At 57.6% G+C, this 139,289-nt stretch overlaps 2 protein-coding genes and 1 non-coding gene across 8 annotated transcripts; 2 read left to right on the top strand and 1 right to left on the bottom strand.

Moving 5' to 3' along the window:
• Positions 1-26,614: 26,614 nt before the first annotated feature.
• SLC29A4 (solute carrier family 29 member 4) lies at positions 26,615-39,222 on the top strand. 2 transcript variants are annotated; one of them, XM_060033203.1, is made up of 11 exons: positions 26,615-26,780; positions 28,033-28,040; positions 30,370-30,493; positions 30,772-30,885; positions 31,400-31,491; positions 33,511-33,580; positions 34,829-35,067; positions 35,704-35,842; positions 35,961-36,148; positions 36,838-37,078; positions 38,112-39,222. In XM_060033203.1, the coding sequence occupies exons 1-11, from the start codon at positions 26,615-26,617 to the stop codon at positions 38,252-38,254; spliced, it is 1,524 nt and encodes a 507-aa protein (XP_059889186.1). In that variant the 3' UTR covers positions 38,255-39,222. The 2 variants fall into 2 exon arrangements, with proteins under 2 accessions (XP_059889186.1, XP_059889185.1); XM_060033202.1 differs by having other exon boundaries at positions 31,363-31,491; positions 33,506-33,580.
• On the top strand, positions 27,194-27,266 carry TRNAE-UUC (transfer RNA glutamic acid (anticodon UUC)). The gene has a single exon. It is a non-coding gene; the product is annotated as a tRNA-Glu (tRNA).
• A 10,211-nt stretch (positions 39,223-49,433) lies between the features above and the next one.
• Positions 49,434-133,513, bottom strand: TNRC18 (trinucleotide repeat containing 18). Of its 5 annotated transcripts, XM_060032509.1 has the most exons (30): positions 132,449-133,513; positions 130,109-130,541; positions 110,912-111,067; positions 108,512-108,637; positions 106,339-108,063; positions 99,503-99,605; positions 99,022-99,227; positions 98,573-98,719; positions 97,929-98,119; positions 96,189-96,618; positions 94,009-95,001; positions 88,140-88,315; positions 87,471-87,607; positions 87,168-87,296; positions 85,437-85,608; positions 83,660-84,020; positions 79,499-79,774; positions 74,702-74,956; positions 67,626-68,041; positions 63,442-63,594; positions 63,000-63,141; positions 61,323-61,440; positions 60,829-60,904; positions 60,638-60,746; positions 57,850-57,966; positions 56,985-57,149; positions 55,253-56,571; positions 51,590-51,826; positions 51,387-51,461; positions 49,434-51,045 (listed from the first exon to the last, which is right to left on the bottom strand). In XM_060032509.1, the coding sequence occupies exons 2-30, from the start codon at positions 130,293-130,295 to the stop codon at positions 50,839-50,841; spliced, it is 8,904 nt and encodes a 2,967-aa protein (XP_059888492.1). In that variant the 5' UTR covers positions 130,296-130,541; positions 132,449-133,513; the 3' UTR covers positions 49,434-50,838. The 5 variants fall into 5 exon arrangements, with proteins under 5 accessions (XP_059888492.1, XP_059888488.1, XP_059888489.1 ...); XM_060032505.1 differs by lacking the exon at positions 87,168-87,296 and having other exon boundaries at positions 132,449-133,511; XM_060032506.1 differs by lacking the exon at positions 87,168-87,296 and having other exon boundaries at positions 96,189-96,615; positions 132,449-133,511.
• Between the last annotated feature and the right edge of the window lie 5,776 nt (positions 133,514-139,289).

Below are 139,289 nucleotides of genomic sequence, written 5' to 3'. Positions count from 1 at the left end.
CCTCGCCAGGATGAAGTTCAGGCCGGCCTCTGGTGCCGTGGGAGGATGGAGGGGGAGGGAGGAGGACAGTGAGTGGCCCAGCGGGGCGTCAGTGATGATCGGACAACAAGATGCAGTCCATCCGCAGCCAGGGGTATCATTCAGCCATCAAAAGGCGGGCCGTGCTGACAGCGTGGATGAACCTTGAAAACGCTACAAAGTGAAAGAAGCCAGACACAGAGGCCACGTGCTGTGTGATCCCATTTATAGGAAAAGTCCAGAAGGGGCGGATCCACAGAGACAGAAGGTACACCCGTGGTTTCCTAGGAGCAGGGAGATGGGCTTGACAGCTAAAGGGAGGGGGTTCTTTTTGCGATGATAAAAATGCTCTAAAATCAACTGGTGAGGGTTGCCGATATCTGTGAATATGCCAAAAAAACCCACCAAATTGCATGGTGTGTGAATTCCATCTCAATAAAGCTCTTCTTAAAAAGAGAGAAAAAGGTACTTCCCTGGTGGCACCGTGGTTAAGTACCCGCCTGCCAATGCAGGGCAGACGGGTTCGATCCCTGGTCCAGGAAGATCCCACGTGTCGCAGAGCAACTAAGCCTGTGCGCCACAACTACTGAGCCTTCACTCTAGAGCCCGCGAGCCACAACTACTGAGCCTGCGTGCTGCAACTACTGCAGCCCGTGCGCCTAGAGCCCGTGCTCTGCAACAAGAGAAGCCACCACAATGAGAAGCCCGCGCACCGCAATGATGAGTAGCCCCCGCTCACCGCAACTGGAGAAAGCCCGCGGCGGCAATGAAGACCCAACACAGCCAAAAATAATAAATAAATTAAATAAATAAATTTTTAAAAAAGAATGAAGAACGGCAGGGATGCATTTCCCTGCTTGGTTCCGCTTGGAGAGGGCTGTCCTAGAGCCAGGCAGAGCAGGGCCGCTGATCTGTGCTCTGAATCTGCCAAAGACAGCGCGGGCGGAACCTTGTCGGGCCAGGAGGGCTGGCTGCTTGAGCACGCCGGGGCCTGGGGGCTTCCCTGCCGTGGCTGCTGTCTGGGTCCAGGCCAGCGACAGCACCCAGAGCTCCCAGAAGTTCCCATTCAGTCAGGCCAGAGGCGGGATCGGAAAACATGTCCTCTCCATCATTCCCTGAAGCACCACCTAACAGCCCACCGGCCACAGCACGTGGCCTGTGGCAGAAAGCATGGCAGTCACAGGGAACCCAGACCTTCGTCTGCATTGCAAAGAAAAACCAAACGTGTCCCGAGCCTCCCTGCCCCTCTGTCCAGGCTGGGTCCCTGCCAATAAAGACGGGCCCAGATGGGCCCTAGGCAGCCCCCAACCCTGGGCAACCGGGCCTGTGCCCTGAGGGACCGTGCCCAGTGGGGGCCCTGGGCTGTTTGGAGAATGAGGGGGACTTTGCACGAAGTACCAAGGAGGCAGCCATCTCCTTTCTTAGGAGCCCAGGACTCGTGTCTATTCCGATGCGGCGAACCCGGGTTCAAATCCCAGCTGGACCGCTTGCCAGCTGGGTTGGCATCACAGGGTGGCCTTAACCAAGCACCACAGACGTTTATTCTCTAGCAGTTCTGGAGGCCGGCCGTCCAAAGTCAGGGTGTCGACAGGGCCACGCTCCCTCAAAGGCTCTAGGGGAGGAGCCTGTCTCTTCCAGCTTCTGCCGGCCCCGCGTCCCTTGGCTGTGGCCACGCCCCTCCAGCCTCCGCCTCCCTCCTCACATGGCTCCTCTGTGTGTGTCTGTGTCCTCTCCTCTTCTGCTGAGCACACTGGCCACTGGGTAGAAGGCCGGCCCTAAATCCATCACGATCCTTCTCAAGAGCCTTAATTAATTACATCTGCAATGACCCTCTTTCCAAATAAACTCAGGCTCCAGATGGACATGGGTTTGGGCGGGACGCTATTCAAACCCCTCCCATAGGTTGCTGCGCAGGTTATTAACCCCATGGCGTTGGTTTCCCCACAGGTGAGCGTAGTAGTCCTTCACACCTACAGCTCATCCATTAGGCGAAATAATTTACTGAAAGCACCTGGTCCAGCCCTCGGCCCTCAGCTTTCGGTAAGCGTTACTTTCCTTTCCCACAAAGCTTCCTGACCCAAGACAGTGTGCCGGGGGAGGCTGTTGGTTGCATTTCTCCTTCCCTCTGTGGGATCCCCCCGCCCAGACTGGCCTCAGAAGGTGAGTATGAACCAGAGCCGCCCGGAGGGCTCGTCAGAACCCACCCCAGAGTTTTTGGGTTTTTTTGGTTTTTGTTTTGGCCTCGCCACACGGCACGTGGGATCTTAGTCCCCAACCGGGGGTCGAATCCCCGTCCCCTGCAGTGGAAGCGCAGAGTCTTAACCACTGGACCGCCGGGGAAGTCCCCACCCGAGAGATTCTGATTCAGTGGCTGGCATGGGGCCAAGCCTGTGCATTAGCTGAGTTCCCAGGAGATGCTGATGCTGTGGGCCTCGGCCCACAGTAAGGACCACTGTCCTCAGGGCCAGAGAGCGAGCCTTAAACTCAAAACAATGGGGTAGCAGGACCAGCTTTTGGACACAGTCAGTGGTCGGGCCGGCTTGGCGCCCGTGAGGCGCTCACTGCCTGCCTGACTCTTCAGGACGGGCACTTTCATCCTCGTGCCTGATGCTCCACAACGCGGGGTGGGGTGGGGGCCCAGCGGCCAGGAAGTCCTCCAGGGGGTAGTGAAGGACAGGCTCGTCCTGGCGAGCCTTCCTCTCCGCCCTCCTGGGCACCGCAGAGGCCTCTGGGGCCGCCTCCCCGCCTCCATGCTGCCCCTGGTCTACGAGGAACTGCGTCCGGTTGCTAGAAACGGAGACCCAACGCCACGCTCTTGTGTCTGGTTCTTTCACTCAGCGTTACATCTGTGAGGCCCATCCTGGTGCGCGGCAGGAATTTGTGTGTTCTCCTTGCTGTGTATTTCTCCATCGTGTGACAGCAGCGGCATTCGTCCTGTGGACGGACAGGTGGGTGTCTTCACTTCGGGCTATTACACACTGTGTGCCTGCATCTTTGGGGGCATTCCTGTGGGGTTAATGCCGAGGAGTGGGGGGTCTGGGGCACGAGGGATGCCAATGTCCAGCTTTAGAAGACAGCGCCAAAGTGTTTTCCAAAATGGTTGTTGCTAGAGCTCTCCTGCTGCGTGACGAATCACCCCAAACTTGGCTTTTAAACGATTTCTTGTTCCTCGGCAATCTGGCTGGGCCCTGCTTCTCTCCACTCTCCGGAACATCCCGGAAGCATCTTCACTCACTTGGCTGGAATAGCCCTGAGATGCCACCCCTCCCCCTCCACGTGGCTGCCTGGGCTTCCTCACAGCATGGCGGCCCCCAGGCACCAGACTTCTTACCCCGTGGCTGACTTCCCAAGAGTAGAAGTGGAAGCTGTCAGGCTTCTTTAAAGATAATAATAATAGGGATTTCCCTGGCAGTCCAGTGGTTAGGACTCCACGCTTCCACCGTAGGGGGCACGGGTTCGACCCGTGGTGGGGGAACGAAGATCCCATGTGCCACGTGACGTGCCAAAAATATAAATTAATAATAACATAATAAGTGGCAGTGTCACTTGGACTTCATTCTCTTGGCCAAAACCAGCCAGGAGATCAGGGCAAGTTTAAGGAAAGGAAATCCACTCCCTTGACCAGCAGTGACCTGCAGGAAGGACGGGGTGATGGTCACCGCCTTTGGGGGAAACCCCAGGATTGCACCGGTTCTCACTTGCAGCATGTGAGACTTCCGATTGATTCACATCTTCCCCAACCCCGTACTATGCTGAACATCTGTGATACATTCATATTTTTAAAACACAAGAAGAGGAGCCTTTCACGCGGCAGCCCTGCGTCCAGGAGGCTTCACCAACTCCATCGCAGGAGAGCTGAATCGAGGCTCTGGGGGCGGCGGAGAGGCTGCCTCGCCCCCAAGCCCCGCCTCCCCCGACCATGGCCCCCGATGGTTGAGGACCCAGAGCTTTGCGGGATGTGCTGTCTCTGTCCTTTGCAGTCTCGTGGGAGCCGCCTTGCCGGGGGGGGGGGGGGGGGGGGGGGGGGGGGGATTGAGATCTGCATAAGCTGGGGGAGGGCTGGGCCGCCAACGAGCTCTGAGCAAATGTTCGCAAGAGCAACACAAATGCTCTGAAGCGCTTAAAATAAAACCTGGTAAAGGAACAGGCCAGTTAAGAGATGCGACTACCCAGCCGGCATCATCTAGAATGCGTGTTCAGCCCTCAAATCCTTTCAAGGGTTTGCCTTACTTTGATTTTAGACTGGTCATTGAATGGATAACACTATTCACTTGTCCAGAGAGAGGCCCTGAGAGCCTCAGCTCGTGTCCTGGGGGTGTACGGACAGACGGCGGGGATGTAGGCTCCGTCGGTCCTGCTCCGTGAATGGAAGGCTGCAGGAGGCTGTGTGGTCTGGTGGAGGGTTTTAGCAACAGGAATAAACTGGTGGATACAGACACCCCTGCTCTCGGCTGTACACGCAAATGCATAACTGAGCTCCAAAGAAAAAAGGAGAAATTCTCAGGTTGAGAGATTCAAAGGCAAAGCAGTGAGACTGGGTTTCCGGGACAGGGGCCTGGGGTACAGACCCCAGGGGCAGACCCCCACTCGGGGCTGGACCTTGAATCCGTTTGAGGTTGGAGACAGGAAAAGAGGCTGCTTTTCCAAACACGAATCACTAGGCGCTGCCCAGGGAAAAGGGGCAAGACAGCCCCAGCCACAAGCCCTGAAGAAGACTCAGGACGCTTGCATCGCCCAGGGGGCCTGGAGTGGGTGCCAGGGCCCGGGGCAGGGGTGGTGGGGAGTGACTGCATAAGGGGGACAGAGTTTCTGTCTGGAGTGATAAAAAGGTTCTGGAAATAGATTGCGGTGCTGGTTACACAGCGTGTGAATATGCTTAATGCCACGGATCAGTGCACTTAAAAATGGCTCAGATGGGAGATCTTGTTATGTGTATTTTACTATAAAATATAAAAACAAAGCCAAAAAATATTGGAAAGGAGGAGACAGAATTATCATTATCCTCAAACAATGTGCCTGTCTACCTGGAGAACCACGGGAATGTGTCAGGACCAATAAGGATGCTCAACTAGGTGTGTGGTTATGAAATTAATACAAGTCAATGGTTTTCTACAGACCAGGGGATACTTAGTTAGAAAATAGAACGGTGACAGAAACCCACTACAATAGGCTGTCACTCACAGTAGCGGCAAAGCTATAAAACACTGAGTAATTCATTTAATGTGATGAGAAATGAGTAGGATTTCTAGGAAAAGGGCTACAATGTCTGCAGCTGCCCAAGAAATACTTGTTGAATGAGTGAACAATTATATATTTCTCCAGAGAGATATTAAAAAAAACAAGAATAAAATAAAACCAAGAATAAAAGAAAAAAAATGTATCCCATTTAAAAAAATAAAGGAATGATGAGCAAAGACATGGAAAATCTGTTGGTGGATATAAAGACGTACTAATGATTACAGAAAAGTAAAAACAGTAATAATGACTTGTTGGGGGGGGGGGGATGGTTTACAATGATGTGCACCTGGGGACTACCCCAGGTGGTGCAGTGGTTAAGAATCCGCCTGACAACGCAGGGGGCATGTGTTCGAGCCCTGGTCCGAGAAGATCCCACATGCCACGGAGCAACTAAGCCCGTGTGCCACAACTACTGAGGCTGCGCTCTAGAGCCCATGAGCCACAACTACTGAGCCCACGTGCCACAACTACTGAAGCCCGTGCCTAGAGCCCATGCTCCGCAACAAGAGAAGCCACCGCAACGAGAAGCCCGCGCACCGCAAGGAAGAGTAGCCCCTGCTCGCCGCAACTAGAGAAAGCCGGCACGCAGCAACGAAGACCCGCCACAGCCAAAAATAAATTAATTAATTTTTTAAAATGATGAGCACCTGGGACTTCCCTGGTTGTCCAGTGGTTAGGACTCCGCGCTTTCACTGCTGTGGCCTGGGTTCAATCCCTGGTCAGGGAGCTAAGATCCTGCAAGCCTCGCGGTGCGGAAAAAAAAATTGATGTGCACGCAATAATAAAACACTGGACATCAATAATGCAAGATGGTGATCTGACCAACTTGTGACTCGAGGGGAAGGGTCTATAGGTTTTCACTGCCCTATTCTTGTGCCACGCGGCTGGCAGGAACTTGGTTCCCCAACCAGGGATTGAACCTGGGAGTTCAGAGTCCTAACCACTGGGCCACCAGGGAATTCCCTCTTTCAACATTTTGTAAGAGTGACTTGGGGCTAGTTTTAGGCTGCCCTAGAGGCAGAACCAGAGAGAAGAATGTCCCTGGGGGCTAGAGGGTGTCAGCGCCACAGAGCTCAGCCTGGGGGGGCCTCTGAGCTCTCCCACCCCAGGGACAAGGAACCTGGGAGATTTATCCACCAGCTGCCACCCATCTCGGGCTGGGGCCCCTCCCAGGACAGGCGGCTCCTGGGACAGCATGTTCTCCTGTGTGTCTGGGCCAGGAGCGCCCTCAGGTGGGAGGTGCAGGCATTTGCAGGTAGATAGGTAAGTTAAGATGTAGGGGGCTTGTACCCCCAGCTGTAGGGATTGCCGGTGGAGAGATGGGGGAGACAGAAGGGGCGAGGGGGATAGAGACAAGGAGAGAGACAGAAGCGCCACCCTAGCGAGCGAAACACACCCTCCGAGTCCCAGCGTTGACCCTGGCTCTGGTCACTGAGCCCTGCTGTCCTGCCATCCCTGGTCACCCGTCCACCAGACCAAAGTTCTGCTTCCCGGGTCTGTGGGCAGAAGAGGTCGCCTGGCGGCCTGACCCCCAGACACGCAGTCCCCTCCGCTCCTGCTGATGTCCTAGGCCCTCTGCCCGGTGTCTGCCTCCAGGGCTGGCGGGGCCAAGGTGTCTGGAGGGCGTGACAGACGCCTGCAGCAGGCTGGTTATCCCTCATCACGGCCAGTCGGACTGAGCTATTCCCTCCCCGCCGCAGAGGCGAGGTCAGCGGGCCAGACACGACCCCTGTGCCCCTTGTGCCCCCGTGCCCCCCGTGCCCCTGTGCCCCCCATGCCCTCCGTGCCCTTGTGCCCCGTGCCCCCTGTGCCCCCGTGTCCCCTGTGCCCCGTGCCCCCTGTGCCCCCCGTGCCCCCGTGCCCCCTGTGCCCCTGTGCCCCCGTGCCCCCATGCCCCTTGTGCCCCCTGTGCCCCCTGTGCCCCTGTGCCCCCTGTGCCCCCGTGCCCCCCGTGCCCCCCGTGCTCCCCGTGCCCCCCGTGCCCCCTGTGCCCCCATGCCCCCGCGGCAGGCTGTTCTGTCTGCACAGCACATGCCCATCTTCTCCCCGAGCCAGAGCTGACGAGCCCTCTCCTGAGGTCAGGGACCCATGAAGAGTCTGTAAGAGCCACTCACCGGGAAGCCTCGCCTCCAGCAGCGCTCAGGGTTCACAATCTCAGGAGGCGTGAAGTGTTTGCAGAAGGATGCGCCTCTCAGCCACTCTGCGGGGCAGAGCCGAGAGGTGGGAGGGCGTTTCCGGCTCCTGCCTCGCGGGGGCCCCCGGGAGAGGCTGTGGGGGATGCCCACCTGCCGAGGGGCCAGGCGCCCGGCCGTGCCGCCCCCGAGGCCCTCAGCCTGGGCCGCGGCAGCTGGGGCCCCCTCACAGGCCTGGGACGCCCTTTCGGGAAGGTGAGAAATCTCTCTTACCTCTAACATCTCAGAAGAAATCATTCCCACCAGCTCCAAAGCAGCCTGCTGGCAGCGGCTCAGGTCGCTGTGTCTTTGACCCCATTCGGTCCCACCCGAGAACCCTGATCTCCTGCTACCTGCCAAGCGGAGTGTCAGGTTCTGGGGATGGGAGCAGGCCCGGCCTCTGTGCTCTGGAGCTGGTAGTTCCATGGGAAGACACACACAAAAGAGACAACCCCAGCCCAGTTTGCGACGTGAATGTCCCCCAGGTCCTGCTTTGAGGCCAGCAGGCGGGAGTCAGGGATTAACACCCACGAGGAAGAGCAGACGACGGGGCTTTGATGGTCCAGAAAGGGGAGGCTGGGCAGGCAGAGGGCCAGCTGTGCAAAGGTCCTGAGGCACAGATCACTGGTGTGTAGGGTGCTCTGGGCAGCGTGGGGGACAGCACGGGAGGGGACAAGGCTGCGGGGGCTGGCAGGACCCCAAATTTCACCCCTGGATGTACTCACGAGCAGCAGAGATCCACCGCCCAAGCCACGAAGGGGCTGGCGGGCACACGCCCAGTGTGGCCCTGGTAGCAGTTGGACTGAGGTTGGCACTGGCCCAGGGCCGTGGGCTCCAGCAGCACGCGGACCTCACAGAGAGCTCTCTCTTCCTCGCAAGGCTGAGCTCCGTTTCTGCTGAGCACCCACCAGGCACCAGGCTCCACGTGGGGCATTCCCAAGCGACCGTTGGTCCTTACGTCAGCACCAGATGGGTTTTTCCCATTTTACAGGAAATCTGAGGCTCAGAGAGGTTGAGATATGTGATCAAAGACACACAGCAGAGCCAAGGTTTGAATCCAGGGCTGCCTTGACACCGGCATGGAGAGACTGGTCAGCAGAGAGAGGGAGGAAGGCAGCGTGTGTGTGTGTGTCTGTGTGTCTGTGTCTGTGTGTCTGTGTGTCTGTGTGTGTGTCTGTGTCTGTCTGTGTGTGTCTCTGTGTGTGTCTCTGTATTTGTGTGTGTGTGTCTGTGTGTCTGTGTCTGTGTGTGTGTGTCTGTCTGTGTGTGTGTGTCTGTGTGTGTGTGTCTCTGTGTGTGTGTGTCTGTGTGTGTGTGTCTGTGTGTGTGTGTGTGTGTGTGATGGTCCATCAGTGTCACTGGGGTACAGGAGCGGCTCCTACCAGCTCAGGAGCTGATTATGCGCCCTCTTCCCAGCTCCACATCCAGCAACGTCACTAGGGTAGCTGGACACCAGCCATGGTGGGACCATTTACACCATAGGATTTGGCAATGGCTACAAATCAGACAGCTGTTGTTGGCTGTGCACCTGCCTGCTGTTGACAGTGTGTGTTCGTGCGTGGGTGTCTTTGTAGGTTTGTGTCTGTGCGTGGCTCATGCATGTCAGTGTGTCTGAGTGTGTGTGTCTGTGTGTTATCTGTGTGTGTATCAGAGTGTACGTGCATTTCTCTGTGTGTTGGGGGTGTTTACATGTGTGTGTGAGTGTCACCGTGTCTGTGTGTGTCACTGTGTGTCATTGTGTGCGTGTCACCGTGTGTCTCGCCTCGCAAGCTGAAGATTGCAGTCTCAAGTGAAATCCAGTCTGAGCGAGTAGGTGACACTCTCCAATTTGCTTGCAAACGTCCCTGAAGAGGCAAAGGACACACAGCTGGGCCGCAGCCAGGAGCTGGGGAGGGGGAAGGGCGCGGGAGCCAGACAGAGGCCAGGCTTGCGGCAGAAACGAGAAATGATGTCACACAGCAGAGTCCCAGGCAGCCCCCTTGGTCAGAGCCTGGGCAGAGTGGCCCCCATCCCCAGGGGCACCGTGGGCCCCGAGACCCTTCCGTGCCCGACCCCAGCTCTTGAGAACCCAACCGCTGGAGAGGATTCATAGAGATAAAAATACAAACTTGTTTGCTTACAAAAAGTCACTGGAGGCTGAAGAGTGTTCATGTCCTCGTCACGGAACTGACAACACCGATAAGAATCAAAGGGACCAGACGCAAGGGCTCTGTTTCCCACTAACTCTGAGAAGCTTTTCTCCCCTAAACTTCCTCCCTCCGCAGCAGATTCTAGATGCTACAGTGCTGAACGCCGGCACCCTCCGCTGTCCTGAAAGAGCACCCCTTCTAGAGAAGAGCCTCTAGCACCCCCAGCCTTGTGTCTGACCCTCTGACTGCCCTACTCCCAGCCGCCGGTGGCCCTGCGACCAGCACTGGACCAACCAGCGTTCCTGGCCCGACAGAGAAGGGTCAGGCATCTTGGGAGGTGGCAGTGGTAGTGGCGGACCAGGCGCTGTGGGTGGCCAGAGACAGAGACCCTCGCCCCCACTGCCAGCATGCTTGTCCCTGAGTCCAGCTGCTTCTGAGGCCCAGCCCCACCCTGGCTACGTGAGCTGGGCTTGTGTTCCCCGCAACTCCCCAAGTCCCGATCCCCCAGCAGGGCGAGCGCTTTGCAGAGAAGAGGGCCCCAGGCAGCCCTGGCGGAGGCGTCTGGGAACGGGGAGCCGTGGGTGGAAAGCACACGGGCACACGAGCAGCTTTTGGCCGGTAAGATGTCGCTGGTTGGTGGTTCGGAGAATCAGGATTCCACCTGCCTTCTTGGCCCGATAACACGCCCATCTCACGGGAAGTGATGACCAGGCCCGGGGTGGAGGTGGGACCTGCCCGATGTTACACGGCTGGGGTGCTGGGAGACAGAGTCCCAGAGAAGCTTCTGGGCTGCTGCAGCTTCTCCTCCTCTTACGGGTCAAAGTGGAGAAACCCAAAGCTCCCTGGGCTCCCCGTGGCTCAAAGGGCAGCCATGCCATCAATTATTAAATATCCCTTAAAAGCCCGAGAAAACTGAGATGGGCTGGGATGGGATAGGCTGGAAGCCATCAGCCCCCTCCCAGCCTTTGGCTAAAAAGGGAGAATTGGGTCCGGGTGGGAGTGGGGTGTCAACCCACAATCTCAGGAGCCTAGAGCTCCCAAGTCTGAGGCTCCCCGGGAGAAGGACAAATGCCTGCTGAGAGCGAGACTTTGCAAACCACGGGAGGGTCTTCAGGTAGGCTGCGTCCCTGGGACACCTTGGGGACGGGGGCACTGTGACATGTGACTCCGTGTCAGCAACACAGAGGGATGGACGAGGCATATTGTTCGAATCCTCCACCCTCCTGGGCTCCACAGACAAACGCTCAAGAACCCAGAGACGAACGTTTGGCCAAGGGCATGGCTTTCTTTTCCCCACAGATTTATTTATGAAGCCCCGTAAAACCTGGCTTACACGTGTGTCATAAGGCGATGCAGTTTCTGCGTTTCCCCTGGATGTTCTATTGTGTATATTATTTCATTTCATTACCATCTTCCTTTTTCTTTTTTTAGTTTTTAAATTTTTTTAATTTATATTTTTTTAATTTAATTTTTTGGGCTGTGCCGCGTGGCATGTGGGATCTTAGTTCCCCGACCGGGGATCGAACCCGCCCCCCTCTGCAGTGGGAGCGCAGAGTCTTAACCACTGGACCTCCAGGGAAGTCCTCCATCTTTCTTTTTAATAACCTTCCTTCTCCCTCTTTCCTTTCTTACCAAGCCATCCACCCCGCAGTGGGAGTCCAAGGGCATCTGCAAATTCTTTGCCATTCGCCCATCAAGAGGGGGCGTCCCTGGGACTTCCCTGGCGGTCCAGTGGTTAGGATTCCGTGCTTCCACTGCAGGGGGCACGGGTTCGATCCCGGTTGGGGAACTAAGATCCTACATGCTGTGCGGCCAAAAATAAAAAATAAAAAAGAGCAGAACGAGGCGGAAGTGATGACAACGGAGGCTGTGTCAGAAAAGGCCACGCAGGGTCTCTTGAGAAACCCGGCCTGTGAGCCCTGAGCTATCACGTATGAGTTTCCTGTGGCGGCTAGAGCAAAGAAAGTTCCACCAGCTGGGCGACTTACGAAAACGTCATACGGGCTGAACTGTGTCCCCCCAAATTCATAGGTTGAAGTCCAAACCCCCAGCACTTCCGAATGTGACTGTATCGGGAGATGGGGCCTTTAAAGGGGTAATTAAGGAAAAATGAGGTCATGGAGGTGGGAGAGGGATCCTTCCAGCAGGACGAGACTAGGACACAGATACAGAGGGAGGACCGTGGGAGGACACAGGGAGAAGACGGCCATCCGCAAGCCAAGGAGAGAGGCCTCAGGAGACACCGACCCTGCAAACACCTTGATCTTGGACTTCCAACCTCCAGACCTGGGAGATCACAAATTTCTGTTGTTTAGGCCGCCCTGACAGTAGTACTTTGTTACGGCAGCCCGAGCAAACTAGTACACAACAGATGTTTATTGTCTGTTCCAAGGAAGACTCTGGGAGGCCAGCCTCAAGCCGTACGCCCGTCCCCAACCAGCCACCGTGTCCCAGTGGTGCCGTCCCATGACTGGCCTCCTGCTTTGAGACCGACAGCCCTACCTCCCCCTTGGGGCGCTGGGCTGGGGAGGATTTCCCAGCCAGCACTCACTATGGCAACCCCAGCTCACCTGCAACGTTTCAGGGACCACAGACCACCATCAACTCCTTCCCTTTACGGGTGAATGAATGGAGCCACAGATCAAGGTCACCCAGAGAGTTGAGAACAAAGTCATCTGGGCTTCCTCTGAGAAAGCCTGGAGCCTATTAAATCCTTAAACGCATTATCAGAGGACATACGTGCATTGTTTCCTTAATCCTCCGAGAGGATTAGGAGAATTCAGCCAAGATAAGCTCCTTCCAGGGAGCCAGCTACCTTCCCCCAGCACTGCGCTTCTCCGGAACTGGGACCGGCCTCTGGAGGATAGAGTGGGCCCCGCAGCAAACACCCCTGGGCCTCGGACGTCTCCACCTAATGATGCTACAGCCCGTGATTACATCAGTGGTGTTCTGACAGCCCAGGAAGGCTTCCCAGGGGGCAGGGATTCTGGGCTGGGAAAACCGCACAAACAAAGGTGTGGAGTCTGGAACTTGGAATCAGATCTGCTCCTAAATTGGCAGGGCCTGGGGCAAGGGTCACATGGGGAAAAGCCCACACGCTGTAGGTCTAGATGTTTAAGAGTTAGAAATAGAGCCAATATTAAGCAAATGTGTCCTGTCTTCAACTGTCTAAGAACCTGGAAGGCCAGGGATGAGCTGAACTCCCCGTCAGGATGCGTGAGCACGGACGGACGTCGCATCCTGTGTGTACACGCACGCCCCCTGGTCACCCTCGGTCTCGGGCTGCACACGCCAGCCGTGTGGCCGGCCCTCAGGGGCTTGGGACTGCTGGGATGGCGAAGCCCAGGATGCTGAAGAGGACCGGAGTGGGGCTTCGGGAAGGGGCCCCTGACCAGGGCGTAAGAGTGATTCCACTTGGCAGTGTCCGTCTGGCAGAATCTGGGAGTGCACAGTGAGGCAGACAGCTGGCGGCAGCCACCCCTGCAGGACCTCAAGAGCCTGGTTCAGGAGCTTGGTTTTATCCTGAAGGCAGGTGGGAGCCATGGGAGGATTTGGAGCCATGAGAGGCACAGTCAGCTTCGTGCTGGGAGAGATGCCTCTGGACACCGTGGGCGGAGGAGGTTGGAGGGGGCAGAGCAGTGCCACGGAGACGGGATGGAGAGGTGACCCCAGGCTGGAGTCCAGGGCACAGGAGTCTGGGATGTGGTGTGCTGGTAAGCCCTTAACAACTGGCCCTCTGGTGGGAAAAGCCCTGATTTGTAGCCTCGGCTGACTTCCCTGGTGTAAATTCTCCCAAGCCTGGCTGATTTCAAGATGCCAGCATGATGTCATGGAACAGAGTTGGGAAGAGAAATGAGGTAGCCCACCGACACGTGGTGTTCCCACCATCTCGATACAGTGGACGTGACCTCGACAGCATAAATAATAGTAAAATAATTAGGACGCCATGAGTTCTGAGTATGTATTACCTTGGTAAGTTTATTTAATTTTTAACAATGGCTGAGTTTAACAACTGTCTAGCAAAATTTCCTAAGAATGTCATAATTGGCTCTCAGGGCTGGTAGGAACAGCTCCCGCACAGCAGTGGGAAGGCGGAGCGTGGCATCTAGAATGTTCCCTCATTAAGTGCACCATGGGATGGGGGGTTACGGGGGAACTGTGCCCACTGCCCCCAAGGGCCACGTCCAGCCTCGTTCTCAGCCTGAGGGCAGCCTGGCCCCAGATGCCAACCACACCCGCCGATCCTGACGCCATCCCTGGTGGAGACGTCCTGTGTCCGCCCTGCATCCCAGCCCACACGCCCTAAGCGTTCTGAGGAGCCCCAGCTCCTCTCCCCACCCACCCCACCGCAAGAGGAGGGGAACCCCAGCTGGGGTCTGCCCTGGTCGCTGGTCCCCCTACCCTGCAGCCCGGATGATCCGGAACTGCTCAGGCGGAGGGGGCGTCCACCACCACCAGACCACGCGGGTCACTGGTCAGCTGTCCCAGAACCCCCTGCAGCCGAAGCTTTTCCCTTCAACAAAGCGGCCCGGGGGAAACGACCTGGATGTCCAAGTCCACCCTCAGGTGGGACAGTCCGGACTCACCCGGAAGTCCTGCCCGCCTGGTGCCAGCCCCCCAGTGAACAGTTACTACTGACTGGCAAGGTGCCCCGGGCATTGATTGTTGACCCTGCCAGTCACAGGCCAACGGCCAGAGTACCAGGCCGGGATCGATGACTGTCACACGTGATTAATGTGATTTAGCTGTGATGACACAGCTACCGTCGTTACCCCATTTTACAGATGAGGCAACAGAGCCCAGCTCAGCGAGGCTAAGGCACGTCACAGGTCATACAGCTGGGAGGCAGAAGGCTCGGGTCAAACCCAGATCTGTCCGATGGCAAGGCTCAAACTCAACCTTTCTGCTCTCCCGACTGGGGACAAAAACAAGGCACAGTCTCTGGGGACCTTGACAAGGAGCGAAAGAGTCCTCAGATGAGGGTGGTAAACCTCTCTCTCCACCTCCATCTCTGAAATAGCCTAGTCAATCTCACCCCCTACATGGACCCCCCCCTGCTTAGAGAGGGGCCTCTGGACAGATGCTCTCCATTCACAAGGAGAGGTGTATCTCCCGGTTGACTTTTCTATGGCATAAATTTCTGGGTTGGCGAATTATCATCTTTATAATCAGAGGAAACAAAGCTATTTTCAGCTTGAGAACATATGAGTCCAATGGTAAATAAAACCCCAAAGACCGTTGCTGGGGAGGCCGGCGCTGTCCTCCTCGTGGCTGGCAGCCTCCCCCTGCCGGGGAGGGGCGCGTCTACACAGTAAGGGGTGGGCAGTGAGGACGAGGGAGGCGGGCAGGGAGCATTCTGGAGCTCCAAGGCTGGACAGGCCCCCTCAGCTTTACAGGGGCAGATCCCGAGGCCCAGAGAGGGTGAGGGCCCTGCCCCGGGGCACACAGCCTGCGGGGTCCGGTAGCGCCCTCTGCCGCTCTGCCGGGCACGGCGGCCCCAGTGACTGCTCGGGTGTTCTCTCAGCGCTTGGGAACAGATGGCTTCAGCTCCCACCCACGGAAGCCAAACATTTTCCCTGGTTACCCTGCTAATTTGCTCACAAGCGTCCTCTTGTAAATAGAGAGTACAAAGGCTCCTTCGCACCGCGTGTCTGACAGCAAATTCTGACTCCACCGGGAGAAGCCTCAGAGGGAGCACAGGAAAGTCCCAGGTAAGCCTCAGGTAAGGCCCAGGTGGGGCCCAGGTGGGGCCAGGAGCGTCGGCCGGTCTGGGTTCCAGTCCTGGTTCTGTCACTCCCAGGAGCCTGGCTGGGAAACCTTGGGCCGGCCTCTGGCATCTGTCTTCTCATCTCTGAAATGGGCACGCTGATTGCAAAGGAGCCGGACGTGAGCTATCGTTTGGGTGCTCTAGGAATCAGAGTATCGGTAAGAGCCTGGCCACCCTGCCGTAATGCCATCCTCTGAGATCAGCATGGTGGCCCCGGGTCCAGTGCCACTGTGCCCCCGACCCCGACGGTAGCTGGTTCACCCAGCCCCTCTCACTGACCGAGACCTCCTCCAGACCTGGCCTGGCCCCGAGGCCCAGAGAGGCCCAGACTTCTCGAGGCTTCTTAGGCGTGCGACTCTGGGCAGCAGGGCCACCCCTGGCATGCCAACATCAGGGGAACTCCCTGGAGGAGGGGACAGTGGTGCTGAGTCTTTACGGATGAGTAGGCGCTGGTGGGTGCCGGGGAGTGTGTGTTGATGGGCAGGCCCTCCAGGTGGAGGGAACTAAGTGGGTAAAAGCTTGGGAGGAATCGCCTCGTTGTTGAGGGAGGGGAAGCCAAGGAAACTGGGTGCGGCTGGTGCCTCAAGGGAGGGGCTGGGGGGTGGGCGGGAGCGCGTGGGAGCCTGGAGCCGTGAGGGAGATCTGCTCCCGGTGGGGCAGCAGCCCAGGGTCCCTGGGGCTCCCATCCCCCCACCGCATCCTCCAAGGCGGCAATGAAGAGCTCTTGCAGCTACGCGCTCCTGGAGCCAGGCCAGCAGCTGCCACCGTCCTGGCCAGCCTCCAGCAGCGGCTCCCGGGAGCCTGCATGCCCGTTGGCTGGCTGGCCTGGGGGTGGGCTTCTGGGGGGCAGCATGGCCCCCAGGACAGACAGGGTGGCTGAGGAGAGGCCGGCGTCGGCCTGGCCTTGCTGTGTGACTTGGCTCAGGCAAGCCACCTCTCTGAGCCTCGGGCCCTCCCGTCCCAGAGTCACTGTGAGGGTCTGAGCAGACAGTGCTGACCTTGGCCGGGCCTGGCTCCCAGCGGGTGTCCGTCAGCGCCAACCCCTCCCCCTACCGCGTCCCACTCAGCACCTCACCACCACCCCTGTCCTCTTGGAGAGAATCCTGGGGTTTTATTTATTCCATTTGCCTTTTTTGCCCAGACGGTTGGGTCTCATTTTCTCTCGAGTTTGATGCCACGGTGCTCAGAGGCAGGGGCACAAGCAGGGACGGGGCTGACGGCCTCCGGGCCTGTGATGCTGCCGGGGGCCTGCTCGCCTTGAGCTGGGGGGCGGGGGGGGCAGTCCAAGCAGTCCCAGGGGGCCTCTCTGTCCAGGTCAGAAGCCTGGTCCCTGCACCTGCCCTAAGGTGACCGACAATACCCGTGTCCCGGGGTCACTGTGAGCGCGAAATCCGGCTCACGTATGGCTATGACTGTGACCCGGGTCATGGTTACGAGACCCACTATCCCCGTCATCCCAGCGTCACCACTCCCCCGCTGGCTTCCTCGGCTCTAAGCGGGGGCTCCCAGGGTACCCCGGTCCCTATAAGAATTAGAGGAGTTGACGCAGATGAAGGCTGCTCCCTGCGCCGGGGGGGGGGAGACCCTCACCCTTCCACCACCTGCTGAGGCCTGGCCCTGCCCGGTGCCCCATCTCTGCCCAGCCAGGGCCCCTGGACCTGGCCAGCCGGCTGCCCCTCCCTCCCCGGTTGTGTCCTAGGCAGGGTCCTCACTCCTGTCTCTGTCTGGCTCTTGGCTGCGTGTACACGTTGATGGGAAGATTCTAATGGGCTTTAAGTTAATAAGTTGGGAATAAATTAGGTTGGAGCTCTGCAGGAAACAGATGGCAGAGCCAGGGTGGCCTGGGACAGCCTGGTCGGAGCAGGGCTGGAGGTGGGGTGAAGGTGGGTAGGACCGCTGGGCTCTCTTCCTTCTCTCCTACCCCCGACACTCTATCACAAACATTTTCAACATAAAGGAGAGTCGGAAGAATTATGCAGGGAACCCCCAGAGGCTCCCTGCCTACATTTTGCTCTGAGAGAGCCGTCCATCTCTCCGACACCCTATCCATCCACCAACCCACCTTCCTTTCTTAAATGCAGTTCAAAGTCAGTGGCAGACATCAGGACACTTCACCCCTAAACCTGCACGGTGTTAGCTAGAGGTCATTATTTGGTTTGGGTTGAGGGATTGTTTTAGACACAATTTACCAACAGTGAAAGGCACAAATCTGAAGTGAACATTTGCTGAGTTTTGACAGATGGACACATTGGATTAGCCAAATCGCTATCAAAATATAGAGCATTGCTCACTCCTTCCGCCCCACCCCTGCCCCCACCCCAAAGGCAATCACCATCTTGATCACCTTGGATTCATCTCGCCTATTCTAGAATTTCACGTGAATGGAACCATGTGACACGTGTTCTGTGTCTGTCTTTTCCACTCAGGATAAGGTACTTGACATTCATCCAGTTTGGGGGCGCCAGCAGCGTGTTCCTCTTCATTGCCAAGTAGTATTCCGTGGTAGGGATGGACCACAGCCTGTTTAACCATCTCTCCTTGAAGGGCCCTGGGCTGTTTCCAGGTTTCTCCTATTATGCATAAAATCCGTGCATGTCTCTCTGCGGACACTTAGTTTATTTTCAAGCTTATCTTCAGTCCCTCCCTCCCCCTCCAACAAGCCAAGCCCACTCTGTAGCTGGAGGGGACAGGAAAATACCTCAGCACACCCGCTGGTCTTTGGGTGGGCGGGTCGCCCTAGAGTCACCTTGGTGGGCCATGGTGGTCTGGGGTGGCGCCTAGTCCCTGAGAAGGGATGGACGGTGGGTGGGCAGGCTGGAAGCTGTTGCCACTGAGACAGTGGGAATTATTCTAAAAAGGCTACCTTGGGCCCAAAGTGCCTCCTCTGAGATTCGTGCACAAGGGCACCCACCTGGAGGGCTGCTTAGAGGGGCCACCAGGAGTCACAAACCCAAGAGCCCCCAGGAAAGGGGTCACCCTAAGACAGAGATCAACACGGTCTCAGGTCAAGCAAACTCTCAAGATATCACTGTCACGTGTTAAGGGCATGGTTAAGAAATATTTAAGGTAGTGTCTTGAAACACCCTCAGCTAGATGAAAAGGCTCCTAAGAATCTTAAAAGCATGCATCTTAGACTTTCTCTATTAGACGAGAGAGCCTCTAAAAATCATAAGGCCCTTGTTCCACAGCCCAGCACAGAGAGATGCGTGGGTGCGGCTTTCACCTAGTGGATTGTATTATAATCTGATACACAGGAAGCCCACAAAGTTTTTATTTATTTTATTATTATTATTTTTTTAACTCTTTATTTATTTGGTTGCGCCGGGTCTCAGTTGCGGCAGGGGGGCTCCTTCGTTGCGGCTCGCCGGCTCCTTGGTTGTGGCAGGCGAACTCTTTGTTGCGGCATGCGTGTAGGATCTAGTTCCTGACCAGGGATCCAACCCGGGCCCCCTGCATTGGGAGCGTGGAGTCAGCCGCTGTGCCACCAGGGAAGTCCCCACGAAGTTTTTAAAGCAATTATATCAGCTTGGAATGAGGAGCTGGGCCACATCCCTGCTGGTGGGACCTGAGGCATAAGAACTCACTAGGCCACCCACCCTTCCCGCCCATTCCTCAGAAGTGAGTGTGCAGGAGGAAACAGGGAGGGGCCAGCTGGGGTCAGAACACTCTGGGCTTTGGGTGTGACCCCTGCAGGCCCTGAGGAATCATGGGAGAGGGGTAGTGGGGGAAGGACACCTTTTAGAAAGCTCGCTCTGTCTGCCTGGGGAGCTGGGTCAGAGGGCACAGTGGGGGAGGACGAGAGACCAAGGGGGAGGCCCCGGTAGCCATCCTACTGAAAGATGACCTTTGGGGGAGTGTCTGAGGCCACTGAGAACAGCGCCCAGCACTTGCCAAGTGAGGGCCAAGCAGGGGCCTTAGTCCCTGGCGGTGGCAGCCCCCTGGTCACTCTGCCCATGGTGCGGACCCCACCCCAGCCTCTCCCTGCGCTAACCCAGCTGCCTTCGTGAGCCCAGGTGACAGAACAGGGGTAGCTGCAGGCCTGTCCCTCAATCCTGCCGTGGCCCGTCAGCTGCTTATTCCACGAGGCCTTCATTGGCTGCGTTTCTCATCCTGGCAGGAGGCTTTTCTCCAAGGGAAGGTTGCTAACAGGGACAGGGGAACAGGCATCGATTAGCAGAGTCATTGCTGCTGTCAGTGAAGCTTGGGAGTCATCGAAGTGACAGTGGGGCTGGCCCCAAGCCTGGCATCCACCCTGGCACCCCCCCAGAGAACCATTTCCTGGGCCTGCCACTCACCCCCAACAGACGAATCCACGGCTAGCGGCAAATACGCAGGATGCAGAGCCGCAAGACTCAGCTTTGACCTGCCAGCTGGGGACCCTTCTGGGCCTCAGTTTGCTCACACGTAAAATGGGTGATGACAGGAGCGGTCTCCCAGCACAGGGCAGCTGGGAGCAGTCAATGGAAGGATGTCTGTAAAGTGTTTCCCGAGGACTGAGCAAGTGTCAGCCCCCCTGTGAAGCACGTTATGTCTTTTACTCCTCACAGTGCCCCTTTTCCATGTGAAGCACAGAGAGGGGCGGTGAATGGCCCAGGGTCACATAGCAGGAAGGCTGAGCTCTTACCAGCTGCTGAGCTGCCGGAGGGCTGAGGGTCCCCGTGGGGAAATGAAGGCATGCTATCTCCCTTAGAGGGTGAAGCAAGGTCCTCGTGCACGAGACCCACAGCATGGTGCAGGGCAAGGGATCGACATTCAACACCAGGGCACAGGACAAGTCAATCAACCAGTGTATCTGTTATCACAGCCACGACTATGCTGCGTAACAAACACGGACCAAAGGTCAGTGGCATAGACAGTAAGCGTGTGGGGTTTTCACATCTCACGGCTGGACTGGCCCTGAGGAAGGGTCCTGACACAGCTGGCTGTGGGGGTGGCCTGCCGCTCTCAGTTCTGAGCCCACCTCAAATGCACCTGCCGCCACCGGGCCCCTCCAAGCCCCCAGGACACAGCCCTGAACTCCCCATCACAACACCAGCCCTTGCTATAAGGTCCTTTGGACACTGGGAGAAATCCATCACCCTCCCAGACCTTGACCCTAATCTAAACCCCAAAGTTTCTCAGCCGACTTAGCAAACTGATGGACTTTGTATAGAAAAGGCAGAAAAATAGAGAAGACAATGATGCCTGTCCTGTCCCCACATTCAATGATGACCACAGTTTAACATTTTGCTACATTTCCTTCTATGCATAATTGTGTATCAGGCTTGTCCACTTAATATTAAAAAAATCAAAATCTACAAAAGGCTACAGTAAATAATGTGTCCTTTCTCTGACCTCCGCCCCCCATCTCCTTTCTCTGAAGCAATCACTATTTGCTAATATTGTATTTAGGGTTTTATACCGGTATTCACAGGCCAGACCCGTCTGTTGTTTTCTTAGAGAAAACTTCATCAGGTTTAGGATGTTCTTTCTTTCTTCCTGTGCTCTGGAATGATTAAGTTGCATCGTGGCTCTTTGTTCTTTAAAAGTTGGGTAGAATTCCGTAATTCTGTGAAACTGCTCACACCTGGGGTTTGGGAGCAGAGGCGAAGTAGTTCTTTAACAAAATTCTCTCTTTCCTCCCCAGTATGTGTTCTACTTAGATTTTAGTTCTCGTCTGATGGCAGCTTGTCTGCTCATTTTTTATTTTCCCAGAAAATCCTTTTACCTGGTTTTTCCAATTTGGGGGCACAAAGTGCAAAGTATCTTTTGTATTTCTTCCCATTTCTTCCTGTTTCTGTGTCACTTGCTTCCACACTGCCAGTTTTCCACATTATTATCAATCCTTCATAACTGTACATCCTAGTGGTGCATGTTATTCCATTAGCTTTCTTCGTTTTTTTTTTCAAATATAACAATCATGTCATCTGTCTCCCACCATGATGAATATTCCTTATCGTCTCTTCTTGGGTAATCAGGCTATTTGCAATGTTTGGCTATTACAATATGATGGACATTTTTGTATATAAGGCCCTTTCTGTATTTAGAATTATTTCCTTAGGCTAGATTATCTGGATGAAAGGTTTTTTGTTTTTTTTTTAAGGCTAACTTACTTTCCAGAAGGGTTGTTCCAATTTGCACTCCCACCTGGAATCTAGGTTTAAAAACCTACTCTGACTAAAACACTCCAGGGGCTCCAACAAGACCCCCTCCCCCAGGCTGGCTCCGGCTCTCTGCCCGCTTCCCCGGAATGGCTTCTCCCTTCCTCTGTTCCAGATCCACCAGCCTTCTTTCTGTCCCCAAATAGAATGAGCTTTCTCTGGTCTCAGGACTTTGCCCTGGCTGTCCCTCTGCCTAGAAGCCCCTTCCCACAAACCTCCCCACCAGAGGCTAGTCTCTCAGGCCCAGCGTCACCTTCTCAGAGTGGCCTTCCCTGACCACTAGACATAATGCCCACCCATTCCCATAGACACATGCCATTGTCTGTCCCACCACCGTCTGCCATCTGATGCTTCCGCAAATGATTGTACCTGTTTATTGCCTACGAAACCCCATGGGGGCAGGGACCCTGATGTGTCCCCTGAATCCAGAACAATGTCTCACAGGCACCGAATAATTTTTATTTACACCCAGGGCGGCTCTGCATGGTTTCCTGCACTGGCCCTTTCAAAGCTCTGGGGCCGTGGGAAGCATCAGGCTCATTGACTTTGAGATTAATGACTGAACAACGGGCCACGTCCCCCTGGCCCACCCTCGCTCACCAGGGGTGGGTCTCCAGGCAGGAAGAGGGGCTAGTCTGGTGGAAAGTGAGGGGAGGGCATCCACGTAGGGGCTTGGCACGAGTCCTGGCAGGCACCTCTGTTGATCCCACAGGGAGGGCTCAGCCCTGGTTGGGGGCTTCCCATGGGCAGGCTCATCTACCTCCCACCTGGTTCTTGTTCTCCCCTTGAGGCTGGACCCCTTTCCGGGCAAGGAACACCCCCTCCCCTCATCGTGGACTCCTCCCAGGGCCTCAGCACGGGTCTCTTCTCTTAGGGCCAGGTTACAGATGCGCAATTGGAGGCTGGGAGAGAGGTGCGCGCCGGGACTGACAGCCCTGGGGAGGGTTATAATTCCACCTTCCTGGGAGAAAACTGAGGCTCAGTGATAGGAAGCGACCTCGTCAGGGTCTGATCCCAAGCGGCGAGCAGGGGGACCGCGGGCAGGGGTGGGGACCACGCGAAGGAGCGGCACAGGGGGCTGCGGCAGCCCCTAGACCTCTGTGGAATCCACACGTTTCTCCTGCCCGCGGAATCCTACTCATCCTTCAAAACTTGGATCAGCTCACCGGGTAACCTGTCCCACCCACTCCTCGAGCACCGCAGGCCTCCCCCGCGAGGCGACAAGGGTTGGTAGGGGTGGACGGGGTGCGGGGAGGGGGGCAGTAGGCCTGGGCACCCAGGCGGCGAGGTGGGCATGGGGGATGGCGACTAGATCAGCCACAGGTCACCCCAGGGTCGCCGGGACCACCACGTCCCCCGGGGCGTCTGGGGCCGCGACCTCAACCTCCGCCCCTCCCCCGCCTCTGCGGGCGCAGCGGGCGGGAGACGGAGGAGGAGGGCGGGGAAGGAGGAGGGGAGAAAGGGGCGGGGCTCCGCGGGGGTGGCGGGCCGGGGCGGAGCGCGGGAGTCCCCGCCGTGCTCGCCGCTGCCGCTGCCGCTGCGCCCCCCGGACGCGGTCGCCGACGCCGGGGCCGGCCGACCCGGGACCCGCGGAGGACGCCGGCCGCGCTCGGCCCGAGGAGCGGTGCGGGGAGCGGGGCGCAGCGTTGCGGGGCGCGGGCGCCCGGGGGTCCCGGCGCGGGGGCGTTGGGCGCGGGCGGGGCTGGGAGCTTGGAGGACCCCAGGACCCGACCGGGCCGAGGTAAGCGGTCACCGCGGCGGAGGCGGGCGGTGGGCGGGGGGCGGACCGGCTGAGGCGCGGGGACCTGTCGGAGCCTTTGTCTGAGGCGCGCGCGGCCCGGCTCCGCGCCGGCTCCGGCCGCCGAGTCCAGGGATGGGGGCACGTGACCCCGGGGACCCCGAGTCCCCCACCTTCCCACCCCTATCCCGGAATGAGCGGGCTCCCACCCCCACCCTATCCAGCATCTGGACCGGACCAGCCCCCCACCAGCCCATCTGCGAGCGCAGGACCCAGACCCGGGGAAGGGGGAGAGTGGCCGGCGGCTCCAGGCCCTGCTCAGGGCCAGGCGCCTCTGCGTCCCCGGGCACACCCTAAGCGTCCTTCCATCCCGAGTTCCCTCCTGGAACCTCCGCCGCGCCCCCTCACCCCTTCCCCCTGCCGGTCCCCTCCCAGCTCTTGGGATAGGGCTGGAAGAGGTGTGGCCTGCGCCCAGCGGTCGCCTCCGGGTGGTCCTGGGGTCTGCCCTTCGCCTGGGAGCACAGGCCTGGGAACCAACTTGGTTGCCGACGGGGCTGGTCTCGCAGAAAGAGCCTGTGGGTGGGGGAGCTGCAGCACCAAGGCCAGGGGCCAGGGCCTGGGGCTGGGCACCCTAGGAGCCAGCCAGCTCCTGTGGCCAGTGCATTCATGCATCCTCCCCGGGCTCCAGGAAGCGGGTGGCCCCAGGGTCTTGAAACCCACTTTCCTGTGGGCAGAGCCAACAGGGAGGAGTTGGGCCAGTCCAGAAAGCTTGGCTGGGGAAAGAACAGCAGAGCTCATAAGCTGGCCCAGGCACAGGGGGCCAGGACCAGCCAAGGGCGCCCAGCCAGCCAGGGCTTGGGGCTCGTGAGGAGCCCGAGGCTCGAGGAGAGCTAACAGGCTGGCTTCCCAGATGGAATTCAGGCTCCCTTGTGCCCTCCGGCTGGAGCGCAGCCCCTGAGAGGGGTCATCCTGGCCTTGGGGTTCAGACACCCAGCGTCTTCACAGTGCCCTGGGGCACAGTTAGAACCCTTGTCCACTCAGTTGCCTCTGAAATGGGGGGAGCCAAAGGTGGTCGGCCTGGCGGGGCTCCCAATAGAAGCTGGACCCCTGGACCTGGCTCTCTGTGCCTCAGTTTCTCTTTCTGCAAAGTGGGGGCATGAGCCGGGCCTTCAGGACTGCTGGGGTCAGGAGAAGATCCCTGACCTGTCTGTCCATAAATTTTCATTAAAGGGGGACCCGGGAGGAGGAGGGGCGGATGGGGGGAGAGCTGGGGCTCTGGGCTTCGGGCGTGGAGTTGGAGGGGGTGTTCTGGAGGGGCGGGTTGAGGCCTGCAGCCCAGGAGAGGTGGGGCAGCCTCGGGGCACCCCCTGCCCTGCCACCTTGGAAGGTGGTATCAGGGGTTATGGGGCCGCCGCAGCGGGAGCCAGAGCACCTCCCGGGAGGCGGACTGCAGGAGCACGTGGGGACAGTGGCTGAGGGGGGCCCTGTGGGTGGCAGCTGCCCGCCTCACCCGCTGAGCGGGAGGGAGCAGTTGGGCAGCCTCCTGGCTTGTCGCGGAACACGTCCGCCTTCCCGGGGGGCGTGGCCTCTGGGCGGGGCGGAGACCTCAGCGGGGAGGCCCGGCAGGTTTGGGGCGCCGCCGCGTCTCTGTGGGGAACACGGCCCAGGGGGTCGGGGGTGCACAACCTCCAGGGCTGGAGGGAGGAGTGTCCGTTGTTGTAGACCGCCGCTCTGCCGCTGGCCCCTTCCCCGGCCCCACCCAGGACGCTGGGTGGCTGGGGACCGAGGGTGTCCAAGCCTCCAGTGCAGGGTCCTGCCTAAGGCCACAGTCATTCAAACCCAGGCCAAGCTCTGTCCTGTGTCTTGTTCGGCCCCCCCAGCTCCAGATGTGGCAGGAGGCCTGGGGCTGGGGGCAACAGGAAGAGCACCGAGACCAGAGGGGTTCACGCCTGGCTTCCCAGGCCCCGGAAGGAGAAGCCTGCAACCCTCCTCTCTGCTGCTCCTGGGTGCGCATCAAGCCGGGTCACCCCCGGATGGCAAGAGCAGAATTTACCCAGTCCCCAGGGCCCACCTGGAATCAGGGATGGTTCCAGCCCCTCAGACCCCCACTAAAACTCTGTGGGGAGCAAGGAAGGGGGGGAGCCCAGGGGAGGCACTCCGTAACTGGTCGGCACACCCGTCTGGAGGCTGGGGAGCAGGTAAACTGAGGCAGGAAGGACGTTAGATGGGACAAGCAGAGGTGGAGGAGCTGGGCGTGGCCGGCGCCATCCTCAGAGAGACTCGGAGTAGCGCCGGGCACGTGGGATCCCTCGGGAAGCGGTCTGTCTCCCGGCTTCTTCCGTGGGTTCCCCCATACGTGCTCGGGGCGGCCCAGGAAGCGGAAGTGCTACGCTCAGTACCCAGTGCTTCCGTGTCCCATCTTTGTCTCGAATTCTCTACAGGGAATGTGTATCCTTTTGGCAATCAGATAAATTAATAAAAGTTGTCAGAGGGCTTCCCTGGTGGCGCAGTGGTTGAGAGTCCGCCTTGACGATGCAGGGGGCGCGGGTTCGTGCCCCGGCCCAGGAGGATCCCACATGCTGCGGAGCGGCTGGGCCCGTGAGCCATGGCCGCTGAGCCTGCGCGTCCGGAGCCTGTGTTCCGCAACGGGAGGGGCCACGGCAGTGAGAGGCCCGTGTACCAAAAAAAAAAAAAAAAAAAAAGTTGTCAGAAAAACAAACTGATCAATGTTTCAGGGAAAGAACTAGACCCCCCCAACACCCACAGGGTCACCTACACAATGGGGGTGTTACTCCCTCGAGGATCAATCGGCTCCTTCCTTTCCTCCAAAGATAAGGGCTACAGCTTTGAGCTGAGGCAAGAGAAACGGAGGAAGACCAAAGGGAGGACTTCCTGCTCCCCCACGTGGTCGGCCCCAGAACGGTGGGCCGTGGTGGCTCACGGTCCCACAGGCCTGGGTCCGGGTTCAGGCCCCAGCGCTTACTGCCTGTGAGATCGGGGTGGTGGGCCGGCGGGAAGTTCACGCTCTAACATCGGCTGTCAGATGAGTGAATGTCGGAACCCCCTCCCAGAGGGAGATGGTTCGTGGGACGCTCGAGCACGGTGCCGGCACACAAGTGTTCAGAATATTTCTCCCCCCGTCTCTTTCTCTCCGCTGTGCCCGCTGCCGCCGCCCTCACGCGGGCCTCCAGCCTTGCTCTCCGCTGCAGCCAGGGAGCATCGTAAGACGCAAGTCACGGGACGTCGCTCGTCCGTTCAGGTTTGTGTGCCCCTGCGTGCTGTTTCAAGGTGGGTGGGGTGGATAGAGACGGTGGTCCCCCGGGGGTGCAGGCTTGGCCGCGTGGCAGTGGGGCAGGGATCCCCTCCTGGCCTCCCCAGCCTGCGTCATCTGCTTTCCCCGCAGCAGGGCTGCCATGGGCTCGGTGGGCAGCCAGCACCTCCAGGAGCCCAGCGTGGCGAGCACGCCGCACAGGAGCGTGGTGATGAGCTTCGACAGCGGCCTGCTGGAGGAGGTGGCGGCCGGGGTAGCCCAGGCCCAGGGCAGTAGGGCCAGGGGCATCCCGATTTTCACGGACTCTGGTGAGTGAGGGTGCGGCCAGGGTGCGCGTCTGCCCCAAAGCAGGGACGGCTGTGGGAGCCTTTCCCGGGATGGGGAACCTTGTGGGGGGGTCACTGAGCCCGGGAGGCAGCGTCGGTCAGGATGGATGAGATCTGCCGTGGTAACAAACGAGCCCACCGGCCCAGTGCCTTCACTAATGCCGGGTGCCCGGGGAAGGCTCCATCTTAACGTGGGTTTCCACGACCGCTGAGGAGGTGGGAGGGCACAGGGTGAACCAGGCACTGACCTGTATGTAAACTTCTGTCTGCGACTGACGCATATGGCGTTGGCTGCATTCTTGGGTCAGAGCAAGCCATGCCTCACTTCAGTGGAGATGGGAAAGTGTCCGAAAAGAGGATTGATGTGAGGTTCAAACACCCCAGTTTTGAGGACTTCCCTGGTGGTCCAGTGGTTAGGACTCCGCACTTTCACTGCCGAGGGTCCAGGTTCAATCCCTGGTCAGGGAACTAAGATCCCACAAGCTGCACAGCACAGCCCAAAAAAAACCCCCAAGAAAGAAATATCCGGTTTTCCACGTATCTGTGTGTCCTAGGGCAAGTGCCTCAACCTTTCGCAGCCTCAGGTTCCCTACATGGAGGAAATAGTGCAGCTGCCTGTGAGATCAGACTTGCAGAGTGGGCAGTGTGCAGGTCTGGAGTTAGGCAGATTTGGGTTCAACTCCAGCTCCTGTCTCTGTCCACTCAGGGACCTTGGGTAAGTCACTGTTCTCTGGGCCTCAGTTTCTTCATCTGGAAAAGGGGAATGATCCTGGGGCCACCCTAACATGCTTGCAACTGGATCCACAAAATGTGGCTTAAGACGTTTCCCGGCGCTCAGGAGGCCCCCCTGCAAGTGATAGCTCATTTGGGGGCTGGCTACAGGTTATACTAGGACCACTTCAGGCTCCGGCATGGAGACTTACTCTCAGCTTCCGTCCCCTCTCTTTGCAGATGGGGAGTGGAGGTTCTGCGGGCTGAGACCCATGTTGGGTTGGGATAATCTCCCTGCACCCGTGTGTATGGACAGAGTCAGCTCGGGGCCCATCCCCAGGCTTCTCCTGGCCAGGTAGTGGATGCCACGTTGCCATGGCCATAGAATTGGATGGTGGCCATGGTGACCAGGGCAGTGGTGATTTTAGCTGTAATGACTATGGTGACAGTGGCTGCATCAGCCAGGGTTCTACCAGAGCCAGCAGGAGACAGAGCTAGAAAGAGAGTTAAAGATGCAATACAGATGTAGATGTATAGATATCCATATGCATTTATTACAGGACATTGGCTGGCTGAAGAGGAGGCTGGCCAAGCCAGTCTGAAGTCCATCAGGCAGGTGGTCAGGACAGAAGATGACAAGCAGGCTGGAATCCCAGGGGCACGAGCCGTTTGGGGTCCCTGAGTTCTGGGAAGGCCTCAGGGTCTTACCTGATTAGGTCAGGCCCACCCAGGGTAAACTCCCTTTTGATCAAACTTAAAGTAACTAAGGAGGGCCTTTGTGTGATTTTTCTGTGAAAGAAAAATCTTTTCACAGCAGCACCTCGGTCGGTGTTTGACTGAACAGCAGGACTGTGGTTCCGCCTCCAAGTTGACCTACAAACTGACCATTACAGTCCACCCCTTACCAGCTTGCCTCCTATACACAGCTCCCTACACCATACTTAGTCTCCAGAGAAAGACACTAACAGTCAACCCCCCACCTACCAGGACGTAACGGACCCCCATATGAACAAAAACACACTAACCCTTTCCCCAAAGGACGCAAAGTCCTTGTGCGTTGATGTTCGCACTTCTCCTTTGATCCCCCAAACTTCAATACTGAGATACAGGGTTAACTGTTACGAACACATCTTACGTTAGATGATACGGGGGTGAGAAAGTGAATAAAATAAAAGCATTTGATTAATACATACACACACATATTCATATCAAAAAAAGGAAGCAGTACTCATAACAGTATCAGTCCTCCTGTCTGTGACCAGTCCCATGATTGTAGCTGGTATTCTAACTACCTTCTCCCACCACCCATCCCATATTCCATTTGCCCACCGTATTCATAACTACCTTCTCCCACCGCCCATCCCATATTCCATTTGCCCACCGTATTCATAACTACCTTCTCCCACCGCCCATCCCATATTCCATTTGCCCACCACAAGTATCTTAACTGGTCATGGTTCTTTGCCCGGTGGGTGACCCAAGCTTCATTATTTTTTTTTTTCTTGGCCGCGCCATGTGGCTTATGGAATTTTAGTTCCCCGACCAGGGATCAAACCTGGGGCCCCAGCAGTGAGAGTGCCAACTCATAACCGCTGGACCAGCAGGGAATTCCCCCAGCCTTCATTCTTGAAAGCTCTGGATCACTAGCAGTCCTGCTGGACTTGGGTTGGTATCGTTTTCCATTGACTGTGTCCCAGGGATTGCACGTGCTGAGAGAGGCCGTGAGGAATCTCCTGTCTCGCGGACCTACTCTCTCACTCCCACACGGGAGCAACCTGACTTCCCAGTGATGACGGTCAGGATCTGTCCCCACAGCCAGAGCGGCCACCCTGCTCCCTGCAGGATCACTGTGTCTCGGGGGGGAACCGTTCCTCCCTTTGGAGCAAAGCCCTCTGGCCCAGCGGAGCCTCAAGTCCTGGGGGTGGGAAGCAAACATTTTGCTGGTGAAGCTCTAAGGGGCGTAGTGGGTGGTCCCACCCGCACTTCTGCCCGTGGTTCCTGGATGTGTGAACACTAACTAGGAGAATCAGCCCTGTATACTGGACGCTGGTTTAGAGCATCGGTGGCCTCCCAGAGGACACTGCCTCAGCCCCACCAGGTCTGGCCACCCAGCTGGTCCCAGAGCTGAGTCTCCAAAAGGCCGTTTCACTGTTCTCTCCAGCCAGCTGCTTCCGTGGCCATGATGGTGAGAGTCACGGTGGCAGCAGCCTCTTTGTAACGGCCAGTGGCTGTGGTGATGGCTGCACTGGCGTGGTATTGGTGGTTGTATGTCTGGCAGCCATGACTATGATGACTGGGGCAGCTGGGGCCGTGAAGGTGGAGAGCGGCCACGGTGACGGTGACCATGGTTACAGTGGCTGTAAGGTGATGATAACGGCTGTGATGTAGCAGCTGTGATGGGGATGGATGGTGGCCAGGGTGACGGCAGCCGTGATGCTGCTGGATACAGTGGCAGTGGCCACAGTGATGATGGACCGTGGGTATGGTGATGGTGGTCATGATGGTGGGTACGATGGTGACAGTGGCCATGGTGTTTGGTGACTTTTGATAATGGCCATGATGGTGGTGGCGTGGGCAGCTGTGGCCATAGTGATGGAGAGTAGCCACGGTCATGATGGCCTTGGTGGCTTGGATATGGCGAGAGTGGCCATGGTGATGGTAGCTAAGGTGGCAGTGCTTCTGGTGGCCGTGACAGATGCATGGTGGGAGGCCGTGTCTGTGGTTCGGGTGGCAGCCGGAGTGGCTGTGGCTATGGTGGTCGTGATGGGGGTGCCGTGGTGGACTGTGGCCCCGATGTGGTGGTCGCGGCCGCGAATGGGCTGGTCCGCGTCTCACCTGGCGTCTGGGTTTGCGGGCAGAGGAGCCGGTGCCTGACGACCGCTACCGCGCCGTCTACTTTGCAACGCTCCTGGCTGGCGTGGGCTTCCTGCTGCCGTACAATAGCTTCATCACCGACGTGGACTACCTGCACCACAAGTACCCAGGTGGGTCCCCCACAGTCGCGTCCTGCCATCGCATGCGGCCCTGCACACGTGGCTCAGGCCTGCCACCCTCCAGAAACCCCTTGGGCGGGACCCCACTTGGGGAGCCCGTTTTATTCAAACCCTAGCTCGGCTGTGAATTGCTGTGTGACCCCAAGGGCAGCCACTCACCCTCTCTGGGCTGTCAGCCCCTTTGGGGCAGAGGGAGGAAGCAGTGCCTGGCGGGGGCAGGTGCAGAGGGTGGGGCTCCCCTGAACCCCTGTTACCCTGCCCCCCACCAGGGACCTCGATTGTGTTTGACATGAGCCTCACCTACATCCTGGTGGCGCTGGTGGCGGTGCTCCTGAACAACGCGCTGGTGGAGAGGCTGAGCCTGCACACGAGGATCACCGCGGGTGCGCCGCCCGCTGCCCACCCGGCTCCCGGCCCTCACACCTGGCCGTCACATGCCCTCCATTCCCTGCGTGCGCCTCACTCTCCTCGTCTGTAAGATGGGCGCACCTCCTAGGAACGTCATGGGGTTCAACTATGAAAACAGTGTCAGGCCCATGTGCGTGTAACACGTGCTGGCATGATGCCTGCGCCTGGCGAGGCTGCAGTGCACCCCACGTGTGTCCCAGGGCCCTTGCTCTTCCCTGCTCTTCCTCTCCCATTTGTCTCCATGGTAACATTCAGCTTCAAAACACAGCTCGAGGCGCCTCCTCCAGGAAGCCTTCTGGGTGCCCCTCCTAGAACTCTAAGATGTCCCCGCCCTCCCAGTATTAAGGGGAAAGGCAGAGAGAGGGCACCTCAGACCTGGCTCCATGTTGGGGGATGAGGGGGCTCCCCCAGCCCACCATCGAGTGCCACCTCTCTGGCCTCTCCCCACACAGGCTACCTCTTAGCCTTGGGCCCCCTCCTGTTCATCAGCATCTGCGACGTGTGGCTGCAGCTCTTCTCTCGTGACCAGGCTTATGCCATCAACCTGGCTGCGGTGGGCACCGTGGCCTTCGGCTGCACAGGTAGGGCCAGGGGCCGGGGTGGGCTGAGCCCCTGGGTGCCCACTGCGGGCCGTCCCACCGGCCCTGTTCGTGTGCTGGGGGCATGTTAATACAGGGTGAGCCAGACTCAGTGCCGGCACGTTTCCACGTGCACATTGGCGAGTCTGCTTTCACACATGCACGCACGCTGCACACCCAAAGGGCTGCGTGCGCTGGTCACACACAGAGTCAGAGCACACACTCCACACACATGTCCACATGCCCACATGCCATGTGGACATGGAGGCAGTTCCCTGGTTTTCTCAGGTATAAACCAGGCTTCACAACCTCTCCTGCCCATGTCACCGTGTCACTGTGTTTCTCTTGGGCGGTAGCTTTCAAATTTTTTTTTTAACTTTTTATTTTGAAACTGTTTCAAACCTCTGGAAAGTTAAGAATAATATAATGAGTTCCCATGTACCTTTCACCTAGATTCACCGATTGTTGACATTTTGCCGCATGTGCTTTCTTTCCTTCGCTGGCTTTCTCTGTTCCCCCTCCCTGCCCCCAACTTCTTTTTTTTTTTTTAATAAGAATCTTTTTAAAAAATATGTATTTATTTATTTGGCTGCGCTGGGTCTTAGTTGCGGCACGCAGGATCTTCGCTGCCGAGTGTGGGAGCTTTAGTCGCGGCACGTGGGATCTAGTTCCCTGAACAGGGATCGAAGCCGGGCCCCCTGCACTGGGAGCGCGGGGTCTTAACCACTGGACCACCAGGGAAGTCCCCCTCCTCCACCTTCTAAAGTATATGTATTATATGAAATTTCCCCTAAATATATATAAATAGAAAATGTATGTTTTGTCCTTAAACCGTTTGGGAATTACTTGCAGACATCATCATGCTTCTTTGCCTAAATGGTAACAGTTCAGGGTGTTTAACAGCTAAACCTAAAACATCTCTTCTAGAACCACATTTACAATTGCCAAAATTGGGACATTTAACATTGATACAATACTATCATCAGATCTACAAGCCATAATCATTTCACTGTTTGTCGCGGTAATGTCCTGTACAGCGTTTGGCTTTTCTGACCCAGGACCCAGCCCAGGGTCACACGTTACATCACTGGTCACATCTTTAGTCTCCTTTAATCTGAAAGGTCCTCAGCCTTTCTCTGTCTTCTGTGGCAATGATGTTTGCAAAGGTCCAGGCCAATTGTTCTGTTGATCGTGACTTCCAGAAAGAGATACATTTCACATTATGACCCAGCACACATGTGTGCGTGTGTATGTGTGTGTGTGTGTTTATAAATGAAATCAAGGCTCTGTGAAATAATATTCTCAATCCAGGCTTTGTACTCAGGTCTGCTCTGTTCTATTTCATTAAAAAAAAAAAATGCTGATAACCCCACCAGGAAGGAGATGCTAGTTTGCCAGCCCTGCTCCAGGGTTTACTTCCAGGCGTGGAGTCACTAGACCGCAGGGCTTGAGCCAGTACATTTTCATTTGCCCCAGATACTGCTGCACTTCTGTCTTGTTGGTCAGGATGAGACGTTATGCTGTGGTAACAAACGAGCCCAGAGATCTCAGTGGCTTCTCAGAACCGGCCTTATTTCTGGCCCTTGCTGCACATCCAGTGTGTCGGTGGGGTTATTTCCACACTCACTCGGACTGCCGGTGGCTCCCCGTCTGTAACACATGGCCTCTTCTGTGGCCGCCCCTGGGGAAAGACAGACCAGAAGACCACGTGGGCTTTTCCTACCTGGTCCAGGAGTGACGCGTGTCATTTCTGCTTGGGTGTCAATGACCAGAGGAGGTTGGGGAGTCTGGCCAGCCCCGGGGCGGGGACGTCGAAGGCAGGACTGTGCTATGCAGGGGGTGGTGCTGTTTCCACCCCACCCCGCGAGGGGATTGGACAAGGTCCCTCTGCCCCCAGTGGTGTTAATGTCTTTTCCCAGCAACCCTTGCCAACAGTGTTCTCAAACTTCTGAATTCTGTTCCAAGCAAACAGGTGATAAGTGGTGTCTCATGGTTACTTCTCTCTCTCTCTCTCAAGTGCAGCAATCCAGCTTCTACGGGTACACGGGGATGCTGCCCAAGAGGTACACGCAGGGGGTGATGACGGGGGAGAGTGAGTATCTGCGGACCCCAGAGCTGCCTAGGCTCTGCGACCCTCTTCCTGGGACCGAGGCGGGGCTGGCGATCGCCTGGCTGGTGGGGGGCCGGACTCCCAGACAGGAGGAATGAGGTTGTGATAGGCGTGGTCTCTTTGGGTGCAGAGTCCTCTGTGATGTGAGGAGCACGTGCCACACTCTGAGCATGGGTCTCGAGTGTCTCGCAGCGTCTGTGCAAGGCGTGCGTTTCGTGTGTGCATGTGTGTGCAGGGCAGCTCATCTACACCCGTGACGTCAAGTGCCGGCCCCCAGCACCAAGCTCTCCTCAGAGCCCCACCCCCACTTGGCAACTCAGACTCCCTTTCCCAAGCCCAACACGTCATCCCACCGGCCCCTGCTCAGTGAAGGGCACCCCCTTGCTCAAACCTGAGACCTACCCGACACCCAGTGCTCTAAGTCCCTGCAAGTCATGTGGACCTGCCCTCCGGGGTGATCCCTGCGCCCCAGCCCCGGTCCGGGCAGCCGACTCCCCCTCTTGTCTTGCTGCCCTCCAGCACGGGGGCCGCCCCACCCTCAGCCCAGCCGCAAGCACTTCGGAGCACCTCGTCCAGATGTCCTCAGTCTTCCTTCCGGGCCTGGATGGGCCAGGCTCAGCCGTGCTGTGGGGCAGGACTCAGGTGGACTCTGGGCCCCATTTCTCCCCTTTGGGGTACTCTGTACCCTCTACATACGGTGAGGCCCACCAGGTGCCCCCAGGGCTCCAAGCCTCGCGTATGTGGAGTTTGGTTCCGGGAAGGTACCCCGCTTGCCGTGACCCCCACCACCTTCCCCTGTGACCTTAGGACCCCACCCACCTGGTTCCAAGCCCACCACTTCCTTTCAGCTCCGCAAACACAAACATGTAGAGCTCATGCCCGCCCTCTGCCAATGGACGCTCGCCCCCTCGTCTCTGCCTGTCCCCCCAAATCCTGCACAATCATTGGTGTTTTTCTGCGACCTGTTTGGGGCCTCTCCCCAACGAGCCCAGAAGGAAGGGCCTGCATGCGTTGTCCCCACTGTGTCCTCAGGGCGGACGGTGCCGGGCACACAGCAGACACGTGATCAGTGCGCCTGGGGTGGGGTGTGTGTGAGCCGGGAGCAGGGGCCAGAGAGGGGCGGGCTGCGCCGGCGCATCCTGCGGGCAGCCACGGCGTGTCCGCGTCCCAGGGCTGCGGGGCGGGGCCGAGTGGGCGGGGTCGCCCGCGTCACGGCCCCTCCCCCCGCAGGCACGGCGGGCGTGATGGTCTCCCTGAGCCGTATCCTCACGAAGCTGCTGCTACCCGACGAGCGGGCCGGCACGCTCATCTTCTTCCTGGTCTCCGCGGGCCTGGAGCTGCTCTGCTTCCTGCTGCACCTGCTGGTGCGGGGCAGCCGCTTCGTGCTCTACCACACGGCGCGGCCCCGCCCCAGCCACACGGCCGGCTACCGCGTGCACCACGACGTGGCCGCCGAGGACGTGCACTTTGTAAGTCGCGAGGTCGGCGGAGGGAGCCGGGAGGCCCGGCACGGCCGCCGCCCCGTCCCAGCCGAGCTCCTCCAGCCGCGCCCCGCTGTCGCTGTCGTCTCAGGCTCCAGCTCCTCCTGTGGCCCGAGGCTCCTACCCACGGGCCCTCCTTCGTCCTGTGGACGAAGGTTTCATCCCTTGGTGACACCACACACCTGAGGCCTGAGGCCCCCTGGCTGTGACAGCCCACACCTGAGGCCTTAACCTCCCCACACCCCCGGTGTGATGGCCCACACCTGTGGCCTCCCCCGCAGGCCCGCGCGGAGCCATCCTGGGGAGCTGGGGCGCCCCGGACACTGCGCGGAGCCAGAGGCCGGCTGAGACAAGGCCCACGTCAGAAACCGGAGACCCCTTAATGGTCACGGAGGGTCCGCGAGTGGCTCTGGGCTGAGACCTGAGCCGTGCGGAGGGGTGTGAGGACCCACACGAAAGGCGTGGGGGCGGGGCGTGGGGGGGGGGTGGGCAGAGGGAAGCGCACGCGCAGAGGCTCCGGGGCGTGGGAGGAGCTTGGCGTGTTTGCGGGGCAGCGAGGAAGCGGCCGGCAGGAGCCTGCGGGGGCCTCTCACCCAAACGCGTCCCACCCTGTACCCCCTCCAGGAGCACCAGGGCCCAGGCCTGGCCAACGGCGGGTCCCCGAAGGACAGCCCAGCCCACGAGGTGACCGGCGGCGGGGGAGCCTACACGCGCTTTGATGTGCCTCGGCCGAGAACCAGGCGCAGCTGGCCCTCCTTCCGAGGTGGGGCGGGCTGGGCCCCGGCGTCCCGTGTCTCGTCTGCGCGCGGAGGGCAAGGGGTGTTCCGGCGGGCTGGGGCCGCTTAGGTGTGCGGCCTCCTGACGCCGCCGGCCGCCCACAGCCCTGCTGCTGCACCGCTACATGGTGGCCCGCGTCATCTGGGCGGACATGCTCTCCATTGCCGTGACCTACTTCATCACGCTGTGCCTGTTTCCGGGTCTCGAGTCCGAGATCCACCACTGCATCCTGGGCGAGTGGCTGCCCATTCTCATCATGGCCGTGTTCAACCTCTCTGACTTCGTGGGCAAGGTGGGCGCCCCCGCCAACCCTCCCGGCCCTGGGGGAGGACGCCGTGGGTGGGGGCAGCAGACGCCAGGGTCACTGCGGGAGCCGCGGGGAGGGTCCCCGGGGAGGCGCAGGCCCCAAGCAGAGGCTGCACGTGGCTCCTGGTGGGGAGGGCGGGAGCAGAGCCACGGCGCTTGCCCCACACTCACTAGTTGAGCACAGGTGGGGGCACACGGAGGAGGGCACCCAGAAATGGCTGGCCTGTCGTTAGTCTTATGTAGAAGAACGCAAGGCTTAGAGAGGGAAAGCCATTTGCTTGGGATCACACAGCTGGGAGGTCTGAGAAACTCGAGTCTGTGCTTCCCGAGGGAGCAAAGTTTAGTTAGTGGGTTCAGTTGCTGCCGCTTCGTACGTGTTGATGCAGGTGGGCCTGATCCTCTGGGCCTCTGTATCCTCGTTTCTCAAATAATGTCAAGAGCCCCACCCGGCGAGGGTGCTGTGCAGGCTGAACAGGGGCACGTGTGTCGTGTTTGGCTGGGTGCCGGGCACACAGCGAGGACTGTGTGTCGCCATATGAGGGGTTTGGTGGACAAAGGTGGGAAAGGATGGGGACACAGCCTGAGCCGGGAGTGTCTAGGGATAGGGGTGTGTCTGGAGGCTGCCGGGAAGACGCAAGGGGAGTGGCATGGGCCCGCATGTCTGTCTCCCCACAGATCCTGGCGGCGCTGCCCATGGACTGGCAGGGCACCCACTTGCTGGCCTGCGCCTGCCTCCGTGTGGTCTTCATCCCCCTCTTCATCCTGTGCGTCTACCCCAGCAGCACGCCCGCCCTCCGCCACCCGGCCTGGCCCTGCATCCTCTCCCTGCTCATGGGCATCAGCAACGGCTACTTCGGCAGCGTGCCCATGATCCTGGCGGCGGGCAAAGTGAGCCCCAAGCAGCGGGAGCTAGCAGGTAAGGCCCTGCTCGCCTGCAGGACTGTCCACTGTCAGGCAGGTAGAAGTCAAGACCACAGAGCGAGAAGCTACCTTTGGGTCCCAGGGTCAAGTCAGCCTCGGAGCTCGTAGCTTGGGGACGTTCGCCAACCGCTTCCCCCCTCGTTCATCTCACAGCTGCTTGGTGAGCCCCTGCCGTGCACCAGGCACTTTTCTAGGTTCTGGGGACACAGTGGTGACAAAACAGTGATCCCTGTGTTTGTGGGGTTGACAGTCCAGAGGTGACAAAGAGAACAAAATGATGTAATGTGTTGGATGGTGATGAGCGTGGTTGAGGAATGTAAAACAGAGTAATGGGACGAGGGAGTCGTGGTAGGGGGTTCACAGTGGAAGCAGAGCAGTCTGGGAAGGCTTCACTGAGGAGGTGACTTGAGCAGAGACCTGGAGAAGGTAGTGAGGGGCCACGTGACAATGCAAGGGAAGAGTGTTCGGAGTGGCGGGGATAGCATGTGCAAAGGCCCTGGGGCAGGGGGCGGCAGTGGAGTAGTAAACAGGTGGGAGGGGCCTGGAAGAAAGTGCTGGATTCTGGATCCGTTTTGACTGCAGGGCCCACGGGGCCAGCTGATGGACTAGGAGATGGAGTATGAGAAAAGGACGGGGGGTGGGGCGAGGGGGGAGGTCAAGAAGGACTCCCAAGGGGGGCCTGCTGCTCAGGACAAGAAGGTTGGATTGCCGTCAAGTGAGATGGGGAGGGGGCCGTGTGGGAAGGGGCACTGGAGGGGGGTTCTGGACACAGTAGGTTCAGGAAGCCCAGTAGACATCCTAAGTGGTCCATGATGAGGAAGCAGTTGGAGGTAGGAGGCTGGAGAGAAAGAGAAGCAGGCGAGGCCTGGAGCGCCCAGCACTTTCAGTCAGGGTGGAACAGTCCTGGGGCGGCCACCTCCCAGGTGGGAGCTGGCCGTGGTCACTGCTTCACACCTGAGAAGCTAGGGCTTCGGCTCCAGCCCTCGCTGTGGCCCCTCCCGCCAGCTGAGGTCTGGTCCTGTCTGCAGGGAACACCATGACCGTGTCCTACATGACGGGGCTGACGCTGGGCTCGGCCGTGGCCTACTGTACCTACAGCCTCACGCGGGACGCCCACGGCACCTGCCCCGACCGCTCCGCCGCCAACGCCTCCTTCCCCGCCGGCCTCTGAGCCAGGCCTGGGCCCCCAGCCCTGCCCAGGGAGGGCTGCCGGGGCCCTTCCCCACCCCTGCCTGCAGTGCCTGCGGGGCCCCGGCCTCCTCCCCGTGCCCGCCACCCTCTCTGGGCCCACCTGCCCTCACTCCGGCCCCAAGGTTCTGCCAAGTTCTCGGAGGCCTGGACATGTGGCTGCCACAGGGTCCCGCCAGCACTGTGTTCTGTGTTCCGTCTCACGCCGCCCTTTGCCACCTGCGTGTGTCTGGTGGTCCCAGTGCCAGCCAGGACAGTGACAGACCACCAGCCGGTGTCCCCTTCTGGTGGCCCTCACCTGGCTCTGCTTTGAGGGCCCCATGGCCCCAGCCACACCGTCCTCAGCACCTCCTTCACTGGGGACCCCTTGCCCCCAGGTCTCCCCCGTCCCCGTTCTTAAACGCTGGGTCTCCCCAGCAAAATGCGTTTGCCGTGAAGGAGCTGTAAGCTCTGGGTCTGAATGGTTTCAGACCACGGTCTGCGCTGGCCTTTTTGCAACCCCAGCTTTGGTGCTGGCCTGGGTGCACCCACCCCATGCCAGCACCCCGCGTGCACCCTGGTACCCACCTGATGCCACAGGCCTGGGCGTCTGTGCCTGCCTGGGGACCCCCGATGACTTCTCCGGATCCTCCACCTGTGATACAGGAAGGGGACAGTTTGGGGGCCGCAAAGCAGGGCCCACACCCTGGCTAAAGTCACCCTGTGACCTAGGCCTTGAGCCCTGTCCAGGGAGGCCCAAGGAGGGACAGACATGCCGGAGTCCCTGGCAAGTAGGAAGGGGTGGGGTCCCCCCAGAGGTCCGGGCTGGCTCGGTGCCCTGAGCTGGGGGCATTCCCAGATCATCCTGCCAAAGACGGGCTTCTCTACGGGGAGGACAGGTACCCACGGCACCGCTGTGACCACCCTGCCCCTCTGCGTCTGGTGTCCACCCGTCTGTCCACTAACTGTACCGCACTGGCCATTAAAGATGAGGGCAGAGCAACTGCCCCACCGCCGCCTCCAAGTAGCGTCTGTGCCGCCATCGCAGCCCCTGCGGTGGGAGGAGGGGTCCTGGCGGGACACGGCCCACGACTGGGAACGCAGGCTTCCCTCCAGACACCTGGTAGGCCCAGGACAGATTTGTGTGGAGGGGCGGACAGGTGGGGTGGGGAGAGGAAGCATTTGGGGTTTAAAGGGCACCTTGGTGCCCCTTTGGCCCTCAGAACAGTCAGAGACGGTGGCTGCGTCGCGCCCACTCGAAGGGGGAGAAAAGGAGGGGAGACAGCTTGCCCCCTGCCCTGAGGGATCAGAGCCAGGACTGGACGCTGAGCGTTCGGGGGTCCCATCCCGGCTCTGTTGCTGATGTGTGTGGTTTGGACAAATTCCTCCACTATCCTATGTTTCAGTTTCCCCAAGACGGGTTGCCCCGCTCTTCGACGTGGGTTCCGTGGAGGAGGGTTGGGGAGGAGGAGGCCGGCTGCCTGAGGGTGGCCTGTGCTCCAGGCAGGCCCGCGACCTTGGGGACCCACCCACCTCCGGACAGGCACCGCCCCCTGCAGCCACATGGGTCAAGACCACACGGGGCGCCACCTCAGGGGCCACTTGGTGGCGCCAGCGTGTCGCTCTTTCCGAGACTGGGTATGTGGGGGTGGGGCACGCACTACCTCGTGACTCAGTTTCTCTGAAACGGGAGGACTGTCGGAGCCCTTCCCCAGCCACACACCGAGCTGACTGCCTTCGTCATGGCCGCACCGTTCCCTCCACACACCGCCCTCAAATAGCAAAGCCGGGTGGCCGTCCGTGTCCCATCCACGTGCGGTGTGCTGGGTTGCTGGGCAGGTGCCCGTGGGGGCCGGCCTGAGCTGCCCTGGGTAGGGGGCAGGTGGCAACGCCAGGACCTGGGCCCAGCCTCCCCAGTCCCGGCAGGGCTGCCGCCCCTCCATTGCACACTGGCTCAGGGCCACCCAGACCGGCAGCACTGCTGTCATTCCTTCCAGTGTGGGTGCAGCCGGGAGGGCTCTGCGCCACGTGTTTTTGTTCTGTGTTTTGTTACTGCCTCGCTCTTGACAGCAGCCCCAGTTGTAGCCTCCTCCACTCTCCTCCTTTTTTTCTGAAGTGTGACTGACGTACAGTATTATGTGAGTTACAGGTGTATAGTATAGTGACTCACAGTTTTTAAGGATTGAGCTTCATTTATAGTTATTATAAAATATTGGCTATATTCCCCATGTTGTACAAATATCCTTGTAGCTAATTTTACACCTAATAGCTTGTACCTCTTACTCCCCTACCCCTATCTTTCCCTTCCTCCTTTTCCTCTCCCCACTGGTCACCACTAGTTTGTTCTATCTGTGAGTCTGTTTTTTTTACGTTATAGTCACTAGTTTGTTGTATCTTTTAGATTCCACATATAGGTGATATCACAGTATTTGCCTTTCTCTGTCTGACTTATTTTACTTAGCGTAATGCCCTCCCAAGTCCATCCATGTTGTTGCGTATGGCAACATTTTGTTCTTTTTTATGGCTGAGTAGTATTCCATAGTATATATGTTCCACACCTTCTTTATCCATTCATCTGCTGTTGGACACTTAGATTGCTTCCACATCTTGGCAGTTGTAAATAATGCTGCAGTGAACGGGGGGTTGCATGTATCTTTTTGAATTCGTGTTTTGGGGGGTTTTTTGTATATATACCCAGGAGTGGAATTGCTGGGTCATATGGTAGCTCTATTTTTAGTTTTTTGAGAAACCTCCATCCTGTTTTCCACAGTGGCTGCACCAGTTTACATCCCAACAGTGTACGAGGGTTCCCTTTTCTCTACATCCTCGCCACTATTTATTATTTATGTTCTTTTTGATGATAGCCATTCTGACAGGTATGAGGTGATATCTCATTGTGGTTTTGATGTGCATTTCCCTGATGATTGGTGATGTTGAGCGTCTTTTCATGTGCCTGTTGGCTATCTGTATGTCTTCTTTGGAAAAACGTCTGTTCAGGTCTTCTGTCCATTTTTTAATCAGGTATTTTTTTTTATGTTGAGTTGTATGAACTATATATTGATATTCTAGATATTAACCCCTCATTGGTCATATCGTTAACAAATATTTTCTCCCATGCAGTAGGATGTCTTTTCGTTTTGTTGATGATTTCCTTTGCTGTGCAAAAAGCTTTTAAGTTTAATTAGGACCTATTTGTTTTTGCTTTTATTTTCTTTGCTTTAGGAAACAGATCCAAAAAAATACTGCTACGATTTATGTCAAAGAGTGTTCTGCCTATGTTTTCTTCTAGGATTTTTATGGTTTCTGGTCTTAACATTTAGGTCTTTAATCCATTTTGAGTTTATTTTTGTATATGGTGTTAGAAAGTGTTCCAATTTCATTCTTTATATGTAGTTGTCCCATTTTCCTAGCACCACTTGTTGAAGAGACTGTCTTCTCCACTGTATATTCTTGCCTACTTTGTTATAGATTAATTGGCCATAAGTGCACAAGTTTATTTGTGGGCTCTCTATTCTGTTCTATTGATCTATTTATATGTTTTTGTGTCAGTACCTTAGTGTTTTGATTATTGTAGCTTTGTAGTACAGTCTGAAGTCAGGGAGCATGATTCCTTCAGCTCTTTTCTTCTTTTTTGAGACTGTTTTGTCTATTTTGTGTTTCCATACAAATTTTTAAATTATTTGTTCTATTTCTGTGAAAAATGCCATTGGTATTTTGATTGGGATTGCACTGAATCTGTAGATTACCTTGGGTAGTATGGGCATTTTAACAATATCAATTCTTCCAGTCCAAGAAGACAGTGTATATTTCCATCTGTTTGTGTCATCTTCAATTTCTTTCATTAATGTCTTACAGTTTTCAGAATACAGGTTTTTTCCCCTTGGTGTTTTTTTATTTTTGATGTGATGGTAAATAGGATTGTTCCTTGATTTCTCTTTCTGATAGTTCATTGTTAGTGATTAGAGATGCAGCCAATTTTTGTATATTAATTTTGTATCCTCTAATTTTACCAAATTCACTGATGAGGTCTAGTAGTTTTCTGGTGGTATCTTTAGGATTTTCTATGTATAGTGTCATGTTATTTGCAAACGGTGATCGTTTTACTTCTTCCTTTCCAGTTTGGATTCCTTTTTCTTTTTCTTGCCTAATTGCTGTGCCTAGGACTTCCAATACTATGTTGAATAAAAGTGGCGAGAATGGGCATTCTTGTCCCTAATCTTGGGATGCTTGCAGTTTTTCACCATTGAGAATGATTTTAGCTGTGGGTTTGTCATAATGGCCTTTATTATGTTGAGGTATGTTCCTTCTATGCCCACTTCATGGGGAGTTTTTTTATCATAGTGGATGTGGAATTTTGTCAAAAGCTTTTTCTGTATTTATTGAGATGATCATTTGGTTTTTATTCTTCAGTTTGTAATTTGGTGTATCACATTGATTGATTTGCAGATATTGAAGAAGATCCTTACATTCCTGGGATGTCCCACTTGATCATGGTGTATCATCCTTTTAATGTACTGTTGGATTTGGTTTGCTAATATTTTTGAGGATTTTTGCATCTGTGTCATCAGTGATATTGGCCTTTAATTTTGTTTTTTGAGATATCTTTGTCTGGTTTTGGTATCAGGGTGATGCTTACCTCATAGAATGTACTTGGAAGTGTTCCTTCCTCTGCAATTTTTTGGAATAGTTGGAGGAAGATAGGTGTTAAGTTTTTTCTAAATGTTCGATTGTATTCACCAGTGAAGCCATCTGGTCCTGGACTTTTGTTTGTTGGGAGTTTCTAAATTACTGATTCAGTTTCATTACTGGTAATTGGTCTGTTCATATTTTCTGTTTCTTCCTGGTTCAGTCCTGGGGGATTGTATATTTCTAAGAATTTGTCCATTTCTTCTAGGTTGTCCATTTTATTGGCATATAGTTGCTTGTAGTAGTCTCTTAAGATCTTTTGTATTTCTGTGGTGTCAGTTGTACTTCTTTTTCATTTCCGATTTTATTGCTTTGGGCCTGCTCCCCCTCCCCTTTTTTTTTTCTTGGTAAGTCTGGCTAAAGGTTTATCAAATTTGTTTATCTTTTCTAAGAACCAACTTTTAGTTTCAGCTTTTAGTTCTTTTTTCTTTCTTTCTTTTTTGTCTCTATTTCATTTATTTCTGTTCTGATCTTTATGATGTCTTTCCTTCTACTAACTTAGGGTTTTGTTTGTTCTTTTTGTAGTTCCTTCAGGTGTAAGGTTAGATTGTTTGAGATTTTTGTTTCCTGAGGTAAGCTTGTATCACTATAAACTTCCCTCTTAGAACTGCCTTTGCTCTGTCCCATAGATTTTGGATCATCATTTTTTTCGTTTCCACTTCTCTCTAGGTATTTCTTTATTCCCTCTTTGATTTCTTCAGTGATCCATTGGTTGTTCAGTAACATATTGTTTAGCCTCCACGTTTGTGTTTTTTGCAGTTTTTTCTTTATAGTTGATTTCTAGTTTCATAGCATTGTGGTCGGAAAAGCTGCTTGATATAATTTTAATTTTCTCAAGTTTACTGAAGCTTGTTTCGTGGCCCAGCATGTGATCTATCCTGGAGAATGTTCTATGTGCACTTGAACTTGTATTCTGCTGCTTTCAGATGGAATGTTCTGTGTATATCAGTTGAAGCCATCTGGTCTAATGTGTCATTTAAGGCCATTGTTTCCTTACTGATTTTCTATCAATGGATGATCTGTTCACTGATGTAAGTGGGGGTGTTAAAGTCCCTTACTATTATTATGTTACTGTCAATTTCTTTCTTTATGTCTGTTAATGTTTTCCTTATGTATTTTAGGTACTCTTGTGTTGTTTGCATATATATTTACAATTGTTATATTTTCTTCTTGGATTGATCCCTTGATCCTTCTTTGTAGTGTCCTTCTTTGTCTCTTCTAACAACAGTCTTTATTTAAACTCTATTTTGGGGAATTCCCTGGCGGTCCAGTGGTTAGGACTCCACGCTTTCACTGCAGGAGGCCCGGGTTTGATCCCTGGTCAGGGAAGGAACTAAGATCCCACAAGCTGCATGGCGTGGCCAAAAAAAGAAAAAAATCCTGAAGTCTATTTTGTCTGAAAAGTATTGCTACTCTAGCTTAGTTTTGATTTCCATTTGCATGGAATATCTTTTTCCATCCCCTCACTTTCAGTCTGTTATGTGTCTCTAAATCTGAAGTGAGTCTCTCATAGGCAATATATATGCAGGTCTTTTTTTTTTTTTTTTTTATCAATTCAGCCACTCTGTGTCTTTTGATTGGAGCATTCAGTCTATTTATTTACATTTAAGGTAATTATTGATATGTATGTTTTTATTGCCATTTTGCTAATTGTTTGGGGGTTGTGTTTGTAGGTCTTCTTTTCCTTTCTTCTTTTGTTCCCTTGTGATTTGATGACTGTCTTTAGTGTATTGTATTCCTTTTTCTGTTTGTATGTGTATCTATTATAGGTTTTTATGTTTTTTTGTTTTAGTATTTTTACTGAAATATAGTTGATTTGCAGTGTTGTGTTAATTTCTGCTGTACAGCAAAGTGACTCGGTTTTACACATATATACATTATTTTTACTATTCTTTTCCATTATAGTTTGTCATAGGATATTGAATATAGTTGTCTGTGCTATACAGCAAGACCTTGTTTATCTATTCTATATATAGAAAAGCTTACGTCTGCTAACCCCAGCCTCCCACTCCATCCCTCCCCCAACTACCTCCCCCTTGGCAACCACCAGTCTGTTCTCTATGTATGTGATTCTGTTTCATAGATAGGTTCATTTGTGTCATATTTTAGATTTCATATATAAGTGATATCATTATGGTATTTGTCTTTGTCTGACTGCACTTAGTATGATAATCTCTAGTTGCATCCACGTTGCTGCAAATGGCATTATTTCATTCTTTTTCGTAGCTGAGTAGTAGTCCGTTGTATACGTGTACCACATCTTCTTTATCCATTTATCTGTTGATGAACATTTAGGTTGTTTCCATGTCTTGGCTGTTGTGAATAATGCTGCTACGAACATAGGGGTGCATATATCTTTTTGAATTATAGTTTTGTCTGGATATATGCCCAGGAGTGGAATTGCTGGATCATATGGTAATTCTATTTTTAGTTTTCTGAGAAACCTCCCTACTGTTTTCCACAATGGCTGCAGCAACTTACATTCCCACCACCAGTGTTAGGAGGATTCCCTTTTCTCCACATCCTCTCCAGCGTTTGTTACTTGTAGACTTTAATGATGGCCATTCTGACCAGTTTGAGGTGGTACCTCATTGTAGTTTTGATTTGCATTTCTCTAATAATTAGCAATATAGAGCACCTTTTCATGTGCCTATTGGTTATCTGAATGTCTTCTTTGGAGAAATGTCTATTTAGGTCTTCTGCCCATTTTTCGATTGGATTGTTTTTTTGTTGTTGAGTTGTATGAGCTGTGTGTGTATTTTGGAAATTAAGCCCTTGTTGGTTACATAGTTTGCAGATATTTACTCCTGTAGGTTGTCTTTTTTTTTTTTTTATGGTTTTCTTTGCTGTGCAAAAGCTTGTAAGTTTGATAAGGTCCCATTTGTTTATTTTTGGTTTTATTTCTATTGCTTTAGGAGACTGACTTAAGGAAACATGGGTACAATTTATGTCAGAGAATGTTTTGCCTATGATCTCCTCTAGGAGTTTTATGGTGTCATGTCTTATGTTTAAGTCTTTAAGCCATTTTGAGTTTATTTTTGTGTATGGTGAGTTTATTTTTGTGTATGGTGACAGTCTTTTCACCACTTGCTGAAGAGACTGTTTTTTTCCATTGTATATTCTTGCCTCCTTTGTCAAAGATTAATTGACCATAAATGTGTGGGTTTATTTCTGGGCTCTCTGCTCTGTTCCATTGATGCATATGTCTGTTTTTGTGCCAATACCACGCTGTTTTGATTACTGTAGGTCTGTAGTATTTTCTGAAGTCTGAGAGGGTTATGCCTCTGAGATTTTTGGTTTGTGGTTACCATGAGGTTTTCATGTAGCAGTCTATATATATACGTAATTGTTTTAAGTTGCTAACCTCTTAACTTCAAATGCATTTGAAATACCGTACATTTGTACCCTCCTCCCCTCACGATTACTGATTTTTTTATATAAAGTTATTTTTATTTATATTATCTATTTTGTTTTGGCTGCATTGGGTCTTCATTGCTGCGCACAGGCTTTCTCTAGTTGCAGTGAGCAGGGGCTACTCTTCGTTGCGGTGCGTGGGCTTCTCATTGCAGTGGCTTCTCGTTGCAGAGCATGGGCTCTAGGCATGCAGGCTCAGTAGTTGTGGCTCGCGGGCTGTAGTGCGCTGGCTCAGTAGTTGTGGCACATGGGCTTAGTTGTTCCGTGACATGTGGGATCTTCCTGGACCAGGGCTCGAACCCATGTCCCATGCATTGGCAGGCAGATTCTTAACCACTGCACCACTAGGAAAGTCCCTGATTACTGTTTTTGATATCATACTTTACATCTAATTATTTTGTGTATCCCTTAACTGCTTATTGTAGGTTTAGGTGGCCTTACTACTACTGTCTTTTAACCTTCCTACTAGCTTGGTGCGTGAATGATTTCCTACCTTTACTGTACGTTTGCCTTTACTGATGTGTTTTTTCCTTTCATAATTTTCATATTTTTAGTTGTGGCCTTTTCTTGTTCACTTAGAGGTTTCTTTAACATTTGTTATAAAGCTTGTTTGGTGGTGCTGAACTCTTTTAGCTTTTGCTTGTCTGTAAAGCTTTGTTTCTGCATCCAGTCTGAACAAGAGCCTCGCTAGGTAGAGTCTTGGCTGTAGGTTTTTCTTGTTCACTGTAAATATATCGTGCCACTCCCTTCTGGCCTGTAGGCGTTCGGCTGAAAAGTCAGCTGATAGCCTTATGGGAGTTCCGGAGTTCCCTTGTGTGTTGTTGTTTTTCCCTTGCTGCTTTTAATAATCCCTCTTTAATTTTTGCTGTTTTAATTACAATGTGTCTTGGTGTGTTCCTCCTTGGGTTAATCCTGTGTTGGACTCTCTGTGCTTTCTGGACTTGTATGACTGTTTCCTTTTCCAGGTTAGGGAAGTTTTTAGCTATTATGTATTCAGATATGTTCTCAACCCCTTTCTGTCTCTTCTCCTTCTGGGACCCCTGTAATGCGAATATTAACATGCCTGATGTTGTCCCAGAGGTCTCTTAAACTGTCCTCATTTCTTTTCATTGTTTTTTCTCTCAGCATCAGTGGTTTCCACTACTCTTGTCTTCCAGCTCGTTGACCTGTTTCTCGTATCATTTAGTCTACTGTTGATTCCTTCTAGTATATTTTTCATTTGTTATTCTTCATCTCTGGTCGTTCTTTATATTTTCTGTTAAAAGCTTCTCATTTCTTGCACTGTGCGTCCATTCTTCTCCTGAGTTTTTTGATCATCGTTACAGTCACTACCCTGAACTCCTTCTCGGGTAGATTGCCGATCTCCACCTCACCTAGCTCTTCTTCTGGGCTTTTGTCTTGTTCCTTCATCTGGAACATGAGCCTCTGTCGCCTCATTTTGCCTAAGCTGCAGTTTGTATTTTTATGTATCTGGTAGGTTGCTTACAGTTTCCCGACCTTGGGGAAGTGGCCTTTCGTAGGAGATGTCCCATGCATCCCAGCAGTGCACACCCCTCGTCACCCAAGCTGTGTGCTCTAGGGTTTCCCCTGTGAAGGCTGCGTGGGTCTTTCTGTTGCGGCGGGCTGCATGGGCAGGCCCGCGTGGCCCTCGCCCAGCTGGTTGCCAGGCTCTGCCTCATGTGGAGGCTGCTGGCTGCCGCTTGGCAGGGCCCGGTCACAAGGTGGCCAACTGCAGAGCCCCAGGGGGCCCCAGGGCTAGTGCTGGCTCACTGGTGGGTGAAGTCAGGGTCCAGGAGACTCCAGGGCAGTTGCTTGCCCACTGGGGGGGTCCTGGGGTCAGTGCCAGACTGCTGGCAGGCAGAGCTGGGTCCCCTAAGCCTGGTTGCAGGACCCAGAGGTCCCAGAGCTGGTGTAAGATCACTGGGCTGGGGGTGGTCAGGTTGTTCCTAACACAGTTGGGTGCGGGGTGTCCTGAAGCGTGCGCTGGCCTCCTAGTGGCCAGGGCCCCGGGCCCAACTTGTCCCAGGGCAAGGTCTGGCGTGCCGTGGGCAGGCTGAGGGATTGGAGTTCTCTTGTGTCTGGCGTGTGCCCCCTGGTGGGGGTGGCAGGGCCTGGGGCTGGTGCCCGCTCACTGGGGGCTGGAGCTGAGTCCTGGGCCGTCTGGTGGGCAGGGTTGTGTCCTCAGGCGGTCTCCAGGCAGCCTGTCTGCTGCTGGGTGGGGCTGTGTCCCAAGCCCTGTTCGGCCGAGGGGTCCCAGCACCGGTGCCTGCAGGCTGCTGGGTGGGGCCCAGTCTTGGCGCCAGAGGAGCTAGAGGGAGGATCCCACAGCGGTACCTGCCAGCCCCAGCATACACTCGCAGGAGGCCCAGGAACGGCTGCCGCCAGCGTCTGTGTCCCCAGGGCGAGCCGTAGCTGCTTCCCGCCTCTCCAGGAGACTTTGGAAGACCAGCAGGTAGGTCTGGCCCAAGGTCCCAGGAAATTACAGCTTTGGCCCCGGGTCCGGAGCATGGGAGACTTTGTGTGTGCCCTTTAAGAGGGAAGTCTTTCTTCCCCCCAGTCCTGTGGAACTCCTGAAATTAAGCCCCACTGGCCTTCAAAGCCAAATGCTCTGGGGGCGCATTTTCCCAGGGTAGGACCCCTGAGCGGGGCGGCCTGATGTGGGGCTCAGAACTCTCCCTCCTGTGGGAGAACCTCTGCCATGTTAGTTTTTCTCGTTTGTGGGTCACCCACCTGGGGATGTAGGCCCGACTGTACAGCAAGTCCACCCCTCTTAACTGTGTCACTGTGGTTCCTTCTTCGTGTCTTTGGTTGTAGATCTTTTTGGTAGGTTGGGTCTCTTTCACTGTGCTATTTATTGGTGTGCTCGTGAGAGGAGGTGAGCTCAGGGGCTTTCTACTCTGCCACCTTGGGTGATCTCCAGCTCGTCTGGCCGAGGGAACTTTCTGCACTGACGGACGCGGGCCAGCCACATACAGCAGCCCACTGACCTTGTCTGACTGTTGACCACCAAAGCCAGCGTCAGTGCAGCCAAGAAACTTTTCATTTCTTTCTTTTCATTCAAACTGGCTCGTGTTTAAACAGCCACATGTGGCTCCTCCCTCCAGGATCTGCATCCTGACACCAAGCCCACCCCAGCCCCCGAAATGAACCACTCCAGACAACGGTACTTTTCCAATTATAGCTTTTTTTCTTTTCTTTTTTTTATGAAAAAGATCACACAGAATTTGCCAACAAACAAAATTCCAAAAGAAACTTAAAAAAAAAAAGGAAAACAATAATTCCCCCAAAAAACAAAACCGAAGTCTGGCTTTTCCTTCCCTTAAGATTGTCTGGACGAGGCCTCCGGTCCCCCGGAAGGCGCGGGGGCTGTAAGTGCTTTCGTGGGCTGAGCAGGGCTGCAAGCTTGCCGGCTCCCTCTCCCCTCCCTCAGCCTCTGCTCTCCCTAAGTCCTTCTCCATCCTGGGGGCGAGTACAGTACACCTGGGCCGGGGGGGGGGGGGGGCGTGTGGGGTGAGGTTGGGACAGGGGGCCCGTGAAGCTGGGTGCTAGACACGCTCATCTAACAGGAAATAAAAAATAATATTCTGCACGTCAGAATGTGTTCGCTTTTTTTTTATAATTTCATAGCTATTTTTTTCACAGTTTTAAAAAGTTTATATTTATATATATTTATATATATTTATCTTTATATATATAATTAAAAAGTTGACTCCATTTGAAGGCGTATGATACAGGGGAGAGTCTCTTGGTACAATAAAACTGTACAGGTTAAGAACTGCCGCCTCCCTCCGGGTATGGCCGGGACGAGGATTTCAGCACCATGGGGGTTGTCTGTAGTGTGAGGGTCTGGACCAGTGGGGTGGGCCCTCCCGGGGCCTCGGGGCACGCAGCCCCCTCCCCCTGGTGCCTGGCCGGTGCTCCTGGGCACCCCCCCCCCACACACACACACCTGGCTCTGTTCCCCAAGTCCAGGCCGTCCTGAGAGGGTGGAGGCCGGGCCCCGGGCAGGCACCCCAGAACAGGCCCGGCCTGGTCGCTGAGGCTGGGGGGGCATGGGAGCGCCCCCATCCCACGGTGGGAGGCTCGGGGCGGGCTCCGTGCCGAGGGGGCCAGGCACTGGGAGGACCCCCCCCCAAGCAGCGGGAACCCCCCCCCCCCAAGCGAGCATCAGGTGGGTTGCTCGGAAACCCCCTCCCACCGAATCCCCAGTTGGCACCGGGACCTGGCCGAGCGCTTACAAGGTGCCGGGACCCGTGAGGGGCCGGCAGAGCCCTACCCTGATCGCGAGGAGCCCTCTCGGGGGGGCACCGAGGAGTCAGGAAGGGGGTCTGGACGTGTGCACATGTGCGCACACGCGTGCATGCATACGGGCACACACACGTACACTTACGCGCCAGGCTGTCCGTGGGCACACTTGCATGCACGCAACCAACGCACGAGGCCGCCGAGCCGTGGCAGTGATGGGGAGGGCCCCGCCGGGCCGGGCGCTCAGCAGAGCACAGGCACGCCGTCGGTAGAGAAGATCATGCCCGTGGTGGGCTCGTAGGTGCCCGCCAGGTAGTACAGGCCCTCGCTGTCCTGGTACTTCTTGGTCTTGAGCATCTGCTCGTACTGCTCCAGGCCCACCACCAGGCACTTGTGCGACACCGTCTGCACGTCGTTCTCGTCCACGTGGGAGGACTGGTACAGGGCGCGCTGCGGGCACACGGGCGGGCGTCAGGGGGAAGACCCCTCCCAGACCCGAAGGACCAGGGAGAGATCCCCAGAGAGAACTCGAGAAACACAGTGGGGCTGAGGACGAGGATGGACAGAGACCAAGGGAGACACCCAGAGACTAGGAGATCAAGAAACAGACACAGAGACCTGCAGAGTAAGAAACCAAGGGTGACAGACGCAGAGGCAGCGGCTGGGAGAGACCAGGAAACAGCAGCTCAGGGTCAGAGAGACTGGGCGGGGAGGCCGAGGGAGCCCGGCCCCTCCCGAGGCCGCGTGGGGAGGGTCATCGGAGGCCCCACCGGCGCCGCGCGCTCTCCTACCTCCATGAAGTCCTTCCTCTGGCTGGAGGCTCGCAGGGCTGCGGGGAGGCTGCGGCCGGGCTTCTGGTCCCAGTGCTGTGAGCGCAGACCGGGGGCTGCGGTGAGCCCGGGCCCCGCCTTGCCTGACCCCCGACCCGACCCCAGGGGAGGGACCGCCCCGGCCACGCCCCCCAGCACGGCCCGACGCCGAGGCCCCGGCCCACCTGGCCCTCGTGGAGGCGCTTGCCCGGGCTGGTCTCCTCGGGGTGGTAGAACCACTTGACGCGGACCACCATGTTGCTGCCCCACGACTCCCACATGCTCTGGATGCGGCCGATGTAGGGCAGGTTGGGGCGGCCAGCCGACAGGAAGACGGCGCAGTCTCCAATGCGGATCATCTCCTTGCCGCGCACGATGGCCTTGTAGAAGAGCTTGCGGGCCTTGCCCTTCATGCCGCGGCGCTGTGGGCGGGCGAGTCGGGTCAGGGCACGCGCCCCGCCCCCACCCCCGCCCTGACCCCGGGGTTCCACAGCAGCGGCGCCAGGGGAGAAGCCCCCTGCTTGCTCTGATCGGGGAGCCCTCGCTCATCCCCTTGGCCGACCGGGTTTCCAAGAGAGACTCCACGTGAACTAAGGACCCTGCAGCTGGGAGCGACTTCCAACTCCCCGTTGCTGAGCCGTGTCGGCCAGCGGTGCCGGCGGGGCCCCAGGGATGCCCCCACACGCGAGCGTTTGTGCGGCAGACGCCACAGCCACTGCTGGGGCCCAGCGGGATCCCTGCTTCTCCCACTGGGTCCTGACACCAGCCCTCGAGGCACAGCGGCCCCTGTTGGCCCCCAATTTCCAGACAGGGACCGGGAGGTCCCAGGAGGGGACACGGCTGCGTCTCCGGACAGAGCACATCGCTCCCTCCCACGCTGCCCCGCACGTCGGAGCTACAACGAAGCAGGTTCACTCAACACCTGCCGGGGTCACAGAGCCTCTTGCTCACGGCACAGCCTCAGTCTACACCACCCTGAGCAGCGCGGGGGCTCAGTACCAGTCAGCCCCGCAAGCGTCCGAGCAGAGGTGAGGGAGTGGGGCGTGGGCAGCGTCAACCCCCAGGCACGGCCGATTGCCCCGCCCCACCCCCCCACCCCCCGCCCATTTCCCCAGGAAAGCCACTAACAGATGAGAGCCCAGCCCGGCGGGATCCAGCACTGGGCCCACGTCTGCCAGACCCACAGTGTGGCTGGATTTTTTTTTTAATTCACTCAACAAACATTTCCTGAAGCCGCCTCAGTGCCCCCGCCTGGGCTGGCACTGGGACACACAGATGGGCAGGCTCCAAGGAAGGAAGAGACCAGCCACCAGAATCCAAAACCCAGCGCCAGGCAGCTCTGGGACCTGTCGCTGTCCCCAGGCAAACACGGAGAAGCCAGGCCTATGCAAAGCTCTGCTCTGCCCTCCAGTGGAGCCAGCGCGCCTTCTCCTCGACTAACCTGTAAAACTCGTTTCCCTTCTCGGACTGGCCACTAGGCGGCGCCAAAGCGTTTTTTGTCTTTCTTTTTTTGTCTAAACAAGAAAAACGCACAGGCTAATTCCCTACCTTATCCAGCTGTCCCTTTTCTACTTTTAATTCACCGGATCCCTGGTGAGACTTTTTTTTTGGCCGCATCGCAGCAAGTGGGATCTTAGTTCCCCAACCAGGGATCAAACCCGTGCCCCCTGCAGTGGAAGCATGGAGTCCTAACCACTGGACTGCCAGGGAATTCTGTGACAGACTTTTTAATGTCCAGGTTTCTTACGGGTTCTGTAAACTGCTCAAATTATTTTCAGCTCAAAGCATGGTACTAACTGATTCAAGGTGACAGGGACGGCTAAGATCTCTAAACCAACGCAGCTGACAGCAGGTATGTTTCTAGGCATCCACGGCCACTCTCCTCACAGATCCCCCTTGGGCCCCTGGGGCCAGCACAGGACTTGGTCTGGCCAATCCAAACATCCCACCCTTCTGCTGGCCATTGTGACTGGCTCAAGGGTGCACCCGGGACCTAAGCCAAAGACGCGCCAGCAACTTTAGCTTGAACCCTAAAAAAGACACCTCCTTCCTACTGTCACTTCTGAGCTGGCAGGTCAGCTGAAAGCTGCTGGGGCTGCCTGTTGCCAGCAGGAGAGGGGCTGCCGGAGAAGGAGACCAGTACAGAGGAAGGGAGGAGAAACTCAAGCCTGGAGCACGAGCCCGAGAGTGGGTCTGAAGACAGCCCTCAGGCCCCCGGATCCAGCTGTACCTGAAGCCGGACACCCTAGACTCTGGCCCTGGGCTCTGACCCTACAGCAGCAAACGCCCCGAGCAACGCTGACGCTGGCACGTGGGAGATGCTAAGATAAGGAACTGGCCAATCGCCGTGGGGGCAGGACAGTGAGGACACCCCTGTCCTCGGCTCAGAAGCCATCACTCCTTGATACGGCCCTGGATACAGTGCCTGCCGGGACCAGAGCTCCAGAGGGGCTGGCCTGGAATGTCTGAGTGCGGCTCGTCAGGGAAGATTCTACAAGAAGCTGCACATTCAAGTTTGCTGTCTCAAGTGGTGGCCCTGCTAAGAGAGGCCCTTTCAGCCTGGAGCCAGCAATCGGGGGGGTGGGGGACGCACGTAAAGTCCGACAACTCACACCTTGCAGGGTCGGAGCAGCAGATCATCTGCCCCAGATTCAAGGCGGTGCCGCAAAGGCAGGGAAACCAGAAGGAGAGCAGGAGCTGCGGGGGTCGGGGGGGACCCTCCCCGACTTCCCACTCTGCAGCCCTTGCCTGACCAAGGGGGGAGTTCCCCACCCTATTCTAAGGAGGCTTTGAGGGTGCAGCCTGTGGCAGGTGGAGTTGTCCACCCACCAACCCCCCGGGGATCCAACTGACCCTGGGTGGCACAGTGGGGAGCCCTAAAAGGCTGCTGCTAAGACAGAAACCCCCAAGCTAGTCTTGATTCAGAACATCCTACAACTTCTCCGGCCTTGCTAACGCAGCCAGGGAGCTGATACAGTGCAAACATGCCAGAAGCTTCTTAAGCGGTACACTGCCAGAGGCCCCGCAAGCTCATCGCTGCCAGCCCCCAGCCCCTAAAACCTGCCTGGCGGCACCGGCATTAAAAAGGTCCAGACCCAGCCAGGTGCCTCCTCCGGGCCTGGCTCTGGCGTGGCCTCGGAGGACCGTGGACCAGGGCGGCAGACGCTGTGGGGAAACCAGACGGGCTGCACCCGTAGACAAGGAGCCTGGCTCTTCCTGCCCAGGGGCATGGGATGGACTGGTGGCCTCCAGGCTGTCCCCCTTCTGCACACAGAAGCTTCTCGTGTGTGCGTGTATATGCAGGTGCACACGTGTACATGCATGCATCCGTGTGTGTACACGTGCGTGTCTGCGTGTGCCCAAGGCATGGGGGGCATGGAGGACTCCTGCAGAACACACACCCACCTACTACAGGGGTGGCCACACGACTCAGACCCGGTCAACCAGAACGTTCTGCCTTGTGGGCCACACTGATTAGCTCAGGGGCAGGCAGTGACCCAGCCCGGCCAAGAGAGGGAAAGAAAGTACCTTCTGCTGTGACTGCTAATTAGCCAACCAGAAGCCTTGAGCCATTCGTTTTCAGCGGAAAATGAAGCAAAAGCAAAGAAACTCAGGCTGTGTGGCCGCGCGGTTCTGAGACCCTGCGGCATGGCAGCTGAAGGCCTGCGCGGTAAGTGGGTCCCGCAGAGGGTGGGTCTGGGTCCCGGGGACCAGAGGCAGTGCTGCTGTGTGAGGGGCAGGACTCTGGGGGAGTCAGACGGACTCCACACCCGTCACCCCGACTCTCCGCCGTGGGGCTGCTGGGAGGCCAGAGAAAGACACGTGGGGACGACCCCGCCCCCAGCTACCTGCGTGGGCTTGCCGAACCACTTCCAGAGCTGCCGGGCGGGCAGGAAGGCGGCGATCTTGGGCCGGTTCTCCACCGACGGCAGGCGCTGCCGCTTGGCCAGCTCCTTGGTGGTGGGGAGGTGGACGCCCTCCCTCTTCTTGGGCCGGCTCTTGGCCCCGGCCTGGGCCTTGGGCTGCACAGGCTGCGGGGGCTGCGGCGGGGGGGCCTGGGGCGCGGGCGCCGGCGCCTTCTTGCCTGCAGAGTGGGCCGAGGAGCGGGCCTTGGCTGCTTGCTTGGGCGCCTTGCTGGCGAGGGCCGGCGGGGCGGAGGGCCCGGCTGCCGGGACAGGGGCGGCCTCGTCGTCTGAGCTGCAGGAAGAGTCGTCCGTGGTGGAAGAGGACGAGGACGAAGAGGACGACGACGAGGAGGACGACGAAGACGAGGAGGAGGACGACGAGGACGAGGAGGACGACGAGGACGAGGAGGACGACGATGAGGACGAGGAGGACGAAGAGGACGACGAGGAGGACGAGGACGAGGACGACGAGGAGGCCCTCGAGCTGGAGGCGCTGCAGTTCCGGCCGCCGCCGCCCTGGCCGTCCTCCTCTCCCTCCGTCTCAGAACTGCTGCTGCTGCTGCCGCTGTCGCTGCTGCTGCCGCCGCTGCTGCTGCCGCCGCTCTCTGACTCCTCGGCCCCGTCCTGCTCGGCCTGGCCCTTGTCCGGGCTCTTGGGGCTCCCCGAGTCCTCGAACGTGAGCGTGGCCCCAGGCTCCTGGGCCAGGTCGCCGTCCCCCGCCTTGGGCCGGGCCGCCTTGGGCTCGCTGCCGCCGGCCCCCGGAGGGTAGCTGCCCAGGCCCAGCAGGCCCTTGGGCTCCTGCCAGCCCCCCGCGCCAGCGTCCTCCCGCAAAAGCAGGGCCTCTTTGGCCTTCTTGCTTTTGGGCGACGTCACGCCCTCACGGTCCAGCTTGACGAGCAGCTCGGCCTCTTCCCCGGGCCTCCGGGCGCCCTTGGGGGCCGACTCCTCAGCAACCCGGGCCTTCTTGGGCTTGGGGCGCGTGGCGGGCATGGTGATGGGCATGGCGACGAGGGCGGTGGGGGCCAGGGCCGCGGCGGGGGCCGGCAGCTCCCCAAAGGGCTCGGGTGCCGGGCAGCTGGTGAAGGCGGACGGCGCTGGGCTGGGCTGTCGGGGAGCTGGGCGAGCCTTGGGGGCCTTGGCCCGCTTGTCCACAGATTCTGGGGGACTCTTCTTGGAACCTGGGGTGCTGATGGGCTCCAGGGCCAACGGGGTACTGGGGACCTCATCCGTCGAGCCCCCCTCCTCCAGGACGGCAGCTCTGTCTAGAAGAGAGAAGGAAACAGCCCAGTGAGGCCAGGACTTCGTGACCAGCGAGCCCGTCCCCATCCCGGCTCTGCCGGGTCCTGAGCGGGGCTGGGGCGGCAGCCTCTCGGGGCCTCGGGACGAGCGGCTCCCGCGCCTTAGTTGTCCACACGTGGTGGCCCCAGAGTGGGCCTCGGGAGCCTGGGCTCTTAACCCAAAGCACTTTGCTCTGGAGGGAACACAGCTGGCTGGATCTCAGCTCTGCCTCTGACAGGTCAACGCGCCTCCCTGAGCCTCAGTTTCCTAATCTGTCACAGGGTCCAAATAGCCCTGCAGCGCCAAGTTCCCGCACAGGTGGGGAGCGGTGTCTGTGCAGAGACCCTGTGTGAGCAGCAGGCCCCAGGTCCCGGCGGCCCGGGCACGGCCAACGTACCGCTCTTGGCTTTGGTGCTGGGCTTCCGCCCGCGCCCCCGGGCCTTGGCGCCGGGCTCCTCGGACCCTGGCGCGGCCCCGTCTTTGCTCTCCCCGGTGTCTTTGCTGGTCTTCCGGCTGCGGCGCTTGGCGCTAGGCACCAGGAGGGCGGGGGATGGCTCAGCACCTGTGGGGCGGGACAGACAGTGGCTCAGGCCCGGGTCTCCACTCTCCTGGCCACAGGAGTGTCATCTGTCATGGGGAGGAGGCGGGGGAGGAACCAGACGACACTGCGTGGCCTGCCCACCTGGGCTGCGCCGTCGGGTGGGAGGCCCATCTGCAGGGACGCAGCTTGGGTGTCTGCACATGCGTGCGACGGGGGCTCCTCGAATAAATGACCAGGGTGGGGCTGACCCTGTGGTTTTAATGATCCATTTGGAGGGTTCACGAAAACACTGGACCCCTGGAAGTCAGGCAGTCCTGGGTCCGAGTCCCGGCTCTGCCTCTGACCAGTCGAGGGACCCTGGATAAGTCATTTCACCTCTTAAACCCGAGGTTCGTACTGGCCAAAGGGGATGGTATTTCCAGACACACAGGACTGGACAAGAATTGAACGCTATCACGGACACAGCGTGGAACTGTCCGTGACAGTTACCGATCCCTCCCTGGCCTGGACTGCCCGGCCTGGGGCTGGTCTCACGAGTCTCGGGGTGCAGATCTGGGGAGGCCTGGGATTCCCCCCTCCCGAGACCATTCTGGGAGCCCCCACCCACACTTCCTGCCATTTCCACCCGCTGTGGGTGCAGCAAATGGTCCAAACAGCAGACAGAGCCCAGAGCCAGCCTGCAACGGGTGGGCCCCCGCCGGGCGGCAGGACCACCACTCACACTGGATCTTGTAGTCGGGGGGCAGGAGGCGGATGTGCGAGAGGGGGATCCTGCCGGTGTCTCCGTCATCGAACTCCACGGTGATCAGGTCCCCGTCGTCCTCAAGGCCCAGCAAGCCTGTGGGAGGAGGGGTGGAGTCAGGGGGCCGAAGGGGAGCAGAGACGAGCCGGGAAGCAGCCCCAGGAGCAGGATGCAGGAGGGCGGGTGCGCAGCGGGCAGGACGTGGGCTTCAGAGCCAGGCGGTCCCGGGAGCACCGGCTCCCAGTCCAGCCGAGCGCGCGGCCGTGTCCACTCGTCCCGAGACCCTCCGCAGATCAACGAAGGATGGGGCTGGGGTCACCCCAGCCCCATTCCCAAGTGCTGGACACTGAGCCCTGAGGCTGGAACCGTGGGCTATCGATGAGTGAAGAACCGCAGGTGCTGGTACTGGTGTCCCTAAACAAAACATCCCCCCCCAGCCTTCAGGAGGCCCCGCCCACACACAGCGTCCAGTCTGCTTGCTGAGGATCACCAGTGACGAAGGAACAGCCTCCAACAAAGGACAGCACAGAACAGAGAGGCACAGACACACAGCCCACAGGGAGAGGAAGGGAAAGGCAGAAGGAAAGGGAGCTGAAGGAACCTCAAATGGAAACAATATGTCCCTGGAAAAAAAGGAATCCATGAGAACAAAAAGAGATCTAATTTAAAAAAAAAAAAAAAGAATATTTAGACAGTAAGAAAGAACTCTTAGGAATACTATAAACGACAGCAGAAATATCCAAAATTCAATAGACTAGAAGGGCCAGAGAGCAGAGGTGAGGAAATCTTCCGGAGAGTGGAACAAAAAGATTTAAAAAATGGACAAGAATGAGAAGAAAGATCCTAGTCTTGAGGGCCACCAGATGAGTGTGAGTTCCAGGAAAAAGAGGGTAAATGAGGGAAGGAAACTCTGCAAGAAGTAATATGAGAAAAATATCTAGGAACAAAGGAAATCTGCTTCCGAATCAAAGCCCCCTTCCCCCAAATACCCAGCAACACACACCCACACCCACACCCAGAGAGAGAGAGAGAGAGAGAGAGAGAGAGAGAGAGACAGAGAGACAGAGAGGGGGAGGGGGGGGAGAGAGACAGAGAGAGAGAGAGAGAGAGGGAGAGAGGGAGAGAGGGAGAGAGGGGGGGAGGGAGAGAGAGAGAGAGAGAGAGAGAGAGGGAGAGAGGGAGAGGAGAGAGAGGTGGGGAGAGAGAGAAAGACAGAGGGGGAGGGGGGAGAGAGAGACAGAGAGAGAGGGAGAAAGAAAGAGGGGGGGGGAGAGAGAGAGAGAGAGACACAGAGAGAGAGAGAGAGAGAGAAGGGGGAGGGGGGAGGGGGAGAGACCACATGAAATTCCCGATCTAGGAATAATGGGAAGATTCTGAGTTTCCAGAGAGAGAAAAGTGGGTCTCCTATGAAGATTTGGGCCTCTGACATCAGAATCTGGATGGAACGGTGACTTCGAAAAGGTGAAGGAAGATTATTTCCAATGTAGAATATATACCCAGCTCAACTATCTCTAAAGAACAGGATAGGGGGCTTCCCTGGGCGCAGTGGTTGAGAGTCCACCTGCCGATGCAGGGGACGCGGGTTCGTCCCCGGTCTGGGAAGATCCCACATGCCGCGGAGCGGCTGGGCCCATGAGCCATGGCCGCTGAGCCTGCACGTCGAGCCTGTGCTCCACAGCGGAGGAAACCACAGCAGTGAGAGGCCCGCGTACCGCAAAAAAAAAAAAAAAGAACAGGATAGGATAAGGAGACCTTGGGCACACGTGTACTTGAGGAATTTACCTCCCATGGACCCTTTTTCTCCGAAAGCTACGGAAAGGTCCTCTGCCACAAGGAGGGAAAGGGACAAGGAAGAGAAAGACACGGGATGCAGCACAGGAGAGAGAGAAATGGAGTTCTCAGAATGATGGTAAGGGGAAATCCCAAGAGTGACACCCGTGAGGCAGGCCTAGCAAGCCATCAGCCCCCAAGGCTCAGAGGCCAGAGAGCCCCGGGAGAGCTGAACAGAGATGAACTTTTCCCCTTGTGAGAGAACTTCCTGCCCAGCATCCCCGTTCCCATCTCCTGGGCACGTACGGATGACGTTAGGCGGCCAGGAGGTGGACTATCTTTGGCCTCTGGTTTTGGCTTCGGGCTGTAACACACGCAGATCCCCGGCTCCCCGATGTGGTGGTTCTGCAATAGCTAAGTGTGCACTGTCTGACTACCTGCCAGCTTTGTCGGTCTGGCATCCACACACCCACATCTTCTGGGCTACCTGTTATTTTGTCTGCCCAGCTTCCAATCTCTTATTCTGCTAACAACGTCAACGTTCCTGGGGAAGCAGCCTTCCCTTCTCAGTCCACAGGCAAAAATCAGGAAGCTGCCTCAGTCGTCAGCAAGGACGAGCCCAAGACCTGTGACCCACGTGAAATCTATGTGACCCAAGCCAGCTCAGTGGGACTCCATCCTAGGACCCAGATGGGAAAAGTGGGAGATTCTCTGATAACAGGATTTGTTCAGAAGGTGAGAGGGAGCCCCCAGGAGCGGGGTGTGATGACAGCACAGCTGAGAGTATGGCTGACGGACACTGGGAGCCTGAGCCCCGATGACGCCGGGGCACAGTGACGGGTCCAACCGCGCCTAAAGCCCTGTAAGTCTTCACTCAGACGAGCCGATAAAACTCTGTGCTTAAGGCTACCTGACTTGGGTTTCAGGAACCAAATGGACCCACGCCAACACAGCGGGAAACAGGGGTGCCAGGGAGGGTCTCGGGGGAGGGGCTCACCTCGGACCACGGTGCCCGGGTAGAGGCAGCGGTACTGCTGGCTCCAGTAGGCTGCGATCCTGGTCCCTTGCGGCAAGAAGCGAGTGGAGGCCGGCCTCACGTCAATGATCTGGGAAGGCGAAGGGCTGAGCGCGGGCGGTGGGCAGGAGCAGCCCCGCGCCCGCCTCCCCAGCCCCGTCTCCCTCCCTCACCGCCTCCTGCAGCAGCTGCTCCAGACAGTAGATGTGGGGCCGGTTCCCGCGCTCGCCCTCCACCACCACACGGTATCTGCGAGGCCAGGGCGGCGAGGCGTGAGGTCCCCAGGGGAACCGCCACGCCCCAGACTCCCAGCACCCCCCGCGCCAGCTCTACCTCCCGCACCACGGGGACGTGCCGTTGGAGCCTGAGGGTCTGCTGACCTGCGGCATAAACTCGGGGCCGGTCTAGCCCCTCTGCGCCCCCGTTTCCTCGTCTGCACAACCAGGGTTCACAGATCCAGGAGAGCCCAGCGCGCCCTCTCCTGCTCCTTCCCGCTGAGCCCCACCTGGGGGCCCGCCCATGCCCCCCAGTCCTATGCAGGGAAGCCACAGCTCAAAGAGGCGAAGCGACGCGCCCACAGAGGCCCAGCAAGGCTCTGGGTGCAGGACTGGGCGAGGCTCTTAGGCTCTGAGCGGAGCTGCCCCGCCTGGCGCCCGCCCGCACTCACATGTCCGGCGAGTGCACTGTCTGCACGTGCCCCGCGTACAGCAGCTTGTCATCCATGGGGATCAGCACACGCAGGCCATCCTTCAGCTCATCCTTGTCGATGATGCAGGAGCGAGGGGCTGCGGGAGTGGGCTCGGGTGAGGCGGGGTTGGAGCGGGGTTGGGGGTGGGGGGTCAGCCTTGAGACCCTCCGTCCCGTCCCCTGTGCCCTGCCCCCCAGGCCCACCTGTCGCCCCGTCACCCCTCTCAGAGCAGAAGGCCCAGGGTGCCTGCAGGCACACGTGCATCTGTGCGCGCAGCTATGTGCCAGCAGATGGGCCTCGTGCAGGGCGCTGCATGCGTGCCAGTGTGCACAGCCCCTCCCCTCCCAGCGCGTCTGCAAAGATCCCAGGCAGGGAGGAACCGGGGTGATACCCCGCAGGTGCTGCCCCACCCTCATCTGAAGACCACCCCTCTCTGAGCCCCAGCATGAGGCGATGCGTCATCAGAGCCCGTCACGCCCCTCAGCCACAGCCCTGGGACCCCTCCACCAGCTCCTCCTCCACCTTGGATGCTATCTGTTCTGGTGGACACAATCCCTCACAGCTGGGCTGTCAGCGCTGCCCACCCGGACCAGGCCTCCGCCCGAGGCTGCCACGCCCCATCACCGCCCCGGGCCACGTCCCCTCCTGGGACCCCCACCCCAGACTCTCCTCAGTTCTCCCCCTCCAGGCCCGACCACGCTGGTTCAGCCTCCTGGGCCTGCTCTTCTTCTCTATAGGACCTTGAACCTGGGCCCTCCCTGCCATTACCCCACACAGAGAAACCCAGATGGCTCGCTGGGGTGGACGGAATGACAGGCCCACTTCTTGGTCCCCGCCTGCACCCACACCCCTGCCACGGCTTCACCACGGGTGGAGTGGACTTCCCACCTCTTGACCTTGGGCGTGACCACGTAACCTGTTTTGGCCAATGGACGTGGGTAGAAGTGCTTGAATCTGAACCGAGCGAGGTCTCGGGAGGCCTCACTGGTTCCCGCTCTCCCTCTCGAGCCTCTGGCAGCACGGCCATGAGAAGAACACACCCTGACCAGCCCAGCGGTCCAGGTGGGGCAGAGCTGTCCCTGAATCAGTGGACCCCTAGCCATCCCGTTATCATGGGAGCAAGCCCAGCTAAGGTCACCCTGCTGTCCTGCTGACAACTTATTGCCACCCTCCATTGAGTCTGAGCACTTGGTTGTTACACAGCAATAGCTGACAGATACACTCCCAAGCAGGTGACAAAGCTCCTCAGGGCTGGCCCTGCTCCCCCTCTCAATCCATCCCCACCCCCACCTAATTCATGTCCTCAACCTCAAGCTCCAGACCCCCGGGTCCAAGTGCCTACTGGATGTCACCTCCCTGGGATGTCCTCCGAGCATCCCAGCCTCCAGCCAGCAAAGCCCAGTTGCTCCCCTCTGAGACCCGTCTCGATGACAGCTTCTCCCCACCACCTGCCAATACCCATCCACACCCCTTCTCTTCCCCTCATCTGCTCACACAGCCCATGTACTCTCCCTCCTAACGCACTCAAACCCCCCCATCTCCCTCCCAGCTGCCCATTCCCTCCCCCTCCCGATGCTAGCTCAGGCCCTAGTAACTGCCCCAGGAGAACCTCCTGCACCTCCAGGCCCAAGCCAACGCAGCATCGTGGGCACTCACCGGGAGTTAGTGGCCTCTCCACAGCCCCGCCTCGGGGCAGGTGCTCATCCTCAGAGAAGCTCGAGTCCTGGTTGGGCTCAAAGTCCTCCTCGGCAGCCATGCTCTCCATCAGCTTGCTCACGGCTCCCCCCTTCCCCCGGTTCTGGGGACAGAGCAAGAAAGACCAGCGGCTTAGGACACGGCATCCCAGTCCTGCCCGGCTAGGACCCTCCCTGGAATCCCGGGGTCACAGCCAGGCCTCGGTGGAGTCTGCCACATGGGGGACTGGGGTCCCAGCTGGGCTCACCCCCCAGGCCAGAGGGAGGATGAAATGGGCTGAGGCAGCGCCTCCAGCCACACGAGGGATCTGGGGGCATGGGGGTGGGGCACACCCAGGGACGCCTCCGTCTGTCAACCAAGCAACGCAATTCACCCAAGCCTGGGGCCCCATGGGAAACCTCACCTCCTTCTTCACCTCCTTCCCTTTGGCTTTGGCCTTGTTCCTCTTGGCAGCGGCCGGAGAGCTGGTGTGAGGGGCCCGGGCCTCGGGGGGCAGGGCAGGAACACGGGGAGGGGGCAGCGAGGCTCCCGATGCGGCCTCCTTCCCCTTCTTCTTCTGGGGATGAAGCGACAGGGTGGCCGTCAGCAGGCAGAGAGGGCCCAGGCCCCGCCGCTCACTGTCCAGAGAGGACAAAACACCCTCCCTCTCCTGGCAAGTATTTCTGGTTTCAATCTCGTTTTATTGCTACTGTATATTACTTGTTGTAAAAAAAAAAAAAAAAAAAAAAAGACACCACCGAAGTGTATATACGTGAGTTCCTCTCCAACGATCCCACCAACCACAGAGGTAACTAGAGGGACTAATAACAGCATGGTGTGTCCTTCCAGAGCTTTCCGCAAGCACACATAACCGTGTAAACATGTGGGCTATGCAGACACATCTGTGTATACACAGTACTTTCTTTTTTAAACACAGATGGGAATTTACCAAAAATTCTGCTTTGCAACGTTTTCCCCCTAGTACGTCTGGCAGACACAGAGGTGGTGGCGTCACGTTTTATTCTAACAGCTGCCCAAGGTGCCTTGATGGGGGGACCCGAGATTCATCCGACCACCCACCTCTGTTTATTCCTCTGCTGGATGGTGCCAAGAAAAACGACACTACCAATTAGTTCTACAGGTATATTCCTGGAAGGAGCACTTAGAACCGTACACCCACTGCCCGACTGCTTCCGGAGGCCTGCGTTACTTTCCTCTTGCCCCAGAAGTGTGGGGTGCCACATCCCCACCAACTCAAAGCCCCCAGGGTGGCTCAGGGACGCCCCCCGCGCTGGGGGAGCGGAAACTGGGCCAGCGTACGGGGACTGTGCACGGCTCCACTTATCAGAGCAAAAGAGTGGAAACAACCTAGATATCCAGCAACCTGGTGCGTCCGTAGATACAGTTACAAGCTTTTATCACAGCGGCTGAGGGTCCTGTTCTGAGGAAGAGGTGACAGCACAGGAAATGGAAGCGATGATACTCTGTATAAGAAGCAGGTTCAGGCTACAAAGGTGACGGGCGGTGGGGGCAGGGGTCACTTCATGCCTTTTTAAAAGCGACATGCCTAACGACCAACGACCAAGTCATGGGGCCAGGGGAGATGGAAAATTAAGACACCGAAAAAAGGAAGACTGGGCGAATGTTACCAAGACAACAGCAGAAGTCACAGCTTCCACATCAGACGGGTGAAATCCAAACCCAAGAGCATTAAAAGGAAAAAAAGTGGGAAATGTTAGCGCAATAAGAGGTATTCATTTTAATCTCTATTTGGGGGGAGAAATACGTATTTTTTATATATACACACACACATTATGTTTTCTTGTTTCTGGTGCATGTTTTGATCCTGTGCACATTTCTGAAATCAGACTGCATCTTGGGGGTTGAAGGACTGTTTGTCATGTGGTTATGTCTCCTCTTGCCCTGACTTCTGTTATTAAATAGACAGCTTGTCTTATGGGGCACATCTTTGCAGCTGTACATAGTAGGGCAAGAGACACTGACAGCCAAAAAAAAAAAAGTTATCTCCGTATGGAATTTAATTTTCTTCCTTTTCCTTATCATGCAAATTACTGTTACAATCAGATAAAACTGATAACCTTTTCTTTCCCACTGACCAGAAAGCCCATTTCTGGGAAGATTTTTTTTTCTTTTTTTAATAAAAAAACTCCAAAACTGACAAGTTCTGTACACAGAACAGAGATGTTCATTGCTGTGGTAATTACAATGGCAAAAGACCATCATTAACCAAATCACCAATGGCTAGCATGGTTGATGGCGGGAGATGTTGAAAACCACAGGACAGCAAGATGGTGGAATGTTATCCAGCCATTTGGAGACAGTGATTTAAAAGAAAGTAAAATAAACGGTCATGCCACATGGGAATGCACAAGATCTAACGCCAAGTGTGAAAAACAGGATACAGAGGCTTCCCTGGTGGTGCAGTGGTTGAGAGTCTGCCTGCCGATGCAGGGCACACGGGTTCGTGCCCCGGTTCGAGAAGATCCCACATGCCGCGGAGCGGCTGGGCCCGTGAGCCATGGCCGCTGAGCCTGCGCGTCCGGAGCCTGTGCTCCGCAACGTACGGCAAAAACAAAACAACAACAGCAAAAGCAGGATACAAAAGTGTCTCTCACAAAACTATGAACACTGGTTGTTCCTGGAGTGATTTCCTTGGTGTGTGACTTCTCCTTTGGCTGACCATGAATCGGTTCCGTCCCAGTGTCTGACTGTGTCATCAGAAGGCTGAGATCAGGTGCGCGAGCCCCTGGTCCCTCTCTCCCCAACAGAAGGTGCCCTCCTGGGAAAGGCCCAGAGAGGCCGGTTTGCCCTGTGGTTAAGGCCCCGGCTCTGGCGCTAGACCCCAGTGTTGAAAGCTCAGCTCTGATAATCATTAGCTGCTGGGCTAACTGGGCAGGTTCCAGGACTACCTGTAACGTGCAGTTAATATGAGTAAGCAACCTACCTCATGCGGCTTTGTAAGTAGTCATCTGTGACGTCAAAAGAAATACATATTTGGTCCCTGCCCCTGTTCCTGACACAGAGCTCCTAAAACCCTTTGGATTTCCTGGGTCATAGGAGCGAGCGCCTTTTGTTCTGATAAGGTGACTCTTGGTGAGTCCCTACATGGCTTCAGGATGGGGCCTGGTCACCAGAAAGACCAGCTACAACCAAAAGCTTGAAACTTTCAGCCCCACCCACATCCTCCAGGGAGGGGAGAGGGGCTGGAGGTTGAGTTACTAATCGATCATGCCTCTGCGATGAAGCCTCCATAAAAACCCCTCAACGACGGTGTTCAGAGAGCGCAAGGTTGGTGACCACGCCGAGGAGGGCGGTGTGCCCGGAGAGGGCATGGGAGCTCTGCACCCGTTCCCACCCACCTTGCTCTGTGCCTCTCCTCCATCTGGCTGTTCCTGAGTTGCATCCTTTACAGTAAACCGTAACAGTAAGTAAAGTGTTTTCCGGAGTTCTGTCATTCTGGTGAATTATCGACCGGAGGAGAGGGGTCATGAAAATCCTTGATCTATAGCTGGTTGGTCAAAAAGCACAGGTGACAACCTAGGACTTGCGACTGGCATCTGGAGTGGGGATGGGGTGGGGGCAGTCCTGTGGGACTGAGCCCTTCACTGTGGGGTCTGCACCAACCCCAGGGAGTTAGTGTCAGATGTGCTGTGAGCAGAGGCAACGCGTTTCCCTTTACCAACACATTAAGTACACAAACTGGTTAGAACACGCCTGGCCCCTACCATGGGTCAACCCTGTACAATCATCATCATTATGTATTATTGGAGCGCCTTCTCTCCAAGGATCAGAAAAACCTGAGATGGCTTCAGCCGTGAGAAAACAAGAACAAGAGATCCCTGTGGATGACACTGAAATGCAGCCCCTTCCTCACTACCACCCATTATCAGGAAATTGATGCGGAGTCTGGTCCCTTTTTGTGGCTTTGTCTAGAATGACACTGCTATTTGAGGGTTTGCCTTCCATCAGGGACATGGAGTAGAGAGGCCTGAGTCAGAGACCACTGTCGCGAGCTGGCCATTAGGTCTGAATGCGACCACCTAAAGAGCGAACTACTGGCCGTGAGCTTCCTAGCAGCCAGTGCAAGAAGGGTAACAGGTCTAAAAAAAAAGAAGGGTAACAGGTCTAATCATCACTGAGTTCTTGAAAAGCAGATGTTCTCAACCTGCGGTGTCTGTGGAGAGAATTCAGGGACCTCTGAACCTTGGATGGGGAAAAAGAAATCCCATCTCTATTTTCCCTAACCTCTCAAGAAATGAGGTTTTCCTTTGGGTGTGAGAGCTAAGACTTTGTCACCAACAGCAATCACTGTCATGTAGCGCATGACAGTTACGGCAGAGACCTTGAAATATCATCTGAGCTCATCAGTTCACACGACAACACCTGCTAGCCCGGCTGCAGGTGTCCTTATCAAAGACGTTCATCAAGGGGCACCCAGAGGAGTGCCCATCACAGAGGTCGTCGGTAGGTGGGTGACTGCGTTTCAGGGTCACCACCGCCCTTTGGGGTCTCTGTGCCTCGCCCAGGTCTGAGAACTCTACTCCGAGACAGGAGGTCCAAGGGCCCCCGCCCCACGCCGCGCCCTACCTTCCTGGGGTCCTTCCTGTCCTTCGCGCGGCCGGCGTCCTTGCGTGGGCTGGGCGGGCCAGCCTTGCCGCAGCGGCCGGGCTTGGTGGCAGCAGGCGCAACGCTGCTGGGCGCGGGCACGGCCGACGCGTCATGCAAGAAGATGCGCTCGCTGCGCCGCCGCGTCCACAGGTCGTCGTCGCTGGCCTCGGGCCCCGCCTCCAGGCCAGGCTCCTTGGGGCCCCGCGGCTTGCGGGCCTTGCGCCCCTTCTCGGCCGCCAGCTTGGCCTTGTCGGGGCTGCCGGGGCCCCGGGTGCCGGGCGCAGCCAGGGCAGGACCTGGCTCCCCCAGCCCCTTCTTGGGCCGCAGCAGCCCAGCAGGCGACCGCTTCCGCACCTTGACCTCGCTCTCCGAGTCGGTGTACTCGAACTCCGTGCCTGCACGTGGGTGAGGGAGGGGCTGTGGACAGGGGCTCCCGGGCCCCCACTTCCCACCCACCCACCCAGCCGCTCTGGCCACCAGAAGAAAGGCCACAGCCCAGCCCTCCTACAGGGGATGGCGTCACCGTGGGAGGCTTCAACCCGTCTCGGGGAAGGAACCTGAGGCCCAGAGGAGGAGGGCTTCCAGCCGCATGCTTGTGAGCGGCAGACCCTGCTGGCCCCTCCCGTCCCAAACCCCGCCGGCTGCCCAGACTCTGCTCCGGACCCCTCACCCCAAGAGCATCGTCTGGGCATGTGAAGATTCCTGCCTGGGCACGTGTGAGCTTCCCCGCCCCTCCTGTGCCTCCACAGGAGTCCCGGAAGCCAGGGCAGGTGAGCCGGGGAGGGCCCACACCTGTAGGGGCAGCAGCTCTAAGGGAGGAAGGTGGGAAAGCCTGCACAAAATCCCCGAGCCCAGAGGGCCCTCCGCTCTGCTTGCTGGTGCCACTTCTCAGAACTGGGAGGTCCTTGGCACACACTCCCCTTTCTAGAGGACAGGCTTCCCCAGAACCCACACAGCCCTGGGGCCCAGCCCCTCCCCTCACCCCCGAAGCCGCCCCTTCCCACAGCCGGAGGGCCCACATCCCTCTGCTGCAGAGCAGCCCTGAGCCTAGGGCCCAGCTCCTGGGCTCCTTGAATGCACAACCTCTCACCAGGATCCGCTGTCCTCTGTCCTTTTAAACCCCCAGGTCTTCGCTCCTGCTGGCCCTCTGCCCAGAGCACCATCTCTCCCCTGACCTCTACCTGGACAGCTGCAGCCTCCTTTCTGAGAAGACCCACTCTGCGTCCTGGGGAGTCCTCTGGCCATCCCTCCATCACCACAGGCACACAGCACACTGCAGAGGTCCCGTCTGTGTTTGTCTATCTCGTCCTGCTCTGCCCCCAGCAATAGATCCCCGAGTTCTCCTGGAGCCCACAACACTGGACAGCTCAGAGCCTGGCCCAGAGCTGGTGGCCAGGGAAAGAATCTAAACGGGGAGTTAATGGTGCTTCTCCCCATGCGGAGAATGAGGAGGGCCTGCCTCCTCCAGGCAGACCCCGGAGATGAGATGTCCGTGACAGCCCTGGGCTGACCACCCCAGCAAAGGACTTGCCCTGGGTCCCAGACCAATGAGCTGGTAAGCCAGGGCTGGACCCCAGGCCTGCACCCCAGGCCTGCGGAGCCTTGAGCAGCCAGCAGCCTGGCCACAAAGGCTCCTGAGGGACGCCCAGCCCCATCACCCCAACAGGTGCAGCCGCAGTATCAAGGGTGGGGCTGGGAGGAGGGCGCACTTGCAAAGCTTAATGATCCTGTTAATTAACCTTTTGTTAACAGAGCTGCCGGGGGAGGCAGCTGGGGGCTTTCGTGGCTAATCAGGGTGCAGGCCACAAAACACCACTGGCTTTGCCAGTCCTGCTTTTGGGTATGACAGAATGAGACCCCACCTGATGACAGCCCCCTGCAGAAAACCTAGATGCACACAGAATACTGCAGGTACCTGCAGAGGGAGCCAGTACAGGACAGTGCACAGAGCAGTGACCAGGAGTGGACACTCGCTTGAAAGAGGGGAGGGTGGAGCCTCAAGGGTAAGATCGCGTCAGAAGATAAATATTTATGAGACCCACTGGGCAGCACGAATGGTGCCTGGCACAGAGGAAGCGGGCTCTGTCAGGGTCCTGTGGTGGCGACAAGCATGAGGCCCGGAGAGAGGGAAGGATCTGCCGTGGCCTCGCTGCGGGACAGGACGGAGCAGGGAGTAGAACCTGCGTTCTTGACTCCCAACCAGCGTCCTGTGCAAATGCCTCCTCCCCAAAACAACAGGCAGTAAAAGAGGAACAAAGGAACAAAAAAACAGACCAAAAAAAATAGACAAAAAATAATGAAGACAAGAGTAAAGACACAGATGCAAAGTCAAGGGATAAAAAAAGACATACGATGTGAACAGAGACCAAGGAAGAGCTGTGGTGGCGATACAGACATCCCTCACTTTATTGCACTCTGCGGATATGCATCTTTTTACAAATTCAAGATTTGTGGCAACTCTGCATTGGGCAAGTCTATCAGCGCCATTTTTCCAACAGTGTTTACTCCATATCTCTGTGTCACATTTTGGTAATTCTCACAATATTTCTAACTTTTCCATTATTACTATTATATTATATTATTATATTTGTTATATCTGTCATCAGTTACCTTTGGTGTCACTACTCAACGAAGACTCAACGAAGGCTCAGATGATGGTTACCAATTTTTAGCAATAAAGTATTTTTTAATTAAGGCATGTACCTTTTTTTAAAAACATAATGCTACTGCACCCTTAAGACTATAGTATAGCGTAAACGTAACTTTGATACGTACTGGGAAACTAAAACATTTGTGTGACTCGCTTTATTGTGGCTTTATTGTGTTGGTCTAAACCCACAATTATCTCTGAGGTATGTCTGTACTTTTATCCGACAATACAGATTTTAAGATAAAAATCTAGAGACAAAGAAGGACTTTTTTTTTTTTTTTGGCGTACACGGGCCTCTCACTGTTGTGGCCCCTCCCGTCACGGAGCACAGGCTCCGGACGGCGCAGGCTCAGCGGCCACGGCTCACGGGCCCAGCCGCTCCGCGGCATGCGGGACCTTCCCAGACCGGGGCATGACCCTGCGTCGGCAGGCGGACCCCCAACCACTGCGCCACCAGGGAAGCCCAAGAAGGACATTTTAAAATGATGAAATAGTCAATCCATCAGAAGGACATAAACAAATGTGAACATAATCCAGAAACATATAAAAAAGATTATACACCATGACCAAGTGGGATATATTCCAGGAATGCAAGGTTGGTTTGACATTCTTTAAAAAAAAAAAATCTTTAAATCATTCTTTTAAAAAAAAATGTAATACACCATATTAATAGGATAAAGGATAAAAACCACATGAACACAACAACAGACACAGAAAAAGTAACTGACAAAATCTAACACCCTTTCATGATAAAATCACTCAACAAATGAGAAATAGAAGGAAACTTCCTCAACCTGACGAAGGACATCTATGAAAAAACCCACCACTAACATCATACTTAATGGTAAAAGAATGAGTGCTTTCTCCCTAAGATCTAGAGGGCAGGAAAAAAAACCAAACAAGACAAAGATACCTATTCTCACCACTTCTATTCAATATTGCATGGGAGATTCTAGCCAGAGCAATTAGGCAAGACAAATAAAAGGAATACACACTGGAAAGGAAGACAAAACTATCTCTATCTGTAGGTGACATGATCTTGTATATCAGCGGTCCCCAACCTTTTTGGCACCAGGGACTGGTTTCATGGAAGACAATTCTTCCACGGATTGGAGGGGGGATGATTCAGCCGGTAATGCGAGCCATGGGGAGAGATGGGGAGTGGCAGATGAAGCTTGCTCACTCACTCGCCCGCCGCTCACCTCCTGCTGTGCGGCCCAGTTCATAATAGGTTGCAGACCAGTACCGGTCCACGGCCTGAGGGTTGGGGACCCCTGTTGTATACAGAAAATCCTAAGGAATCTACTAAAAAGCTTTTAGAATAAATGAGGTTAGCAAAGTTGCAAGACACAAGATTAATTTACAAAAATCAATTATATTCCTATACATTAGCAACGAATACTCCAAAAATGAAAAGAATTCCATTTGAATAGCATCAAAAATAATAATTACTTAGAAATAAATTTAACAAGAGAAATGCAAGGCTCATACAATGAAAACTACAAAACATTGCTGAAAGAAATTAAAGACCCAAATAAATGGAAAGACATTACACGTTCACGGACTGAAAAACTTACATCGTTGAGGAGTCAATACTCCCTAGTATTATCTACTAATTCAATACAATTCTTATCAGAATCCCAGATGGCTTTTTTGCAGAAATGGATAAACTGATCCTAAAATCCATATGGAAATGCAAGGGACTCTGAAGCACCAATCTTGAAAAAGAACAACAAAGATGGAGGACTCATACTTCCCAGTTTCAAAGCTTCCTACAAAAACTCCCACAGTAATCAAGATAATGTGGTACTGACATAAGGACACACAGATCAATGGAATAGAACTGAATATCCAGAAATAATCCTTCATATTTATTTTCAACTGTTCAACTGCTTTTTGACAGGGGCGCCAGGAGCATTTGATGAGGAAAGAACAGACTTTTCAACACATGATACTGAGGCAAATGGATCTCCACATGCAAAAAACCCCTACATCACTCGCACACAAAAATAACTCAGAATGGATCACAGACCTAAATGTAACTCTCAACCTATAAAACTCTTAGGAGAAAACAGGACTAAATTTTTGTGACCCTGAATCAGGCAATACTTTCTGACATAACACCAGAAGTACAAGTGACATCAGAAGAAATAGATAAATTGGATTTCATCAAAATTAAAATTTTTTGTTTTAAACAACACTATCAAGAAAGTGAAACAGGGACTTCCCTGGTGGCACAGTGGTTAAGAATCCACCTGCCAATGCAGGGGACACGGGTTTGATCCCTGGGCCAGGAAGATCCCACATGCCACGGAGCAACTAAGCCCGTGCACCACAACTACTGAAGCCCACGCGCCCGAGAGCCTGTGCGCGGCAACGACTGAGCACACATGCTGCAACTACTGAAGCCCGCACGCTGTAGGGCCTGTGTGCCGCAAGTACTGAGCCTGCATGCCGCAACTACTGAAGCCCGCACGCCTAGAGCCCGAGCTCCGCAGCAAGAAGCCACCGCAATGAGAAGCCCATGCACCGCAACAAAGAGTTACCCCCGCTCACCGCGAATAGAGAAAGCCCGAGTGCAGCAATGAAGACCCAACACAGCCAAAAATAAATTTTAAATTTTAAAAATAAATAAATAAATAGAAGAAATGGGAAGTGGTTGTAAATTATACCCAAAGAAAAAGGAAGGAAGGAAGGAAATAACAAAGAGCTGAAATCAATAACTTCTAGCCACACTGATCAAGAAATAAAGAAGAGAAACAGATTATCTGTAACAGCAATGAAAAAGGCAACATCACCACAGACCCTTAGGACACTGAAAGCATTAAAAGGGGAAATCGTGAACTCTCTGCCAATACGTTTGACAATTTAGATGAAACGGATGTTTGGGGCAAGTGCAGAGGCCTGAGGGCTCTGGGATGCCTGGTGCAAACAGGGGTGGGGTGGAGGCTGTGGACAGGATGATGCTGTCTGAGCAGCCAGTCTGAGGGTGGAGGGTCACATAGGTGCTATCTGTCCAGAGGGCAATGCAGCCAGTCAGAGGCCCTACACAGAGAAGTGGCCTGGTCAAGTGTGAGCTCTGAGGAAAAGCCCTGCAGCTGCTTCTGTGCAAAGAACACCCAAGAGGGGTAGGCCTGGATGGAGCCAGGCCCGAAGCCCCCAGGGGACAACTGCAGAACATGGGGCTAAGAGAGAGAGAAGGGAGAGGAGGGAGGCAGGGCAGGGCCTGGAGCCTGCTGTGGACTCCGGGGAGACAGTGACATCACCCCAGAGATGGGGTCTCGGGAGGTGGTGCAGGCCTCTGGGAATGGGCTTTGGTCCTGAAGCCTGTGGAGTGCGTGAAGCCAGGGCAGCTGGGGGAGGCCTGGGGGGCAGTAGGGTAGCACCCAGGGCCCATTTTCCTGGCCCCGGCCCCTGCCAGGAGGGCCTCACGTATACCGCTAAGGCTCAGAAAAGGGCAAGGAGGCCGGAGCAGCCCGGCCAAGGAGCTGCCCCTACTGAGGCCAGGCGAGCTCACAGCCTGAACACATGTAGGACCACCTCAGTCGCAAACACCATCCCCAGGTGAAGGTGGGCTGGGTCCATGTTGGGAGAGTTGGCCCCGTGAGAAAGGGAGGGGGCCCAGGAGAGGGTCCCAAGACGTCTGTCTATCCCAAGAAGGCAAGGATATGGTTGGAGATGCAGAAAGAGCAAGTGGGGCCGGGACCAGGCTGAGCCTCCTGCCCGAGTGGTAGTGCCGGCTGCCTCTGTCTGCCCATCCAGGCAGTGGGAAGGTAGGCCTGGCTCACAGCGACCCAACACCTGCCCCCCCCCCCCACACACACACGCACACTGATGACCTCCTCCAGGCTGTGACCCCAGGCCCCATGAGTCCTGCCCTGTCTGGGCCAGTGCATCTCACTGAATGAAACCCCTCTACTGCCCCAAGTGTAAAGAGCTTCCCCTTCTTCCAAAAGGCTGCATGGCCTGTTCCTTCCACCTGCACCTTGATTTCTTCTACGTACGCTTAGCCACCTCCCACTTCTCTGTCGTGCCTCAACCAGAGCGTCGCCAACCTGGAGCGGCCTCCCTGACCCCCCAGGCTGGATCAGGGGCCTCCCGTGGGCTCCCACAGCCCCGCGGGCCGCAGACCGAGGCCTCTGCTTCCTTGAGCTGCCTGATGTCGGGCACCTGAGGTGGAGGGTCAGGTGCTGTTCGTTGGCAGCATCAACAGTGAAGGTCACTGCACGGTTCTGGAGACTCCTCACAGGGAGTGGCAGGCCACAGCCGCCACACCCAGTGCCCTCTGCTAAGGACACGGCTGGCCCAGGAGGCAGGGCTCCCAGCTTATCTGAGCCTCGGATGCCTCATCTGTAGCATGGGGCAGCGACACCCGACTCCCTGCAGCCCACCTGCTGGTACTTACCCATCAGGCTCTGCCGCTCCTCCTTCTTGCGGGCCTTCTGCTTGGCCTCCAGCTGCACCACTGACAGGGACGGGCCCACGGTGGGGCTGGGGAGGGCGCTGGCTGCAAAGCGGGCCAGCAGGCCCAGCCCGCTCTCCTCCAGGCCTGGCGACAGCGCCCGCTCCCGGGCCCCCAGCCTACAGCCTCCGGCGGCCTCGACCTCCTCCTCGTCCAGCCCGTCCTCCTCGTCTTCGTCCTCGTCCTCGGAGCTCTCATCTGGCGTGCAGAAAACAGGGAGCGAGTCAGAGCCCTGGCCCGAGCCTGCACCTCCCCCCACTGCCCCATCTCAGCTGGAGCGCCAGCGAGGGGCCCTGGCTCCAGCCCAGCTCCTCACTCCTCGCCAGCCCACAAGTCCCCCCAGTGGCCCAGTGCCCCCCATCAAAGCGAGCCCAAGACCTGGGCATCCTGGACAGCCCAGAGGTGGGCAGCGGCTTTGGGAATCGAGAGTGTTTCTGCAAGGGGAGCACCAACATGCACCTGTGCTGCAGGGAGGGGGACGGACACACGGACAAGGACTGGAGACAGCGCTCTCCACGGTCTCACGCGCACGCACGCGCACACACACGCCCCGACGCACAACGTGAAGGCTGGGAAAGGGGGCAGGAGGGGAGAGGAGGAAAGAGGGGAAGGCGGGGCAGAGAGGGGAGGGCGGGGCAGAGAGGGGAGGGCGGGCCCTGGGGGCTCGGGCTGAGGCTCGGACACAGGCGCCTGGGGGCAGCTTCACCAGTGGGAGGCCTGGCGGCTGGCAGCAGGAGAAGGTGGAGTTTGGTCTCTTCTTGGGGGGTGGGGGGCTCCCATGGTGGAAACCCTGAGCAGGCTCTGGGGTCCAAAGTTGACTCCCAGCAACACGCCCGCACTGGGAAGCCTGGGGCAAATCCCCGGCCCTCTCTGAGCCGCTAGTTTCTTATCTGTGAAAATCTCATCTCATCGCAACCCAGGGAGCCACAAGCGGGCTACACGACCCCCGGGAGCAGGAAGGGGGCAGAGGGCGGGTCCACTCAGCTCCAGCAGGCCGAGGCTCGGCACCGTCAGGGGCTCAGGCAGCAGAGCAGGATTTGAACCCGGGGCGGGCTGGCTCATCACCCACAGTCTAGTGGAAAGACACTAAGGAAGCCCCAGCCTGTCTCCCCGGTTGAAGAGAGACAAGCTTCTCCCCAGAAACTGGCCCTACGGCCCGAGGACCTGCAGCCCTGAGCCCAGCTTGGGCCATCGGGACAAAGGAGGGGCAAGCTGTGGGCCCGGCAGCCACAGCAGGGAAGATGACACTCCCTGCATGTGAACTAAGCCCTCACCAAAAAGAGAGACCTTCTGGAGGTACAGGCTTGCTTCCTGCCTTTCCAGGGACACAGCCCAGCTAACCCCACAAGGGCGGCGGGTGGGGGGGGCGCCCAGTACCTCTGTCAAGGAGCCGCCGAGGGACACCTGCCAGGGGGGGCCTGTCTGCCCAGGGCGCTGGGAGTGTGAAGGTGGCTCTGGGGCCGCTGGCCCAGGGCTGGGCCAGGCCGGGCTGGAAACAACTCTCCAACAAGAGGCTGGAGGAAAATGAGCCGTCGTCTCTCCGTGTCGTCTGGGGGCAGGGAGTCTGGGCCCAGAGGTGGACAGGCCCTGGACGGTGGCCAACTCCACATTCTCCTGCCTACGCCCCAAGACGCCTGGCTGCTGGAGTGCAGCTAGCGGCCGAGAGCGGCGGCCCCAGCAGTGCCCGTGAGGACAGGGTTCGGTCTGCCCATTCATCCGAGGGAGCCCTCAGTGAGGGAAGCAGACAAGAGCCCAAGGAATGCCCGAAGGGAGTCGAGAGAGGAAGGAGGCAGAGAGAGAGAAGGTCTGTTAAGAGGAGTGAGAAGACGGAGACCCGGCTCCCAGAGCGATGGATGCAGCGGGATGGAGGCCAGCGGGGCGGGCAGGTGGCAGGCAGGCAGTGCACACTTGCGATCCATTCACATTGCGGACGTCACATGGCTCTGTCTCCGCCCAGTGGGCCACAGCGGCAAAGCAGGCTAAGTGTAGGCAGACTGCAGGCAGCGCCCGGGTCCCCCACCTCAGGCAGGCCCCCCGGGGGCTGGCCGAGCTGAGCAGGGGGTGGGCGGGGGGCTGGCTGGGGCGGGGCACGGGGTTGGACACGGGGCCAGCTTTCCCTTCTAGAGGTGGCCTTCCCGGGGCTGCTCAGGTGTGGAGCCTCCAGAACTCTCTCCTGCCCAGCATTCTCTGCCGGCGGGGTTGGGCTGGCTCTGAGTTTCTGGAGGTCTGGAATGTCCACATCGGACCCCAGAAAGCCAGCAGCGGCCCCCAACCCAACCCAGCACCCTGAGATGGAAGAACGGTTGGAAAGCAGACGGCCGAAAAAAGGTGTGCTTTCCACGAAATGCTGATGAGGGTAATCGGGGTCTCCTGAGGCCCTCCCCGCCCCCTGCTCCCGAGAGCCTGACAGCCCACCAGGGCCGCCTCCGACGGCGGCTGGTCTGCTCAGGCCAGGGTCCGAGGGGTAGGGGCAGCGGAGGGGGTCTCAGGACCAGGAAAGCCTTTCTGGACGTGTCCACACCTGAGGCGACAGAGTTTGCCAAGGGCAGGGGGAGAAAAAGTCCCAACAAAGAAACCCACGGAAATGCAGAAAAACTTTTTTTCATAGAAAAAACTCTTGGCTCGGTACGTGGGGTTGGCTGTTGTCACTCAGTTTGGTTTTCCAAAACCCGATCCGTAAATGCCAAAGCGATCCGCTGCTGCCATAGCCGGTGGGGGCAAACCCCGAGGGGGGGGGAGCAGAGGGGACACAAAGAAAAGGGTTTCGCCTACCTACGGAGCAACGAGCCAGGCTCGGACCCAAGCTCAGTGACCCGCTGCGCCGTCTGCCCTACTCCCAGCCTTCGCTTTGCGTCCAGAGTGCAGCGTGAGAGCAAATGCAAGAGACCAAAACAGACATTCAAAGCATCATGGGTAGGGGTCAAGGGTGAAGGTATGGTCAAGCTGCTGGGGGAGAAAGCAGACACACTAGAAAAGCCAAGCCAATTAGGTGTTTTAGTACCAGATGTCAGTAAGGCCCTATTACCCAAATATCCCTTTCAAGACCTGACCAGCGGTCTGGGTGCAGCGGGGACCCCCTCCCCTCGCCCCCTGCACTCCCCCTTATCTGGGCTCTGTCCACTGCTGTGTCTGGCCCTGGTTTGCTGGACCCTGGATCCCTCTGCCCATTCTGGGCAAAGGGCCCCTCACTACAAGATCTGCGGGGCTGCCTGCTTCTCTATGGGGTCTGGGCTGGAGCACGAGAGCTCCAAAACTTGGAAGCTGGAACTCTGGCTTTGATAGGGGGGAGGAGGCATAGGGGGCCAGCCCAGAAGACGGGGAGAGGGGAATGGCGAACTAGCCAGACTGGTCCACAGAGGCCCAGGTTGGGGGAGGCCTTGGAAGACGAGGCTGGCTGGAGAGCTAGTGGCCCGGGTTGTACGTGCTCAGGCACGGCAGCAGCACCGGAGAACGCGAGCCCCGGGAGCACCCGGCCCCCGCCCACGTCGTCTCCAGGTCACCCAAAATGTATCCCAGCCAGAGCGTCAGGGTCTAGGCTCTGACCCCCAGGTGCTGCTACCCAGGCTCTGGGATCCCTAAAGGGGGGTCCACCCTGAAGCAAATCCAAAAGCAGGGCGAGAAGCACTTAAGGATCGGCTGGCTGCTTCGCCCCCCCGCCCGCCCCAGGACATTTGTGACTGGAGGTCCTGGAAGACTGAGACATTTCTAACCCCAGAAGTTGAATTCTGACGTTAGGGAAATCAGAGCCAGGGCGCTCACAGAGGCCCCTGAGGCCAACCCCCTCTTTGTAAGTGAGTTTGAGAGCAGATGAGCCCGGGACTGAGCCTGGGACTCGCAGTGAGCTTTGCCCCCCAACACGGCAATGAAGCCTTTTGAATTTCACAACAAAACTCAGGGACGGCAAGCGGTCTTGACCCTGCACTGCCTACATTGCCCTTCGAAACAGAAACATGCGTTAGAAAATGAGTGTTTGCAAATATTTTTTAACCACTGTTGCGTAAGAATAGAGCTTTAAGAAAACAAAAGACAAACAAGCAGCTTAAAAAAAAAAAAGATGAAGCTGGAGGTGAAAGCAGTTGACTTTAAACCTGAAAAATGAAAGGCATGCCAACAGCTACCAGGGATATTTGAATAATAGAGAGAGCGCAGACTGCATTATTCCGTCTACCCCTTCTGGGGCAGGGGTGGGGAAGGGGGTGAGGGGGGCAGGAGGAACAAAATGAGGGAAGCGGCAACCTAATGGTCTAGTCAGGACACAGCAAGAGAGACAAGGCACACGGGTTTAGTTAAAAATGAACTCGATATGTTTAATAAAGCTCGATATTACCAAAATCGCGGTACAAACATCAAGTCACACGCCCACACGACAGAATTCCATTTACAAAATGTCCCCGGGGAGGGAGGCCTCCACGGGCCCCTCCGGGAGGACCCACCCAGGCCTTCGGTCCAGGGGGCAGGGGAGGCGAGGGGAGGGGACAAGAGAGGAAGACTAAAAACAGTCCATATGAAAGCTCAGAAAGAGCCAGCCAATGGTCTTATCACGATGATACAGGTACAAATAAAAACAAAAACAAAGACTCGGGCTGATACAGCAGGCTACGCTGCCAAGAACCAGATGGCCGCCCCGGCCGGCCATCCCGGCGGCGCCGCGGCCGCCCTCCCCGCCTCGCTCGCGCTCGCTCTCGCACTCACTCTCTCGCTAGGAAACACGGGAGGTATTGTGTGTTTGGAGCTAGTAACCTTGGTCAAACGAGTCCTCCGAGGAATCGCTGAAGGAGGAACGGGCCTCGACCTCTTGAAGCAGCAAACAAAACGGCTGCTTCCTGCCGGCGGCCGGCTTGGGCTTCAGAGTCCGGGCGGCTGCCAGGCCCCTCTCGGTCAGCTTGGGGCCGCCGGCCGGCTTGCTGCTCTTCGCCACCATGCCGCAAAGGATGGAAGATGTCAGTCTGGAGCTGGAGGGGCCTTGGGCAGCCCACTCATCCTTCAGGAATTCCTCCTCTTCCTCTGAGTCCGTATCTGCAGTCAAAGTAGTTTTTAATAGAGATAAGTCACAGGGCGCCGGGGGGAGGGAGGGGGCTGGTGTCTTTCTTCCATTATTCTCAGCGCTTTTGAGAACAATCTCCTACTCGCCAGACAGAGAGGTCCAGATGCCTACGGGCCGGCCGTGGAACCAGCTGAGTTCCGCCACCTGGAGCTCTCCTCCCGACCTGGGCCTCGCCTCTCACCCGCGAGGCCTCTGAGCTGCAGGCGTCTTCCGTGGGTTCGGACCCAGGCTCCTTCTAGGTCGGCTGCGGCCAGCATCCCCCACCACCCGGCCACTCTCAGGAAGGTCTCTGCCCAGGGCACAGAGAGCCCCGCCAAGTCCTGTCTACCCCACGGGACTGCAGCCGGCCCAGAGGCCCCTTGTGGGGAGGGACAAGGCCTAGGAGGGGAAGGGCTCAGTTAGAGCCATTCTTTCCCAAAACACCAGCTCCCGGGGTGTGCAGGGCCAGCGGACGCAGGCTCACGATGGCCATCGCGCACCCCCGTTCCCGGCCCCCTGCTCAGCAGTATCAGGACGGCGGCTTGAACAGTTACGCCAAGAACCAGGCACATGATGTTGCAACGATATCCGGGCTGCTGTCCCCCCACCCTTTCCCTATCAGAGAGCCGGGTTACCAGTACACTGCTGCCGGCTTCCCACAAGTCTCCAACCTTACTATACGGGTGAGGCTTTCCTGAGAGACATCACCCAGCTCTGGGGAGGGGGGCTGTCAAACGGGCACAGCTCTGGCCCCTACCAATCCCACCCCGGACATATACCACTTTGATCCGCTTTACGTGTGAAGCTGTTAAGCAAGATTTTGTCAGATGGAAAGGCTCTGCAGTCAGAGACTGGGGTCCCTTGATCTGGTAAAACCCACCCCAAACGTGGGCAACGTTACTGGACGCAGCCGCAGCTCTGGCACGCCAGCTCTCTCCAAGCCCAAGAAAAACTGTGTGTGTGTGTGCGTGCGCACGTGCGTGTGGTGTGCGTCTGCTGTATGTTTTTGTGTGTGGTGTGTGCGGTGTGTTTGTGGGTGTGGTGTCTGTGGTGTGTGTGTGTAGTGTGTGTGGTGTGTGCGCGAGTGTGGTGTGTGTGTGTGTTGTGTGTGTAGTGTGTGCATGGGTGTGGTGTGTGTGGTGTGTTTGTGGGTGCATGTGTGTGATACGCATGGGTGTGTGTGTGCTGTTTGTGGGTGTGGTGTGTGTCTGTGGTATGTGTGTGGTGTGTGGTGTGTGTCTGTGGTGTGTGTGATGTGTGTCTGTGGTGTGTGTGGTGTGTGCGTGAGTGGTCTGTATGTGTGCGGTGTGTGCGTGTGGGTGTGGTGTGTGGTGTGTGTGTGCTGTATATTTTTGTGTGTGGTGTGTGTGGAGGGTGTGTGTGTGGTGTGCTTGTGTGTGCTGTGTATTTTTGTGTGTGGAGGGTGTGTGTGGAGGGTGTGGGTGTGGTGTGCGTGGGTGCGTGTGCTGTGTGGTGTGCGTGGGTGTGGTGGGTGTGTCTGTAGTGTGTGTGTGTGCGTATGTGTGGTGTGTGCGTGAGTGTGGTGTGTGTGTGAGTCTGTGGTGTGTGTGTGTGGTGTGTGCATGTGGGTGTGGTGTGTGTGGGTGGGTGTGTGCGTGTTCAGGGACAGGGGTCCTCTGGCTGCCTCCTCCTCCGTCTATGCTTTCCACTCTAAAAGGAGGGAGGACACAGACGAGCCTCCGCCCGTGCCCTGGCCACAGCTCTCCCGCCCGTGTACTCCATCCCCCGTGTACTCCATCCCGTCCTTCCTGAGGCCACAACCCAGGCTGGAGACTTCCGAGCGAGCGTGAGGACGACCAGCTTGGATTCTCTCCAGAACCCACCAAGCATGCCACCCAACCCCTCCAACCCAACGTGGAAAAGCAAGAGAGCAACGTGCTCTCTTCCCACCTCCTGCAGGCGCAGCGCTTCTCTGCTGGAAACACCCCGACCTCTTCACGACCGCGCGTGCGCTCTCAGCGACCACGAACAACGAAAAAGCCAACATAAAAAACAGAGACACGCCCTCTCCACAGCCAGCTGCATATCACAGCCACCAGCACTGGAGACAGGCCTTCCGACCTCCCTGTGGCAATGATAACCCATTGCTCTCACGGGGACAGTGCAGTTTTAGACAAAGGCCTAACAGGTAGACCGGCACTCGGAACGCGGCCTTGCACGCACGCGCACGTCTGCTGCAGTACGCTCAGCGGCTCAGAGACCTCAACTTCTCTCTGGCCTCTAGCCTGTACCCTGACACATCCACCTGCGAGCGGGGAGGAGTGGCGGATTCTTCCAGCAACTCGCCAGGCCACATCCACCGACCACCGTCCCCTGACAGATCAAAGGAGCGGCAACCCTCCCCCACTCGCTATCCAATATTCCAAAACGTGCAGAGGAAGCCCTTCCCTCCTCCTTCAGGGCTGCAAGTCCCTGAAACTGGTCCACAGTGGCCAGGGGCCTAAGCCATGCTGCTCGGCTCACACCCACCCAAACGCGAGGGCCGGGAGGCTTCGGCGTCCGAACACGTCCCCAGTACCTAAGGCACAAAAGGTGCTGCTTGCCCCAACGCCTATCTGAGCATCAACCCTGCAGACCCGGGGCCATCAAACCCACGAACCTTAAAAACAAACCAAAAAACCCCCCAGCAGCAGCTTAACCTCATGCCAGGTGCCAGGTCCAGCTCTTCTCCCACGTGAGCTCACCTAGGGCTGCCGACAGCCCTCTGCATCTGAACTCCAAATCCATAAAGACGTTCTTCACTGTAACCTCAAAGGGGTCCATTTTTTACACTTCACGTTCAACACCCCCAACCCCGTGAGCTCGGCAGAGCCAGCCGAAGGCCCAGTCACACAGGTCCACGCGGTCAACGATGAAAAAGCCTGCCGCCCCCCCTCACGGCCTGGGCTCGCCTCAGAACCAACCCTGCAGACGGGCCAGGGGGCAAGAAGCCCCTTCCTGGCCTTGCTGCAGCGGGCACCGTACCGACGCCCACCCATCCTGGGCACTGCGCGTTCCGCCCACAAGTACTTACTGAGCACCTATTACATGCTAGACGGCGGGCTTTGGGCCACCAGAGGCCACAGAGAGCCGGCGGGGCGTTGGGCTTCGCGTGGGGGGCAAGGCTGCCCGGCTCCGGAAAACCATGCTCCCGGAGTTCCCAGAGAAGCAGCTCCAATGCCACGGGCTCCGGTTAGAGCTCAGTCCCTCAGTCCCACCAGCTGTTACGTTTCAGGGGCCCGAAAGCCGCCTGCAGCCGGCGGCTGCTGTGCGGACAGCGCACAGGCCGCGCCCATGATGGCAGCACGTCTTGCGCAGTTGAGGCGGACAGGCTGGGCCTGACCCCGGCCCGACCTCAGGATCTATCCTCGGGAACAACGCGGGTTAACCACTTGGAGGACTGTCGCAGAGACAAAGGGAAATACGGCCCAGACAGCCCTGGCGTGCGCTCCACAAATGCTGTTCTCACTAACACCGGGCCCGTGGACAGACGGCCGCCTGCGGGCCGCGGAACCCGGGTCATCTCTACGGTTCTCACAACCAGCCGCTCCAGGCCGCGAAGCAGCCAACTCTGCGGTGCACGACAGCTTTCGGGTACCGAAAGGGCCGGCGGGGCTTTCCGCTCCCACGCGCCCGCCAATCACGAGCACCCACCAATCATAGGTGGGCACCCAGCGCGGCGCCCGCCAATCACAGGCACTTCTGCTTCCGGCCTGGGCGGGGCCCGCACAGAGGCGGAAAAGAGACCTTCGCGCTTTCGACCCGAGAGAGGCGGAAGAGAGACCTTTCGAGCTTTCGAGGCTGAAAGAGGAGGAGGAGGAGGAAAGAGGAGGAAGGAGAGAAAGAGCGGCCCTGAGGCGGCGCGGCTCTCTACTTACTGTAGGAGTAGCTGCTCACTTCCGAGGCGAACGGGGAGTGGGCCGACTTGGGCTGGCCTCTGGCCTTGAACCCCACCTCCATCTTCCTGGCTTTGGCGGCCCTTTTGTGTTTACCTTCTCGGGAGGCTTTCAGAGACAGGCTGAGGCCTTTGGCCAGCGCCTTCCTGTCCTTGCCCAGCAGGCTGTCGTAGGGCGTCAAGTACCTGCCGCAGACCCCACTCGTCTTTGATTTCCCCCCAGAAGTGTCCGAGAACTTGAAGGGCGACTTCAACTTGTCCTGCTTTGTGAGGGAGAGGGCTTTGTCCAGCTTGCTTGCCAACTGCTCTTGGTCGCTGGCCATCTTCTTTTTCTTAATCTTCAGCTGGAAAGGGAAGTTGGGAAGTCACAGGTTAAGACGGCTGACCAAACACTGGGTCTCCACGCACGAGCTCTGACGAACCCCAGCTCCTTCTCCCTGCCTCTGCGGCTTCTGGCAAGTCGCTTAACTCCTCTTAGCCTCAGTTCCTCTACTCTGTAAAATGGGGGTAATTACGCACAGGCTTCAGCGGGTCGTTCTGAAGACGAACTGAGAAAAGGCACATGAGGCACTTACTAAATAGCTGTCACTGTGGTTACAGTTATCAGTGACACTGGCATTGCCACTGGCTCTCCACGGCGCTACCTGGTGCCTCCTAGGGGAAGCGCTCGAAGCGCAGCAGCAGCGTGGGAGAAGGCGGCTGGATTAAGGGAGGAGGGATGAACCCAAGATGGAAAACCCAGATCACAGCACAGCTGATCTGCTTATCTCAATCGCCTAAAGCAGGTGATGAAGACGGCTGCACAGCACAGCCTGAATCAGCCCATCCAGCTAAATGGGCCAAAGCTGCGGAGAAAATGCCTCGAGTGTGCCCTGGACGCCTGAAGCAGAAAGAACGATTAGAGATTTCACAGATAAATTCCTGCCTGCGCGTCTCTCGTCGGCTGTAGTCCTTTGTTGTTGAGACCTGCCGTTTCAATGGCCCTCATTTGAACACTTTATCGCTATTTTCTTTAATCAGGTAACAGTTCATAAGGAGAGAAAAGTTGGGATAGCGTCAATTAAACCACGAAAGTGTCCTTCACAATTCGAGAGTACAGAGGATCCTGACATACAAACTGGCTCTCTCCCCTCCGCCTGGACCCAGTCTCCCCTATGTGAGTCCTTCCCTCTGACGGCCGAGTCAACCAAAACAGCCCTCTCCCACAGGGCCTTTACCGGGAGGGATGACAAGGTACGTAAGCATTTAGCAATGAGGGCCTGAAGTGGATGATTTCAATACTCTGCAGAGAGAAGAAAAATCAAGGTGTTGGCTCTCACCCCCTTACCTCAGGACAGTTCACAGAGGAAATTACAATGGCATCAAGCCCTTGTTTCCCCGAACTAGAGTGGTGAAGCTGCTCGTTAAACTCATACTGTGAAACAACAGAGTGATCGCATTACTTGGTTAAGAACTTGCAGTCTCTCTTCTCGGCTTCAGCACCGGGTCACGGAGCACACACACAGGAAGTGGCGCACACAGCTCCACCCGAGGCTGGGTTACTCTGGTGGTCTCTGACCTCCCCTGAGCCTCACTTTCCCCCTCTGCACAGCGAGGAACATGGGAGGAGAGTCGCTCTGGCACTAAGGCAACCACCTCCACAGTTTCCGGGCAGCAGCAGGGCCAGCAGGCCTGCCAAGGGAGCGTGAACTCCGGCGCCCCCTCCAGACCTCCCGCCCCAAGCCAGCAGCACACCTGGAAGACGGGGCGGGGCCACTGACCTGACTCATGAAGTCTGAAGAGGCCTCGTGCTCGTCCCAAGGCTGGCTCCTCCCCCTGGCTTTCCCGGTCCCGCCAAGGGCATCGTGGTCCTCCTCAGGCCCCTTGTGTCTCTTCCTCAACCCTGCTCCCAGCTCACAGTCGTCCGAGGTCAGCAGGGGCTTGCCGCTCAGCCTGAAACCCAGATGCACCAGCGGTCAGCGCCCTGGCCAGGCGGCACTCACGGGCTGGGGGCCCGCCCTCGTGGCCCTGAAGGGTGGGCTCTGGATGTCGACGCACAGACCCTGGTGACAGAGTGACGAGTCTGGGGAGACGGAGCATCTAGCACTACGGCGCCGGGATTCTGGGATACTTGTGAAGGAGGCAGAATGAGAGTTTAGTGGGGGAAAAAGAAAACTTCTTGAAAGCAGTGTATCCTCTGCTGGCCTCTTTCTCTCTCGTGCTCCTTCACATACACACTCACACGCATATCTTTACACCGTCAGATTCCTCTGTACCAAGGAACAAGGATCAGGAATGCCACGGAAATCCACCAGGATGGGAGGGGGATTCAGATCAAGAGCTTCCAGGAAGGAAGAGCCGCTGGCTGGTCTCCTGTACCCCTAGGAGCATAAGCAGTCGGGCCATGGTCCTGGTTCGAAGGCCTCTTTTGCCTGCTTCAGCTAAACCCTCACAGGTAATAATAATAACGATAATAATTTTTACTTGGTACTACGTGTCTCGCTCCATGTCTGTGCTTTATACTTTAACCACAAAACAATGCTGTGTTCTAGATACTGCCTTTTATAGATGAAGGAACTCATCTATAAAGGCTAACACCTGGCCCAAGGCCACAAGAAGGGGCAGACCTGAGACTCGGGCAGGAGGTGCGTCCGCTTCCGGGGTCCACGCTCGTGACCAGCAGCTCTGCGTGCTGGCAGCCCCAGCCTCTGCTCTCCTCCCCAGGAGCTGCTCTCCCCGTGTGGCCGCTGACAGGGTATTCCTCCCTCTCTCCATCCTCTCATCAGTCAGGAACAGCCAAGAAGGGTAAATGCAAGACGAGGGGGCCCCTGGGGCTGTCTTCTCCTGAGAAGAGCTGTGGCCGCCCCACTGCCTCTCCTACGCCTTTGAAGGTACCCGGCGGCCCCCTCTGCTTCCTCAACCAAGCCCTGGCATCCACCTGCCCTGCTGTCGCAGGCAGAGGTGCCCTCCGGCCCCTTCCCGCTCGGCTCGTGCTACCCCCAGACGCCCTGGGAGGACGCAGCACCATTCCCGCCCACACGCGGCCTGGAGGGGGCGCTCTCGCTCCAGCTGCTCCCAAAGGGGCCTGTCCCCGAGTGCGCGGAGATGGCGGCCCCGGTCCCAGGGAGTAGGCTCGGCACAGCGAGCCAGGAGAACGGGAGTGACGCTGTCCGGCACAGAGGGAACCAAGCAAGAGCAGAGCGCGGCCCGCCGCCAAGAGCGGCTCGGGAATCAGCCCCTAGCCATGGAGGAAGCAGGTGCGGCAGGAAGACGGGCCCAACGCTTGGGTGACGCTCGACACGCTGGCTGGGGTGGGTCTGCCTGTCCATTCCACGCTTGCCCTCCTGGCCCGCCCGGGGCAGCGTGCCATGCTGCCCACGAGCCGCCGATCCAGGTGGGTCAGAGCCTGAGGGACGCGAGGTCCCCGGCGCCCACACAGGCCCCGCGCAGGCCCGGGATCCTCCCCTCCGAGCTCTGTGCCAGTCCCCGACCCACCGAGGGGCCAGCCTTACTTTCCGCTACGGATGCGGCTCTTCCCTCTCTTGCGGGGGGGCGACAGGGCGCTCAGGGCGTGGGTCCGTTTCCGCGGCCTGCCAGGGCCTCTGCGTGCCAAGCTTCTATGGGGTTCCTCGCGCCTGTCCCTTAAAGAGAATCACACGCTTGGCTGTGCACCCGGGGGGTGGCGGGGCGCGGAGAAGGGACGCACGGTACGCACACGTCACTCGGGGCCACGCACACCTGGCGGCCTGCCTCGGCCGCCCTCCTGAGCGCGGCGCCTACAGAGCCCAGGCCGCGGGCCGGCGGGGCACACTCACTCGGAATCGCGGCGCCTCTGCAGCTTCACCAGCTCGCGCTGCTTCTCCTTGTACTGGCGCTGCACCTCCGCCAGCCGCATCCGGAAGTCCAGCTCCATGGCGTCCATGCTCTCCAGGGAGGACTTCATGGCGTACATCTGCGGGGAGGGGCGGGTGAGGACGCCGCCCTCGGCCGGGGTGCGGGACCTCACAGCGGAGACCAGGGGCCCGGGTCACACCCAATTTCTACCCCTCACGAGCTGTGGCCTTGAGCAAAGCGGACTGCCCGGCTGCACGCCAAGGACCGAAAAGCCAACTTTGCAGGGCTGTGTCCAGGCCGAATTGGCCCGTAAGGACCGCTCAGGCAGAGCTGCCTGTTGGATCATCTGTCGCGGGCACGGGGAGATGAAGCCGCCTGCCCAAGGCCCACGGGCAGCAGGGGCGCAGCCAGGTCTGCTCTCCCTGAGCCCTCAAGCTGTCACCCACGGGATGCACTCTTGACACGTGATTACGTGACCCGGGAAGAGGAGACAACTTGCCCAGGACCACCGCCAGCAGACCGGTGGCGGAAGCTGGGTGCGGAACAGGCCCTTCCGAACGCAAAGCCGGCCAAGGCCCAGGTGAGGTGGCCTCTCTGGGGCACCCCGCGCCCGCCCCCCAGCCCCCCAGGCCTGGCCTGGGACACCTCACCCGCTCGTCCTTCTTCTGCATCCAGCTGTACTTCTTGTTGGGGTTCAGCTCCCGTGGAAGCCGCAGGTTCTTCAGCGGGTCCACGAAGGGGCCGTCCAACACCTCCTTCAGCATGTGACTGCTGGCCGCCAGCAGGCTCTCCAGAGAGGGCCGCACCGCGGGGCCCCGCTCCACACCTGCGGGAGGAGAGACGTGAGCCCGAGCCCCCAGGGGCCGGACTCAGAGGCACCACAGCCCACCCCTCAGGCCCCCAGCGGGAAGAGGACAAGGCCCAGAGCAGGCTCGTGGATGGCCTGAGGCCACACAGGTCCCCCCGGGATGCTGACGGCCCGCGGCCTTTCCCAGACACCGGAAATGGGCGCTGAGTGAGAACAGGTAAGAGCGTGGGACACACAGTGCCGTCCTGTTCCTCACAACACACTTGTACACAGACTCACAGAGAGTCAACAGAGGCCGGCAGAGCTGCTCTCTAGAACTGCGCTTCTCTTTTTGCTTATCTGTCCTTAAAATCTTCCATGAGGAGTATGCATGGTTTTCATGATCAGAAAAAAAGAGCCCCGGGACTTCCCTGGCGGCGCAGTGGTTAAGAATCTGCCTGCCAATGCAGGGGACAAGGGTTCGAGCCCTGGTCCAGGAAGATCCCACATGCCTTGGAGAGACTACGCCCGTGTGCCACAACTGAGCCCCCATGCTACAACTACTGAAGCCCGCATGCCACAACTACTGAAGCCCGCGCGCCTAGAGCCCGTGCTCTGCAACGAGAGAAGCCACCGCAATGAGAAGCCGGCGCACCACATTGAAGAGTAGCTCCCGCTCGCCGCAACTAGAGAAAGCCCTCGCGCAACACAAAGACCCAACGCAGCGAGAAAAAAAAAAGAAACAAGAAAAAAAGAGCCCCACAGTAAGTTTTGTAAACTGTAAAAGTAACATGTGCACATGATAAAAACCACAAACCAAGCAGAGGGTGGGACGAAACAAAAGCCTTTCTCCTCCCCAAACACAGGTCCCTCCCTGGAGGTGCCTCTGCTGACAGTGTCTGGCAGGTGGTTCCAGAAACTTTTATACATATTCAAACATAGGTAACACACAGGCATCCTTTATAAATATAAACATGGCATCAATCAATAAATACCACATCACACACTCTTTTCTACTTAAAGTCTTTTCACATTAGCACAAAAATACAAACGTGTTCACGTTACGGCTTGAGCCCTACAAAAAGTGCCGTTTCTGTAAGTCGAAAACACTAGAATATCAGAAATTTTATATGACCAAAGGGAGGAACAGCAGGCTAGAATTCTCTTGTATTGATGAGTTTTAATTTATCTAAATGATCCCCCACTGATGGCATTTAGGCGGCTCCTGTTTTTTTTGTAGTGAACGGGTAGGCACTGCGTAGGAAATACGCTGCCTGTGCAATTAACGTGATCAAGGTATATGTGTTTATCTCTGATAAATGTTCCAAATGCCCTTCAAAGAGACGGAACCAGATCAGGATCTCAACAATGGTACCTGAGAGCCTATTTCTCCACAATCTTTCTACTAAAGTAACATGAGTTTTCATTTTTCAATTGATGTTTTCTTTGTGATCTAACATATGATCCATTTTTGTGAATGTCCTACATGTGCTGGAGGGAAAAACTGTATTCCTTACTACCAACTGCACAGTTCCCTAAAATCGACAATGCAATTAACAATTGCACTGCCCAGATCAGGGCTTCTGAACCCTGGGGCCATTCACATTGCCATGACTGTTCTCTGCTGTGGGCGGCTGTCCTGGGCTTTCGGCGTAGGGTGTTAGCAGCGTCCCTTACCTTTACCCACTAGATGTCAGTAGTACTCCCCTCAAGCTGCCACAACCAAGTGTCACCGGTGGCCAGTTCAGTCACTGGTTTTGCTTTTCTGTCTTTACGGACATTGAGGCCACAAAGCAGAGAACCGCCCCCCTTCAAGGTCCTCCAAGCTGTAAGATCTCTTAGTTGCTGGGGGGGCCCTGCTCCGTCACAGGGGGGACCAAAGAGCAACTCCGTCACCTCCTTCACCCTCCGACACACCAGCTTTGCAGGGGCCCCCCAGGACTGACAGCCCAGGGCAGCCTGATGACCCGAAGGCAGCAGCAGTAGGTTGAACTGTGTGCCCCCAAATGCACGTGTTTAAACCCTAACCCCGACACCCCAGAACGTAACATCTTTAAAGACAGAATCAAGTTAAAGTGAGGTCTTCAGGGTGGGCCCTAACCCAACGTGACTGTGTCCTTATAAAAAGGGGACATTTGGATACAGAGACACGCAGAGGAAGACCATGGGAGGACACAGGGAGAGGACAGCCATCCATCCACAAGCCAACAGGGAGAGAGGCCTCAGAAGGAACCAACCCAACCTGCTGACACCTTGATCTAGAACTTCCAGCCTCCAGAACCATGAAACCACACACTTCTGTCATTCAAGACCCCCCCCACAACCCCCGCCCTACCCCACCCCACCCCATCTGTAGTATTTGGTACAGCAGCCTGAGCTGACTAATACACCAACCTTGTGGCTTTACCAATGTGGAGGTGCCCTGGAACAGGGGCCCGACACGCACTGGAACCCCCATGGGACCAGGCGTCAGTCACAGAGGCTACGGCGCTGCAGGGCGGGAAGGACGGCCAGCACGCCCAGGGACGCCCAGGTTCGCTGACTGTGGGCAGCTGTGCGCAGCAGGAGGGGCAGAGCGGGAGGGCCGGTGGCTCCAGGAAGCGACGCGGGCTGTGGGAAAAACGCTAACGGGCCCAGGAGCCTTGGGCCTGCCGTACGAACCGGGACCACTCGTGGCCCAGCTCTGTACAGAACGTGCAGGAGACTGCTGCTCAGTGTCTGTCAGCGACCGTCGAAGGGGGAGGGCCACCGGGGCCCCCCTCGCCCCTGTGGTGCACACACCCCTGCACACCCGCCCAGACGCTGCCCCCAGCCCTGGGGCCGCAGCCTCCACTGCAGAGCCCTGAGGGCACCCCAGACGTCCACCTCAAACATCGGTGTCCACACCAGCTGCTGGGCTTCTTCCCCCACACGTGCTCCCCCCGCCCCACCTGCCCAGCTCAGAAACTGGAATTCTCGTCTTCCAGCGGCTCAGGCCACAACCCTTGGCATCGTCCTTTTACACCCACGCTCAGTCCACCAGCAAAGCCTGCTGGCCGCACCTTAGCTTCCACCCAGAACCCACCTGCTCCTTGCCTGTGTGCCCCTCGCCACCCTGGGCCTGGATGGAGACGGGAGCCTCCGCCTGGGTCTCCCCGCCTCCACCCTCACCCCTGCGTCAGCTCTCCACACAGCCCACAAAGGAACCGCACGTAAGTCTGATCCTATCAGCTCAACTCAAAACCACCTTCCTACGGCCTCTCATTTCACTCCAAGTGGAAGACCTCCCCGGGGTCACCCCTCGCCCAAGTTATCCCACGGACCTCCTCACCACCACTCTCCCCTTCCGGCTCTGCTCCTGCCCCTGGCCTCCTTGCCTTTGTTCTAACACGACACACACAGTCACCTCAGGGCCTTTGCACTTGCTGTTCCTTAGGCCTGGCTGGTTTTCCCTAGAAGAATCTTCCTCCCCCACCCATCAACAGGGGCTTCCGTGGCCATGCGCTGTAGGAGACCACCCTTCCCACCCCTGCCCTGCCCCCGTCCCGGCCTTTTACCACCTGACAGTGCTGAGGGCTGCACGCAGATGGCCTGGTTCACCGCTGGCCCCCAGCACCAAAACGGTGCCGGGTACACAGTAGGAGCTGAATGAGTAGGCGGATGAGGTAGGAGTGTGAAAAGGGGCAAGAGTGTGCAGAGACTCCCAAACCGGGTGACCCGTCCTGAGCCCCCTCCTTTCCAGATGCCCCTGGGCCTCTGTGGTCCCCACTGGAAACCCCCCAGTTGGTAGGATCAAGAGGGTTTTCATTTCCTTCTGGGAAAAAAATTGTTTTTGGTACCAAACTATTTAAATGAGAGAAAAGAAACAATGAACTTTAGAAGAAGAACAACAAAACAACAGACGCCTGAGGGGGAGTGGGTGTCAGTCGTCCAAGCTTCCCGGAAAGGGGCATTTGACCATGACATGAAAGAGCCTTGAAAGTCTTGAAAATATGGCCTGGTTCTGGCCCAGCAATTCCACCCCTGGGAACAAATCCCGGGGAAAACAGAGGTGTGGACAAGGATTCTTCTTCAAGAGTAATCATCACATCATTTACAGCAGCTAAGAAAGGAAGGAAAGGAGGGAGGGAGGGAAGAAGGAAGGAAGGAAGGAAGGGGGGGAGGGAAGGGAGGGGGAGGGAGGGCGGGAATAAAAAAGAATTCAGGGCTTCCCTGGTGGCGCAGTGGTTGAGAGTCCACCTGCCGATGCAGGGGATGCAGGTTCGTGCCCCGGTCCGGGAAGATCCCACATGCCTTGGAGCGGCTGGGCCCGTGAGCCATGGCCGCTGGGCCCGCGCGTCCGGAGCCTGTGCTCCGCAACAGGAGAGGCCACAACAGTGAGAGGCCCGCGTACAGCAAAAAAAAAAAAAGAAGGCAAATGAAAATGCCTTACAATCTAGGATTGCGTCATTGAAGGCTGGGACCTCCACCAGGCAGAAAACTATGTAATCCCTAAAACAATATTTCTAAGAACACACAGGTTTGAGAAATGTTTAGTAAAGCATATACTAAGTGAAAAAGGCCAGTTACAGAGCACTGTTTACAAAATGACCTTGATTTTGGAACTGTGTGTCTGTGTAGAAAAAATTCTAGAGGAAGTACACCGAAACGTCCGGCGCTATTATCTCCCCCACAGCCAGGCCTGGGCCCCTCCTCCGTGCCGCTTCTGGCCCAAGCGTGGGCTCGCGAGGCTGTGCCTGACCCGCTCAGCCTCTCCACACACGTCTTGGAGCACCTCAATTTCTATGTCGAATGTCAGTGGTTTTGTGCCAGCCCAGAATTCACGGCCCCTTCTGCTGAAGGCACTCCATTCCCTCTGAGGACCGCCCCTCCCTACACCCTGGAAGTGGCTGCCCCCCCATCGAGGGCTGGCCATGATCAGCCTGGTCCATCCCATCTCCTGGGCCACAGGGTTTGCTTCTGCAAAAAGCATGAACCCCAGTCAGCCAATCATTGACAGTGCATCACAGCATCTTTGCCAGAGCTATGTGGAAACAGGTGGCCTCTTCTGTGTGTCTGCCGAGCTGAGCTGAGCAGGCCCATGGGCTTGGGAGAAAGTATCAGTGACCACTATAAGGGCAGTGGGCCCACCTTGAATGAAGCCAACAGAAAGAAGGGAAACAAGGGGGGTGGGGGGAGACAGGGAAGAGGGAAAAGAAACTCCTTGGTTTGAGCACCTGGATCCAGCCATACCTGAAATATTCTCTAATTACTGACATACTTCGGTTCCACAGCCAATAAATTTCCCCTGACTTTTTCTAACCAGTTAAAAGAAAAGTCTTGGTCCCTTACAACCCAAAGCATCTCACCACTGACAGAACAAGCAGAAACTTCACCACTAAGAAACCCAGAGACTGGCTGCACAACGATGTGACTGAATGTAACACCTCTGCCCTGTGCGCTTCAAAACGGTTAAAATGATAAGAGTTTACAACATGTATGTTTCACCACGGTTTTTTTAAAGTGCACACGAATCAACCACATCCTGGAGATTTTGAAATTTTTTAAATCCTATTTTGAAAAATTTTCCTTAAAAGGGGGAAAGGCGGGAGTTCCCTGGCGGCCTAGTGGTTAGGATTCCAGGCTTGCACTGCCGTGGCCCAGGTTCAATCCCCGGTTGGGGAACTGAGATCCCGCAAGCCACGCGGCCTAAAAATAAATAAATAAAAAGGGAAAAAGCAAGCCGCAGAGGCCCACCGCCCGGCACGACTCACCTGCCACCTCCTGGCTCCTCTTCTCGAGCTCCAGCTCGGCGATCTCGCTCAGCAGGGTGATGCCATGCAGGAAGCTTGGCTCCAAGACGAGGCTCTGCACTGCCTCCAGCCTCTCCAGGGCTGGGGCTCCAGTGCCCGGGGAGGGCAGAGGCCTGGCCTGGGGCAGCTCTGCCGCGGCTGCTAGGGCATTCATGCCAGCCAGCGGGTCCTCCAGGCTGGGCGGGAACTGATCGGAGCCCGCTTCCTCCAGGAAGCAGGCGCTGCCCGGCACAGGGGTGGCCTCCGGGGCCTCCAGACTCAGGCACTGTCCCTCCCCAGGGGGCACGTCACAGTCCGGCAGTTCCAGGCTGGGCCGGGGCTCACTCGGGGCCTCCTGGGCCAGATCTTCCTCGGGAGCTGCCTCTGCCACGGGCACGTCCACGGGCACCTCCACTGGCTCCTCCTTAGCCTTGACCAACGGCTCAGGCGTCAGCCGCGCCCCCAGGTCCGGGGCAGCCGTGCAGGACTCTGTCCGGCGCGGTGAATCAACCCGCGCCTCAGCCCCCTCGGCAAAGTCCGGGCACCCGGAGGGCTCCGCAGGCCCCTGGCCGCCGGCACTCAGCGCCTGGGCCTGGGCCTCCAGCAGGCCACCCGCGCAGCCGCCCGCCGGGCTCGGGGCCGCCAGGGCTTCCTCGGGGAGCAGCGTCAGTGGCGACTCGAGGGAGGGCAGCTCTGCGGGGCCTTCGTCCATGTCCTCCACCTCCGCCTTCACCTCCCGCTCCGCCAGTGGTTCTTCGTCCGGGACCTCCCTCAGCGGCTCTGGGACCTTGGACGGGGACAGGCGGATGGGCTTGTCCTCAGGCGAGAGCGCCAGGTGCTCGGGCCCATCGGCCGGGAGCGGCACGTCGGGGGCCAGGCCGTCGGCATCGGCAGCCGCCGTGGGCTGCAGCAGGAATGGGTAGGGCCTCCCGTAGTGTGGCGGCAGGGCTTGAAACGGGTACCTGGGTGGGATATCTGCCGAGGACACCAAGGGTCAGCGGGGGCCCCTTCTCCTGCCATGTCCGACACCCCCGTGTGTCCCCATCAACACCCACCCACCAGCCACCCTCTCTGCTGGGCCAGCCTGCGGGGCTGGGATCCCTTCCAGATGGCATCTGAGGAACCCCAGGGCCTTTCTGCATGTCTGCGCCGCAGAGAGAAAAACTGGCCACCATCTTTCCCAGAGGGTCTTCAGGTCTCAAAGGCTCTTTCTCTGTTCCTCCAGTCTCAGAACCCAGCACAAAGCTGGGCCAGAAGCACACGCTCAGTAAGACCCCAAATGGTCCCCACCCAGCCGGTGCCGACTCTGCCCTCCGTCCCACAAGAAGCCACCCGCCCCACGCCATTAAAGCAGAGGTGGGGCATCCAAGTTGTTCAAAAAATAATAGTAATACAGTGCTGGCTCCCCTCCCTCACTTTTTTTACTCTGAACTCCCACCCTTGAGTGTAATCTGCCTTACAGCAGGATGGTGTTCAGCTGACTGTCTGTAGTGGCCCAGGCCCAGCCCAGAGCAGGGCAAGCAGCAGGGGCTCAGTATGAACCAAACCGGGGGAGACAGACGCACGGAGCACCCTCACCCTGCACCAGGACCAGGCCTGTGCTCCACACTTGACCTCATTAGCAAGACATTGAATCTCCCCAGCCACCTGCCCAAGATCGCACACAGCATTCCGGTGGCAGAAATCTGAACTTCGGAATTCGAACTCAAGTCCTCCCACGGGAAGAGGAACACAGGCCTCAGGCCCCTTCAAGGCCACCTGCTGCATGTCCCGACCAACACGGGACACGGGAAGAGGGCGCGTGTGTGCGTGCAGCGTGTGGGGTGGGAGTACTCCTCAGAACACACTTATCGTCAGTGCAACAACACAGCACCTGTTATGGGCCAGCTATGGTGCTAAATATCCCACAGGTCTTACTGTTTCATGCTCAGACAGGCCCTCCTGAACTTAGAACCTACTTCTAACATTACACTCATTTCCCCTGACCCTACCACTGAGGGAAGGCTAGAGAGAGATGACGGCCAGCTGCGTCCTAGGGCATTCATTCCAGAGCCCAGCGGTGAGCCAGGTACACGGTAGGTGCTCAACACAGAAAGAAGGATTGACAGGTTGAAGGAATGAATGAGTGAATGACCACATGGGGATGTTTCACCAGCTCCTACCTGAGAACAAGGCCTGGAAAGGGCTGGGGGCTCCCTTCTCCAATTCTAAGTCCTTCTTCTCGACGACGTTCTCGGGGGCCTCCTCCTTGCGGGTGATGCCAGGGGTGGGCGGCGGGGAGGCAGGCGGCGGGCTAGTGGGGTGGGAGCTGGGCGTGGCGGGGTAGGCGTAGGTGGACGGCTTGGACACGTCCTCCAGCTTCTGGATGACCTTGGCCTTCAGGGCAGCCACAGGGGAAGCGCGGGGAGATGGCGGTGGACTCATGGCCTTGCCGTAAGTGCCCGCAGGGCCAGCGGCCAGGCCAGGGGGCTTCCGAGGCAGCAGCCCGGGGCCCGAGGCGCCCAGGCCACCCTTGCCCGCGGCGTCCAGGCTCCGCTTGCTCACCTTCTCCTCCATCTCCGCCCGCTGCTCCTGGGCCTTTAGCCGCTCCTGCTGGGGGGGGGGCCGGCAGGTAGGGTCAGCGCGGTAGGACCCATCACCCACCACCTGCCCTGTCCCCGGGGTCCCCGCGACACACAGAGAACCTCAGGCAGGGTCTGGGGCTGCAGGCCGCCAACGCCCCCAGCCCGAGACTGACATTCCGTCACAGTACAAATAACAAGCACAGCGTTCCTTGTAGAATTCCAGCAGACGGGGCTAGGGGGCCCTCCGGTCTAGACCCAGGCCCCTCTGGGACCCTCACGGTCAGGGCGCGGGGGGCCGGTGGAGGTGGGAGGCTCTTTCATGACACTAGGACAGCTACCTGCACGGAGAACTCACTACCTGTGGGCACTCTCCTGCCTTATCACACCCGGGTCTCAAAACACCTCAAAAGGTGGGCGGGGGGAGCCTTTCCCGGTCTTTGATGGCTTGAGGAAGGCTCACGAACTTCGCCCGTGCTCACCAGGGGCCAGGCGGTCAGCGCACGATCACACAGGGAGGAAAGGCTCCATGCCCCAGCCACTGTCACGGCTGTTAAATCTCACTGAACAGCCCGATGACACAGAAATTACTAGCAACTCCACTTCCACAGGAGGAAACTTGAAACCCAGAGAGGTGAATTCACTTGCTGAAGGGCACACAGCCAGGCAGGGCAGAACTAAGGTTCAAACCCAGGGCCCCATTTGCTGCCTGTGTCACCTCGGTTGACTCCTCCAGAGCTGCTGCTGCACAAGAAGGGAGGGGCACGGCCAAGCAGAGGACAAATGTCCAGGAACACCTTCAAGGAGGCAGGAGGGCTGTGAGCTTTAGGGAGTCCACCCACACGGTGGCGACACCAAGTGTCGCCCATCTTACGTGATCAGGCAACATGGGTGGAGGCCAGCCCCAGCCCGAGAGGGGAGCCCAGGGCCATCAGGCACCCAGCCGGGCCAGGCAGGGCTTAGGAAACAGCGGGAGAACACAGGGATCCCTTCAGTTCCCATGCAAACATCTCCAGTCCACAGGGCCACCTCTCCCACCCTGGCTTCCCCATTGCTACCTGCACCCACCCCTTGCCAGGCTCTGTCCACCTCTCAGCCTTGCTCACACCATCCCCTCTGCCCAGAGGGCTCCTCCACAACTAACTTCTTCAGGTCTCTGGGCAGACGCCACCTCCTCCAGGAGGCCCCCCTGACCACCAGCCTCTCTCATTTTTTCTGACTCACAGTCCAGAACCGGACTTTCTGCTGGTTGACCCCTCTGCCTCGCCAACAACAGAGGAGCTCCGGCAAGGGTCTCCAGTGCCCCCATGGCCCTCCTGAACCACGCCCACCCCAACTCACCACCAGCTGGGCGCTCCTCTGCAGTTCCAGGGCCTGGGCCGCCTGCTGCTGCAGGTACAGGAATTCCTGCTGCCGCAGGAAGTGCTGCTGGGAGAAGAGCTGCAGCTGCTGGGCGTGGTGCAGGGAGCTGCGGCCTGGTGGGTACAGGGCCGGCCAAAGGGGTGGCACCGCGGCCCGCTCCATCAGCTCCGCTGGGGGCAAGAAGACAGTGAGGCTGCACCTACCGCCTGGTGCCCATCACCCCATTTTACAGATGGGGAAGCTGAGGCAGAGCTGGGCTCAGCTGGGCCTCCAGTTGCTTCCTGGGGACGGAGAAGCCTGTCCTCCTCCCTTTGCCAGGGGCAGCCACATCCCAGGCCCGGGGCCAACATGGGGACTCCACACCTTCTCCTACTATACCCAGTGGTCTGCAAAGTGGATTCCTGAGGAATGGGGGCACCAAGGCAGAGGGTCCAGGCCTCCCACCAGGGCAGCCCTGCTTTGGTTCTCCACGTGGGCTTTCTGGGTAGGAACTCATCAAAACAAGGACCCCTGTGGCTTTAGGACACAGCCACCCTATTCTGCTGGGCGGACACCCCCTGCCACAGGAGGACAGTCCTCCTCCCACGGCATTTGGGACAGTCTCACTGTGGAAGGCCACTTACCAAAGTGAGGCAAGTGCTCACTGGGAATGACCACCAGCTGGCCCGACTGGGGGTCCCTGACGAACTGGTAGGCCGACGGCAGGGAGCCCCCCAGGCCGGGTGGAAAGGCAGGCGCCATGCCCTGGTGAAGAGAAGGGGGGCCCAAGCCTAGGAGAGACCCATGCCCGAGTCAGTGCTGAGGACCCAGGCCCAGCCTACTCCCCCATCCTCCACTTCCTGGGCCTCCGAGCAGGAAGCCGAGGGTAAGGGCTGTGAACGCGCGCCCAGCCTCCCGCTCTGGGCACTGTCCACAAACAGGCTTGGCCAAGGGCCCACAATGCTGGCGCCGTTAATAATGGCCCTGCTTGGGCAGTGAGGGAGCTGAACTACGGGGAAGAGAGGAGGGGTGCTGTCCCTGCACCAGCACGTCAGGCCTCCCCATCCCGGCCCACCGCCACCCTCCCGCTCACCGTAGGGGTGTCCAGCGAGCCACATGGACGTGCTGCCCGAGCGGGGCAGCCAGGGGTGCGTGGCCAGGTGGGCCGCAGGGTCAGCGGACCAGCGACCGGAACCTGCCAGTGCCGGGCCCCCGGTCACCATGAGGTTGGGGTTCAGGCCGTTAGCAGCACAGCTGGTGGGGTGCAGGCGGGCCAGGTCAGCCAGCTCCTTACTTTCTCTGGAAGCGAACAGGGGCGTCAGGGACAGGCCGGACGGCCCCAGGGGCGGGTGGGAGAGAAGGGGTACCGCCCCAAGTCACCGGGGGACACCAGGCTACTGCTGGGCCGACTCTGCACCCGGTGGACAGAAGAGCCAGCTGGGGCTCGGCAAAGGGCCCCCGGGGCCTTCCTCGGGAGGGTGTCCCACACTCTCAGGACCACCCCGCAGCCAGGTAGGGTCATCCACCCTTGCCTTGGGGCTCCCAGGCCCTCCCGGGCTGCCCCAGGCCCTCACCTGAGCAGCTTCTCCTGGTCCCGGTCCAGCCGCGCCCCAAGCAGCCGCTCCTCCCGGTGCCTGGCCCGCTCATCTCCACAGTCCTCGTCGGCTCGGCTGTGCCCTGGGTCAGGGGGACAGGCAGGAAGTGAGGTCCACTCAGGGCCCCAACAAGCCCTCGGCATCTGAGCGGTTCCCTCACCCTGGCCGGACGCCCTCCGTGCCCAGAAACATCCCTCCATCGCCCCTCAAAGAGCCTACCTGGAACTCGCACAGGTAACCGGGATATTGCAGTAAAACATCGTAACACAGATCGAGTAACAACGGGGTGTGAACCGAGTGGCATTCGCTGACACGGTTTCACTACTTTATCACCGGAAAGGCAGGTTCTGGGAGAGGTTAGGATGGAGGGGAAACCACAACCCAAAAGAGCGGTCGCTATTCAGAAGCAGAGCGAGGCCCAGGCCGCGGGAAATCAGCCTCCCCCCGAGGCCCCGTCATGGTTCTGTCTGCTGCAGACCTGTGGCTGATCTTTTCAATATCAAGACGGAAAAGTGAAACCAGAGAACGCTATGTGTGTGTGGGCGAGTGGAGGATATGCGGGCTGCCATCCGGCTCACCCACCCTTGTCCTGGTGCCCAGGGGGACGTCCCTCGACCCATGGCTGGTCCAGCTGCACCTTCCGTGAGCTCCCCGCCTTCCCCAGAGCAGAGAAGGCAGGTCCTCAAGTCCCGGCCAGTTCTGCAGGGGCAGGAGCTCGTGGAGGGGACCCAGGGTCCAGCCCTCCTCGCCCCACCTGCCCCACTCTTCCTGGACGTTTTCTACTCCATACGACGGAAGGCAGCACGCGTGTGGCCGCCCCGGGCCGGCTAGGGCCCAGGAGGCGGGCGCCATCACCAGCGGCAGAAGCCACTCAGCTGGCAGCTGAGACTCTTCTAAACCGCCGAGGCTGGACTAACTCCTTCTCTAAGGTCTGTCATGCTGGACTGGTGTCCTCCCACCCAGGTCTCGGGAGGTACGCCCGGGGAGGAAGCCGTCCCCAGGGCCCCGGACCTTATCGGTTATCACCCTGCTGGAGACAAGCGTCCAGGGCCACCTTGCCAGGGCCCCCAGCAGTCCCCACATTCATGGTCCTCGTGGGCGGGGACCCAGCTTGGAATGCGGCCGTCGAGCATCTCCCCATCGTTTCTCCCCTCCTGCACCCCCATCCCCAGGAGCTCCGGAAGAACAGAGCCCCCAGGAGAGGCTCAGGGATGCAGGGGCTTCTCCTTCCCCTTCGGGAAGGTGGAAACCCACAGCCCCAGAACAAAGAAGAGAAGCCCACGGGGAGGGGCAGCCACACAAGCCCACGTGCCCGATGGACCACGCACACCGGGCGGGGGTGGGGGGGGGGCAGGCAGCCTGAATCAGGGAGGGTCGCATCCCGAGAGGCAGCTGGAGATGGGCCAGGGGCCACCGGGGGCGAGTCTGCAAGTTCCAGAAGCCACTGGAGCGACAAGGAAGCAGCGTGTGTGGTTAAGCAGAGAAAAGCCAGCGAGTTGGGGCACCGTCAGGGTGGGAGTGGGCGAAGGAGTCTTCTTGCCGACCTGGTCCCCGTGGGTCACACAGGTGCGTCCCAGGCGATCCATTAAGTCACCCCATGCAAGCCCTGAGCCGACTCTTGAGCCAACGCCCGGTCCCCACGACTGTTCCAGCACATGGCAGGAAGTGCAGGAAGCAGAGGGGAAAGGCGGGAGGTGGGAGAACAAGCCCGCGCCAACTCGGGGTGAGACCCAGTGAGGGTGTCCCGGCCTCCAGTGTCAATGTGGTTCCCAAATCCAAGGGGACCCTGAGCCCGCCCACCCCCTCTATGAAGGACTGGAAGGGGCCCTGCTTGTGGGCCCCCCTCCCATCCCGGGCTTTCAGGCAGGGCCATCCAGAGTCCTTCAGCTGGACTGCGAAACCAGAGCATGTGTCTGAGCTTCCTTCTCCTGCAGGGATGGCCTCCCAGGCCCGCAGAAACCCCGAAGACCCTCCCGCCCACTGGCCACGCCGGGGTGGCAGACAGGCTTTGGCACAGAGCTCCTGGTGCCCCCAGAAGGGACAGGCATCTGCAGTGTGGCCTGCCCCCAAGACCTCTGTCCTCAGGCCTGGTGCCTCTCCACTGCCCTGGCTGTCACCACACAGGCCCTCAGGGGCTTCCCACCCTAGGTGCCACCGGCACCAGAAACCTGTATGCAGGCCCGCCCACCTGGGAGCACCCACCACCCCCAGGGTCACTCACGCCAGAGCCCCAGACCGCTCCCTCCAAATACAGTTGATCTCCAAAGAAATGGGACATGCCCTCCACCACCTCGCCCCGGGGCACCACCCTCGTCCTCCTGCTCCAACCTGCTCCCTCTAATCCCTGCTCACACCTGTCCCTCCTACGGAGGGCCAGCCCCATGGAACCAAGCCCCTGGGCCTGACTCATGCTGCCCAGCTGTCCCCTCCAGTGTACCCCCACAGCCTCTCTGCCCTCCAGTCACACTCAGGGCCACACACGCTATTCCCTCCACCCAGAGTGCCCTTCCTCTGTACTACTCAGCCTCCCCAGAAAGAGCTCAGCTCATATGCTACCTCCTCCAGGAAGCCCTCCCAGACCACCTCTCCTCTCTCATGCTCCCTTATTTGTCTCCCTCACAGCACTGAGCACAACACACAGCTGTTTTGCTTGTTGGTTGTTCACCGTCTGTCTCCTCCTCAGACTGTGCATTGCTCTGGTTTGAGCAGTCACACTCCTGGCTGTCTACCTCTCTCCTGCACAATGCCTGACACAGAGGAAGCTGCTCAGCAAATACGTGGGAAGTGAATGAATGAATTCATGAGGATAGCTAGAGGAACAGTGAGCTATGCAGACAGAACAAACGGCAGGTGCAAAGTCCCTGAGGCAGGAGCGTGCCAAGGGGGCCACGGTGGTTGAAGAGAGTAATAAGGAAGAGAGGGTGCAGGTGAAGAGCGGGGTACAGGCCGTGGGAGGGAATATGGCTGAGATTCTGTTCAAGGTAAAAGGAGAAAGCCAGAGGAAGCTCTGAGCAGGGATGAGACATGATCTGACTGAGGTTTTGAAAACCAACCTCCCTCCAGCCCCCTGTGGACAAGCGAACCAAAGGGCCCATCGCCTCTCTGTGCTGAGCTCCAGGATGGCAAGGGACCAGCTCCTCCAGCAGGGAGGCGTGTGGGGCAGAGGGTCAGCTGCTCCGAGGTCCCACACACCCAGGACCCCTTCACCCCAACCCTCGAGGCACGAGCTCTGGAGACGTCCAACATTTCAAAGCCGCCTGTGTGCCCAGCAGGGCCCAGGGCCCTCTCCATACACACACTCATTCAGTGGTCATCAACCCAGGAGGGGGGTTCCAGCCCTCAGCCCATCCCAGATGAGGAAACTGAGGCACAGGAAGGGTAGCTACCCAGGTCACACCACCGACCGACAAGGAGGCATCAGGCTAGCATCGCGGTCTGACCGGGTCTTCCTGACCACCAGGGTGCACACCCCTCCACACACAGAGCCCGCACAGGGTGGGCACTGGTGAAACAGCAGCACTACTGCCGTCACCCATCTGCAGCCCTGCCCCAGGGCCCACGTCCCCAGCACTGACAGCCCCTCCGTGGGTCACATGCTCTAATCCGGCCGTAACGGCAGAGGCTCAGGCTAAGGCCTGGTTCCCATGGCAACTCCCTCCCAGACTCCATCTGAGCATTTCTGCAGATATGGCGACCACCAACTCCGGCCAATTCTGTGCTTTCCAGAGTCTGGGGGTCAATACCACCGCTTACACCCGATGCAACCCCAGCTCTGCCCGGTATGATGGGCAGCAGGGCGGGGTGGGGGCACCATCAGAGCCCCCCAGATTTGGTCCCCAATTCGACTCCACCATAGAGGTGATAACAGGCAAGACAAAGAGATGGGAGGCACAGGTCTGGGCTTAAGGGTTCAAGTTCAGCCCGCCTCTTCTAGCCGGGTGACCCAGGGCGAGTCACCTCACCTCCACAGGCCCTGCTCTCCCATCTGTGAAGCTGGGAGAATAAGAGATCCACCAGGAAGAGCTGGTGGCCGGGGCTACGTGGGGCTGCCTGCACACGGCCCCCTGCTACACGGCAGGGAAGGTGCTGGTCTGCTGGCCTCTCGGCGTGGGCACTGCTGTCTGGGGTTCACAGGTGTACGTGAAGCCCGCCCTTCATCCATCTCAGGGTGCAAGACCCCTGTAGCCAGACCAGACCCTGGGTGAGCCCTCGGGGCATTTCCCATAAAAGGATCTCGGGCTCATGGCAGAAGCTCTGAGCCCTTAAGGCCCTGAATGGGAACAGAGAAAAGGAAGGCCTGTTTACGAAGCACCTACTACGAGCGCCTCGGCCCACCTGGCGTCAGGGAACGAGGAGGCCCTCCCTAGCGCCACGTAGTAAATGGGGACACCAGGGGCCAGAGGACTCAGGCCTCAGGTTCAAGGTCACGCAGCTGCAAAGGGCAGAGCCTGGATGTGAACTCACTGACAGGCAGAGGGCTCACTCCACAAAGTAGGAGCCGGGAAGTCGGGAAACCCAGGAGCCCCGGGGCTGGCAACAACCACTCAGCTGGGGTAATGCCAACTTCTCCCCTCCCCCAGGGTCGTCCAGATTGGGGAAAAATCACCACTTCTCACAGGCATTTTTTTTTTTGAGAGTAAGACTCCACTCACTTTCCACTGGTCACCGGCAAACAGAAAGGCAGTCTCAGCCCAATAATTCCTGAAGGTCTCATCCCAAACTGCCCCATCCTCTCTCTCTCTCCCCTCCCCCCGCCCAGACACTTGCACACACATACACACTCACACACACACATTCTCACCTGCACTCTCTCACACACACTCCCTCATACACATTCTCCCCCACACACTCACAACCCCATGGACACAGGTCCCTTGGGCACGGCCAGGTACTCTGGGCACCAGGATGAGTTCTGGGGACCGTGAGTCCTAACTGGGGTGTCATATCGTGTCACACGAGCATTCTTCTAAAAAAAGGACCCCAAAAGATCTTTTGCCAACCTAGTGAGCGGGCTTCTCCACCACCCAGCCGGCCACCTCCTAGCCAAGGGCCAATGCCCAGGCTTTGAATCCCAGACTAAGGCAGGGCCTCCTGTGAGCCCCTGGGGTCCGAGGATGGGCCTCCCTTGGCTCCAGGGGGGCTCCACACGGAACAGTGGGCTCAGTTCAACAAACATTCCCTAGGACATCACTTGCTCTGAGCCTCTGCAGCTGCGGTACATTCAGATGGGCAGTGACCGGGCGAGACCCAGGGCAGCCTAGAGCCTTACCAGGCTTCCTCTGGGAGAGCAGGGCTGGGGCTACGGGTCTAGGAAGCAGCTGTGACAGGACGCAGCACTGGCCGCTCACTGTGGACGGACGCTGAAGCCCAGGCAGGAGTCAGTGCAGGCGGGCGCAGGAGGGCCAGGCTCAGGGAGGGACGGGGACACAGGGGACGTGCACCCAAGATGCCTGTGTATCTTGGAGAATCTAGGAGGCGCAGGGAAGCCGGTCGCACGGGGCCGCGATGTGAGCCAAGCCTGAGCTTGCAGCTGGCGCGTCTGGGAGCGAACTGGGGGCGGGGACAGAGACTCGGGGAGGAAACCCAGGCCGACTGTTAAAAAGTCACATGAGCTAGGGGCAGCGGGACACAGCCTTCCTTCCGGGGCCCTTACCCCAGCCTGCCAACACCCCACACCTCAACACACTGACCACGGCCTGGTGCAGCGGGGCAGCCTCAGGGCCTGACCCACAGGTGAGGCCCTTGGCTCAATCCTGGGCTCTCTCTGGGCAGCCCAAGTCCAGAGTTCCAACCAAAATGCCGCAAACAGCAACTCTCCAAAATCTCAGGAAGGAGTCCAATGGCAAAATATGCCAGGGACAAACGGAAATGTAACCAATCAGCCGAGTTCTGGAAAGATATTCAACTTATACTAATAGTTAAAACACACCATTCCTCCCTACTGAACTTAACGACGATTGTTTGGGTTTTCTTTAGTAACGTTAAAACACGATTCTGAGGAGTCTAAAACAAAACAGACTGCAAACAAGCATATAAACTCTCTACCTACCTAAGAAGTCACAAAGGCATTCAATGTCGAGACCACAGGAATGCCGAGGCCCTAGTTGCCATCCGTCACACTCAGTCACTCATTCACTCACTTACCAAACACCTACTATGCGCCAGGTACTGGGAACGCTGAACTAGGTTAAGTAAGGCACGGTTACCTCCCTCAAGGACCTGGAATTGAAAGCTTAAAGCTAATTTATTCGTAGGAATCTATTCTTAGAAAATGACTCAAAGTATCAGCGAGGCCGCAAGGCATGAAAGTATTCAAAGTAACTTCCTAAACACAAAAACATCAAAGAAGGGAAAACTAAAATGCCACGAGGGAACGGCTAACTGAGCTACGGTTGCACGCTCTGGACAAAACACCAAAGACCATTAAAAATGATACTTATAAAAAGTTGGCAAAAGCAAGAGCCCACCCACAAGGGAAAAACACAAGGCCCGAGATCACAGTGCACTGGAGGCTCTGCGGATCAAACGGGAAAATGAATCTGCGGAAAGAGCTCCAAGTGTTCAGGGTGGTGGAAAAAATCTAACGGTCCCTTTTCTTCTTTCTCCTCTCCTGCATTTTACACATTTTTCTATGTGTGTGACAGAAAAAGCAATAAGTTTTAAACAGCAGCCAGAGCCCACAAGGGGGATAAAGGACAAACAGTACCAGGAAGGTGGGGGAGAGGGGTGCAGAAGGCGGGTAGAAGCAGTGAGCAAAGGTGGGGAGGTGAAGGGGGAAGAAAAGGTGAGGGGTGGGGGTGGGACCCGGGACCCACCTTTGACGTTGCTCAGAGACAGGGAACGCTCCTGGTCCGCCAGCCCAGGCACCAGCCGGCCACTGCCACTGTCCTTCTGCCGGGCCACGGCCACCGCAATGCCCACGGGTGGGTGTCGCACCTCTGCCTCACCCTGGGCACCGGAGCCCTCGCGTCCGAAGGCCTTGGCGCTCTCGGGCCTCTCCGGGTCCCGCTTCAGCTGCCGGCCCCCAGCCGCTGCAGGGCCCGCGGGGTGCGGGAGGCGGGCCTGGGCGCGTGGGGCAGCGGTGGGAGCGGGCTCGGGCTTCATGGTGCCCAGGCCTCCGAAGGGGCTCTTCTTCCCACAGCCGCCGGGACGCACGGCCACGGCCTCGCGGGCAAAGCTGCCGCTGTATTTGATGAGGCTCTGCATGGCCGAGGCCTCTCCCGGCCCGTGGGCCGCGGCGTGCAGGTCGGCGCCCGGCCTGGCGCAGGTGGCCCCGGCGCGGGGCAACGCGCCCCCGGGGTCCAGGTAGGCCTTCTTGGAGGCGGCGGCAGCGGCAGCCTCCTCCTCGGCACGGCTGGCGTGGTGGTGCTGCGCGGCCAGCACGGCCATCTGCGTCGTGGCGAAGTTGCCCAGCTCGAAGGGTTTCCATTTGTGCTCAGGGCCGGCGGGCGGGGGCGGCCGCCCTGGCTCTAGGCCGAAAAGCTTGGCTGCCTGCTGGGAGGCGGAGGCGACAGCGGGGCCGCGCGGGGCGCGCTCGCACGGCCTGGGCTCGGCCTCGGGCTTGAGCAGCTCCTTGGCGGGGAGGTAGGCCCGGGGGTCCGGGGAGGAGCGCGCGGCCCGCGCCGGTGGGGCCTCGGCGGGCGGCGGCCGCTTGAGCGAGCGGATCACGGAGCTCTTCTCGCGGAGGCTCTCGGGTCGGTCCGGGGGCGGCCTTGGAGAGCCGGGCGGGGCCTGCAGGACGCCGGGCCTGCCCGCCTCGCGCTCCCGGGTCCGGGCGTCACGCGCCTGCGACGCGATCTGGATGGGCCCTGGGCGCTCGTCAAAGGCCTCCACGGAAGGCACGAAGGTGGGCGCCACCACACGGTGCTCACGGCCCGCCTCACGCGCGGCCGCCACGGGGAAGATGGTGTAGACGCCGGCGGGGGCGGGCTGCGGTGCGGCGAAGGCCCCGGAGGCGGCGGGGGGCGCAGGCGGGCCCTTGCTTACGGGCGGCGGCGGGAGCGGCGAGGGGCAGGGGCAAGGCCCCGGCAGCAGGGCCTCTGCGCGCCGCAGCCGTGCGCTCTCGTCCTGGCGCGCAGTCTCCTTAGAGCCGCGGGCCGCCTCGGCCACCAGTGCGGGGAGACCCGCGTCCCCCGCGCCATTGCAGAGGCTCAGCGCCGGTGGTGGCAGCGGCGGCGGGTTCTTGCCCTTGGACTCGGTGGTGGCCGTGCCCGGTGCCCGCGGGGGCCCGGGCTCGGCCAGGAAGGGCGACAGGCGCTCCGGGAGGCGCGGGGGCCCGCGGTCCTGGCGGCCCTCCGCCCGCGCCTCTTGGGTCAGGTCCACCACGCCGCGGGGCCCCGCTGCCTCTTCGCGGGCCCGCGGGTCCTTCTTGCCGAACAGTGGGGGCGGCTCCCCGCCGCGGCCCATCCGGTCCTTGGCTGGACCTTCCCGAGAAGAGCCTTTGGTCGAGGCGCCCGACGAGTGGCCGCCTGGGGTCCTGGAGGAGGGCGCATGGGAGTGCAGGGCACCCGGAGCTCCAGGGGCGGGCAGGTAGAAGCCGTCTGCAGAAAAGAAAGAGCGCAGCCCGTGAGCGAGTGCCCCCTCTGCCGGGGGAGAGGGAAGGGAGGCCCCAAAGGTTGCCCTAGACCCCAGGGCAAGGAGGAGGGCCATGCACAGCGCAGCCCCAGGAGAGGGCAGGCTCTGGAAATGGATAAAACCAAGCTGAAACCCCGCCCTGGCCACCTACTAACCTTTCTGAGCCTCAGTTTTCTCATCTGTTTAAGGGGGAGAGGCCAGAATTAAGAGCTGCCCAGGCCCAACAGGATTAGATGAGGGCCGGACAACTAGAAGGTTCCAGGAGGCTATGGGTGGGCCCAGAAAGCCTGTGGGGGCCCTTGGGGGCTGGGGTCTCGGGAAACACAGCTGAGATGCTGCCTGGAGTACTGGGTAGTGGTCCCTCCCAACCTCATTCCGCAGCTCCCCCCAGTCTCCCCACTCCTGCCCTCTGACCTTTCTGGGTATCGAAAATGCTGGGCTGGCCCAGCTGGCTGAGGAGGGGGCTCCCGCTGCTGGGGGGCTCCAGGTGGTTCAGGTGGAGGTAGGATGGGTACAGCCCGCTGGGCAGGTGGGAGAAGCCTGCAAGAGAGAAAAGAAGCCAGCTGGGACACCTCATGCCTCCCACCGGGAGCTTACTTCCACCCTCTCTGCTTCTTGGAAATAACGTGTCTTGGCTGTCAGCCCCCTGGTGCTGGGAGCCCTGAGGTCTACCACCAGCTCCCACAGCAAGGATTGCCCCCTCCCAATCCTGGCACTCCAGTCCCCGGCAGCCCCCAGGGGCTAGGGCTCTCCAATCCCCCAGGAAGAGAATCAAATTGGACCCAGTGCAGGGCAATGAGGATGATGAAGATAGATGGCAGTTCTAATCACAGACCAAACCCTTTCAACTGTTTTGCCTTTGTTATTTAAATTTCAAAGGAAAATAACCTGTGAGGCAAATACTCTTAATATCCCCGTTTTACAGATGAGAAAACTGAGGCTCAGAGAGGCCCACTTGCCCGAGGTCCCCCAGCAGAGGAGCCTAGCTCTGAACTGAGGTCACCAGAACTCTTAACCTCAGCCCAACATGGACCCAGTTGAGTGGTTTACTGGCTTAACTTCTCTGCTGTGTGACGCCAAGCAGGTCTCTTGCCTTCTCTGAACTTCAGCCTACCCAGCATCTCCAGCTGCTGGGTCTCCCAGGCAGGTGCTTCTAGGAAAGAATTCCTCCTGCCAGGGGTCCTCCTAACCTCCCACAACCCCCTCCACCCCACCAGTGATGCCCCAGAACCAGGGCCTTACAGGGTGCAGAAGACAGGAAACGGAGGCCACAGAGAAAGAAACAAGAGGCCTGAAAGAGTACACAAGGAATGGAGGCCCAAGAGCCATTCACCAGGGCCAGGAAGGCCAGACAGGTGAGCAGGTGCCGGGGCAATGGAGGAGGATCCTGCCTCTCCTCCTGGGCGGTGGGTCCTACAGGACCTCAGACCCACTGGTGATCCATCCCTGAGGGACTTGGGTCCCCCATGCCCCCCAGTCACTCCCTCTGAGGCCAGAGATGCAGGACCCGTCCCTGGCCACACTGGGCGCACATCTTCACCCACAGCCCCACAGGACAATTACATTAACAACAATCACAAGACGATAAGGAACACCTGATAGACGTTATCTCGCTTCATCACTGAAACAACACTCCCAGGTAGGCACTGGTTCCCACTGCCTTCCCATCTGTAAGATGGGCATAATGGTCCCTCCTCATGGCCTGTTCTGAGGGTAAAGTGAGCTCAAGTATGCAGTTCTTTGCGCATAGGAAGGACAGTGCATCGTTTGCTATCATTACTATCATTACCGGTATCTGCCGGCAAAGGAGAAAAGGGAGTCAGGTTGATGCCACACGGGCACCAGAGGCAGCCTCTGCCCTTCAGGCCCCTCGAGCACCCCCGCTCTGGGCTGGTGGAAATGGGAGGCTCAGATGGGACCCCAGCCCGGAAGGACTGCCCGCCATCCCAGACCTAGAGGCAGGATCGCCCCTCCGTGCGGGGCACACACAAGTCAGGACAAGGACGGAAGCACTCGGTGACAACTGGCACAGAGAAGGAAGTAGGGAGACAGTGGGCGGCGAAAGGCCCAGGAGAGCCTGAACCCGCAACAGGCGCCCGACCCGGGAGCACCCCAGGACACCCAGGAGGCAGCAGGAGCGAGCGAGCACCCAGCATCTAAACTCCACCGGAGCCCAAGGTGGAGGATGAACTCAGAGTCCCCCGGGCCCATTCCTTCACTGACAGAGGGGAAACTGAGGCTCCACGGAGGCCCAGGGTTTGCTCTGGGCTGGCAGGAAGCCAAGCCGGCAGACCTCCCCACAGTTAGGGGCGTCACCGCAGAACAGCAACAAGAGAGCCCAATGGCACCTGGTCCCACTGCTCCCACAATGACAATCACTGACGAGCTGACTGCATTGAGGAGACAGCGGACAGCAGAACAAACCAGACCCTGCCCTCAGAGCTCAGTGGCGGGGAAACAGGTATCTCATGAAAAAGGACACAGAAGAATGTGTCATCACAAGTGGGAGGTGGAACCGGGGTGGGGTGGGGGGCGTGTTTGAGCCAAGCCCTGGAGGAGGAACAGGAGATAGCCAGTGAGCTGCGGTGCAGGGCTGCAAGTGGAGGGAACAGCACGTGTAAAGGCCCTGGGACAGCGCCAAGAGGGAGCGCTGAGCATCTGAAGAACAGCAGGGAGGCTGGATGACCAGAGCTGGGCCCCGCAGGCCACCGCATGGAGGAGTGGCCGTGGAGACAGAGGGGAGGCGGCAGACTTGAGAAGTGCTGGGGACAGCGGCCCAGCGCCCTCGGCCCGCCCGCCTGGCTCGCTCCTTACCTTCGTGGGCATGGGCGGCCCACAGCTGCACCATGGGCAGGTTGCTGGGGGTGGGGGAGCGGAAGGAGAGGTCAGAGGGCAGGGGCACCGGGCTCCCATGGGATGAGGCCGAGGGCCCCATCCCGCTGGCCACAAAGCTGCCCAAGAAGGCCTCGCCTGCAGAAAGAAGGGGGGCTGTCAGGCAGCCACCAGGCCACCGCCGCCCAGCCCGCCGCCCAGAGATCCCCGCCTCTCCCTGCTTCTCGAGGCTGACACTGGCAGGGAGACCAATCAAACCTCCTCCGCCCAGCCCCACCCCAGCCCCTTGGACTCAGGACCACCCTGAGTCAACTCAGCCAGACTCAGGGCTTGAGAAAACCGCCCAGTAAGAGCCCAGATGCCTCCAGGGCACCCGACACTGGCAGAAGGGCGTTACCATCCCCAGACCAGAGGGGGTATGGTTCTTCCCACCTGCACCCGAAAGCTGAGGCTCGGTGCGGGGCAGGGGCCTCCGGAGGCCACAGAGTGACGAGGTAGAAGGGGGCTCAGGTTCTGAGAGCTGGAGAATGGCCTCCAAGGACCCCAAGGCAGCCCTGGACAGGCCCGGACCAACCCCTCAGCCAACCCTTTGCGGGAGGAACCATGTGCCCATTTAACGGATGAGGAAGCTGAGGCTCAGAGACGGGAAGTGCCTGATCCCACAGCTGTGACCAGGGGCTCTGGATGCAGCCCAGCAGCCTGTCCCAGAACTCCAGGGAATTAGCAAGTGAATCAGGGAATGAATGAGAGCAGTGGACAAGGGAGGCCTGTCCCTTCAGAGAGCAGAGCTCCTCCTACTGGGGTCACTCACATGGGGGCGTGGGGGCCCACTGATGCCAGGAAGGACAACCGGCTAAGGCCTGGGTAGAAGCCGCACCCGCCCCAGCCACGCCCCATGTGGCCAGGCCCCCACCGCAGGGGTGTGTCCTCCCTCCTGCCATCCAGGGGTGCTGCCCCTAAGCTCCACGTGCCCGTCCTTCAGGGCAAGACGCTGGCAGGCCCCCAGCTCACAGGCCGGGGGAGGCCTAGGAGACCTGGGCGGGGGGGGGGCTCCCCTTCCCTGGCCTCTTGTTTGCTTGTCAGCAAAATGGGGATAATAATAACGCCTCCCTTGAGAATCGCAGTGAAGGAAGAAGCTCGCATTTAACAATAACAATCACAATAAACGGCAGCAGCGCCCGTTCACTGGAAGGCACCAGCTCGGGCCACCGAGGTAAGAGCTCCCCGGGTGCCCCTCAGGTAACCTCTCTAAGCCCCTGTGACGCAGGTGCCGTTTGCAGCGGCCCAGAGTGACAGGCCGCAGGGGGTCACAGACAACGTGTGACTCGGGTGCCCAGGGGACCCCAGCCCGGCCCTCAGGGGGCTCGCAGACGCCCACCCACACCCTCTGAGTCCCCCCTCCACGCAGGGCCTACAGACCCGCCCTCACCACCTCCCCGGGGGCACAGGAGGCCCAAACGTCCCCCCAGGCCCTTCAGGGCGCACACAAGGGCAGGGCCTCCTCCCTGTCGCCCAGAGTGGGGCCGGCATCAGGCGGAGCGATGGGAGGACACCTGGCACCACGTGGCATCACCACCACCCCACGTCTGGGCCCCCCATCCCATCCCATCCCCACCAGCCCCCTCACCGGACTCCAGCGCCAAGCCCTCGGGACCCAGGGCCATGGCGGCCGGTCAGTCGGCCCATGCAGCCCCAGCCCGGGCAGCGGGGCCTCCGGGCCGCCAGGCCCCAGGCTTCCTCCTCTGCGGGCGGCGGGTGGCCGGCTCCGGAAGCGGCAGCCAGGGGTTTGCGCAAGGGCTTACATCAGCCGCGGGCTCTTCCTGCCCTGGGCCTGCCCCTGCCCGGGCTTGTGAAACCCGCCCAGCGGCACCCCAGGTCCGGATGCTGCCAACAGCTCCCGCCTGCCACGGGGCTCAACGGTGCCCGAACTCCCTCCCCCGGGCCCGGCGGGCAGGCCCGGGCCCTCCCAGAGCAGCGGTGTGCAGCTCCGTTAACCGGGCGTGCCAGCCCCCTCACTTCACTGTCCTCACCCGCTCCCCCGATGACGCTCCTGAGGCAGCGGAGGGGCCGGGCTCAGACGCATGAGATAAGCCCCCTGTTGCTGGGACTCCCTCCCCCGGCCCCTCCGCTCATTCCCACCTCGGGGCCTTCCCTGGGCCTCAGAGAATCCCTCCACCCAGGACGACGTGGAAATGTAGACCTGTGTCCCCCAGGAGCGGAGTCGGCCTCCCCCGACGTGCCCAGGGCCTGGAACACAGCAGGCATCAGCTCTTGGCCTAAGTGACTGCACTGTGTCTGACCCTCTCAGGGCAAAAGCATATGGACACATGTCAGGATGAGGAGAGAAGGCAAGCACAGCTCCCGACACCTGAGGACGCATGTGCCACTCCCGCCGTCCTGCCTGGTCCCCCTAGGGTGGAAGACAAGCAGCTGACCCCCCGACCCCGCCCCACCGGCATCTCCGGACTGCTTCTGAGCTCCACACCCCCGCATCCCCCCCACCCTGGAGTACCTGGAGCTCTCCTCAGGGTCTAGGGACACATCCTCCACTCACACCCACCCCTGGGGACACAGAGGTGGCCTCCTGGGTTCACAGAGAAGGGTGGAGGCCTCCGGGCTCTGGGGGGCAGTGACAGTCCAGCCAGAGCCCACCGCCTTTCCCTAGACTTGGCTGGAAGTCCTCCAGCACAGCCTGGGGTGGGAGAGGTCTCCATCCCTCTCATCACAGACTGAGGTCAAGGCCTGGCCCTCCTTCCCTGGTCCCAGGCCGCCCCCTGGTGACCAGAGGCCTCCATGCCACCTACCCACCCACACGAGTATCTCACTCCACGACTGTCCAAGCCTAGAACACACAGTGAACCCGTAATAAAGTACCACTGTTCATAATTAGAAAGGGGGACCTAACCCAACTTCAACAGACACCGGGCTTCACACGGAGACGCTCACGGAATCTTCCCACAGGCCTTTCATGGGGCACAGAGGACAATCCCAAAGCCACACAGCCCTGGCCCAGGGGCAGAGCCAGGGCTGACCCGGAGCCCAGCCGTGCAGCCCACACCCCTCCTACAGGGTAGCCACTCGAGGGCCACCAGGATCCCCCGTGGGAAAACGTTCCCACCGGCCTGCCCGCCATCCTGGACAGACCAAAACCTGGTGAATCAAAGACACCTGTTCCAGATATTCGCTGGACACTCCAGGAGCCACTGGGCACTTGAAACGTGGGGCTGGTGAGACTGAGGAGCCGCATCTTCAATCTTATTAAATTTTAATTAATTTAGACTTAATTTAGCCACAGTCTGGATGGAAGGCTCCTCCCTGCTGGAAACCGGGGCAGGGCAGGGACGGGACCTCTGACAGGCCAGGCCCCCACCATGGACAGAGGTGCGACAGAGGCGGGGGTCCCCAGGGGACAGTGGAAATCAAACCCTGGCCCCAACGCCCACGGCTCCCTGAGTCTGAGTTACTGCACTGCCCCAGGCTGAAGAGTAGGAGAACAGCAATCTCTCCCCTCCAGGTGGACACAGATTAAATGAACTCACGTTCCTGAAACGCCTTCATGAAGGGCCTCCTTCTTTATAGCTACGTGACCTGGGGGTTGAAGAAGCCCAGCAACTGCTCCAGGTCAGGGTCCAAGTGGGACTATCACCTCTACCCAAATTCCATCTGTCCTTCCTTAAAATAAAACTTTTAATTCTGACACTAGAGAGAGCTGGTGGTTGCCCATGATGAATGCACTAACTACCACGGAAAGGCATGCTTTCAGATAATTCATTGCGCGTTGTGTGAATTTCACCTCAATTTAAAAAAAAAACACACACAAAAAAACACGGAAGCTCCTCTCTCTGCCTCTGAATCCAACACTGCATCTCTCCCTGACCTCGCTGCCCAGGGCGCCCCAGGGCCCAGAGGTTTCCGGGCTGGCACCTTCCCGTCCTGGCTCACCCTCCCACAGCCCTGGGAGTGAAGGAATCTTGTTACCCCCATTTTACAGACTAAGAAACTGAGGCTCAGAGAGACTGTCTGGCATCACCGGGCCGGGGCAACCAAGTCGCTCAGCTGGTGCTACAACACACTGCACAGCAAGGCCTCAGCTCAGGAATCCCAGCACGCCAGGCCCTTGGCTCCAGACCGGCCACTGTCCCTCGGACCCTGAGTGAGGGAACCCCCTCACACAGGGCCTGGCCCTCGAAGGTGCTTGGAAAATGGTTTTCCCCTTCTCCGGTCCCAGTGAGAGAGGAAGGATGCCCCCGGGGCAAGAAAGGAGGTCCCGAGGCCTGGCTATGGGGCAACGTGCCCGTGCCCCTGCCACTGCCCGGGGGAGAGGGCCAGGTCCCTCTGGGAATGGAAGCAGCAGGGAGCTGGGCATGGGCCCCCCACTCCACCCAGCCTTGGCACCCCCCCACCCCGCCTGTGCCCCTCCAGGACTGAGCTAACAGGCCCTCCCAAGCTGGGACCCGCCAACATCCCAGGCCCTCCCACCCCATGCACTGCATCTCAGGAACACAGCAGACAGCCATGAGTTTGGGGGTGCAGGCCAGCCTGTTCTCAGCCATCGCCACCTCCTTCATCCACACTGAGAACACAGGAAGGGCTTCAGGGCTCTGCCGACTCCCAGGCTGGCCAAGGTCACCAGGAGGCAGAACTCGAATCCCAAAAAGGTGTTTGCTTCCCTCCTTCCTCCCCGTGACTGCTCAGGCAGGGCTCCCAGGTGCTGGGGGCTGGGGAATGAGGCCCTTCCGGATGAACCCCACAGGGGGCTGCACAACGCTCACCTGCTGGTCCCTAGAGAGGGCAACGGTGAGGCCGCCTTAGCTGGTCAGTGGAACCTTGCCTCTGTAATGGATGGAGTCACTGGGCTCCTTCTAGAAACTGCCTATATAATAGATACCTGAAGTCCTCGCTGGTGGGAGAGGGGAGGGGGACTTGGATGAGATCATGGTGGGTACAAAGGTCTGGTAAACAATGAAGGACTCACAGGACTTTATCACAGGCTTGGGCAGGCGGGAATATGGGACAGCACAGCCCCACGGGCTGCACCCCAGGGCCTTTGCACCTCAGCCTGGAATCCATTCCTCCCTCCAGATACTGCAAGTTATCTGTATACTCCCGTCTGTATATACCTCACTCCCTTCTCTTGCAGCCCAGGTGACAGGGAACGAATGTGGCCTTCCGTCACCAGGGCCCCATAAACTGCAACCTGCCCCACCCCCACCCCTTTCCTGACTTTTTTCCACTGTGCTTATCACCACTTATCAGACCATATACACATTAGCTCCTCCTTTATTGTAGTTCCTTGCTTATTGTCCCTCTCCACCCACTGGAACAGGAGTAGGCAAGATTCTTCTTGAAAGGGCCAGGTAATAAATACTTCAGGCCTCGCAGGCCTATTCTGCCTGCCTGACAATACTTAAAACTACTGCGCTTTGTCCCAGTGAAACTATTTACAAGAAACAGGAGATGGGCCAGATTCGGAGGCAGTTTGCAGACCCCTGCCTTACAGTGTATGTTTACACCATCCCCAGTGCCCCCCTGTGTACCTACACTGTACACAGTAGGTGCTCGATTAATATTTATGGATGGGAGGGATGGGCAAGGTCACGATCAGTTAGAACTGGATGAAGGACGAAGAGGAGCCTTTCCTGGGCCCTACTTCACAGCCAGCGTAGGGCTTCAAGGCTTCACTTCATGCTGTCTCTAATCCAACCACCCCATGCCACCCTCCCCACAAACTACCCACCCCCACCATCAACTCTGGGAGGGAGAGATTCTTGTCCATTTTACGGATGAGGAAACTGAGGCTCTGACTCCAGAACTACACTTTTTCACTCAGCCACAGCACCTGGACTCGAGACCCTGTTTGCATCTCTTCACTCCCGAAGACCCCTCCACAACCAAACAAGAGACAAATGTGTTTTCCCTTCCTATTTGAAAACGTTTTGGCCTCGCAAAGGAACTGCATTCCTTAAGAAGCCACCAAAGGCTATCAGAGCATCTCATCAGCATGAGCAGATCAGGGTTATCACCCAAGAAAAGAGCCCATTCTAGCCCAGAGCACAGACATGTGACTTGGCCGTTTCTATGACAGCCACTGAAAATAGTCCGAGGACCCTCTGGATAAAATGACCTTCAGACTCCCATCCATCCCAAGATTTCTGTAACATCTAAGTCAGAGCAGGGGTTAATGCCCTGTCTCCTAAAGAAAGGGCCTTACCGTTCAATCAGAATCCCAGGCAATTCACAAATGAAGAACAGTAAATGATGACCGAATTCAGGAAAAAGTTAGTATCGCAAACAAGTACCGAGACAGGATGACGTCATTTTCATCTATCAAATCAGCATATTTTTAGTTTGATTGTGGGCTGGGGGGGGGGTCTGTGGAGCAGCAGAGGGAGGGTGAGGACACAGCCAACCCATCCCAGCTTTTGGAAAGCAAGTCAGCAAGCTGGCAAAGCCCAGACCCACTTCTGCGGGTCCCCCTCAAGGAAATCACCTTTGTGGGCAAACATGTACTTCTTAGGATGCTCGCTGCAGCCAAACTGATGGAGAGATTTAATGCAATCCCAATCCAAACCCCAGTAGGGGCAAAGGTTGGGGGAGGGGGAGGGGCTGTGAAAATTGACAAACTGTCTCTAAAAGTTACATAGGAATTGAAAGTCGGGTGAAAAATAGACGAGATTTTTGCACACCCATGTTCATAGCAGCGTTATTCCCATTCACAACAGCGAAGAGATGGCAGCAACCCAAGGGTCCACTGGATAAACAAAATGCGGTCTATCTTTATGCTATGAAATATCATTCAGCCTTAAAAAGAAAGGACATTCTGACCCCTGACCCAACATGGATGAACCCTGAAGACAGGATGCTAAGCAAAGTAAGCCAGACACAGGTCACATATTGTTATGATGGTACTTCTAGGAGGTCCCTGGAGGAGCCAGAGTCATAGAGACAGGAAGTAGAGGGTGGGGGCCAGGGGCTGGGGGAGGGGGATGGAGGTTAGTGCTTCATGGGGACAGAGTTTCAGTTCGGAGGATGGAAATGTTCTGGAGATGACGGTGGTGACTGTTAATGGTGGTGACTTGACTGATAATGTCAATGTACTTTATGCCACTGAACCGTACACGTAAAAATGGTTACAGTGGCAAACTTACATGTATTGTACTAGTTAAAAGAAACAGTTATATAGAAACACAGAAAAGCAAGAATAGCCAGGGCAACCTTCAAGATGAAGAATAACGTGGGAAGACTTAGGCTATCAAACACCAGTAATGCAGCTGGTGTGATACCGGCACATGGGTACACGAAAAGGCCTATGGCGACAGGACGGTTCGGAAACAGGCCCACCACTGCACGGGGTAGAAAAAGGATGGTCTTTTCAATAAACACTGCTGGTCCACTTGGACACCCATACGGGAAAAGCCATGAATCTTGACCCCCCTACTTCACACCATACCTAAAAATCCCTTCCAGGTGCACTGCAGAAAGGCAAAAGGCAAAAGATTCTAGAAGAAAACACTGGAAAGGCAAAAGCTTCTAGAAGAAAACACTGGAAAATTCCTTCGCGACCCAAGGGCAGCCAAAGCTTTCTTAAAGACCACATTAGAAAGCACTGACCATAAAAAAAAAAAAAGCACTGACCATAAAGATAAGACCGATATACTGAAGTACATGAACATTAGGAATGTCTATTCATCACATGACACCATTAGGAGAATGGAAATGTGAGCCACCTCGTGGAGAAAGATCTGTGCCCCACTGAAGGGCTTGTATCCAAAATATATAAAGAACGCCTGAGAATCAACAAGCAAAAGGCAGACACCACGATGTAAAAACAGGCAAGATGCAACAGGAGAGTGGCAAATAAGGACGTCCAAGTGTCCAGTAAATCCATGACAAGGTACTCAGCCTCATAAACCATGGAGGAAATGCGAATGAAAACTTCTGCACACCCACCAGAAGGGTTAACGTGTCAAAAAGGAAAAAAGGACAATATTAATACATGGTCAGAGGGAGCATAAATTAGTACAACCATTCTCAAGGAGTTTGGCAGAATCTAGAAACCTTTCTGACCCAGCAATGCCCTCGCAGGTCTGCGTAGAAAGATCGCAAATTGGAATTCAAAGATCTTCTCACCAGTAATCGCCAAAACTGGAAAATAACCCAAATGTCCAACAAGAGCTGGATAAACAAATTGTTACGTTCTCACAGGAGGCAACCCCCTCAGCAAGGAGAAGGCACTACAGCGACCAGGGCAGGATAAATCTCACCACCTCACACCCGAGAGAACGCACTATATGCTTCCACAAACGTGAAGGGCACCAACAGACAATTCAAAGCAGGTGGTTTAAGGCAGGTTGGGGTCACCTTGGGACAGGGTGACAGAACAGGGCACCTGGGTTCCCTTCTTAACCTGGTTGATTCCGTTTGTGAAAAAAATAACCAAACTGTACGTTTATGATCTCTGCTTACTTCTGTGTGTCCTTTAAGCCCCAATAAAAAAATATCCTTTAAAAAACTGAGCGCAGAGGGAGGCCAATCTGAACACAAGCATGAGTAATTTTCATGGAACTCTCACATTGACAAAATTTGCAAAAACAAAAACAAGTAAATAAATAAAAATGAGCCCAGAAAGGAAAAGAGAAAGAAAAATTCTCATTCATACCCCATCTCTCCCCAGCCCCTGGCTTTCTCGCCAGAGAGCTCAGGTCTGGCCCCTAGATCCCACACTTCCTGGCTGTGTGACCTTGGGGAGGTGACACAACCTCTCTGAGCCTTACTTTCCTCTCAAGTAAAATCGGGAGTTCGCTGGTGGTCTAGTGGTTAGGATTCCGGGCTTTCACTGCCGTGACCCAGGTTCAGTCCCTGGTGGGGAAACTGAGATCCCGCAAGCTGCAAGGTGTGGCCAACAAAAATAATAATAATAAAATAAAGCTCTCACCTTTAAAAATAAAGTAAAATGAAGGGCAGACAAGAAAGGAAAGAAACTGTGCCTGGGGCCGTGCCTGTGTCCTCCGCTTCATGGCACTCCCCTCTCCCCGAGTAAGGTGACACAAGAAGACAGACCAGCAAGGCTGAGGGACAGAGCTAGAGGGTGGGGGGCTTACTTCGCACATTCTTGGTGCTGTGACTGGGCCACAGGACCTGTGGCCACTGCCAACGTCCCCAAGCTCCCATCCGTGCGGTACACGTGGCTGAGAATCTTGAGCTGCAGAGGTTCTTCCTCTGAGCTAAGCAGAGGCTCAGAAGCCACCAGGCCAGATTGACCTGCCCCGCCCACCTACGAGGGGAGGGGTCCAGCTGGGCCCGAGGGCTGGCCCGAGGGGCTTTATTCCTCCAGCTCCTTCATCCAGGCTGTTACCTCCAGCCTCCCTCCCCTCCCGCTGGAGCCAGCCCTCACCCCAAGACGGCTGGATCCCAGCAGGCACCTTTCAGCCGCCCAGACCTCCCAGCTCCTCCCCAGCAGAGGTCACAGCAAGAGAAGGGCGATCTGGGTTTAACTCCAGCCCCTCCTCCAGCCCAGAATCTGGGCCCCCTGTAGGCTAGGACTTTGCCTTGCTCCCACCAGACACCCAGACCACAAAGTAGGTGCTCAAATCTAAATAAAGGGGATCCCAAGGCAGCCCAGAGCGGTCAAGGCCTCAGCCTTGCCAATGATATGCAAATGAATCCACCCCGGCCTCGCCCCAGGGCTCCAGTCTTTCTCAATTCTAAAGCAATTACAGAGGATTTCCCCATTGATTTCTCTTCCCCCTAAAGGAGGTCCTGGCCTAGAGGAAGTAGAGATAGGGATGGAGGGAGGGCCTTCTAGGAACTAGGGGCCCAAAACAGGGCAGTGTCCTAGTGGGAAGGCGGAGACAGAGAGGAACCAGGTCTCTCCGGCACAGGGCCAGGGGAGGAGAGGCAGCCGGGTCCCAGGGCACTGAGATCTAGTAGGACAAATCCTTTCCCAGAGGACTTCCCTGGCGGTCCAGTGGTTTAGACTCCACGCATCCACTGCAGGGGGCACCGGTTCGATCCCTGGTTGGGGAACTAAGATCCCGCATGCCAAAAAAGAAAGAAAAGAAAAAAATCCTTCCCCAGGTGCCAGCACACTCACAAAAATGGCAGCAACACGGTTTTAAAAGGAAACATTTCTGCGCATGAATGGAACCCTTGAGGGTCTTAGGCTGGATTCTCAGGGCTGGTGTGGGGACCAAAGTGAAAATGGGATCTGAGTACAAATCCTCATCCTTAAAAGGTACACTCAGCTCTTGGAAGAGGGGCGGCCAAGTTTAAACTCCCTGGAGGCTGTTAACAGGACTCCAGCCTGGGAGACTGAGGAAGACAGAAAGGAAGACCTACAGACACTGTCAGAAACTTCCACAACGGTCAACAAGTCCCCCCCTTGGATCCCAGTCTCATCAGCCTGTTAGCGCCTCTTTCTTAAATATGAAGAGACATCAGAGAACCAGCCAGACACCTGCAGAGTCTCCAACGTGAAAGACAAATGAACAGAAAAGACCCAGAGGAACAGAGACCATGCCTGAGAGAAGAAAACTCCAGAAAAAAATATAATTAATATCCTGCAAGTGATGAGAACTAATGTATCCATGAAACAAGAACAGGGCGCGACTGAAAAAATAAAAGGACTTGCCTAGTGGCACAGTGGTTAATAATCCGCCTGCCAATGCAGGGAACACGGGTTCAATCCCTGGTCCTCGTCCGGGAAGATCCCACATGCTACGGTGCAACGAAGCCCGTGCGCCACAACTACTGAAGCCCGCGCGCCTAGAGCCCGTGCTCTGAAACAAGAGAAGCCGCTGCAATGAGAAGCCCGCGCACCGCAACAAAGAGTAGCCCCACTCGCCACAACTAGAGAAAGCCCGCAAAGCCCACGGGCAGCAACAAAGACCCAACGCAGCCAAAAATAAAAATAAACGAATATTTTAAAAAAAGAGAGGAGCATCCAGGTTATAAGACAGAGCTCCTAGGTATTAAAAATATGACAACTTAATTAAAAAATCAAACTGCACAGTTAGAAGACACAATTGAGACCATCTAGAAGGCAGAAGAAACAAAGAGATGGAAAATAGCAAAGAAAGTAGAAGAAAAGTAGATGATCGTTCTAGGAGATCCACTATCTAACAGAGGCGCTAGAAAGAATAGCAAAAATGGTGAGACGCAAATCATAAAATACCAATAAAATTAATAGTAATTCAAAAAGTCTGCATTTAAAATGTAAAAGGTAAGCACTATTACTCATTTTACAAAAGAAAAAACAGAAGCTTACAGAGTTAGGTAACATGTCCAAGGCCATGTGGCAAGTGGAAGAGCATGTGTAAGACTTTCAGAGCCAGTGCTCTATAACTATTACGTGGTTCTAGAAGATTTTAGGCGTTTGTAAAAGGGAAGACAAAAAGTTCACGTGCAAAGATCAAGAATCAAGATAACATCACACCCTCAGAAGCTGCACTGGAATTTGGAAGGTGATGTTGCAGTTCCTCCAATGATTTCCAAGGTGCCCGTCAAGCCTGAAGGTAAAATAAAGGCATCTTCAGGTACACTAGGCCTCAAAAAAATTGCCTTCTGTGTATCCTTTCACAGAATGCTACTGCAAGATATGCTCCACCAAAACAAGGAAAGCAGGAAAGAGGAAGGAATGAGAATCGGGAAACAGGAGATGCAACACAGCACAGAGGGACAGTGAGTCTGAACAGGCCCAGCCACCAGGCAAACCAGACTAGAGAAGGAAGAAGAAAAACTGCAGGAAGGAAATCTCCAAGAGGAGAAAGACGCAGCTCATCCAACAGATCTAACCAAATGAAAACTATACCAAGAGATGAGAGGACAGAGATTCTAAGAAATCCCTGCAAATGGGGGGAAAAAAGAGGCAATTAATAACTCAAGGAAATAAAGAAATGAATTTTATTGTATCACTTGGCTCAAATACAGACATTTACAGATCCAAAGCCATAATAATAAAACTGATCTCAACAAAATTGTATTTCGGGAATTCCCTGGCGGTCCAGTGGCTGGGACTCTGTGCTTTCACTGCCGAGGGTCCAGGAGGGCCCAGGTTCAATCCCTGGTGGGGGAACTAGGATCCCACAGGCTGCGTGGCACGGCCAAAACAAAAAACAAAACAAAACTGTATTTCACAAATATTGGGAGGAGAGAGGAAGGAGGGATGGGGGTGGGGGATGGCGTGAGGCAACAACGACAAGCAACGTGTACTAAGTGCTTCTTATTTTCTAGATACTGTTCTAAATGCTTTACGTGTATTAATGATTTAATCCTCATAACAATCTCATGAAGTAGATACTATTGTTATCCCCATTTTACAGATGAGAAAATCAAGGTAGGAGAGGTAAAAGAAACTTGCCTACGGTCTCACACTAATAAATGGGAGAGTCAGGATAGAGACTTGGACGGCCTATGCAAAATCCACATCTTCTATAGAAGTCGATAAAGAATCTCAAAATCTAAAAAATAACTAGCAGTAGAAGCAGGGAATTCCAGAAAAATAGGGATGAAAAGGCCAAAAAAGAAAAACAGCCAGGAGAATTTAAAGGGGGCATCAGGAATGGGGAGACAGGAGGCAAGGGATTGCTGGTTCTCTTTATAATCCTTCTAACACCATCTGACTTTTTAAACGACACCTAACTTTAAAGTTTATACTCTGCATAAAACAGAAGTGTATACTTTCACTAGGTGAATTTTACAGGATGCAAAGCATTCCTCAATAAAACTTAAAAAAATGAGGGAAAAAAAGTGTTTAAGATGCAGGCACAGGGACTTCCCTGGCGGTCCAGTGGTTAAGAATCTGAGCTTCCAGTGCAGGGGGCACGGGTTCAGTCCCTGGTTGGGGAACTAAGATGCAGAGCGGGTGGGGGTGGAGGGGACGCACGCTCAATTAGGTACTGCTACTTACTCACCAGAATGAATAGAATTTAAAGCAACTGACAATATCACGTGCTGGGAAGACAGGGAACGGATTGCACAATGGTGCGACCACTGGAAAGCTCACAGCTACAAAAGCGGGACCTACACATACTCTGTGACCCACCAATTGCAGTCCTGGATACTATCTACACGGCCAAAGAAATGTGTACCTACATGCACCAAAAGGGCACGATCATACCAGCACTATTCACAGCAAACACTGGAAACAACCTAAATGTCCATCAACAGACAAGAGTGATGTGAACTGCGCCGTATTCACGAGGTGGAATACTATACAGCAACCAGAAATCGGTTACTGCTTCACACCTCAGATTCGGATGAATCTTACACGCTGGTGTGAGTGAAAACAGCTAAAAATCAAAAAGGACAGGCTGCATGACTCCATTTACAGAAAGTTCAAATACAGGAAAAACTAATCTAAGGTAACAGAAATAAGAATGAAGTTGGGTGTGGGGTGGATGGTGACCAGGAGAGAGCAGAGGGAACCTTCTGGATGCGGGAAACGTCCTGATCTTGAGCTGGCTGGGGGTGACATCAGCGTGTTCATTTTGTAAAACTGCAAGTACTGACCACTCAGGATTGAAGCGTTTCACAGAGTATCCATTCCACCAAAAAAGGAGAATAAGAAAAATAATGGGCTCCAGTTGGCACCCTGGAGTCTAAGGAGCCCGTGGACCATACAAAGGGGCTACGTACACAATTTCAGAGGTCCTCAGAGAGGACCAGACTAGAGCCAGGGACTCGTGAGTCACTGGTTCAGGACAATTTTAATTACAGCGATCACTTTTACTGTAACTTTTGCACAGGGCTATTCGTACGCTAGGCACTTCAGTACCATTAATGGACCCATTTCACAGATAAGAAAATCTAGGCTTAGAGTCATCACCCAGTAAGTGGAAGAGCAAAATCCGACCTCAGCCCCGAGGCCCTCCTGCCCCCGGCAGTTACCTGGAGATTGCAAGATGAACCTAAGCTGGTGCATAAGGCCCAGAACATGCAAAATTATTACTGAGAGTGTGAAGCAGGTTTTTTACTCTGGGCTGAGGGTCCATCACTTTCATTAGCTCATAAAAGAACCTGGGATGCAGATGGTGAATGCCTTCACGGCATGCAAAGACGGTTTGTTTTTGTGATTCCGATCCAATGGCCTTGATATCCTCCAAAGTCAGATGCCAGGCCTCTACGGGCAGCTGGCGTGGCAAGGACCCTCGCCCTGAGGGCCAAGACTGGCCACTGGCCAGGGGTCTCCACTGCCCCTGGGGAGGCCCAAGACCTGTCCTGAGCAGCAGCTCCCACAGGGGCCCTCAAAAGCTGGGCTGGGAAGTAAAGGACAGGTGAGGTTCATGATGGGGGCAGATTCTGGGTGAAAGACAGGACCCCACGTGACCAAAGACAGGGCTCTAAGGGACCAGGTGGCAGTTACGTGAGATCAGACTGCAGACTGGTCCACTCCAGGAGCCAAGATCACCCCGACCTGGCCACATCCAGATCAAGAACGCTCGATCACCAGCTTCTCCTCAAACCTGTTCCTCCCCATTCCTCCAGAAGTAGCACTGACCAAAAATCCATCTGCTGTCCTCCTCATCTGCCCCTCCACATCGATCTCAGCAGCCCCACCTCCACAAGACACGAAACCCTGGCCACCTCCAGCCTCCCTCCCTGGTCACTATCACCTCCCTGACAACCTCCTCACCACAGACAAGTTCCCTCTTCCCTCCCGTCTACCGATCTCCAGCAATCCAAATTAATTTTGTTAAATGCCCATTTGGAAATCATTTCAAACTCAAAGTCTGAAACAGTCCAACTAGCAAATAGTCCAACTGCCATATGACCTTCCCCAGGTTCGGCAGTTGTGAACTGCTTTCTCACGCTACGTGTGACAGGGTGAGAAGCCGATTTATTGGAAATCAGTTGATTTATCGTTGTCTCCCACGTCTAAAAATTTTAGATATTGTTTTTTTTCTTTTCCTGAGCCATTCCTGAGAGTACTTGCATTCATCAAGTCCCCTGCCCCTAAACGTTTCAGTGTTCTTACTTCGCAAGAGCAAGGACGTTCTGTTACATAATCACATTACCGTGATCAACTTCGTGAAACCTGATATTCACTTGATGCTATGGGCGAACCTACAGTCCATATTCCAATTCTGTCAATTGCCCCAGTGATGTTCTTTAGAGCAATTTCTCCCCTGATCCGAGATCCAATCGAGGGCTATATATGGCCTTTTTGCTGTCAGTTTTTTCATCTCCTTCAACCAGGAACAGTTCTCAGCCTTCGTCTTGCATGCCACTGACATTTTTTAAGAGTCCAGACTAGTTCTGTAAAATGTCCCTCAATTTGAGTCACTCCCTCCATTTAAAACCCTGCCTTCTCATTCCTCAGAGTTTGAAATTCCAAGACCTCATTACTGGCCTTCAGGGACTTACAGGGTCCCCCCCTCCCCCCAGCTCCGGCCATTCTCAGGGCTCACAGCCCCTCACCACTCCGGCCAAAAAAGTCCCTCGGTATTTTCTTTCCTTCACAGCCTATCTCTCTCTTTAAAATGACTTCCTTCGCTGACTTATGTTTACTGCCTGGCCCCCACACACTAAGATGGGAGCTCCAATGACGGCAAAGATTTTTCTGTGTTTGGTCGCCGCCGATTCCCAGGGCCAGAGCAGTGCCTGGCACACAGGAAGCACTTGGAAATCCTTTGCTGAGTAAATGAACAAGTGAGGAAAGAAGACAGTGCTGAGGCTGAGAGCTAAAGAACCAGGAGGCTCAGAGAGCCAGGGGGCTGGGGAGGCCCTTCCAGATTCTAGAACGTTCCCCAGGCCTCCCCTATGCCTCTGCCCACACAAGGATGCGCCCAGCAAATCTCCCTTGAGGATCGCATCCCTCCACCAGCCAGTCCCGCTGATTAATCTTCTTAAATCAATCTCAGCAGGCTGACTGGATTCCAGAGATAGAGCTGATCAGACCCTGGCGAAGGCCCACGGCCCGCTATTGTCCACTGGCCGGTCCAAAGTGCAGGGCCTCCCCATTCTGACCCTGGGTTCCCACCCCCCATTCACATATCCTCCAGGGGCCGGCCCAGGGTGTGGGGTCAGGGAGAATAAACATCCAAGCACAAAATCCTGCTAATAGCTCTTTAATTGCAATGGTGAGGGCAACTGAGTCCAGGCCTCCCAACCCCAGAACAGAGGAGCAGGTCGCCCAGGCGTTTGTCACTTACTTGCCCATTTCCCCAACTGCTGTGAATATTTTAGGGCTCACACACCTATCGATACTCAAGATTACTGGAAAGGTAACCGGGACCCTCTATCCCAAACCCCATTTATTCCTGATTTCACCTCCTCTTCTGCAGAGGAAGGAACCATCCCTCTGCACCCGGATCCACGATGCAGAAAGCTGTCTCCCAACCCCCTGTCAATATCTGCTTGAATAGGGTCCCAGCCACCCCCCCACAGCCAGGGTCCCTTCCAGCTGTGAGCCCTCCTGGGGGCAGCTCCCTCTACCTCGGAAAGCTGGATTCACCCGGAGTTCCCGCCCACGCTGGAGTCCAGAGGTAACTCGGCCTCTCCAGCTGTGTGACCTGAGGCAAATAGCTCAGCTTCTCCAGGCTTCCCAGTACAAGCATAAACAAAGATGCGGCTGATAACGTTGGCGTGACTTAGGGAGCTGACAGCCAAGAAGGTGATGCGCCTTGGAAGCGGAAAATTTAGCACCTGCACCCCGCAAGAAAGGCGGGGACGGGTGCTGGGTTGAGAAATTTGTAAGCCTGCCCCGCCCCAAGCAGTGAACGGGGAGCAGTTCCCCACCGCCTGGCTAATGGAATGAGCACCAGGCTTGGTCTGGGCGTCGGCCCAGGGTCTGGGGGTCCCTAGGTCTCAGTGCGGCCACTCGACCGGCGGGGAGCAAGAGGCAGCGTCAACCCCCCACCCTTCCCTGCTGGGTGAGCGAGCACCGGCCTGAGTGGCGGCGCTTCCCGCGCCCGGCTCCTCTTTCCTCCATGACCTCAGCCGCCAAGCACGCAAAACTCAGGCAGGTCCTAACTCACAAAGTGCAGGCACAGGCCTCTGCGGCCACCTCCCGCTGCTTCCGCGTCCTGCCTGCCCCTCCCCCGAGTCCCTTCCCCCCGTGCCTCAGCCTCCCCATCCACCTAATGGTTATTAGGGGGCCTGGCTGCTGCGCTTGGGCTCGGCGCGGCCCTGGCCCCCTTGAGCGGTGGCTGTTTCCCCGGCTGCTTCTCATTAGAACGCTTGGCCGCCGCCAGGCCCCAGCCAGATTGGACACCGGGAGTCCGCGGCGCCCTCTCGCAGACTCTCGGAAGGCGAGTGAAGGCCCTGCCAGCCAGAGTGACTGGGGTCTCACTTCTAGGCCACAGAACCCTGCCACCTCTCCGGGCCGGGCCAAGCGACCTTAAGGGCGCAAACACAAAAATGACCGCGGCCTCTGGGCGCGCGCAAAAGGGAACAGCCCAACAGGCCCTTTGTACCCCAGGGCCGCCCCCCAGCCCTTCCTCTAGGGTCTCCGGCACCCCTCCCTCACCGGAAGCGCACCACTTGGGAGAAAACCCTAGCCCTCGGCGTGGCCGGCCGGGCAGAGCTCCTGGGGGACACGCGCACCCCAAGGCCACGACCCGGTCCTCGACCCCCCCCCCGGGCAGGCGGGGATCTTCGCGCTCCCGGCCCCCCCCCCGACCCCGTGCGTGCCCCTCCCCCGCCTGGCGCCTCACAAAGGCCCTTTGTCCCGCCGAGCCCTGGGACTCTGGTTTCTGAAAAGTTCCAAGAGAAAAATCAAAGAGAGGGGCAAAAATAGCGAGTGCTGCCGAGCGCGCTGGGTCGGTGCGTCAGGGCCAAGGCGGCTGCTGCGGCCCAGAGCTGTCCCCTCCAAGACCCCAAGGCCAAGGGAGCGTCGGGAGCTCCCCGAGAAATCACAGGAATCCTAGACTACGCTTTGTTGTGGGAGAGGTGGATTTTTTTTTTTTTTTTTTGCGGTACGCGGGCCTCTCACTGTTGTGGCCTCTCCCGTTGCGGAGCACAGCCTCCGGACGCGCAGGTTCAGCGGCCACGGCTCACGGGCCCAGCCTCTCCGCGGCATGTGGGATCTTCCTGGACCGGGGCACGAACCCGTGTCCCCTGCATCGGCAGGCGGACTCCCAACCACTGCGCCACCAGGCAAGCCCGAGGTGGATTTTTTTTTAAGTTGAAGCGTGGGACGCCAGGCACAAAGCTGGAGGCAGCCGGGGGAGGAGGAACCGGGTTTTCTGCGGCGGCCGAAGGCAAGTCTGGAGGTCCCCGCGTCTCCCTTCCCACCCCGCCGGACTGGAGCGGCCGAGGCTCGCGTGGGGCAATCTTCTCCCTCTCCAGTGTGGCCCCCACCGAGCCTGGGCAGCCCCTCTCGGGAAACGGCAGAAGCCGCCGGGCCTTCTCGGACACCTCCTCCCGCGCTTCCATGTCAGACCCATGGTGTTCCCTCCGCCGATCGTGCCCCGCGGATCCGCTCCTGCGCCACTTCCTTCCCCTAGCTTCGGGATGGCGACTGCCCAGGATCTGCATCCCTGCCTTCCCGCAGGAAAACAAGGGGTCCCCGGGGCCGGGGTTGCTGCCCTCCTTCCCGGGGGTGTGGGGGGGGGGTGGGATGAGGGGTCTCCCAAGGGCCGCCGGCCGCCCGCCCCCCGGAGGCCGCGTTCCCAGGGCTGGGGTCTTCGTCCGTCCGCACCCTCAGGCGCCGGGGCTGGCTGGAGACCCCGCACGAGAGTTAAGAAGCTAAGGAACGAACCCAGGCCCAGGGCGCCTGAAAAAACATTTGCCACAAAAACTATTCCGGCTCTGGGAGCAGATGTCTCAAAGGGTATGGAGTTGGTCTGTTCTCTTCTCGCCCAGATTTTGAAAACTCCAGCCCAGGCTCGAGTTGCAAGAGCCCGGGGTTTGGAATAGCCCCTGGTGGCTCCGGTTTCGGCAGACTCGAGCGCCTTGGGAGGGCCCGAAGCGCCGGGGAAGGCAGCTGAGTCGCGCGCCCCTCTCCACCGGAGCCTCCAGACTGGCCTCTGCCCCGGGCCCAGGGGTCTCCCCGGCCCGGGAACTGAGCCTGCCGGCAACCCATGGGCACCCAGTGGACCGGCCGAGGGAGAAGGAGGGGCCGAACCCCCGTTGCGAACGCCGGGGGTGGGTGGGGGGACGGACCTAGCACTTTCCCCGGGCCTCCCTCCCAGGATCCCGAGGAGACTACTGAGGGCGGGCATCGCGCAAGGCACTTACCCGGGTGCGGGTGGAGGTTGAGGCCGGCCATGTACTTCCCGGGCGGCAGCGCGCCGGGCAAGCCTGAAGCGGGCAAGCGTCCGGCCGTGGCGGCGCCCACGCGGTGACTGTCCATGGCCAGGCCGGACAGCAGCGGCGGCGGGGGGCCGTGCACAGACCGCGGGGGCCCGAAGTCTCGGCCATCCATCCTCCGCGGGAGTGCCGCGGCCAGCCCCCCACCCGGCCCGCGGGCCTAGTTCAGTGGGACCTAAAAGTTCGGCCTCGACGTAGTCCCAGAGTTCTCGGGCGGCGGGGGCTCCGCGGCGTGCATGGCGGCGGCGGCCAGCGGGTCTTGCGCTCGGCGGCGGGCCTGCGGCCCGAGGCGCACAGACGGCCGGTGGTGGAGCCCCTCCGGGCGGCCAGGCGGAGCTGCGCGAGGCGGCGCACAAGGCGTCTTGGCGGGGAGAGGAGACGGGCCGCGGAAGAAACAGAAGGGGAAAAAAGAAAAAGGAGGGGAAAAAAGAAACAAGTTCAGAAAGTCGTCTATGCCGTTCGGGGTCGGGGGCTGCCGATGTGGTGGCCAGAAATGAAATCGGGAGTAGCCCCTTTTCCATAAAAAGTTAAATTCCATGCTCCTTCCTTCGGCGGCATCGGGCTCACGGGCAACGGCTCAAAAGGTGGCCGGTGGCGCGCTACGCCCCAGCCCAGACTCTGCCTCGGCAGCTCACGGGTGCTCCCGAAACTGGGGAAGGCCCCTCGGCCGCGCCCCGAGCGCGTCAATACAAACCTCCGAAGTGTGTTGGATTCCTGGGCGTCACATGCTCCGGGGTTTCAAACAGTGAAACCTTTCCACGAGCAGTTCGAAAAGTCTCCCTAAACACTATGTAACTATCTTATCTGGAAAGTTTAATACTTAACCTTTGGGAGCCCTTGTCTCCCTTTTCTGAGTTTGGTTCCCCTGAGCTCGCCCCGAGCCTCGGAATTAGTAGTTTTTTCATGAAAGAGGGTGCTAAGCGGGTTTATTATTTTTAAAGAGACTCATCGCCCCCTCGTGCCACCCCCCTCGGGCCACTGTGAGTCGCAGAGCCTAAGTCCGAAGAGCCGAGACGTGGCATTCTCGCCCGAGGACTGGAAAGAATCCTTCAAAACAAGCTTTGGTTTCATTTTCCAGCGCCCTGGCCTGGGAATCCTGCGGCCCGAGGACGTGGCCTGGCGCGGGGAATTTGGGGGGCGTCAGAGGGGAAGGGAGAGACTCAAGGGTCTCGCTCCTACCCTAGCTTGCCCCCAACCCCACAAATAACCTACAAAGAAAACCTTCGCGTCGCGGGCCGACCGAGGGGCGCCTCCCCCAGCGTTGGGCAAATCCCCCTGTAGTTCCAGTATAAAGCTGTTTATTTTAAAGATCTGCCGATTCCCGTGGGGGCGGGAGGCGGTCTGGGAGCCAACCCTGCCCTCGCTCTCCGTCTGCCCTCAGCAGCTCGGATTCCTGATTCCAAGAGGCCCGGGCGCTCCTAGAGCCAGCCACCGGTCAAGCCAAAGCCACCGGCTCCCGGGTGCCCGCCCTGCTCCCCGCGACCGGCGGCCAGGCCCCGGAGCTGCAGACCCTCTCAGCCGCAACCCCCCGGCGTCCTCCAGCCTCCCTCCCCAACTTTGCTAAGGATGCTTATTTTAACCCGGTTTTGGTTACAAACACCCCCTCCCTCCCTCGCTGCCTCCCATCAGGCTCTGGTTACCAGATCCGCGTTTACTTTAGAAAAATCTAAGATCGCCACATCCGAAGATACATGTCAGGCGATGAGCTTTCCGTGATTTAAAAAAAAAAAAATTCTTTGTGTAGCTTTCTTTTAAAAGCCAGCGCTTCGGGTCATGCCCCAGCGCCCCACTTTGGGGAAGTCGGGGTGAAGCCCCCCGGAACACCCTTGCTCTGGTAGAGAAGCTGGCTCGGTCATCTGCGGGCTCTGCTGCGTTCTCCCTACTTTTCTTCCCCTCTTAAATGCAGTTAAAATGGCTGAATTCCGGCTTTTAATTAAAAACAGCCTATAATCGAAAACGTCTAGGCGTCCCTGGCTCCCCCACCGCCTGCCGGGAACCGAGAAGGGAACCGACGCCCCTCGGCCCGGTTGGGAGGGCTAGAGCAGGGCTGGGGGCTCAGGTGGGCGCCCGGGGCGCAGGGACTTGCCCCCACCCCTCCCGGGGCACCCCACCACGCCGGCCCTGGTCCCCCGATTCTGTCCTCGGGAGCTGGAGAGCTGAGGGTATCCCCGGCGCACCCCGAGGGGGGAGGCGGGGTGGGGGGCCATCTGGAGAAGTTTGGAGACCATCGCGCCCGGCCAGGGGCAGGCGGGTGGCCCAGCGGCGTACCTGGCGCGGCAGGGCTCCCGGCTCCAGGCGACGGCGACTCCGGTGGCGGCCCCGGCTCCCGGCGCGGCTAGGCGCCCGTGCTGCCCGCCATCCCGCGGCCGCTGCTCCCCTTCGCCACCCGCAGCCGCCTCACACTTTTTGCCCGCCTTTCCTTTTTTTGGTAGAAAACCGCTCCCCGGGCCGAGCGCTCGGCGCGCCAACTCCTCCGCCCTCCCGCGGCCGGGCTCCCGCAGCCCCCGGAAAAGCCAGCTTTCCTCCCGCCGAGCTCCCCGCTTTTTAATAAAATCCAGGTAGCGCCGGTTTAAAGAATCCCAAATCTCCATATACAGCCCGGGATTGGAAAAGGTACATTACACAACCCCCCTTTCAAGTTCCTCTCGCTGGATCTAAAAAAAAAAAAAAAAAAAAGCCGCGGGGGGGCGGGAAAGGGGAGGGTGGGGGAGGGGAACACTCTACGGCGAAGAAACACGCATTGTTCCCGGGTGCCCGCCTCCCCCCCAGGCCTGCCCCCGGCCGCCACCCATTGGCCGCGCGCGCCGCCAATCACGCGCATGTAAACACCTTGGCCCTCAGCCATCCCTATAAAACCAATTACGGACCTAGGGGCTCCAGCAGTTTCTAGGCTCCCCTCGGTGGGGCTGAATGATCAAAACTGGTGGTGAGAATTTTTCCGGGCCGTTTCTAGGCAGCCCTCCCCCTCCACCAGCTCGGACCCCCCCCTTCCTCCTCCTCCTTTTTCCTCCCCCCTCCCCCAGCGTCTGGGCTGAGTGATCAAAATAGAGGAAGATGGTTGTCGCCGCAATCCAGGGCTTTGCAAGGCGCAGTTTAATGGGCCGCCTGTCAGCTTCCTGCTCGCAGGAGGAGGTGACAAGCCGAGCGAGCCGGGAAGAGCCAGAGGCCCGGCGGGCTGCACCCCGGGCCCGGGCCCCCGGCTCCCCACCTCCCCTAGGGCGCGCCTTCTACAACGCGCGGTGGAGACGCCAAAACGGACAAGGGCTGCTTTTTCCCTCCTCCCCCCACCCCACTTTAAAACAAAGCAGCGATTCATTCCCTCCCCGAACTGCGCGGTTGGGTGGGATGGGCAGGCGAGAAGGCGGTTTTCCTTGCCCCGGTCTGCGGGTTCCTCCCTGAAACGCGGTGTCAGATGGTTACTGATTAATATTTTGGAGAGGCCGCGGCGGCGGGCAGCGGGTGAGTCTCTAATCTCCTAAAAGGGGTTCCTATAGAAACGCGGGCCAGGGCGCGCCCCCCGCTCGGCCCCGGCCCGGGCTGCGGCGCTTTGCACGCGCCCCTCCCCAAAGGCTCTCTTTGCGTGGGCGCTCCCCTCCCTTTCTCCCCCCCAAAAAAAAAATCAGAGCAGAAAAAAGGATTAGATGGGCTGAGCGCGAACTGACTCCCTCTCGATTCTGACATTTCAGCCTATTAGCATTTCTCCACGGGGCCTTCTGAAACCTATTAAAGTGTAATATTAAAAACCTCTTGGCTGGGGGCCTCTCTCGCCTTCCATCCGCCGTGCCCCCTCCAGGGAGGGCGAGACCGGGGGAAAAAAAAATCTGTTGAGCTCAGAGGAAGCAGCAGCCAAGCCCAAAAAGTGCTTGGCTGGCCGCGGCAGCCGGAGGGGGAGGGGAGCCCCAATCCCCCAGACTTTGTACTTTTATTTTGCGCTTTCAGCAAAATCCTTTCTGGGTTGAGTAGCCGGGAGCTGCCCGCGGCAACCTACTTGGCTGCGGGCACGAGGAGTGCGGATGCGGTCGGAGGGGCAGCCCTAGGGGCCCGCTCCCTCCGCAGCCCCGCAGGGACCCGTGCCCGGCTAGGCATTACGTACCCTCAAAAGGAAGCTTGGAGGGGCAGAAATCCTTGGCGATCCTGCCTCAGAGAGCAACCGCGGTGATTAGATTTTAATTAAAACTAGAGAAGCCCGCTCTTTCGCCCTGCGCTGCGGACTCAGCGTTTTCGCATCGTTTATTCTTTTTTTTTTTAATCCATTTTTAAGGCAACTTTTCTGGAGGGGGGAAAAATGAGCTAGTTAGCGCCCATTCGTTCTATTTTCTTTTCGCCACTTTTAGAAAAAGAAGGGGGGTAGGCTTGGAGAGCGAACTGGGGGTGTCTAATTTAATTCCAGTATAAATTTGAGGAAAAAAGTTCAGCCTCTTGAGGGCAGTTTCAAGTTGCCCTTCCTGGAGCCTCCTGCGCTGGTTTCTAGGCTGCCCTCTTTTGGAAGCTGGAGCTCTGCGGGGCGGGGGTGGGGGGGAGGGAGGAGTGAGAAGGAAAGAAAGCCACGAAAATAGCCGGAGCCGAGGGGAACAAGCGGCGGAGCAGGGCACGCAGGTCTCAGTAGCGGCCGGGGCGGCGGGAGGCTCCCGTTGCAGCCCCGGGACGGCCAGAGCAAAGACGGAGAGGAGAGGGGGGTTAGAGAAAGGAGGTATTGTGTCTATGTGCCTTGGGGGAGGGGGGTGACTGCAGAAAATAAAGTAAATGCAGTTGAGCTGCACGAGGCTGCTGAAAGCCAAGACTGGGGAAGGGGCCGTGCGTGGGGTCGCACCCCGGGTGGGCGCAGTGTCCTCCAGTCTTATCCAGAGGCCTCTGTGGGTTCCTAGTAAACCCTCCCACTCCCGAGCCCCCATCGCTCAGTATTCAGACCCCAGACACTGAACCTCCATTCCATTATCCCCTGTCCCGGGATCTGGAATGTTTTTCTTTGTTTTAATAGAGCTCAAGAAAAAAATATGTATGTTGAGAGAGTTGGGGTGGGGAATACAAAGGACTTGAAGGGTGGAAAAAACCAAAAGCCTATTTTTATAAATGTTTAATGTTTCCACTCCTGGATGCTCAAGACGCCGTAATTTTGACGGCGGGGTATGTGTGCCATAAATCATTTAGTTGCTAATAAAAATTCTGCCTGTTTGCCCTGGATTTGCCAATGGCGTTTGCATTTTCCAAGTGTGCGCCTGGATGGAGTGGCGAACCAAGCCTGCATTTCATTAGGGCCGAGGTTCGGGGCAGGCGAGGCCCCCTCCCCCACCCATACCCCGGGTCTTTGTGGGCTGCAGCCCCCTTGCGCTCCCCTCCCTGCACATACCCGCACCCGCGCGAGCCGCTGCGCGGCCCTCCCGCCAGAGCTCGCCCGGGTGCAGGGCCTGGGAACGCGTAGGTGGCGGCGGCGGCTCCCGGTTCCCGGCCGCGCAGCGGGGCTCCCCGGACAGACCCTGCCCGGCAGTGCCGGTTCTCCGAGCTGCAGCTCGGGTGGGGGCGCGAGCCGGCTACTCCGAGGAGCCACCCGCCTCGGACGACCTACGCGCGTCCCGATCTTTGCCCCCTCCCGGCCCGCGCCCCGCTGCCCGGGTGCCCGCAGTCGCTGGGCAAGCAGCGGCCGGGAGCCATCTTTAGGGCGGGGGACGGATCCCAAGCCGAGTGGTGGGCGCAGCCCAGGCTTCGTCCAAGACCCTCGCCATTCGTAGAGGGCATCGGGGACACCCCTGGCTGGGCTTCAGGGTCTGGGGAAAGAAACACCCTCCCCGCTTTGGTGGCCACAGAAACGTAAAACCCAGGCCGGGGCGCCCTGCGCGGAGCGGATAACGACGCGCAGCCCGCAGTCCTCCCGGGTCCCGCCGCCATCTTCCACTCCCTCCCCCCACGTATTTGTGTTTACTCGGCAAGATCCGGAGCCAAAAAGAGTGTGTTGACGCAGTGTGTGTGTGTGTGTGTGTGTGTGTGTGTGTGTGTGTGTGTGTGTTGTACTAGCTGGGTGGAAAATCGGCTGAAGGGGGGAACCTCCTTGCAACCCCAAACCTCAGTTCCCAGAGAACCCGCCCAAGCCAGCGCTTTTGTCCGCGGCCATCCTGGGCCGCCAGAAACGAGGCCTTTTGTATATTCCTAGGCCTCCAGCTCCGTGGACGCGGCCTGACTGACAAAATTATTTCGCTTTGTTTTAAAACCCAAGGACAGGCCAACCTTGGATTCAGCTCTCCCTGACTACGCCTTTGTCACTCGCGGGCTCGGTCCCCAGCGCCTCGGTCAATCCTGTCCTATTCAGGGCCGAACACGGCGCTCCCCGGAATCCTGGTGTGGCCGACCGCTTGGACGCGTTCTCCCCCACCCCCTTCCCCAGAAAAGAAACCCGCATCCTTTCCTAGGCGAGGACACCCGAGCCACCCCCACCCGTCGCCCCGAACGGCCCTTCGCGGTGGGGACCGAAATCCCCGCGCCTCCACCAGCCTCTCGGTGAAGGGAGCCCAGGGCATTCGCCGGCCTCGGCTGCCCGGTCGGGAAGCCGTGACGCTGTCTTTTAAGCACCAGTTTCCAGGTTCCAGGTCCGACAACCAGGGAGCTCCTGGCCCGGGTGCCGCTAAAACCCGGAGAGGCCCCGCCCGGGAAAGCCAGGCTCGCCATCCCCTTGCTGGGACGGGCCCAGTCACGACTCAGCGCCGAGCCGAGGTTCGGCCAGCGCAGCCGAGATGCGTCCCGACCCGCCAGAAAGACCCAGGACGCGGCGCCAGAGCCACGAAAGCCACAGGGACCAGGGGGCACGGCGGGCAGAGCCTGGACCGAAGTGCGAGGCCCGGCCCCGGCAGATCCCGGCGGCTCTCGGCTCCGCCTCCGGCCCTGGCCTCTTCCCCGGCCGGGTCGGGTCTTCCACTCTACTGTTTGGCTCTAAGCGAGACACTCTCCATGCGCAGGGGGCTGGCTGCAGCCATAAATCTCGGCGCAGGGCCCTCCTTCCCGCTGCACGCACGGGTACTCCCGGTCGTCGACCCCGCGTCCCTACCGCACCAGATGCCCCGCTCTCCAGGTCAGGGCCTGGGGGCCCCGAGACTGCGCAGGGAATCCAGCCAGAAGCTTCCCCTTTCACCAGAGAGAGGGAGCGGCCCTGTCCACTCCGTGCCACCATCTTCCATCCCCGCGGTCACCGGACCTGAGGTGGCCTGGGCCTCACCGCATCGCTGCCTAGGGTAGGGGCGCCCGGACGGGGTGCTTACTCCTAGGAAGGCTAGGTGAGGCTGGGATGGGCGCGCGACTACCCACCTGAGCCCAACTCTGGCTCTACCTGTGCCATCGAGGGGCGACATCAGGGTCACAGTGGCTTCTCAGAACTCAGCCTGCCACCCCTCTCTGCAGACCGTGCTTTAATCCTGGGCCATTGTTCTGCCCTTGGAGCCCTCTGAGGGCGCACCATGCGGGGAGGGGGACTTTTTTTGTGTGCGCGGAGGACCAAGCAGGGTGTCTGCAGGCGCCGTGCCTGTAGGTAGGGGCTCATCTGGCTCCCCACCCGGTACCAGCCCATCTTCTCCTCCTTGCCGGGGACACCTCCGGCTTCTCCCCGTCTGGCCCCAGTTCGGCACCCTGGTCGGCCACCCGCTTTGGCGCAAATAGGCAAACCACCGGGAGAGCAGGAATTGGTCCGGCGCTGGTAGCAGCCTGGAAGGCGCGGCAGTCTTTCTACCCCGGGTGGGGGGAGGGGCGTGGGGGGATACAGGGGTGCAGATCCACACAGGGTGTATTTGCAACAATAACGCTTAATGTCACCAACTTTGTCTCTTTACCAGAGGGGCGGGGAACAGGCCTTCGTGCTGGCGACCTGCATCAGGCGGTTTGCTCTATTGATGGGGACAGCCACCTCCGAACCACCACCTCTTGCTCGGGACTTCGGGTGGGGACAACCGCGGAAGGGGGAGGCATTCACCCCTTCTGGGTGCCTCCCGAGAGCCTCACTGTGCCAGTGACACGACGGCAAACTGGCACGTGGCAGATGCCGGAGGCGGAGGGTTTGGAAACCTTGCTGGGAAACACTCACCCGGGGAGCTCCTTCCTAGAATTTCTAAAAGCACAGGAGGAGGGACCGAGGCCCTCTGGCCGAGCCCAGGAGAATCTGAGCACTCGCCTCGCGGCGGAAACGCCGCCTGGGAGTGGAGAGGCGGCTGAGCCACATTCCAGCCGCGCCTCCCCCCTGGGCCCCAGCCCCGCGGCGCCCCAGGAAGCGCCTCCGAAAACAAAGCTCTGCGGTTTCAGCCCAAGGTTAAAGTCCACCGTGAGCATTTTCTTCCCCCAGAATCCAAGAGCGATTGTGTTTCTCCAAATAAACCACCAATAAATCAGCACTGGGCCGCCTGCTGAGGAGCTCTGCTGACCTTGGGGAATGGATTTCCTGCTAGACCCGTCAAGAGGACAGGCGTGGGGAGAGGGACACCATGCCAGCCGTGCCCCCTCCAGAGAGAAGCGGAAGAGGCACTGGCCAAGGGCATTCGTGGGGGTTTAGGTGGTACTGGTGTGCCCGGAGGGGACGGGGCGGCAGTGCCGGCTTGTGGGGATGTTACCGTGGGAGATGGTCGCTCTGGGGAACGCCGACTGCGTGTTCACTGAGCGCCCAGGGTCCCCGCCCTGTTCTAGGCGCTGGGAAAGAGACAAGAGGGACAGAAAAGGCCTCTTTGGGGGCCTCCTTTGTCCGGGTGTGCCTGGGTGTGTTCCCAGCCAGTCTGTGCGGTGTGACTAATGGGATTTATGTATGTCAGCACCAGGGTGACTAATGGAGGGCCCGGCAGCACGTGTGTTTGGGGAGGGGTGTGCCTGCCGGGGGGCGGGGGGGCGTCACTGTACCTGGGGGGGAGGAGGGGGCTCCCCGGTCCCCTCCTCGAGGTCCCCGTCTCCTGCCGCTGGTTCGCAGCTTTGTTTGGGCCTCTGAACCCCTGCGTGGCAGGCCTGTGCGCGCTGAGAGTTCTGCAGCAAATTCCTCCGCCAGCCTGGCCCCCACAGGCGCCTCCATCCCTTCCCACCGGCCTGACCCACGTGGCCCCGGCAAATCCTTCCACAGCAGAACCCTCCGGCTTCCTCTCTTTCGGTCGGAAAA

This window comes from Delphinus delphis, chromosome 15 (assembly GCF_949987515.2).
Source record: "Delphinus delphis chromosome 15, mDelDel1.2, whole genome shotgun sequence".
In the NCBI taxonomy this organism is placed as follows: Eukaryota; Metazoa; Chordata; class Mammalia; order Artiodactyla; family Delphinidae; genus Delphinus; species Delphinus delphis.
Note: the sequence above shows the minus strand (reverse complement) of the source record. Positions and strands in the feature narration are given on the sequence as shown.

What these genes read in the sequence shown, in the direction of transcription:
- SLC29A4 (XM_060033202.1), top strand. Translation starts at nt 26,615, where the DNA reads ATGGGCTCGGTGGGCAGCCAGCACCTCCAGGAGCCCAGCGTGGCGAGC. An exon ending in CAGCTGGCCCTCCTTCCGAG is followed by an intron (nt 35,843 to 35,960) that starts GTGGGGCGGGCT and finishes GGCCGCCCACAG; the next exon opens with CCCTGCTGCTGCACCGCTAC. An exon ending in CAAGCAGCGGGAGCTAGCAG is followed by an intron (nt 37,079 to 38,111) that starts GTAAGGCCCTGC and finishes TCCTGTCTGCAG; the next exon opens with GGAACACCATGACCGTGTCC.
- TNRC18 (XM_060032509.1), bottom strand. Translation starts at nt 130,295, where the DNA reads ATGGATGGCCGAGACTTCGGGCCCCCGCGGTCTGTGCACGGCCCCCCG. An exon ending in GGAAGGAGGTGAAGAAGGAG is followed by an intron (nt 63,142 to 63,441) that starts GTGAGGTTTCCC and finishes CTCTGTCCCCAG; the next exon opens with AACCGGGGGAAGGGGGGAGC. An exon ending in ACAGTGCACTCGCCGGACAT is followed by an intron (nt 60,905 to 61,322) that starts GTGAGTGCGGGC and finishes CTGGCCTCGCAG; the next exon opens with ATACCGTGTGGTGGTGGAGG.